Source organism: Vombatus ursinus, unplaced genomic scaffold (genome assembly GCF_900497805.2).
Source record: "Vombatus ursinus unplaced genomic scaffold, bare-nosed wombat genome assembly UNPS02014852.1, whole genome shotgun sequence".
In the NCBI taxonomy this organism is placed as follows: domain Eukaryota; kingdom Metazoa; phylum Chordata; class Mammalia; order Diprotodontia; family Vombatidae; genus Vombatus; species Vombatus ursinus.
The window spans coordinates 13,316,959-13,445,810 of NW_020954630.1; the positions used below are offsets into that span (position 1 = coordinate 13,316,959).

Below are 128,852 nucleotides of genomic sequence, written 5' to 3' on the forward strand. Positions count from 1 at the left end.
TTATGTGATCAGACTTAGGTAATGTATTGGTTAATTTTTCTAAAATTTTTTTTACTTTTTGTGTTATAAGTGATGACTCATTGGGGAGGAGTGGAGTGAAGAATACATTCAGTAGTAAAGGCGATGTAAAAACAAAAAAATATCAATGAAAAGTTTAAAAGAGAGAACAAGAAAAAAAATAAAAGACTGAAGGGAAGAGAGGCCAGAACAGAGATGATTGACTGGAAGGTCAGTCAGGGATAGAATGATTTAAGTTCTGGAGGAAAAAGAATGGGTTTAGGAAAAGAGAGGTATTGAACAAGATGAAGGGCCAGGTGGCTATGATCAGAGAGAGGAATTTCAGAGTTCAAAATCATGGAGGAAATACAGTTTTGAATGATGGTGAGGCTTAAGTAGTGGCTACCCCAGTGACTGAATGAGGCAAAATGGAAATCTAGGCCACAGGAGTTGAGATGGTTAATGGACTGGGAGGCCAGGGTTTTTGAAGGGACATTAAAGTGGATAACTAAAGTTCTCCAGACTAAGTACAGCAGGTACTGAAGTGGAGAGGAAGCCTGAGAAAAGTACAGCCTCCTGGAGGCTGAGAGAAGATGGTAAAAAGGATCAGAATGGGGTGGTATAAATGGATGGAATGAACTGCAGACGAGGAGAGGTTGCTGAGCGCTGGTGACTGATGGAAGCTAAGTGGGCAGTAGATTGTGCCAACTGCTCCTGCTAGCCTAGTGGGTTGGGAGAGTGGGGAGGGGGGAGAAGAGAAAGAGCAATCAACCTTGGGGAGGGTGGCAAGAATTTAAGTATCTGCCAAAAGCATCTAGGTTCCCTGAGCACTTAATATACAAAGACTGTGACAGCAAGAGATCTAGTAGGAAGGGGACTCTGTTGATAACACTGCAAGAAGGGGCAACTAGGTTGGACGGTGGATAGAGTACTGGCCTTGGAATCAGGAGAATCTGAATTTAAATTCAGTTTCAGACATTTACTAGCTGTGTGACCCTGGGCAAGTCACTTAATCCCCATTTGTCTCCAAAAAACAAAAAACAAAAACCACAGCAGGGGTGGCATAGGGTATAGAGGAAGGGGATGGCAGAGGATGATAGAGGTTGAAAGTGGGGAGAACTGAGCTGGATAGAGATGAGAGCATGAGAAGTAGCAGTAGATTCCTTTGTCATGGCAGAAAGTCATTCAGTATCACAGCAATCAGGGGAATAAGAGGTTTTAGTCATAGGATAGTGCAAGTAAGTACTGATCAGAGATGGGTTCTGGAGATGGGAAGGTCAGGTGATGAAGGAGGCAGCTCATCTTAAGCCACTTATAGCAGGGTCAAGCACTCTGCTTTTCCATCACAGTCCTTGTGAGGGGTTGACGCAGGGGCCAGGAAGATCATTGGTAAGGCAGACTTTAAGTCCAACTCTGAATGAATTAGGGACAGTCTCTTCTTATCCTCTTTCACCACTGCAATTCTTATGAAGGTCATAGTACAATGACACATCACATCCGTCATCCTAGGCCAGGTTAATCTACTTGATAAAGCAAATCAATAACTACATCTAACTGACAATATGTCATTCTGGTTCCATTGTGTACCTGAAAGCACTGCACGTGCATTTCTTTGAAAATATCTTCTAATTTAGAGTTTTCATTCATTCAAAGTGGCCTTCCCCTTCAATTAGGATAATTTAATGAGGTTTAATTATTTATAGAGGTAGCATAGTGTGTTGCACTATGAGGTAGGAAGACCTATGTTCAAATACCACTCCTTATAGGCTATGTGGCCTTGGACAAAACACTTAACCTCTCTGTGCCTTAGGCTTTGTCCTAGAATTTATCTCTATAGATGTATTTGAGGGAGTTCTGACAAACCATAGATGCCAAATCATAGATCCTTCACACATTCATGTGTAACTAACTGTCATTGGGCATCCTGCCCTTATCCGACCAGAGACAAGGTATGGATTATGCAACCCTGACACAGATCACAAAACTGGTATAAAGGCAAACTGTGGTAGTGATGAGAGGCTTCAGCTCTCTAGAAGTTTGCTGAGAAGGTGCCTGCTAAAAGCAGAACAACTGAAAAAGTCTTGTCTTAGGAGCAAGTTAATTTCTCAAAAGGCCGATGTAGCAATAAAGGAAACTGCTGCCTTGTACTGAATGATAACCTACAAGAAATAACTTGGTGCTGAAACAGAAGTGATGAAAATCTTGGGAAGAAGTGACGGTATCATTTCAGAGTTTGTGGTAGCTAAGGGGGAAAATGTTAGGCACAGTCAGATGCCACACGCACCATAGGTTTAAGAAAGCAGATTTTGAAAGATTCAAATGAAAGCTAGGTATGATCACATGACCTAGGCTCAAGAAAGGTGAAATGCTCTAAGAAAAAACAGTTCTAACAATATAATCCTGTAAGATGAAATGAGGGAGGCATTTACAGATCATCCTTGAGAGATCTCTTATAACAATGTTAAAAAGTTACGTAAAACTGAGGCATTTCACAGGCAGTTCTCTCTGTTGAGTGCAGTTCTTAGATAAAAGATAAAAACAGGAATAAATAACCAAAAACATAGAAGAATGGTATGAACTTGTAAGAATAATGTCAGAAAAGTTAAAGACTAGGCAGAGCTGAAGCTAGTGAAAAGTGTTAAGGATAACAAAAAGCTGTATCCTAAAGAAGATGGTTAGAAGCAGAGATGTCCATTGAATGAGAGATGGTAGAATTTTGTTTGTTTTTGTAGGCAAACAGGGTGAAGTCACTTGCCCAGGGTCACACAGCTAATAAGTGTCTGAGGCCAGATCTGAAATCAGGTCCTCCTGACTTCAGGGCTGATGACTATCCATTGCACAAGAGATGGTAGAATGTTAGTAAATGACAGACAGAACAGAATTACTTAACTCCTTATTTGCCCTCTATGTTTTCTAATAGAGGGGCAGCTAGGTGGTGCAGTGGATAGAGTATTGGACCTGAAGTCAGGAAGACTCATGTTCTTGAGTTCAAATCTGGCCCCAGACACTTACTAGATGTGTGACCCTGGGCAAGTCCCTTAACCCTGTTTGCCTCAGTTTCCTCATCTGTAAAATAAGCTGGAGAAGGAAATGGCAAACCACCCCAGTGTCTCTGCCAAGAAAACCCCAATAATTTCAGGTACACAAACTCCCCAAATGGGAGTCATGAAGAGTCGTACGTGACTGAACAATGATAACAAGTTCTTTAATGTGATGTCAGTGTCACAAGTGATTAACTATATGACTAACTATATGTTGCAGAGCAGTCATCCATGACCTTAAAATTATTTTGTACTTCTATAAAATATAAAGGCAGAAAGATGTAGTAGATAAAGAGTTAGTCTCAGAGTCAGGAAGCTTGAGACCCACCTCTGCCACATATTGGCTGTGTGACCCTGGGCAAATGTATTAACTCTCAAAACCTCTGGGCAATTCTGTAAGACTACAAATTGCAGAGCAGGTTCTGATTTGCATTGGTACAGGGAATTCCCCTCCTGAGTTCTCTGTACTGATGAATTCATCATCTGGTTAAATTTTGTTTTTTAAAAAAATATATACTTGTATATATAAATAATGTATCCCTCAAGAAAATGTTAGTTCCTTGAGGATAGTTTTGTATCTAGAGCCCCACAACAATGTCTGACACACAGTAGGTGCTTAATAAATAAGTTTTGGTTGACTGATTGGTGGAAGACATTCTCTATACCTGTGAAATCATAGGTCTTCTACCCTCTCCCCCCACCTCCCCAACCAAAAAAAAATAATTCTCTACCAGGAAGGACAGAAGACTTCAAGTCAGATGACCTGGCTTCAACTTCTGGTCTTGTAATTTACTCCCTCTGTGACCTCCATTTCTAGAAGTCTTGAGCCTCTCTCCACTGACCTCTCCTTCCATTAGCTGCCAGTCACTTCGCTTTCCTACTATCTAACAGTAGCACATTTCTCCAACCTCTTATCTCCCTGCCCTTTCTGAAAATAGCAATAGTTCAAAGCCTTTTAGGATTCCACCGGGCTGAAGTCTTATTATACCTATCTGATGTACTGGCCTGACTCAATCTGTGCAGTCACCAATCATGGTAGTAGAGTGTTCCAGAGTTGGGGGTAGCCATTCCTCCCAGCTTTTTCTAGTTTGATTAAGTTTCTCTTCTTTTATGTTTGACTTCCATCTAATCATTAGCTAATTGACTATCGAATATCACTATGACCATGGACTCTATTTCAGGAAGGTAAATAAATACTATGTATTCAGGGCACCTTTGGGGAGGGTATTAGAAGAGAACAGACAGCTTGTTGCAAAGATATTCCACAGTAGACCACATTTTTTACCATCACTCATTTCTGAATGAGAGATGTAGACAAGATAAGATCTCTTTGGCCTTATTGTTTGTTGGCCATAAAAAAAAAAATTGATTTGGTAAAACAAAACACTGTCTGAATGGCTCTTCCTAAAACATGTCACATTATACAAGATTGCTTGAAAACTAGAACAATAGAAAAAAAATTCTGAAACCTCCTGATTATTAATATCAAGTGAGGCATTGAAAAATAGTTTTATTGATGTATTTTGTTTTTACATTATATTTACAGATCATCCTTGAGAGATCTCTTATAACAAAGTTAAAAAGTTATGTAAAACTAATAATAGTGTCCTTGTCTGAAAGGGCATGTAGCATTTCATATCTGTAGCACTCCCCACCTTCCTATTAAAAAAATAACAGAAATCTATTTTCTCTTCCTCTTACCCCCACTTCACTGACAAAAAAAGAAAAGAAAAATAAATTTCTCCTAATACATATGCATAGTCATGTAAAAGAAATAAAATAGGCAGATAGGGATACTCAACAAAAGTGTTTGCAAGGTCATGAATGAGATAGCAGAAAATCTGAGTCGAAAAGAGTTTCCCTATAGATCATAGCATAATGTGTATTGAAGTCCTCCAGGTGCTCCTATTTGTAGATAATATCATGTTGATTACATGAGGCTTTGAAACATTGTGAGGACTCTTTGATGAGATGTATAATCATTTAAAAACAGGTTTAGCCTAACTATCCACACATGAAAAAATGTAAATGAATGAATAATTCCTATTTTATAGACAATACAGTTGAATGGACTACTCACTTATCAGTACATATAATTTGGACAGACAGTGCAAATGGAATATGAACTGGGCCCTGAACTGTACAGGAGGAGAACAGTTGAATTGACTTTGGGAACCCCAAATTTCTCCCTTAAACAAAGGCTCTTTTTTTTTTTTTGAACAACAATATTCTTCCAGTTTCATTATGTGGCTGTGAGTTGGGAAACACTGCAGTCTCAGAGGAACAGAAGTTAAGAGTCACCCAGAGGATAATAGAGAAGCAAGTGGTGTGTGGGAGAGGTTGCAACAGATTACAAATGAGGGATTATGTAGAAGCAGCTGTGTAAAGAATGCATCAGAGAAATGTCAAATCAAAAAAGATGGGCTGGTCACATAGCAATGGTGAGGGACAACTGATAGAGAGTTTGTGTACTACATCAGGCTCCTCATGGTGTCAGAAGAACATAAGGAAGGCCTCCAGAACTTTGGGTAAATCTTTTGTATAATATTGTATTGAATATTGTAGGGGAGAATATGCAAGAATCACATTGGCAGTTGTAGATGGGTTATAATTTGCCTTACCAAAGAGAATCTTTGCATCAATGAGATGACATATCCATTGGAGCATGGGGGCATTAGAGTAAATACTATAAATGCATGAAAGTCCTTCCCTAATACCTTATTGCAGAATGGAGGTGACTCTATATTCCTGAAGGCTATGCCATTAGAATATAAATTCTTGCAGATTGTACCAAGATGGAAAGGCTTTACATATGGACTAAAAAAAAAAAAATCCCAACAATTCCCCCCAAACCTTCAAAACTGTATGTATGTAGCCTGAGGATTAACCTAGCTAACTTCAGAGAAGCTTATCACTAATTCATGAAGTATTAAAATATAAAAAGTAATACTAGACGAGTGTCAGCCTCAGTTTACTCAACCTTAAAGCAAGATAACATTATCTTTCCTCCTTGTGTTATAGGGTTGTTGTGAAGATCAAATAAGATGATGTCTGTAAAGCACTTTGTAGCACTAAAATGCTAAACTATGAATTCAGAATTACAAAATCTAAAAGTTGGAAGAAATCTCAAAGAGCATCCAGGCAAGGGTGTGCTGGAGCCAGCTCATACTGCCGTTCCAGAACCAATATGCTATAAATCAGAGCTTAAGTTACTGCATTATTGGTTGTTTAGACTTAAAAAAATAATGGGGAAACATCAATAATGCAGATTAAGCTGACTAATATGGAAAAGTTTTACATGATTGCACACATACAACCTATATCAGATTCCTTGCAGTCTCAGGGAGGGGAAAAGGAAGGGAGGGAGGGATAGAATTTGGAGCTCAAAACTTCAAAAAAATCCTAAATGTTAAAAATTATTTTAACATATAATTAGGAAAAAATAAAATATTATTAAAAACAATGCACATTAAACTTAAAAGAATGCCATGTGTTTCAGAGAGCTGGTTGTTAAACATTTACCAGCAACAATTATCCCTACGTATTATACCTGCGTTACAACATCCTGAACAAAAAGGCATCTAGAATCTCTCTGCTTTGAAAGTTGTTTGTTTTTTAATTTATTTTTTTTGTTACATTTTGAGTTCCAAGCTGTCTCCCTCTCTCCCTCCCATACAATGCATACTTCCATGTATAATTTCTTTCTCTGGAGGTGGATAGCATCTTCCTTCATAGGTCCTTTGTAGTTGATTTGAATATTTATAATATTCAGAATAACTTAGTCATTCACAGTTCTGCTTCAAACAATATCACTGTTACTGTACATATCCTCTTGTTTCTGCTCATTTCACTCAATTATTTCATGCAAATCTTTCCATGTTTTTGTAAAATCAGAATACTCATCATTTTTTACAGCACGGTAGTATTCCATCACAATCATATACCACAATTTGTTTAGCTGTTCCCCAATGGATGGGCATCCCTGCAATGTCCAGTTCTTTGCTACCACAAAAACAGCTGTTATAAATATTTTAGGACATGTAGGTTCTTTTCCTTTTTTCCTGATGACCTTGGGAAACAGACCTAGTATTGATATTGCTGGGTTAAAGGATACACACTGTTTTATAACTCTTTGGGCATAATTCCAGATTGTTCTCCAAAATGGTTGGATCAGTTCACAATTCCACCAATAGTATATTAGTATCCTAATTTTTCCACATCCCCTCCAACATTTGTCATTTTTTTCACTTTCTATCATTGTAGTCAATCCAATAGGTGTGAGATGGTATCTCAAAGTTGTTTTAATGTGCATTTCTCTAATCAATAATGATTGAGAGCATTTTTTCATATGACTATATATAGCTTTGATTTTTTCTTCCAGAAACCACCTGTTCAACATATCCTTTGGCTATTTATCAATTGGAGAATGGCTCATAGCCTTACAAATTTGACAAAGTTTTCTATATATTTGAGATATGAGGCCTTTATCTGGGAAATATTCCATAAAGATTTTCCCCCAATTTTCTGCTATCTTTTTTTTATTAATTTATTTTTAGTTATCAACAATCACTTCCATAACCTTTTGAGTTTTAAATTTTTCTTCCCCTCCCCAAGACAGTGTGTAATCTGATATAGGCTCTACATATACATTCCTATTAAGCATATTTTCACATTAGTCATGTTGTTAGGAAGAATTAGAACCAGTAGGAGGAACCACAAGAAAGAGGAAACAAAATAAAACAGAAGGAAAAAAAAGAGCAAATAGTATGCTTTGATCTGCATTCTAACTCCATAGTTCTTTCTCTGGATGTGGATAGCATTTTCCATCACGAGACTTTTGGAGATGTCCTAGATCCTGGCATTGCTGAAAAGGGCTAAGTCTATCAAAGTTAGTCATTGCACAACATGGCTGTTACTGTGTACCATGTTCTCCTGGTTCTGCTCACTTCATTCACCATTAGTCCATACAAGTCTTTTCAGGTTTTTCTTAAGTCTGCCTGCTTATCTTTTCTTATAGCACAATAGTATTCCATTACATTCATATACCACAACTTGTTCAGCCATTCGCCAGTTGATAGGCATCCTCTCAATGTCCAGTTCTTTGCCACTACAGAAAGAGCTGCTATAAATATTTTTGTACATGTGGGTTCCTTTTTCCATTTTTATGATCTCTTTGGGATACAGCCCTAGAAGTTCTGCTATCCTAATCTTGGCTACATTGATTTTATTTGTACAAACACTTTTAAATTTAATGGAATCAAAATTATCCATTTTACATCTCATAATGCTCTTTATCTCTTGTTTATTAATACATTCTTCTAAATCTGATAGGTAATATATTTCATGTTCTTCTACTTTACTTATGATATCTCCCTTTATGTTTAAGTCATATATCCCTTTTGACTTTTTCTTGGTAAATGGTGTAAGATATTGGTATATATCTAGTTTCTGCCAGATCTTTTTTCGGTTTTCCCAACAATTTTTACCAAATAGTGAATTCTTATCCCCAAAGCTTAAAGTTTTACATTTATCAAACATAAGGTTGCTATAATCATTTTACTACCATGTGTTGTATAGCTACTCTATTCCACTGATCCACCATTCTATTTTTTAGCCACTTCCAGATAATTTCAATAATTACTGCCTTGTAATATAGTTTAAGATCTGGTACTGCTATACCTCTTTACTTTTTTTTATTAGTTCCTTTGATATTCATGACCTTTTTTTTCTTTCAAATGAATTTTATTATTTTTTCTAGCTCAATAAAATAATTTCTTGTTAATTTAATTGGGATGGCACTGAATAAGTAGGTTAGTTTAGGTAGAGTTATCATTTTCATCATGTTGGTTTGGCCCACCCATGAACAATGAATATTTCTCCAATTATTTAAATATGATTTTATTTGTATAAAAAGCATTTTATAATTGTTTCATATAGTTGAAGGTTATATATTTAAATTTTTCTTTTCCAAATTCTTTCCCTCCTTTTGATCTTCCCCCACCTATTGAGAAGTCAAGAAATACGATACCTATTATACATATGAAGTCATATAAAACATATTTCCCCATTAGCTATGCTCTGGGGGGGAGGGAAAGCAAGAAAAATATAGTGAAAAAATATGCTTCAATCTGTACTCAGAGTTCATCAGTTTTCTCTCTGGAGGTGGATAGCATTTTTTTATCATTATTCTTTTGGAATTGTTATGGATCATTATACTGAGCAGAGTAGCTAAGTCTTTCATATTTGATCATTGTTACAATATTGCTGTTATTGTGTACAATATTCTCCTACTTCTGCTAACTTCCTTTTGCATCAGCTTATGTGAATCTTCCCAGGTTTTTCTGTAACCATCTCCCTCTTCATTTCTTATAGCCCAATAGTATAGCATCACAATAATACACCACAATTTGCTCAGCCATTCCCCAATTGATAGGCATCCCTTCAGTTTCTAATTCTTTGCCACCACAAAAAGAGCTGCTATAAACATTTTTGAACATAGAGGTTCTTCTACTTTTCTTTGATCTCTTTGTGGAATAGACCTAGCAGCAATTTTGCTGGGTCAAAAGATATGAGCAGTTTTATAGCTCTTTGGGCATAGTTCTAAATTGTTCTTCAGAATGGTTGGATCAATTCACAACTTCACTAATTGTACATTGATATTCCTGTTTTCCCATCTCTCCTCAACATTTTCCTTTTCTGTCATATTAGCTAATCTGATAAGTGCAAGGTGGTATCTCAGAGGTGTTTTAACTTATATTTTCTAATTATTGGTGACTTAGAGATTTTTTTCATATGATTATTGATAGCTTTGATTTCCTCATCTGAAACTGCTTGTTCATATCTTTTGACCATTTATCAACTGGGGAATGGTTCTTATTTTTATGAATTTGGCTCAGTTCCGTATATATTTAAAATGAGACCTGTGTCAGTGAAACTTGATGGAAAAAATTTCCTCCAGCTTTCTGCTTCCCTTTTAATATTGGTTACATTGGCTTTATTTGTGCAAATCCTTTTTAATTTAATATAATAAAAATTATCCATTTTACCACCTGATCTCTTATTTGGTCATGAACTTTGCCTGTATGTATAGATCTGATAGGTAACTTTTCCCATGCTCCTTTAATTTGCTTACTATATTACCTTTTATGTCTAAACCATACACCTATTTTGAGCTTATCTTGGTATGGTGAGATGTTGGCCTATGACTAGTTTTTGCCAGACTGATTTTGAAAGTTATATGTTAAGTTTATTATATACTTAAAAGGAAAAGCATACTATACATAAGAAATTCACAGTTTTGTGTGCAAGTCTTCATTGTGTTCTACAGTGTACATAGTAAGCCCATTTTATTTGGTGTTTGTTAATTTCAGAATTTAAGAAAAAATTAGAGGAAAAAAAGACTTCTTGTGAGGGGGAAATGGAGTCTCTCCTAAAGGATTTCATTCAACTGTTAGACAGCTTTATTGCCCAATAATTAAATTATGATTTAATTATTGTTTCCTATCATCAAACCTAAACCTGCTTCTCTTCACCTTCCATCCATTAATCCTAGTTGTGTCCTCTGGGGCCTAGTAGAATGATCTGTAATCACTTTTTAAAAAGTTATTTTTATTATGAACTTAATAATTATCAACAAATACAGAATTCCAATATAAAAGAAAACAAAAAGGATTGCATAAAAAAACCTGGGAACTTCTTTTCCATACAATTTTTATCAGATGTATATATTAAAATTAACAAAATTGTCATATTTGTGTCCCCTATTAATTTATTTTTGGTTTCTATTATAAAAATGTTTTATTGATATTGTTTTCTTTCTTTTGCCTTTCTATCACTACACACTAATACAAGCACAAGCCCCACCCATAGAAGTTTTACCTTATGACAAATATGTTGTTGCTGTCCATATCTAAAAATATCTGTCTCATGCCATATCTCTAATACATCATTTCTCACAATAGAAGGGAGGCACATGCCTCCTCATCAGATTGCTGATCAAAGAAGAAACTATGTCTTCAGAAGCCTTTCAGAGTTGTTCCTTTCTTTTATTTATTGTGGACATCATGTAAATCATTCCCTAGTTCTTGTCATTTTATTCTGTATCAGTTCAAACGAGTTTTCCCAAACTTCTCTAAATCCATCATATTTGGCATTTCTTATGGAGGACCCATTTTGTTTCTAGCTCTTTGCTACAATAAAAGCACTGCTATAAGTATTTTTGTACATGATATTCTGTCATAGTTTTTACGTCTTTGGGGGTGTATGCTTAGTAAAAGCATTTTTGGGTTATCAGCTCCTCTTTCCATATGATAGCCTTTCAAATACTTAAGGAATACTATCACGTCCCTCTGAAGTTGTCTATTCTCCAAGCTAATAGTGCCTTTAACCAATCTGTTCATGATGTTTTCTTGAGTTATTTTGCCACCTTAATTATACTCTTCTGGTCAATCTTCAGTTTATCTATGTCTTCCAAAAACTTGGTGCCCTGGACTAAACATAGTACTCCAGATGTGATTTTAAAAAGACAGAGTACAGAGGAATCATTAACCCCCTTCCCCCCAACCTGGATAATAAATTTCTATTAATGCAGCCAAGGATAACATTAGCTTTCTTTGGCTATTATATTATACTATTGACTTATATCAAACTTGAAGTCTCCTATAGTTTTCACAGGAATTATTGTCTAACCATATACATCTCCATTGTATTCTTTGAAACTTAGTTTTTTGGGGCATCTAGATAGCGCAGTGGATAGAGCACTGGCCCTGAAGTCAGAAGGATCCGAGTTCAAATCCAGCCTCAGACCAAACACTTGACACTAGCTGTGTGACCCTGGGTAAGTTACTTAACCCCAATTGCCTAAAAAACAAACAAACAAAAAAAGAAGCTGAGTTTTTGAACTTGAGTAGATTACTTTATATTTATTCATATTAAGTTTCATCTTATATGATTCAGGGCATTGTTCTAGATTTTTTACTTGTTGGTTTTTTCTCTCTGACTCTGTCATCCAATGTGCTAGTTATTCTTCCCAGTTTCATGTCATCTTCAGACTTAACAAGTAGGCCTTCCATTATATTACACATCTAAATCATTAATAGAAATATTGACCAACCTAGGCCCAGGAACAGATCCCTAGGTTCTTCCACTAAAGAACTCTCTCCAAGTTGACATCAAATCACTGCTGACCACTTTTTGGTCACTCAATCAATTTCTGAGACCATTTAACTATATTCCATAGTCCACATCTTTCTATCTTGTCTACAAGGTTAGCATGAAAAACTTATAAAAATGTTTGCTGAAATTTAAGAATACTTATAGCTATTTCATTCCTTGATCTATAAGTTTAATATTTTTGGACCACATCTATGATTTCATTCAGCCCCAAAGACAGGAAATTTCAAGGTCAGCTTTCTGTTCAGTGGACCATGCTGCCTCTAGTCAGGTTACCCTATCAAAAAAAGAAATAAGATTAATTAGTCATGACCTATTCTTGATGAAGCCATGCTGGTTTTCAGTGACTTCTGCTTCCCCTTCTAAATGCTCAGGGTCATTCTTTTAATAATGTTTTGTAGAATGTTGCCAGAAATAAAAGTCAAGCTCCCTGGCCTATGGTTTGTAGGCTTTACTCTCTTCCCTTTAAAAGAAAATCTTGATATTTGCTCTTATCCAATACTGAAAGACTTCTCCCATGACCTAAAATCTTCCAAAGACTATTGACAACTGCTAGGCAATCAATCAGTCCTTTTAATAACTTAGGTTAAATTTCAACAGATGTCAGTTGAACTCATTAATTGCAGCTAAATCAAAATTTACCATTTGTTCACTTTATTACAATTTTTCATCATTAATATTGTCTTTTAGGGGGAAGATGAGGTGATAGTAAGAGACTACTTAGCTACTTTAAATAAGCTTAAGTTTCCATATTTAAATGAATTATATTCCAAGGTACTGAAAATCTACAAATGTAGATTAATAATTGAAGACTCATGGACAAAGAGAGGTGCCCAAAGACTGGGGACTGGCAAATGTTGGTGTAATTTTTTAAAATGGGGGAATGGTAGATGGTGAAAAGTATAGAACTCCACCTCAGTGCTCTGTATTTAGCTCAGTTTTATTGAATATTTTTGCCAACCACTTGGCACCGAAGGCATTCTGATAAATTTGCAGATGACTGACACCTGGGATGACTGCACTAGATGACAGAGTCAGGATTAAAAGAGATCTTAATTGACTGGAATGGACTCATACTAAAAACATGAAACTTAATATGGATAAATATAAAATCCTACCTTCAATTGCAAAAATTCATTGCACAAGTATGGGACAAGAGCAGTCTTGTATAGCAGCAGGTCATGTGAAAAAGACCTACAAGTTTTACGGTTAAGTATGAGCTCAATTTGAGTTGACAATGTGCTGTGGCTGCCAGTGTTCCGTTAATAGAAAGTATACGGTCTAGCATAAGAGTGGTTTACCTGGACTGTGTTTTGCTCAGCTCACATTTAGAATGTTGTGTTCAGTACTGGGCACATTTTAGGACAAACACCAACAAATTAAAGTGCATTCAAAGGAAGGCAATCAGGGTAGTATCAAACATGTAGAGACCATGCCTGAAGTTGTTAGAACAGATGACATCTAAGGTTTTTTCTAATTCTAGGATTCCATAATTTCTATGAAACACTGGAATCGCTTGCTTAAAATTGAAGGTCTAAGTGGTTTATAAGTATCCTTTCAAAGTAGCCACCAATTCTTATGGGCATGGTAGGTACTTTGCCCTGCTTATTTACTTTCAAGTTCTGGAAAGGGTGAGTGGAGAAAAGAACCATGTCTGCTTTGGTTTTTCTCATTGGCAATTCTTTTTATAACTTAAAAGACCATAAAAGGGTTCTTAAATTTCAATCACTCTCCTTTTCCTTTTTTTTTTTTAATTAGAGCTATCAGATTATTTAATTAGAGCTATCAAGACAGAGGAAATAGGTAGGGGGTACAATCCAAAAGAATTAGGGGCAAAGAGCATGAAAGGAGGGGGTGAAAAGTAATGGAGGAAACAAAGCCATGCCATTCCTGGATCAAGCCAATAGTTTTATTACAGGATATATGTTATGCCTTCAAGTGTTGCTTTTGGCTTGATTGTCTTCCTATGACTTCTCTGCTGTGGGTCAGAGTTACATTTTTGGTATTTGCAAGGACCAATTAAAACAGTATTAAAAAACACAAACACAAAACTGCCTGGGTGGTGTTTCATGCCCAGTTCCATTGGCAGCTCTTCAAGATCAGCGATGGCATTAGAATAGTATCAGCTGCCTGAACTATTACAACAAAAGCTGAGGTGGGGGAAGTAGGAGAAAGGGGTAGAGGGGGAAAAGAGAGAATTCTGCCCTTTTTGGTTTTTGTTAGCCTTGAGTATCTCAAATGAGTTAGAGCTGTTTGTTCTACATTACAAGGGGATTCCAGGAAACTGAAATTATTTTATTAGGTCAAAGGCAGAATAGTACACAGAAAATAATCCTGGACCTCAGAGGACCTGAGACCTACTGCTAGTTCTGCCAAAATTATCTGGGTGACCTTAGACAGGTCACAACTTCTACAGACCTCAGTTTCCCCATCTATAAAATGACGGGGTTAGATTAAGATGTCCTAAGATTCCTTCCAGCTCTACAATCATAGAATCTCATAATTGAAAATGGCATTAGAGATCACCTAGTCCAACCCCTATCGGCAGTTTCAATTCCCCCTACAACTGTGGAGGTAGTTTTGGGGGCAACACTAATTTAGGAAATAGGTAATTCTGCCTCCTTGTAATCTATTGGTCTGAGATCTGCTCTTTGAGGTCAAGCTAAATGAGTCTAAACTGTCCTCCATATGACAATCTTGCTTACTCGCTTCTAGACACGATCCAGTTTGTCAAGGTTGCGTCATGAAACAACATGTTTGTTGTTGTTTAGTCATTTTTCAGTCGTGTTCAACTCTTTGTGACCCATTTGAGGTTTTCTTGGCAAAGATACTGGAGTGGTTTGCCATTTTCTTCTCCAGCTCATTTTACAGATGAGGAACTGAGGCAAACAGGGTGAAATGACTTGCCCAGGGTCATACAACTAGAAAAAGTATCTGAACTGAACATAATATTCTACATGTCATCTGACCAGGATTAAATACAGTGAACAATGTATTTCTATTAATGTAATTTTTAGACCTCCCAAGTCACTTCATGGATCAACCTTTTTAGGCAGCAAGACTCAAACACATGAGCTTGTTGCCCACTAAGACTCACCTACCCTAGGGCTAGTGTCTAGACAGATTTTTTTCTATCTTGTACTTATACAGTTGATTATTTGAACCTAAATCTTTACATTTTTTTCTCTTAAATTTAATTTAATGATTTAGTCCATGGAAATCCTATGGAAAAGTTAATCTTTTCTAATTTTTAATGACCTTTTTAATATTGAATCCATTGTATTCCATGACCTTAATACACTTGTCTTGTCATTTAAAAAATGCAAATATATATTCAAGTTAAAAATGTGTGTATGTGCCATTTTATATACGTGTTTGTATTCATACACATGTGAATAAGAGGCAGCATGCTGTAGCAGATAGCAGGCAGATCTGGATTCAAATCTTGATGTATATTAGTGACACATACTCTACTAGCTGTTGGACCACGGGCAAGTCATTTACACTTTCGAAGTCTCCAGACAATTCTCTCGAGACTATGTTATTGTTGAATTGTTAATCTATATTGGCAGAGTAAATTCACCAAAATCAGAAATTCACATTCCCCACCCTCTTCCCCTATACATAACATAGCAATTGACAGATATAAAGACAATGAGATTTTGAAAAAAACATTAATCTCCACTGTCTTGGTAATTTTTACATCTGAATACATTTCTTGATCTTGCAACATTCTTGTCTTATACCTCCTTTCCAGTCAAACTGTTTGTTGTTCTATACATTTTTAAAAGCCATACATGTTTATAAAAATGTTATAAATGTATATTAAACGTTTGTAGTGCTTAAATAAATTAAACTGAATTAAAACTGATTTTCTTCTGAAAAATTTTTTTGAGGACTTGAAATCAGCTATTTAAGATATCAGACACTTACTTGGGCTGTTATAAAATATTCTTTTGAGAGTAAATTAAACTTTAGAGTCAAATATTATAGGTAGAGACATGGATAGCTATGAGAGCACATCCTCTCCATCTATCATGGTATTAAAAGTTGTTTCAGAGCGTCCCTTTCCCCTAAATCCATGGAATTTTGTTAATGAAAGTACAAGGATTAAGAGCCTCAACAGTACAATATAATGATTATATTCATTATTCCATGTAAATGGAGGTAGGTAATAAGCCTTTGTCAACTACAGGCAGTACTCCTAAAAGAATGCTAAAACAGTTAAATTCCCCCTTTCACATATATTTTTAGAAGGTCCACTTGGATTATCTAGACAATTTATGGGGCACATCATTAAAACCAACCTAAACTGGATCTCCTATTTTAAAAAATGCAAGTTTGACTCTGGAACAGACAAAACACAATGGCAGAAGACAGTCTCCTGGCCCTATCTCTTTACTGCCAAAGGGGCTTTTCACCATAGTTGCTTCCCTGATTCATGTAGTAAAAATGCACTCTCAGTCTCAATGCCAATTTTTTAAAATCCCAGGTTGAAAATCAGTAGGGAATAGAAGTGAAGAAATAAAACTGCCCAAAGTCTGAAAATTTAAGAGTGTCGTCATGAAGATTGGGTTGCTAGGTGATGATGCCATGTTATGTCAACCAGCAAATTGCCACAGGCCTGTCCAAAAGTAGCAATAAAGCCCCTTTCAACTGAATAAATGTGATAACTTCAACCTTTACTAGAACGGTGAATCAGAAACCTATTTTGACACTAGCCATTATTCTTTTGGCAAATGTATATTTTAGCTCTGACGTAACTTTTTCTTTTTGAGCACATGTGTTTCTAGCATGTAATAACATTCAATTACAACAGATCCTGGACAAAAGGCATTTTTTTAAAACAGTGTGTCACAATTGGATTAAGGCTGACGAGGGTGCTCTGAAACATCATCCAGTTCACCCGGCTGGAAAAATATACTGGCAATCACAGGTAACAAAGTGGTTGTTTTACAAATTGAACTTTGCTAAATCCCGCTGTCATTGGACCCTTCTGAATCTTGTTTCCTAGATGGGTTGATCCATGAAGGAAGATTACACTGACATCATGGATGTTCACTGAGGTGGTTAGCACCCTAGGACGAGACAAGGGAGCAGACAATCAGGACTTCAGTGCGTCTGATATCTCATCTCAGCTTTGTCATCATTGTTTCCCATGCTGGTAATCACTGTTCTGTGTACTCAGCACAATACTGGGCAGGCCTTGGACTAACACCAACATCAAGGATGCTTCCTACACATTCCTATGGTAACAGAAGGGGAGGAGCCCCGAAGCCAAACACTGGGGGTCTGCTGCTCTAGGTCACCCAGTCTTTCTTTGTTTCACTCCTACTGGCCTTCTTTCATTCCCATTATAGTATCTATCTATCACCTCTATTCTCTGTCTCCACCAAGCTTTCTCACTGACAGTGGTTATCCGCTGCTCCCATTGGCATTCATCTACCACTTCCTTCTTTTGGAGGATTCTCTCTGCATGTCCTAAGGAGGGACAACGGAATGCATTCCCTTCTTGATTTGGGACCTGGGGAGTTCTTGGTCTCTGTTTTCTACTGAGCTGGTGGATCCACATAGGGAAAGGCTATTAAAGCACATTTTATTCTCTCCCAGGGGTCTCTGTATCTTCTTCCTACATGTCTTTTACCCAGGCCTTATTTGAAAGGGCTGGGTGGTGCTCAAGGCTACCCTAGTTATTTTCTCCCAACTCTTCTTTTCAGGAGTTTCTCTCCCTGAGAAAGAAGCCTAAATTTAAAGATCTCACCCGTGGGGTTTCTTCCTCATTCCCAGAAGTGAGGCCTTTCAGACCTCTATCTTTAGGGTAGCAACTCTTTCTTAATCCCTGAACCTCATCCTGGCAGCTTGCAACACTCCCTCCCCCTAACCCCATGACTCTGCAATCAAAATCTTACTACAGTGTAATTGTAGGAGAGATATTGGATCTGCCTCCCTAACCCTATTTCCTTGCTCAGATTCTCCATCAAGTCAAGGGTAGTCCTTACTATACCATTGGACAGGGTGATCAGAAATATCAGTAAGAACACGAATCTGAATAACCTAGGATAGATATTCTCTAGAGGAAAAAGTCAAACACATATGGATCAAATAGGCTTCATTTTGCCACTCCCTCTCTACCACTTTTAAGATATTTAGATGTATGGAAGACGTAAAGATGCACAGATTTTAATGAATAATTAGCACACTTTCAAGCAGAGATAAGTATTTTATTAGAAGACCTTATTTATAGGCCCTCTGTATTAAAGTGAGAAAGATTCACTGCACCACAGCATTTATTGCTGGAAATGGTAATGGTAGAAACCTGAAGTTGACCCAGTCTGGGTTATTTTGCCTTCTACCTCAACTACCATACCTTCAACCCAGGAGTAGGCCTATTAACCCTTCATTTCCTTTCCTGGAATCATTTCCAACACTCTGTCCTAAGGTACTGGATAAATAGCCATCCATAGGGAAATGTGCTCCTATCACATGTGGATAGTAAGTATGGTAATATTGCTCACTGAGTAATCTTTTGCTCCCTATGAATGTAGCTTCCATCACTTTTCATTGATAGAGTTGCTTTTACTGGTAGACTTAATTCAAAATCAAAGGAAAAGAAGAGAAAAATATGAAGTCAAAATGGAAATATTGGAAGCATTTACCAGAAGTCTTAAGACAATCTGTTATGGTAGCCAAGGTATTAAAATGCTGAAGCTTGGGATGAGAAAGACCTGAAGAAAGGCTGGTTCAGGGGCAGCTAAGTAGCACAGTGGGTAGAGCACCAGCCCTGGAGCCAGGAGGACCTGAGTTCAAATCTGGCCTCAGACACATGACACTCACTAGCTGTGTGGCTCTGGGCAAGTCGCTTAACTCCATTGCCTAACCAAAAAAAAAAAAAAAAAAAAAAAAAGGGTGGTTCAGGCTCCCATAATGTAAAAGAGCAGTGATCTCAATATTTGTGTTAACCTTGCTAGCTTTTGTAGCAGGGCTGATCAGACATCCTTTTCACATTTTATTTTAAGAAAGTATTATTATAAGCATGTTCTCAAGGGTTCAGAGGAAGGCAACTCAAATCAAATAGCTAAGCAGCTATTATGTGAAAGGCACTAAGATGGGACAAAGAGGAGAAATGAAGGTCCTTGGTCTTTTGGGCTAACATATGGGCATTGTCAAACACTAGCAGGAAGAAGGTAGCCACAAGAAGACCACAGGAATGCAGAAATCAGCAGAGGCCAGCTCACCATTGCCAAAGGATGAACAAAGTTACCAATATGCAAGTGTCCTAGGACTGTTACCAAGAAAAAGAAGGAAGCCTCCTAGATGCAGCTTAGCCAGAATATCTGTAGATTTGTGCTAATGCAAGCCAATGATAGAAGAGCAAAGGTAAATAACAAGAGAAGAGTGGGCATCTGAGATTGATAAGGAAAAGTGATTGGTTAAGGAAAGAGATTGGTCAAGGAAAAGTGATGCCGACAGGACTCATGGGAAGGCAGGAGTAAAGTATGAGTGGGAGGTGGCTTGTCAAATAGGAAGTATTGTATGCAGAAGGGAAATTGGACTTAAGTTATGCATGTGAAGCAAACTGAGTCTCAGAGCTTTTAGCAAGAGCTCTACAGGCCTAAGACAATACTTAGGCTTCTACATTACTTCTGACCCTGGAAAATGATAACTGCAGGGAGGTCCTCTGCTCCTCTTCTCGCCTGCCCTAGTACCAGACTAGTCTTAACCCAATAGGAAAGTTAGCCAATGCGCTAGCTAGCTATCACTTTTTCCAGATATAGTAAACAACAGAAACATTAACCATTTCTTTCCCCCTACCCATGATCCTTTAATTTTATTGGTTTCTCTATTTCTTAGGGATGATGAATTTTAACTGAGGTGTATTCTCAATGTAACCAAGATGGGAGCTTCTTTCCCAGTGCAGTCTTAGAAAAGAAACAAGTACAAAATCCTACATCCAGAATCCTGGGGCTGGGCTTAAATTTCAAAGTAGCCTGGCTACCTAGGGATACTGATGTTTCTATATTTTTTAATTAACATAAAATTAGACAATAAATAAAAGTTATTGTGATTTTGTTTTAACTTCAATTTTTATTTAAAGGGCAGTATTTAAAAGTAACCAACATATCAAGTAATCTGGTGCATCAATTTGCATGAACTTAATTTGTAATTCTTCAACTTATTTACTTATGTTTAATTATATAAACACTTTGCCGTACATGTTTGTACACATGGGGTACATATACTCTGGAGACATTGGGAACACTGAAGAACACACTGTCCATTTGCAGATACCGTATATCACTCTACACACCCCAGGATCACTAGGGCCTTACTTTTTAGTCACTTCTGTAACGCTGCTTTGAGGCCTGTAGAATCACAGGAGTTATTTTAACTGTGTAAGTGGGAGGAAGGTGGAAAACATCAGGACAACCAGCATCAGCGCCAGAGGAAACAGGTTAGCTGTTTGTCAAAAGGATTTATTGAGGGCACGCTAGATGCAGTGTATTTACCAAGTGATGTGAAGAGGGAAGGAAAATAATTCAGTTCACATATTATCTAACTAGGTTGATTCTTTTCCATCCACAGCTAGCTTACTAATCATAATCCTATACAGAAAGCAACAAAATTATTTAACCATGCATGGTTCCAGCTACCAGTGCACTGGAAAACCACAGTTTTTCTCAAGCTAATCCACACACAGCAAACAGAATAAGACAAATACATTTGGCTGACTATTTTTTCATTTGGGTATGAGAGTTGCAAGGGGCAGCTAGGTGGTGCAGTGGATAGAGCTCCGGGACAGGAGTCAGGAGGACCTGGATTCAATCAGACCAAAATCAGGTCTCAGATACTTATTAGCTTTATGTCAATCTGAAAGTCACTTAATCCTGTTTGCCTCAGTTTCCTCATCTGTACAATGAGCTGGAGAAGTAAATGGCAAACCACTCCAGTATCTTTGCCAAGAAAATCCTAAATGGGGTCACGAAGAGTAGGGCATGACTGAAACAAGTTAACAACAACAACAGTGGAAGCTGTGAAAGTAGAGAAATTTTCTAAACCCATTTTTCATCATTTTTATGTTATTTTCTGTTTGGGAGTTTTTGTAGGAGGACTGACAGTTTTCATTGTAGACATTCTAAGTATTCACCCATCCCAGGATCCTGATTTGACAATTATTAAAAAATATGGTCTGTCTTTTACCAATTGCCAACAAATAGGCTACCAGATTTTGCTATGCTCTGGGTGACTGAGAATTGAACCTTGGTCCAGTATACTGTGGTATCTGAATGAGTAACACCTCTCTTTTTCTCGGAGAAGGGAGAGAAACTGGAAAGTGAAGGAACAGGAAGACAAATTATTCATGAAAATCTAATAGAAGAAAATTGCTTCCTGCAATTTTACATCTGCTATTACGAGGCAGAAGTCAAGTTTTCTTTTGTCAGGATTATAAGAGGTTAAATGTTACTGTGGCCAAAGATTCCTTTTCTGAAGAGGTCAGAGCAGTCATTGCATGGGAAGTGGGGCGGTTTATTTCAGTCCTCTGATTGTGGTTTTGGATTCTGTGAATTGCTGCTATGATGTAAATCCATGCACACATACACTGCTTTTTATTTAGCAAATGTACCAGTGAGCCTATTTAAAAATTGTACAGCTGCTGCCTCATGCATGAAAGGCAGTTGTGTAGTCCCTAAGGCTAAAGTCTATGAATCAGCAAATTAGGAGTTTATACCATTATTGACACTTGTGTTTTCAACCTGGTTTACCTACTTAATTAAAAATTGCTATCCTTACCAGAGGCTCTTAGCAAATCAAAAGGATGCTTTAAAACCAAGAACTGACTTTAGGTGCTGGGGGAGGAGGGTAGCAGGGAAGAGTTAAACAGATGACAAGTATTTGTTAAGTTTTTACTATGTACCAGGCACTCTTATAAGTTCTGAGGATAGAAAGAATGACAAAAAGACTCCCTTCCCTCAAGGAGCTCATGTTCTAACAGAAGAGAGAGACAACAGGACAATAATTGGTTATAGACAGAGTAGGAGGAAGATAATCTCACAAGAGAAAGCATTAGTAGCTGGGGTGTGGAGCAGGACAGATCTCTTGCAGAAGGTTAGGGTCTGAACTGAGCTGTGAAGGCAGTCAGGGATATTAGGAAGCTGAGGGGAAGAAGGAGAGCAATTGGGGCAGGAGATGGAGTGCTGGGTCACTGGAGTAGCAAGTGGACCAGCAGAGCTTGATTGGAGAGTATGTGGAGGGTAGTAAAGTGCAAGAAGACTGACAGGAAGGGGCCAGGTTGTGAAGGGCTTTAGAGGCTGACTAAAGGACTTTTTATAATACTTTGTTCTGCAAAGCATCCTGGTACTAAAGAACACAGGATCATAAATTTCAAGGGGAAGGAAATTAATAGATTATCTATCTAGTCCAATCCCCCCATTTTACAGAAAAAGACACTAAGGCCCAGAGGCTAGGTAACTTGGCAGATAGTGTTTGCATAACATTTTAAGATTTGCAAAATACATTGCATGTATTATTTCACTTGATCCTCACAATAACTCTACTAATTTTATCCCTCTTTCACAAAAGAGGTCAGATGACTTGGTCAATGTCAAGGGCTGGACTTTAATGGATCTGTTGGATCCCCTGGAGAATGAAATGGCAAACCACTGTAGTATCTTCACCAAGAAAAGTCCAAATGGGATCATGAAGGGTCAGACACGCCTGAAATGACTGAACAACAACAACAATGGGGGAAATGATATTATGGTATACCTATCTTAGAAGGTAGTTTTGAGGTTCAAATGAAATAATACATAAAAATTACCTTATAGACTTTAAAGTGTTATATAAATGTCAGTTATTATTATGCCTTGTTGCCTATCTCTCTATACAAACAAAATAAATTGACCCACAAATATAATTGACATTGGTAAATAATATACACATTTATAGAAATAAATTAATAGCAATCCTATATTAAAACAGTTTCAGAATCATGTTTTGGAATTAATATCTAATTTTATATACTCAACAAAGCGGTGGATTACACCATGAGTTTTCGGGCTTACTGAATCTCTTTGTGAAACATCTAATAGTCCAGCATTTATAATGCTCCAGTAAAAAAATTCAATTCTATACCTTTGGGTATCATAGTCATCTGTCTGATAAGCTGATCTAAAGTTCAGGGCATTTCAGGAGTATTTGATCTTTTAGGAGGCCTCTTTCCCCTGAATTGGATACTAGTCAGTATCTACTCATTTGGTTAATTAAAGGGGGGAGGGCAGGACAAAGTGGAAGAAATAGTAGGTGTGAATGTCATCAATCAATATGGTACTGTCATATAGCACAACACCAGCTCCCTCAGAGCCCTAGCCTTGGGACATTGCCTCACCTTTAGGTTAGTCAACTAAGACCCAGCCTTCTGATACCGTCTCAAGTATTTCTGCAGCCACCATTTTCCCTAAGTTTCCTGGGGCCTATACTGACTAGGCCCCTTGTAGACAGGAAGTCACAAGGTTCCTTCCCTTTCCCTTTTCCTTTACTCCTAAGAATATTCAACATCTTAGTATTTTTAAAGGAGTTGATAGCTTGAAAAAGAAGAAATGCAAGCTATCAATCCCAATTCTAAAATACGTGAGAAGTTAAAATGCTTTTACTAGGCATTTCTCACAAGTGGCACAGTGGATGGAGTGCCAGTCCTAGAGTAAAGAAGATTCATCTTCCTGGGTTCAAATTTGACCTCAGACCTTACTAGCTGTGTAACCCTGGACAAGACATTTAACCTTGTTTGCCTCAGTTTCCTTATCTGCAAAATGAGCTAGAGAAGGAAAGGGTAAAACACTCTAATATCTCTGCCAAGAAAACCTTAAATGGAGTCATGAAGAGTAGGACACAAATGAAAATGACTCCACAACATCAATAACAACAAAATACCACAAGGAGGTCATATGACAGAGAGAAAGAGCCCAAATGCACAAAAGTTATAGACAGTATAACTGGTACCAAAAAAATTTGGAAACAAAGTAAATCTTCATCATTTGAAGAATGGCTGAACAAACTGTGGTATTTAAATGAAATGGAATATTTTTGGGCAATAAGACATGACAAATGCGAAGAATTCAGGAAAACTTGGGAAGGCCTGTCTATGAATGGGTATGGAATTAAACAGCAGAACAAGGAGGAAAATATGTACAATGACCCCAGTGATGTTAATGAAAACAACTTTGAAAGAGTTCAAAATTCTAATCAATGATGTGACTAATTGTGCCTTTGGAGGACTTATAGTGAATCATACAAGTATTTATTAAGTATCTTCTAAGTTCCAGAAACTGGAGATAAGGCAGTCATCCAGTCAATAAACATTTATTAAGCACATACTATGTGCCAGGCACTGTGCTAAGTACTGGGGATACAAAGAAAGGAAGAAGATAGTACCTTCCCTCCAGGAGCTCACAGTCTAAAGGGGAAGACAACATGAAATCAACTACATATAAATAAGCTATTCAGAGGATAAATTGGAAATAATCAATAGACCAAAAGCACTGGAATTAAGGGGAATTGGGATAGGCTTCCTGGAGAAGATGAGATTTTAGCTGGGACTTGAAGGAAAATCAGGGAAGCCAGGAAGTAGAGATAATGAAGGAGAACATTCTAGACAAGGAAAACAGCCTATGAAAATGCCCAGAGTCCAGAGATGGAAGATGGAGAGTGGAGGAAGAGCAAGGAGAGTAAAGTCACTGTGTTGCAAAGTGTGTGGTGGGGTGTGAAGCATAGGAAGACTGGGAAAGGGGGGCAGGTTATGAAGGGCTTTGGACATCGAAGAGAACATTTTATATTTGATCCTGAAGGTGATAAGGCCTCACCAGTTTGTTGATTAGCCTAGGGGCAGGTGACATGGGCAGACCTGTGCTCTAGGAGGACCACTTTGACAACTGAGTGGAGGATGGACTGGAAAGGGGAGAGACCCATCAGCAGGTTATTGCAAGAGTCCGGACATGAGATGATGAGGGCCTTCACTAGGGCAGTGGCACAATCAGAGGGAAGAAAGGGGCATACGCAAAAGATATTGCAAAAGCAAAAATCAACAAACCTTGGCAGCAGATTTGATGGGAGTGAGGAGTTAAGGATGACACCTAGGTTGTAAGCCTGAGAGATTGGGAGGATGATGGTAATAGAAAGTTAAAAAGGGGGCATTAGATTTGGCAATTAAGAGATTATTTGTTACTTTGGAGAGAGAAGTTTCAATAGAACGATGAAGTTGGAATCTAGACTATAGAAAGTTAAGAGAGTGAGAGGAAAGGAAGTAGAGGCACCTTTTGTAGATGGCCTCAGGGAGTTTAGCCACAAAAGGTAGGAAGGACAAGAGTCATCTGGGATGGATGGAGTAAGGGAGGCTTGTTTTGTTTTGGAGGATTGAGGTGACATGGGCATGTTCGAAGGCTGTAGGGAAGTAGTCAGTAGAGGGAGAAATTGAAGATAAGTGAGAGAGTGGGGATAACAGAGAGGGGCAATCTGTTGCAGAAAATGGTTGTTGTTTGTCCTTCATTTTCAAAGAGGACCAATGACATCATGAGGGGAATGTCTTGAGTTTCAAGTGAAGTAGATTTGAGTGAGGTAGAACCTTCAACCTCAGTCTCTTCTCCAAAGTCATCAAAGTCCAATGGCAAGACAAAAGCCAAGATGACTGGTGATGGCCTGGGATGTAGGGGATGACCTTGGCTTTTCTAAATTAAGGTCTTTCTGGGACATCTAAGTAGCACAGTAGATAGGAGCATCAGCCCTAGAGTTAGGAGGACCTGAGTTCAAATCTGGCCTCAGACACTTACTGGCTGTGTGACCCTGGGAAAGTTACATAATGCCAATTGCCTCCTCCACCCTAAATAAGTCAACGTCTTTCCCAGACTTCAGGTTATCTGAGGCAGAAGATGTGTTAGAATGGGATTACTTGTGCATGTAGAAAGATTTACCTTGGCAAAGAGAAGGGCCACTTCATTATGTGATACAGACACAAAGAATGAAACAATATACTTACATTCAAATGAAATCTGCCTCCTGCCTCTCAGCAGAGAAGTGATGGACTTGGTGTAGAATTAGTCATCCATTTTCAATTATGATTTGTTTTACCTGATAATACTTAATTGTTACAAAGGAGGGCACTGGGGGTGGGAAGTGGGGGAGAGGCAAGGGAGAGGAACAGAAATACGAAAAAGGAAAGAAAAGAACATTAACAAAATAAAAATGCACAAGATAAAAATAGCTCAGAAGAGGATACGGGAACACACTGGGCAATTTTGTTTCTAATTTGTTAAATTTACTATATGATTTTAAAAACAAACTATATGTAACAGTTCAGTTTTACATAGTCTCCTTTTTATTTGTGTATATGAATATTTTGTTTTTAATTAAGTTTATGATAAAAGAAATTTAAGGAGGAAAAATGGGAATTAGCTACAAAGAAATGTAGAACCACATAATGGGGATGAAATGAGCAGTAAAATTTGCCAAGATTCTCATATTTACTCTTGGTTTTCACTGACAACTACTGGACATTTACCTTATTCTTATTAGCTCTCTTCTGCCTAATCCACTGCCCTGTGACAGGATGTGTAATACCTGCAGCATGATTCAAATGAAAACAGGAATTTATGATGGGTAGCATCATACTGGGACTTCTGTCCTTAAGGGGAACTAGGAGGGGGAACGGTGATAGGCTTAAGTCAAGCAAGGACTTTTCTAAAGAGTGTGAGTCAGGAATTAGTGCCAAGCAGATCCAGAAACAGGGAAGAAAATTGTAGTGGAAAATCAGAGGAGTCCAAAAAAAAAGGGGGGGGGATTCAGAAAAGAGGAAGCTAGGACTGAAGCCAAAATACCAAACACAAGACAGTCACATACAGTGGCATTCAGAATTGGGTTCTGGTATCTCTGGTGATGACCAATTTGCATGTTTTGAGTCTTTCAGCTGCTTACTATTCTTATGCATTGGCACCAGCCCCAAATTGACAGCTAGGAATTCTAAAATCAAAAGTTAAAAAACATAGCCATAACATGACTGGACACCTATGTGTGCTACCCATGCAGAGAGGAAATGTCATGTAATAAGCTAGAATCGTGAGCAAGTGCTGAGATGAGGGGCAAAGGTGAAAAATGGTATTCAGATAAAATGTAAAGTCAGCAACAAGGTCAAGAATACAGCTTGAAGGGAGTAAGAGATAGGATACCAGGTCAGTTTTGGATCTGAATCCTGGTTCGATACCTGTGTGACCTTGAATAAGTCACTTTAAGTGACTTATTCTCTCTGAGCCTTTGTTTCCTTATCTTTTAAAATGAGGGGTTGAACTAAATTGTCTCTAAGATCTTTTCCAACTTTAAATCTTATGATTCAGTTTTCTTTGGGCAGATGTATATTCAATGCCTAGCCCTGTTTGAGGCTGGTCTCACATCCCATATTAATTGGCTGCAGCTGGACAGCTCCCTTTGCTACCACCTGCATTACTCTCCATGGAAACTCCTGTTTAACTGGTTGTGGACACAGCTCTTAATGAAGACAGTACTCATCAGTTACATACACAAATCTCTAGCTTGGAAAATAGAAGCATCACTAAAAGCCCTATCCATGTATAAGCGACTCTCTGATTAACATTAATTAGGTAATGAATTTTAACACACCATAATGCATTATGTTTACAAAAATATAAGAGAGAAAGACTGCTCATAGCTCATAAAATACTGAGTGCAAATCATTCATGGAATGAATTGGCTTAAAATAACTTTGCCAGGTTGAAAATACCTTAAAACTAGGATAGTTTCATCTGAACCCTTAGCTTTGTACACATAAAACCTCAAAAAAAAATTTTTCTTGTTGGGAAATAACCAGTTTTTAAAAGTGGAATTTCAGATTTCTTATTTTGGGTTGGGAGTTGGTAAAGAGACTTTGACCTTTACATGTCTAATTTCCGTTTTCCATTTAGAGGAATCCTTATGAATCCCCTGGGACTGGTGGTTCATGAATGTGAGTGGTGACTAAAATCAGAAGAAGAAAAAAAGAACACCTTAAGAAACTTTGCTGGAAGTGAAAGGAGCCAAACCAAACTCTAATTTCCTTTCCTGAATTTTGGCTTTGCTATTCAGCTTCTAAAACTTAAAATTCTGTTGGTTTAAAACCATCCTAGCTTTGCCTCCTTAGGTGCTATACAGACAGAAAACTCCCAAAGAATACAAAGTAATAAGAAAATTAATAATTATAACAATGTAAGAATAGACATAATGATGCACTAATACCCTGAAAGAAAGATTCTCAGCTTACTTTGACTAATTTCATTATAGTTTTAACTACTCTCAGCTGTGAAGCTTCTAAAATTACTCCTATAGAGAAAATGTTTTCTATATCTATTTTAAAACCATGTTTTAGATCACTAGTTGCTTAAGAAATAATTATATTTTAAAAATAATAATTAGTAGTAGCTAATACTTATATAGTATTTTGAGGTTTACAAAATGACTTAGAAACATCACTGTTGACTCTCACAACAACCCTAAGAGGTAGATGCCATTATTACTCACTTTTTACAAATGAGGAAACGAAGACTTAGAAAGGTTAAAAGACTTGCCCAGGATCACACAGCTAGTGAGTTTCTGAAGCAGATTATGAACCTAGGTCTCCCTAATTTGAGTCAAGCACTTTATTCATTGTGTCAATACCTCTTTAGGTGTGATTAATTGGATACTTTTCTAATTAATCACCCATGCCCACAAGTACCCAAGCCATAATTAAGGTACTGCCTTTTGGTGGTTTATGCTAATTGTAGGCCAAATACCTATGAGAATGTAAACTATTTTATCAGTAACAGACTTGGTAGTCCAAAGCATAAAGTATAGTAAGCCTTAATTAGGAAGCATTTCTAGGACGTACAGACAAAGTCAGAAAATGTCACCTCCTAATATTGAAGCACACAAGAGTTAGCATAAAATGGCCCAGTTTTACCATCTGCAGAAGCCACCCTAAAAAACATTTTATAAGTACATAGTGGATGAGATTAGCAGAATTTGTTAAATATCAACAAAAAGCATAGCATGTCTCCCTGAAATGTCACTAGGAAGATACCAATCTAAAATATAATCAATGTAAAACAAACTGTACTTAAACGGATCTTTGATCTTATCATTTCAGGAATTCCCTCCAATGATACAGACCACAATCCATCGTCCATGCTTGGCCATCCCGGGCAACTGTTATCCAAATCCTCCCAAGTGTGTCCCATGGGTTAGGGGGTCTCCACCCAATTTACTGGAGGCATTCCTTGCTTTTCTTCTGACATTTCAAGGGTACTGTTGAAGAACTCTGATAGTCTACCTTCATTCTCACCATGTGACCAACTCATCTTCTCTTTCTGTTATTCAGCTCTTTGATGATATCTTTCACTTCTGTTCTTTGAAGTTGCTCATTGGTTTGTTACAGTTGGTTCACAACCTTCACTTTCTCAACACTTTTTGTTAGATGCTTTTCTTTAGTTCTTCAGAGGCAGTGGTATTTTAGGTCTTGCTGCCGTATAGCAATACATATAAAATGTTTGTATTGAAAAGATGGGCCATAGGTGTTAATGGGAAGCTGGAGATCAGTAAAAGGGTTCTATAATTTCCCAAAAGCAAAATCAGCTCATTGTCCATTTAATTGTCTGTCCCAGCTATACATACATACAAACAAGCTTAATAGGATATCCATTCAGATGCATGTTGAAATCTAAGTAATAGACATTCTTTATCTATTTGGTCTTTCCTATGTTGATGATAGACTAAACTCTTTTGAGTAATTACACATCTCTTCCAGGAAGTACTGCAATATCTAGGAGCTTGATATAATCACTACAATGTCATCTTCAAACAGGATTATCTGGATCACTTTACCATCCACAAAGAACTCTTCTTCAACCTGTGCTGGAATTCATCTATCACAGTGGCTAAGCATGCTTTTGGTGAGCATATATTCCTGTTTTATGACTCACCTGACACTTATTATCAGGAAGTCACTGAACAGGGATTTTTTTTTTCTTTTTCTTTGTGGTGGTGTTTTTTTTTTAATTAACTATTTCCAAGGAATTTTGAATGATCTTCATATATAAATAGAAGATATCTTGTGGGAAGATCCTCTAAAGCAGCATTTTGTTTTATGGGGTCAAATATTTTTTAATCAATGTACAATTAGCATAATTGAATTTTATATTCTCTATATAAGAAAATATTAAATACGTACATTATATATATAATAAGCTATAATCTAATTGTAACAGTCTATGTTGTAATAACGTAAGTTGAAGATTGATAAGGAACACTGAGAAAGAGATAATTATAATTTGTCATTGTTTAAATGGTATCATACAAAGGAATCTCCTTTTCTGGGTGTTCTCTAGAATGGTTCTCATTTAGGAGCTTGCAAATCCCCAAGAATGTTGGTGAAGATGGTCCAAGGGGTTCACTCTAAAAAATCTTTAATGATGTCTTAAGCAGTAAATAATTGTCCAATTGTTACAAATATAATTTTACTTTATGACAAGCATATGCAGTTTGAATATGCATATGCAGTGACTTGAAACAATCATGATCATATACACAGTGATTTTGTTATTTGTACAGCAATTACGTCAAACCTTGATTGAATCTAAGTGCAACATGGTCTTTTAGTTTCTTAATCTATCATCAAATTGTTTCCAAACCTCCATAAGGCTTCCACATTTGAGTACAAACCAAATCCCCGTAGATGATCAGTTGCATGTGTATACTTTCATTTGCATTTTATAGACTGCTCTAGAGTAGTTCCTTCCTTCCTTTTTGGTATCCGAAAATCATACCTTATCAGTTGTATAATCATGTGGTCAGGATGTTTCAAACATTGGAGTTCCTATGGTACAAATATCAGACAGTTTGAAAACCATGATTGCCGGTCTTATGCATTATAAACCATCTTGGAACCAGAACAGACCATCACAAATGTTCTGCAGAAAGATTCTGCAAAAATGTTTGACTTCTGTTTTATGATTTAAGCTTATCATCCACTTATGTTCTTATTCTTCTATCCAGAAGATTTTCATTTGAACTGGTTAGCAACACTGGTCAGTGGTTCAGTAGAATTTCTGTGAGAGTATAACTGGTGTACCACATGATTCAACAGCTGATGAGGTATGATTGCAGGATATGAGAAAGGAAGGAAGGAACTACTCCAGTGCTTCAATGATTTACTTATGAATCTAATAAGAAACAAATATCAACTCATCACAAAACATACTTAACTGGCCATTAAGTCTGGTAGGTAATTTTTATTGGTACTGGTAAGTGGGAGTGGGGAGTTGATGATCATTGGGTTCTCTTACCAAGGTGGTTTGGTTAAATAATCCTTAAAGTATCTTTCAATTCCCTAGTTTCCTCATGGGGGACAGTAATATATACTACATAATAATCTCTGGTATTTGATAATTCTCATTGTGCTTTCTAAACCAAATTTCTTCACTCTTTCCTACTTTTCCTCCTCTAATGACGGTAGAAGATGAGGTGACAAAGCACTTAACAAATATTAAGAATATAGTAAGAATAACCAATGAAGGATTTCCCTGACCCCCTCCCTCTCCAGAGAAATTATTCAATGTTTAATGAAAACACTAATTTACATAATTCACTTGAAGATGAAAGGTCACAGTTAATCTGCCACTAGGAGATGGGGTAATTACTTAAGATCATTATCTTACAACTTTAAAGAGTGTTTATCTGTTAAGGATGCAGATTTTTAAATTGTATTTTTGTAATTGGATCCTTCTCATTCTATTTTTAAAATGTGATTAAAAGCATGCAAAGTAATTATCTAGGATAGGAGATTGACACTGAATACATTTTAAGGAAGCTAGAAGGAACTAGATATACTAGTCTCAAGGGAGATTATATGTCCTTTCTGACCACGATCCACCTTTATTCTTTCTTTATGATGAAGTTCTTTTTTCCTCTATGTTACAGCAGAACACCATGGGGAAAGTGTGTAACTTGTTCTTGTCACACAGATGAATCAGGACAAAACCCTGGATAAGGTGGCAGACCTGTGCTAATTCCATTGAGGTATCTGACTTTCCAACCCAATACCCTTGGGAGTACTTAATGTTGGGAGAAGAAAGATTTAAGAAAAAAATAAAAACAAAATAAAAATTAAAAGAACCAAAGGAAAAGGAAAAGATAAAGAATGTTTAAGCACAATGAGGCAACTTAGATCTGTAAGATAAAGCCACCTACAAGGTCCTACAAAGCCTACTGTTATACATGTGCTTGCTGATCCTCAGTTTGACTACAACAGGATTATTACAAATTCTTTATCAATTTTGAAAATATTTAATTTATTTCTTAAAAATTAAGTTAGTTTTTTGTTACATTTTAAATTCCGAATTCTCTCCCTTCTTCCTTCCTTCCCCACCTTTGCACTAGAGAAGGCCACCATTTAACACAGATATGAAAGTATTTCATTTAAAATCAAAATAAAAATCTCACTCAGAAAAACTGAGGGAGGACAGGCTGATTTTGTGAAAAGTCAGAATTATTAATTATTTTAAAAGAAAATTGAGCAAATATCCATCCAAAATTTACTATGAATAGTAGGAGATATGGTTTTAATCTCCATGGAAAACTCAGATTAGTGTGGGGATAGGATATGGATACTTTTAACATAATAATACAAAATGCTACATGACAAATGAGACGCAAAATACATTCTGTTTGATGAAGGAGGGAAAGACTGTTGTCTTAGGAGCCAGGAAGCTTCATATAGAAGACAGCACCTAAGCTGGGCTTTAAAAGATGAATAGGATTTCAACTAGTAGAGATAGACCATTTCAGTCAACAACACAAAATTAAAGCAATGCAGTTGGTTGTATATGGAGGAAAGGTAGTTTAGTTTGACTGAAGCACAGCCACATCAAAGGAAGATATTGTGTAAGGAAAGGCAAGAGTGGTACCAAATTACAGAGGACCTTTAATACTAGGCTATATACTTTGAATTCTATTCAATAGACATGGTAGGGTTTTGAGCACAGAAGTCAAGGTGACCAAATCTATGCATAAGGAAGATGAATTTGGCTGCACATTAAATCCCTGAAGGTGCATTTTTCCTTAGAAAACCACAAATTAACATTATCTATGTTGTATTGTATTTTTTATTTTGTTAAACATTTCTCAATTACATTTTAATCTGGTTCTCCCAAAAACTTGGGAGTTTTGCTGTTGACACTTCTGGTGTAAAGGATAATCACCAGGAGGGGGGAGAGCATAGCTTTTGGCAGCCTTCTTGAGAATGTTTGCTGTTGTTCAGTTGTGTCCAACTTTGTGACATCATTTGAGGTTTTCTTGGCAAAGATACTAGAGTGATTTGCCATTTCCTTCTCTAGATCATTTTATAGATCAGGAAACTGGGGCAAACAGGGTAAAATGACTTGCCCAGGGTCACACAGCTAGTAAGTGTCTGAGTCCGGATGTGAACTCAGGTCTTCCTAACCCCAGATTCCAGGCCCAGCACATTAGCCATTGCGCCACCTAGCTTTCATCTTGAGAATGAGGCTATTGTAATTATGTAGAGGTGATGAGGAAAGTTGGAACGATAACAGTGGGGACAGAGAGGCTATACATTTTAGAAAAATGATTGGTGTTACTACTGATTGATGTTAATGCTCTCTCCTGACTCAGATTATATTTATCTGCTTACTTGTTTGTATTCCCCAGAAGGATTTAAAGTCCTCAAGGTTAGGTATAATTTTCCATTTTTTGTCTTTATAGCCTAGCATGGGACCTTGTACAGAGATCCCATAACTAATGTTTTTTGAATGGAATTGAGTTTATGTGGGCTGTAAAGAAAAGGCAAAAAACCAAAACAAACCAAAACAGAAAACAGCTAACAACCAAAGTTTTGAACAGGAATAAATGACACAGGCACAAAAAGGAAAATCAGAATGGGCAGTAATTTTTTAGGGAGAGAATCTGAGGTGATACTGGGATATTCAGATGTGAGAAACTGGGCTAGATCTAAAACTTTGGGAGACATCTATAATTAGAGTTGTGGGAATTAATGAGGTTGTAAAGGTCAAGTTACACTTTCAAGGCCAGTTACTGTAACTCACCTTATCCTGGGTTCCTAGAATTGCTTTATGGCTTTGCTTGGTTAATGCATAAGATTGTGTTACTAGATTGTAAACTCTTTGAGGTCAGGGACTGGGTCATTTTTCATCTTTCAATTACTAGCATCTCATGGTTAGAAATGTCTGTCCAGGGGGCAGCTAGGTGGTGCAGTGGTAGAGCACTAGCCCTGGATTCAGAAGGACTTGAGTTCAGATCCGGCCTCAGACACATAACACTTACTAGCGGTGTGACCCTGGGCAAGTCACTTAACCCCATTGCCCCCCAAAAAACCAAAGCAAACAAAAAAAAGATTATTTAAAAAAAAAAGAAATCTCTGTCCACAGGGACAGAATAGGCATGTAATAAATATTTATTCATATCATTTAAAACTAGCTTGAAATGAATAAATAACTATATGTATGTTTTTCTAAATTGATTGAAAATAGTTTTTAATGTGCTCATAAACCTTGTTTTCATTATTAATTTTCTTGGCAAAATCTTTTATGATAAAAAAGATGAACTTCAGTTCAGTCCTTTTCATAATTAATGGATACCAAATTGATGAAATTTCATTATGTCTCTAGCCTAATGTGGTACATGTATTTAAATGCCTTCACAAATCTGACAGCAATTTAAAAATTTTAATAATTTTGAAAGTTAACTAAAATGTACAGAATTTAAAGTGTTAGTACTAAATAAATGAACCTTCACTTCTTATACCCCCACCACATTATGTAACACATGCATACACAAATGCAATAGTGATCTTCTCTCCCCCACTTCCACTCTCTCAGCAAGAAAATGGAAAAGGAGAATGACAAAAACAATGTTGGAATGCACCAAGGACATCACTGAGACATACTAAGGTGCCCTAATTCACTGAAGGGTAAATTAGTGGGTTAGAAAATATTGCTTTTCAGATAGGTTAAGTGAAGTTGTTACAGTGCTAGATATTATTGCTAGAGAACATACAGAAAGCACAAAAGAAGGGAAAAATAGGAGGAGATAGACTACAATGTAGGGGCAGAGAGAAAAGGAAGAGGCAAAAGGAAACCAAAAGAATAGGACAAAATAAGTCATCTTGGAGCAGAAGATTGGTTGAAGTTCTAGTTGTAACCACTTTTTCAAGGACTGTGGGAAGTTCCAAAAGGCTGTCCTTTTCCCCAGCCTCTCCTTTCCATTCCTGTTCAGTGACTGACACTGTAATATATCCTTCTCTCTTCTTTTATAAAAAGAACTCAGCATGGTGCTTGGTACATAGTAAGTATGACATAAATGTTGTTGTTGTTATTACATAGCAGGCATTATGTAAATGCTTTTTCTTTTCCCTTTCTCCTTTACCTTCCCTTTTATCTAAATGCTACCTATATCCTGATTTTTTACCTCGAATATAAAGAGACCAATGGTTATCTAGAAATAAACAAAAATTTAATTAAAGCAAAAGACCAAACCTCTGTCTGAATGTTACGAATTTTCCCAATTGAAGGCGTTGAGTTATTGTGCTTGTATGCATAGATTTCCAACTCATATAAACTCCATCAAATAGAGAAAGTAACCATGTGGACTACAGGTTCTTAGGACTCTTTTTTGGACAACTGATAGACAACTCTGCAGATCTGGCAGCTGATGTGCTGAATGTTTAAGAGATGTGATATGATGCAGTGTAAAATGCACACACATGTATGTGTACAAACCCATAAACCCAATTAAAATAAGTGAAAAAAGCTATTTCTGACATACCCAATTCATAAAAAATTCTCAAATATAATCCTTTCTAGAAATTAAAAAATTTAGATATACCATAACCAAAATACTTACTTCAGTTTAGCAGACCTTCAATCCATGCTCTGGGTAAGTTTGGGGAGGCCCCTGAGCCCCCTTGGGATTACAGATCCAGATTTATAACCTAGAACTGGGAGGCTGCATCAAAATAACCAATAATTAAATAATTAATTGTAAAACTGGGTTCTGGCACAGTGCTGAATTCTAATTCATGGAAAATGATGGGTAAAGACATTTGAAAGGAAAATAAATGGAAATGATTGTTTAAGCAAAGCATCAGCATACTTGGAGTACTTAGCTTCTAGGGATGGGAAGCTGTACTGGATAATGGAATATATTTTACATTTTTTTTGTCAAATAACTCTTTCTGCACTTTGCATATCAATAAAGATAAAAAGTGGAAGGTATTTGACTGAGGTCTCTTCTATTTTTTGGTGACATTGTGAAAGGCTGGTTTTGAGTTTTGTATACCATTTAGTTACTTGAATACTTCAAGGGAATGTATTTCTGTTGGTTTGGATGCTCCTTCCCTGAAGGCAGATCATACTTCCTTTAGACCTAGTAGACAGTCAGTCTTAGATGTTTAAAAAATTCATCAGGTAGAATATGGCAGCACACACTTGAAATCCCTGCCCTTGAGGAGGCCGAGATTGGTAGATTGCTGGAGCTCTGGAGTTCTCAGCTGGAGTTAGGTTAATGTCAATCCAGTTTTCACATTGTGTGGCATCAATAGGGTGAGCCTCCAAAATTGAGGAGTTGGGGGAGGGCATCAGGCTGCCCTAGGAGAGGTGAACTGACCCATACCAAAAATCAAGCAGGTCAAAGCCTTGGTGCCAGTCAGCAGTAGAATCAATCTCATGGTTGGCTGCTGCACTTCTAGCCTGTGCTAAAGAGGAAGATCCAGTCTCAAAAAAGAAGCAAAACAAAACAAAAAACCATCACTAAGAGACCTCTCTGCTGGTGATGATTCTCTCTGGCTTTATCTAGGCTGGTCCTCAGATGATGGAAATAGAGCTTGTTCCTAGGCCTGTACTTGAAGGCCTCTTGGTAAAGAACCTGGCAGAAATGGTGTTTAAATGGTGTAGCCTTCAAGAAGCCAGGGTGACCTCTGTTCCACCAGGAGGATTATGGGATCATAGACTGAGAGTTGGAAGGGACCTTTAAGGCCATCTAGATCAACTACCTCATTTTACACATGAGGAACTGAGACAAGAGAGGTGAAATAATTTGTTCAAAGTCACACAGGTAAGTAACAGAGCAAGGAGTTGAACCCAGGTCCTCCGAATGCAAATCAAGTAGTCTTTCCACTCTACCATGCTACCTTAAGAAGAGGTATAAATTTATCCTACTGAAATGGAATCCATGGTTTCAGGGACATATGATAGCCAATTAACTAATGATTAGATGAAAGTCAAACATACAAAAGAGAAACTCAATCAGGCTGGGAAAGCTTAGGAGTAATGGCTATCCTCAGCCAGGGAGCACTTCACTTTAGTTATTCCTTGCAACACAGATTGAGTAAAGCCAGAATATCTGGTGGTTACAGGACTTCAAACGGGTGGACTCTTGAAGAGACCCTGAACTCTTATAGTTTTCAGTGTAGGGGGTTAGAAAAGAGACTACTGGAACATGTTATTTTCAAATAGTCAGCAAGAGAAACATATGGTTGTTATAGCAGTAGGCAGATGTTTGTTGACGGGGATTAGATTCTTCCAAAAATGGAGGCCAGAAACAACTAAGGGGAGAAGGACTTGTTAAGATTTACATCGATAAATCCAACACCTGTGATTTTGTGCGTGTAGAAAATACCTCCACAATCTGTCTATAAGTCAGAGTAGGTAGTTCTCAAAGTGTATGTTGTGAAATTTCAGATATTACATTATTGCATATAAAAGAAGATTCATAAGTAATTCTATTGAATATATATTTCACTTACCCACCATATGTCCTATGGCAAATACAGCATTCCTTATCCCCTTGCCCTCCCATTGCCCCTCCTCTGATTCCCTGGATTCCATGAGCTGGCTGGGTAGGATGACTTACTAGAGGGAAGACTCTTCCTTCTTACCTTCTTGTTCCCTCTTCTCCAACTCCAGGACCACCCAGACCCCACCAGGGCATCCCATGGGAAAAGTAGTATGGCTGCTCTTTTGGCTTGCATAAACTGGATTTTTTTGGGGTGTGTGTGTGTGTGTGTGTGTGTGTGTGTGTGTGTGTGTGTGTGCGTGTTTTACACTTCAGTGATCATTTTTTCGACTTTTTAATAGAAAACAGGACTTTATTTGCCGGGAAGAATGATGCCATCGCACTTCTGCTGGAACCAGCGCATGACTTTCTCTTTGCCAGTTCTGTATTTGGCCCGGATGCCGACTGTCCTATGCTTCTTGTCTGCAATGCTGAACCCGGGCCTGCCCAGCACCACATGGAAGTCCAAGCTGTAGATGGCTATGCTTGGGTCGTATTTAATCCCCAGATCGATGTGCTCTTGGATCCCAAAGCCAAAGTTGCCGATGTCTGAGAAGTTATTTTTCCTTAACTCATTCTCGCACCTTCAGCCCTTCTCCAGAATCTCTTTAGCTTTGGTCCCACGGAATGTACAGTGAACGGCGATTTTCTCATTTCTCCTGATTCCAAAAGACCTGACAGTATAGCTAGCTTTGGAGAACAGTGGGGTTTGGCCTGTGAGCTGCTCCAACACTTTGGCAGCCAGTCAGTCAGTCCTCACTCTCCGCAACACAGATTTTGAGGCAGAGTTTACTGATGCGCAGTTCCCGCATGGCGTTTTCCTTTTCACTCTGATCTTGAGCCACTGTGGAGAACCAGAAGAGAAAGATAAGCTGTATTTTTACTACCTACAATGCTTCAGGTGTGATGGAGGACCATCAGGTCTTACAATGCCCTATGAATACATAGAGAACAGCCCACTAGCAAGTACCAGACCTAGAACTCAAACCCAAGTCTCCTAGGACCAATGCTATTTCCATGAAGCCATTTGTCATTTATTATGATGGTCACAATTATATGTTGAGATCTGACTTCAGCTTAGAAATCACAGACTTATTTGTTTCATTATGGGAGTAGCACATTTGAAATAGGATGGGTTGAAATGACATAACTTTGCTACAAAAAGGAGTTAATTATAGGAAGGAGCCCTCATTGTTAAAAGAGGCAACCCTACTTATTTGACAAAGTTCTATCGTGGAGGCTGACTGTCTGGAGAGAAGAAAGAAGAAATGAGATCTTTAGATGTATAGATAACATTTTATTATTGTAAAATAGCTTCTTATGGTTAAGGATTCTTTATACTTTCCTGACAAAAGAATATTATAGAATGAGCCCGACAATTTGAATATCTAAATCCTAATACTTAGAATAATGTTGCATTGCTGTCACAAAATAATAAATATTCAATCTTTTAAGTTAATACTCATCTTCTTCTTCTTAAAAAAACAACACTTTTCTTGATTAGACCTCCAATCATACAACAGCAGAAGAGACTACTTTTCCCTCCCTTATCTAACATTTAATGTCACAGATCAATGTTGCTAGGTAGTGACAGAGTTCAGTTTATATCATGGATAAAGACTGATTTTCTTAGGCACTAATTATGTTGGTTAAAGATCTCTAGAAATATGTCTCAATTTAGTATCTCATGGGCATTGACCCCAGAAAGAAGGAACAAGTGTGAAATATGAAGGGATCTGAAACACTGTAAACATTTTGTGCCTGATAAGTTTTAATTTATAGTTGTCAGAATTGCTTTTTTTAAGGTAGTTTTTTTTAAGGGTTAGAGAGGAAGAGAATTACCTTGTCATAGAAGAGAAATTATTCTGAAGCCAAGGATCAGGCTCCCTGACCCATGACTGAAAGAGTAGACATGGCTCTTTTAAACCCCTATCTTTTGATATCTTTTTCTGAAAACTATACTATCCTTTCCTTACTCCCCTAGTCTTATGGTTAAGAAAAAAAAGATAAAGAAGAAAAGCATCTTAAGGAGATGTAGGTAAAAGAAAGGGAAATAATGCTTGACAAAGATATTTGCCACCATTGTGGAGGATGTTTAGTACAGATTCCAAATGAAAAAGGGTTTCTTTATTAATAACGATGTGAGAGGTATGTGGTGGACATGAGTAGGTTGAAGCACATTGCTAACCAAGAACTGTAGCAAGAGACACATAAAGAATATCATCAGAGAGATATATGACTTGGGAGGGAAAAAAACAGACCAGCCATGTGGCAAGAACAAGGGAGATAGATAGCCTGAGCACTCCATTGGTATCTATACAATGCCAAGAGAACCGGAGGAAGGTCCACTGGGGATGTCTATACTGACCGCACGCCGACCTTCTGCCGGCCGTACGCCGGTACCTGCTTCTCTTATAAGAAGCACACTACCAGAGTCTTACTCACACTCGAGTCTTCGGTCCTCTGCCGGATCACCACACAGAGACGAGCCATCGGGAGGTGCCAACACCAGAGCTTTATTCAGAGGCCAACACAGCAAGCCATCATAGCAAGCCCAAGCAGCAAGGCCAGAGCAACAGGACAGGAGCCAGGAGAGAGCGCGTGTGTGTTCTGACCACGCTTGTTCCTAAATACCTACCTAGCCCCTCCTCCCCAGCCCGCTTACTAGCCAATGATTGTAGGGTCAGATACTGGAAGGGGCTGAGTTTAGCACACCAAGGGGGAGGGAGTGACGTAGGAGGCTAGGACTGGATACAGGGAGGAGGCATCTGGGAATGACGCATAGACTAGGAAGTCAGACTCAGGAGGGGTCTGGGGTCAGTGCTGCACAAAGGGACCCAGGAAGTCAGGAAGGTCACAAGAGGCATCTGGGGATGACGTTGCATATAGGGAGGGGACTAAGCAAAGGGAACTCAGTCCTCTGCCGTCCCAGTCCCACGTGGCACCGCCCCTTGCCTCAGGAGCTCAAGCTACGGCTACTTCCTTGTACCCAGCTTATCTCACACAGCACTGCCCATTGCCTCAGGGCTTCTCCGTATCCAGCCCATCCCAGTTCACCACGACTCTGCCTACCACAGCCCCTGCCTCGACTTCCAAAATACCCAGATCTTACCCTACACTTGCCACAGCGCCCAACCTGGTAGCTGCCAACATCAGACAGTCCCTCACAATTCCCCCTTTTTGTTTAATAGAGGGGTGGAGACAGGGTCTCCATACTAGGCCTTCGGTACTGAGTGCCTCTACAAAACCTCTAAAAATCCTAAGAAAACCTCCTAAAATAGTGGATAGTAACAATAACAGTATAAATGCAAAAAGAGTTATAAATGCCCAATGGATTACAAAGGAGGGGATGGGGAAAGACGTATGCTTAATCCAATCACTAAGGTGATGAACAATATCATCAGTCTCGTGTTGGTGCCAAGTGTCAGATATGTACCATGCCAGTCTAATTAACACCCACAAAGCCTGGAGTACAGAGGAAAGATTTGTAGCCTAGATCTGGGAAAAAGCACGGGTAACATTACATCAAATAGAAAAGAAAGTAGAGTGTCATTGTACTTTGTGAAATGGTGTCGCAAGTGGCGTTATGGTATAAGGGTGTTACACAAATGGATCAATATCAGCCATCACATGGCAACTGCTGTCTCAATTCCAGCCACATAAGTTCATTCCCAATGTCCTGAGTAGCCAATGCTACTTTTTTGAATCTGCTCCTCCAGCTGCTGATCAATATCAGCCTGCACTTGGAGGGCATGGGCGAATTTATTGGCCAGTTCCTCTATTTTTGAGGCAAGCAATTGCTGTCCACTATATAAGTCCTGTATCTGGAACTCCTCAAAGATGGATGCTGCCAACGCAAGTGCCCCAGCCATTCTCTCTTGTGTCCCAGGGCACTGGAGCTGACGCAACCTGTGGCAAAGTCCTGATCGCGCAAAAAGTGAAAACAGTTTACTCAGTTTAGACATCCTAACTGTCTTTTCTTTCTGCTCTCTCTGAATTTTCTGTTGACTGTGTTTCTTCTCCCATCCTTGTTGTCTCTCCTGGAGCTTCTTCAACTCGTTTTGTTCTTCTTTCTGGTACCCAGCGGCTCTGGCCATCAGAATCTGTAAGACATAAATACCCCGGCCCTCTCCACAACACTACAGATGGGCCTTGCCAGTTTCCCTCATCGTCCTTCCAGAGGACTTTCTGGTTAAGGGATGGTGCATGTAGTGCTGTTTTTAAGAGGCCAGATGAATTACAAGTGGGTGGTGTTATTAGCTGTAGCATGCTGGGGGATAGGCCCGTGTCTCTATCTAGACAGAGAAAATTGTATGTATATAAAGCTTTATCCACATCTGCTTGGGTAGGCCACTGCCCTGTGCCCCGACCTCCTACTCCTCCTTTTTGTTTACTGAGGGTAGCTTTCAAGGTACGATGGGCTCGCTCAACAATAACCTGACCTGTGGGGTTATAGGGGATCCCTGTAACATGCTTAATGCCAAAGGATGTAAAAAAGGCAGTCATTTGTGTAGATAAATAGGCAGGCCCGTTGTCAGTTTTAATGACATGAGGAATCCCCACGGAGGCAAAACAATGGTACAGATGCTTAACAACTGATGGGGTGTTCTCCTTACTGGATACAGTGGCCATTATAAATTTGGAAAAAGTATCAATGCAGACATGGATAGTGACACGGCCAAGGTGAGTAACATCCATTTGCCACAAATCATTGGGAAAAAGACCTCGTGGGTTAATCCCCTTACTGGGTGGAGGGGGCAGAAAAGGAACACAGCGCACACATCGCCTCACAATTTGTCGAGCCTGTTCATGAGTTAAACCATACAGGCGTCTCAGGGAGCTCGCTGGTAGGTGTAAAAAATCATGGGCTTGTTCAGGAGGGGTGAGGACTGGCAGTAGGGAGCACTGTAAGGCACGATCCACTACATCATTGCCTTCAAAAATGCCTCCTGAGGTGGACTGATGAGAATAAACATGGAGAATGTAGAGGGGGTTGTTTCGCTGCAACAAAATTTGCTGTAATTCCCTCAGGAGAGAGGATATGGTGGACTTATAAGGTTGGAGGACAGCGTCCTCTATGCATTTAAGAACCTTTACTGCATATAGACTATCAGAGATTATGTTTATAGGCTCAGGATATTTACGGCAAGCCTGGAGGATGGCAAAGAGCTCATTTTTCTGGGTAGAGTCATAGGGGGTTTCTAATACTGTTATTTCCTTAGAGGCCTCATGATAAATAGAGGCCTTATAGTTTTTTGTAGCATCAGTGAAAACATTTGAGCCTTGAACAGGTTCTCCCATAACCTTTCGTTGGGGTGGTGCTAAGGTTATTTGCTCTAGCATAGGGAGAAGCAGACAGAAGGAATGAGGACTTATCTCAGCCCATTGGGAGCAATGTGCCCAAGACCAATAGGTTTGCATAATGGCTTCTCACTGTCCAGGTTCAAAATTCGAGTAAAGTAAAGGTCTCTGTCCAGACAAGTGGACAGCCCTTTGTACTGCAGCTAAGGCTAGTTCCCCTAACATCTCATAATAATTTGGCAGTACCTTGTGAGCCTTCTTTGCATATACAAATTCTAACAATTTGGGACCTTGGTGTATAACACAAAAAGGACTCTGTTGATTGACCAAGGAGACCTCTATTCTACCTTTGGGGTCCCATCTGGCGGTCTGGGCTTGGGCAGCAAGTGAGAATATTTGGGACACTGCTGCCTTAGCAGCAGGAGTCCATGCCCGAGGGGAGTTTAAATCTGAATTTCCTTTTAATATATCATATAAAGGCTGCATTACAGCAGGAGGAATGGGTGTGCAGGCCCTGAGCCATTGGATCTGTCCCACTAACTTTTGGAAGTGATTCAAGGTGGTTATCTTATCAAGCCCTAGTTCAGGAATTTGATTGCTAATAAAGATAGCCTCCATACGAAGGCCTAGGTATATGAGTGGGTAATTTTGTTGGACTTTGTCAGGGGCCACCACCAAACCATAATGAGCAAGTGCAGAGATGGTTTCTTTTACTAATCTTGCTAATGTTTCATCACTGCTGGTGGCTAATAAAATATCATCCATATAGTGAAATATTGTGGCTTTAGGCCATTTGTCCCTGATAGGGTCCAGCACTCTTCCCACATAAGCCTGACATAAGGTGGGACTGCAGCACATTCCTTGGGGCAGGACCTTCCACTGATATCTTAAATTTGGTCTTGCATTATTGGTAGTGGGTATGGTAAAGGCAAATCTCTTTCTATCTTCTGGGGATAATGGGATAGAGAAAAAACAATCTTGGATGTCTATGATGGTCACAGGCCATCCAGATGGCACTAAATTAGGGGAGGGAAGGCCAGGCTGTAGGGTTCCCATGGGCTCTAGGGTGGTGTTAACAGACCTGAGATCTATTAACATTCGAAATTTCCCTGATTTCTTTTTTATTACAAACACTGGGCTGTTCCAGGGGCTGGACGTGGGCTCAATGTGCCCTACCTGTAACTGGTGCTGCACTATCTCACATAAAGCCTGGGCTTTCTCTGCAGGGAGGGGCCATTGGGGTACCCAGACTGGGTTATTAGATCTCCATGTTAGAGGAGTGGGTCTGATACAATAAAATTTCTCTTGTTGCCCAACGGCCCCAGTTAAAAATCCTGTGGGGGTGGTATATAAACAGATGCACCACAAGCCTTCAAAATATCTCTTCCCCATAAATTGTATCTCAAACCAGCAACCACCGGGGTTGATTTGGAAAATTCCCTTGCTGTAAAGGGGAAGTCCGAACCACCGGGTAGAAGTCGGAGATTTTCCTGATGCAGCCCCGAGGGCGCATTCTGAGGGGGTTGGGCTTCCATCTGGTAAGCTTGTTGAGGGGCCCTCCTTGCCCCGCCTCCCGACTGGCTTGCAGCATTCTTTAGCATAATGGCCGGATTTGTTACAATTGTAACAAATTGCCTTAGGGCAGGCTCCACCAGGTTTCTGGCGGCATTGAACTGACCGGCTTTCCGTATAGATAGTACAATTTAGTGTCTTTTGTTTTCAGCACTTCTGATAGTCCTCTCCAAGCGGCTGCCTGTAGGCGGGCCACGAAATCTGGGAAGGGTTTATCAGGACCTTTTTTAATCTTGGTCAGGGAGGGCCTTTGTTTCCCCAAAGCCTGAATCTTACTAAAAGCCCGTAGGGCACATTGGGAAACAGCTGCAAACACTGTATTTAGTGTCTCTTTTAACTCCTTAAATTTCTTCCATTCTAAAGGGGCCCAGGTCCTCCCTCCATCGGGCAGGCATCTAGCCATGCCTCGGCGTCCATATCTCCTTCTGCCACTGCCTTCTGGAGCATTTGTCCTAGCCTGGTTGGGGGGTCCCCCATGGCCCCATAAGAGGGAGCCGGAGGAGCGGATGAGCCGTTCTCCTCAAAAGGGAAGTCTGGGGGAGGGGGCCACCCCTCCGCGTAGCTTTCCTTGCTACAGTTTCTTGCTCTCTCCCGGCTCCTGCCCTCCCGCTCCCGCCCCACTGCCCGGCCTTGCTTTCTTTTCTCTTGCTTATTTTCCCATTCGCTGTTTCCAGTGTCCTCTGTCTCACTCCCTGAGTCTGTCTCACTCCTAGACTCTTCCTCACTACTAATTTCTGCTTCTTTCACTCTTTTATACACTTCTTTCCCTTGCACCTCCCGATCCGGGACCTTACCAAACAATTGTCCCATCCTCCTTCCTTCGCCCTATCAGCTAAGGGTCTCGTCTCTCTTCCCGCGACCAGACCAGCTGGTCCACGGGGCCTCTGGCCTATTTCCTCCACCCCACGTTGGGCGCCACTTATACTGGCCACACGCCGACCATCTGCCGGCCATACGCCGGTACCTGCTTCTCTTATAAGAAGCACACTACCAGAGTCTTACTCACACTCGAGTCTTCGGTCCTCTGCCGGATAACCACACAGAGACGAGCCATCGGGAGGCGCCAACACCAGAGCTTTATTCAGAGGCCAACACAGCAAGCCATCATAGCAAGCCCAAGCAGCAAGGCCAGAGCAACAGGACAGGAGCCAGGAGAGAGCGCGTGTGTGTTCTGACCACGCTTGTTCCTAAATACCTACTTAGCCCCTCCTCCCCAGCCCGCTTACTAGCCAATGATTGTAGGGTCAGATACTGGAAGGGGCTGAGTTTAGCACACCAAGGGGGAGGGAGTGACGTAGGAGGCTAGGACCGGATACAGGGAGGAGGCATCTGGGAATGACGCATAGACAAGAGTACGTGACCTAGGAAGTCAGACTCAGGAGGGGTCTGGGGTCAGTGCTGCACAAAGGGACCCAGGAAGTCAGGAAGGTCACAAGAGGCGTCTGGGGATGACGTTGCATATAGGGAGGGGACTAAGCAAAGGGAACTCAGTCCTCTGCCGTCCCAGTCCCACGTGGCACCACCCCTTGCCTCAGGAGCTCAAGCTACGGCTACTTCCTTGTACCCAGCTTATCTCACAAAGCACTGCCCATTGCCTCAGGGCTTCTCCATATCCAGCCCATCCCAGTTCACCACGACTCTGCCTACCACAGCCCCTGCCTCGACTTCCAAAATACTCAGATCTTACCCTACACTTGCCACAGCGCCCAACCTGGTAGCTGCCGACATCAGACAGTCCCTCACAGATGTCCCCTGTTCAAGGACATGGACAAAAACCACACAAGACGAGAGTGTGGATGAATTTTGATTTGCTTTACTGAAGGGAGTACTCACATTAATGTGATCATAGATTGTTGAAATATCAAAGTTAAAGAAAACATCTCTTTGTATAAGATGAAGTAGAATTATATAACTAGATCATAAAAATGGGAAAAGGACCCACATGTACAAAAATATTTATAGCAGCTTTTTTTGTGGTGTCCAAGAACTGGAAATTGAGGGGATGCCCATCAATTGGGGAATGGCTGAATAAGTTGTGTAATGGAGTGATCTGTATGTGTAATGGAGTGATTCCATGAGTGTAATGGAATACTACTGTTTTATAAGAAATGATGAGCAGGCTGACTTCAGAAAAACCTAAATACTTAAATGGATTGATGTTGAATGAAGTGAGCAGAACCAGGAGAACATTGTACACAGTAACAGCAACATTGTACACAGTAACAGCAACATTGTTCGATGACCAATTTAGCAATGCAAGGATCTAAGACAATTCCAAAATCCTCATGATGGAAAATGCCATCCACATCCAGAGAAATAACTAGGGAGTCTGAATGCAGATTGAAGCATACTATTTTCTCTTTTTTGTTTTTTTTTCTTTCTCGTAGTTTTCCCCTTTTCTTCTAATTCTTCTTTACAAGATGACTAATGTAGAAATATGTTTAATATGATTGTACATGGATAGCCTAGATCAGATTGCATACCATCTTAGGGAGGGGGAGAAAATTTAGAACTCAAAATTTTGTAAAAGTGATTGTTGAAAACTAAAAATAAATTTAAAAAGATTTTAAAAAAGAAAACACACATATACAAAGACTTTAGTTTAGAAATACAGCAAATTCAACAGGGAAGCAGGTAGAGATGAGGGGGCTGGATAATAATGAAAGGGAATAGTGACAAACAAAACAAATTTACTGATCCTCAAGGGGGAATTAAAAGAGGGGAAGAAAAGAAATAGTTAAATAGCTAAATCCTAGATAAATCTGACAGTCAAATTTGAATGTAGGTCAGGAAAGGATATGCTTCCATGGAGCTATGAGAGAGAACACTGGCATAATTTAGCAGCAGTTATTCACCAAGAAGGACACATGCCATTAGCAAATGGAGAGAGTCTAAGAAACAATTGAGCAATCAGAGACTATACTTTAGAAAGTCATGGATACAGAAAAGCAATAGTTAATGGAGGAAGCAACTTTGAAAAGCAGGCCTTCTGGCAGTAAAGAGAAAAGCTGGTCAGGGGCTCAAGAAACAACTAACCTTAACAATTGAGAATTGTATGGATGCAAATATGGTCCAGCAGATACTCATGCCCACCAAAGCACCCATAATAGAAAATTCATAAATCACACAAGAAAATTGGAAAATCTTAGAATTAGAAGACTTTAAAAGCCAATTTCTTTCATGTTAGTCACATTCTGTATTATTCAGCTTGATCACCCACTTGATTTACCAGCAGACTCCTATTGACCTGAATAAAGTCATTGATGGCATAAAGATCAAATCTGCAGATGACACAAGGCTGAGAATAGCTAATATTGGGTGACAGATCCAAAAGAGATCTCAGAAGTCTAGGATGTCAGGTTGAATCTAATAAGGTGAAATTTTATAGGGATGAAAGTAAGTCTTATATCTGTGTTAAAAAAAAAACTTCATGAGTATAAAACGGGGTACATGTGACTAGAAAGAAGTTTGAGAAAAGATTTGAGGATTTTAGTAGATGGCATCTGAGGTCTCTTCTAATTCTGGGATCCTAGGATTTTGAGCTAATTGAAAAAAGTCAAAATTACCTTCAAAGGTTGAAGATTGGCACTTTTTAAAGATATTCAAAAGAATGTTCAGGCTGGACTAGAAGGTGGTTTCCAAAGAATTCTAAAAATCTTTGAACAATGCAAGCAGTTCAGATTTATTAATATTCAAGGCACTGCTAGTTGCCAGGGACATAGGAATTCCAATCCTCAAATAACATGGTGGAGGAGAAAGAGCACAGGCCTTAGAGTTATGAAACTTGGGTTCAATTCTCTGCTCCAATATTTACTAACTAGCTGTGTAACCATGGAAAAAGCCATCTGCCTTCTTGGTGCTTCTATTTCCTTATATGTAAAATGAGGATACTAATACCTGTACGTAGAATTGCTGTGAGGAAAGTGCTTTGTAAATCTTTAAGAGCTATAGAAATGAATTATTACTATAAGAATAAATGTCTAGATTTCCCAAAGTAGATACCCATTAATTGGGAGATGATTAAACAAGTGGTGGTACATGAGTGTAATGGAATATTACTGTACTGCAAGAAATGATGTCTATGATGAATATATACATGTATAATATATTATGTATATGTGACATAGAAGTAGGAAGACATAGGAGTTGATACCAATCAAAGTGAAAAGAACCAGGAAAATGATATATACAACTACAACAATTTAAATGGGGGATGAGCAAGAGAAGGAGAAGGAAGGGGGAGGAGGAGCAAAAGAGGAAGAAGAAGAGCAGAAAGAAGAAGATGATGATGATAACTGTATGAGAAAATGGTGCTGCCAACCTGTTGTAAGGAAGTAGCTGAATCTTGCAGCTGGAAACAAGTAAAGATGTCTAGTCCCCATTAAGTATGTCTGCAAGTTCAGTCCAGACAAAGTGGAAGGTCGGGGCACTATGATGGAGGCACAAGCTCAGCAGTTGAGAACAAGTTTTATTCTAGTCTGGAAGAGCACGATATGAAAAAGATAAGATCTTAGGCTTAAGCCTAAGGGTCCAGACTTGAAATCTTTGTAAATGAAAGGGTTAATTTCATGACTTGTGATTGCTAAGGGAGAGAGCTTCTTAGCTTCAGATTCTTTGTCTTTTAAATAAAGATGATAATACCTACAGTGTTTGCCTCACAGGGCTGTTGCACGGCTCAAATGAGATAATTTATATTCACATATTTGATAACTTTTATTATTATAGGGCCAGATAAGGGTTAGAAAAGCATCAGGGCCTAAACTTTTGGAATAATATAATAGCTAATAGTAGCTAATATTGATGTAGTATTTACTATGTGCTTGGCACTGTGCTAAGCATTTTACAATTATAGCTTTGGGGGTCATATAGATAAAAGAGCTTTCAATAAGAGTCAAGTAGACAAGAAACATTTTCCTAAGATAGTGAGTAAAGAAAGGCAAGATCTTGTGAGACTCAGTCAACCAACAAGCATTTATTAAATGCCTTCTATCTGCTAGGCAGTGTCTAGGTGATAGAGTTACAAATACAAAAATTGGAAAGTTCCTACCTTCATGGAGTTTAGGTATTCTAGAATTAGAATTCTATCAATATCCTAAATAGGTCAAAGACAGAAAGGAGTCTTATAAATGTCAAAAATTCATAGCAGAACTTTGTATGATAGGAAAGAACAGAAAATAAAGTAGGTGTCCATCAACTGGGGAATGACCGAACAAACTGACACATGAATATAAAGAAATATTATTATTGGTAACCCCAGTCCCAAAGCCCATTGGTATGGGACTCTCTCCTCATTGGTGGAGATTCATGCTCCCTACCTGCAAGAGGTCTGGGGAGGATTTGGTGAGTGGTGAGACAGAACTCTTCAGTTCTCTTCAAGCTTCAAGTTTTTCTTCAGTGTCTTTGGCCTTTGGGTACCACTGGCTTCAAGATTCAAGAGAGAAGATGGAAGGTGTCAACCACACTTTAGGTTGCTGATGGAAAACAATCTGAGAAGAAGCCAACATGAGAGGAGCTGGTAGTTTCCCTCATGTCCCTAATCCCAGCTTGCTACATTAGTGATATTAGGAAATCCCCCATTGGGTGAAATCTAGGTCTCTCTTTCTCTCTTGGATGAGTTGAATTACCTTACTTCCAATGGGAGAATGCCTTCTTTTTGTGTAGTATATATTCTCATATGTATACTTTCTTTGACTTCTAGTTTGCTGCCAATTTGGATAAGTGGATTTCTTGGCTAACTGCTATGTGAGTGTTCATTGTGGGACTGGTATGTGGTGGAAATGGAGTTAATCCTTGGATGTAAAGCTTGGGATCCCGCTTTTCCTCAATTAATGAAACTGAGATGGGAAGTGAGATTGACCCTTAAAATCACCTCCCCTAGAGTAATAATATTTAAGGGAACAGATATAGTTCTAGATTGTACTGCCTTTCTTTGAGGAGAAGAGAGTAACCAAGCTTCTGTTGACCCGAATTTCCTGATTCCTCTCCTGGCAGGAAGTACACTCTTCCTTGGAGAAGGGTCAAGTGAGGGGCAGCTAGGTGGCACAGTGCATAGAGTTCTGGCCTTGGAGTCAGGAGGACCTGAGTTCAAATCCAGCCTCAGACACACTAGCTGTGTGACCCTGGACAAGTCACTTAACCCCAACTGCCTCACCAAAAAAAAAAAAAAAAGTGAGAGAAGGGTCAAGGCAGAAGTGGTTAGAGATGTCAATTCTACCTCCTTTCAAGCCCCACAATGACACTTTCATGCTACATGTGGGGGGCAGCCCTTACAACATCTATAAAAATAAATGATGAATATGAAGATTTTGAAGAAACATGCAAAGATTTGTATGAACTGATACAGAGTGAAATGAGTAGAACCAGGATAACAACATTTAGAAGGTAACTAATGTAAATTTTAAAAAACCCACTAAGAGGAAAATTAAGAATGATGAAGCTGGAGAGCTCTAGGAGGAAAGTAACTGCCCAAGGTTAGAACTCCATAAAGATAATTGAAGGCTGAGGACTCAAGATTTTGAGAGTTAGGGCTTGAGTGATTATGTAGTCCAATCAATCCTTAATAGGTATCACTATATAACATATCTGATAGCCTCTGCCTGAAGACCTTCAAGGAAGGGGAACCCAACATCTGTTTAGGCAGCTCCTTCCACCTTTGGACAACTCTAATTGTTATGAAATTTTTCCTGACATCAAGCCCAAATTTGCTTCTTTGTGACTTTCTTCCATTGCTCCTGGTTCTGTCCTCTGCAGCCAAACAGAAGTCTAACCTCTCCACCACATGACTTGAAGACAGGTATCATGTCTCTTCTCTTCTGTAGGACAAACATACTCTTTAACTGATCCCCATAAGATATGGACTGATGGTCCTTTAGTATCCTAGTTGCCTTCCACTGAACATTTTCTAGCTTATTAATATCCATCTTAAACCGTGGTGCCCTGAGCTCCAGGTGTGCTTTGATGAGGGTAGAGTACAGTAGGGTACTCTATTCCTGGAAATTGTGCTTCTCTTAAGGCAGTCCAAGACTGCATAAGTTTTTGTTTTGTTTTGTTTTGTTTTGTTTTGCTGCCAATCACACTGCTGATGTGTATTAAAATTTCTAATCCCCTCAGATCTTTTTCAGTATGACTGTTCTCTAGCCATACCTCCCCCACATATACTTCTGAAATTAATTTTGTACTCAGGTAAGACTTTATATTTATCCTTCTTGAATTTCATTTTATTAGGATCCTGATTCTGTGAACCACTGTGTTAGCTATCCCTCCCAGGCTTGTCATCTGCAAATTGGGCCAGCATACCATCTATCCTTTTATCCAAGTCATTGTTAAAAATCTTAAACACACAAGGCCAAGCACTGATCCAGATTGTAGAGGACTGAAACACATCAGTTCAGTCAGCAAATTTAAAATGAGGAAACTAGGACTGAGTTACTATACAAGCCAGGGTCACATAGTCAGTAAGTATTTATAGTGAAATTTGAACTCAGGTCTTCCTGACTCCAGACGTTGTACTTTATCCACTGTGCCACCCAGCTACCACAGGTTTCCTCCCTTTTCCCACCCCTTCTCCTAATTTTTAATAGCCCCCTAACCAAGTACTATTGTACTAGATAAAAATGATAAATTACACATTACAAAGGTTCTTATAACTTAATCCTGCCCCTTAGGATCTCTTCTTAGCTCCCTTCAACCTAACCCCCTATTTGGTTTTGGCTTGTATAGTAACTCAGTCCTAGTTTCCTCAGTTTACCTGGATGTAAAATAGGGATGATAATAATAGCAACTACTTCCCAAGGCTGTTGGAAAGATCAAATGACACAATATTTGTAAAGCATTTAACACAGTGCCTGACATATAGTAGGTGCTATATAAATGCTAGCTATCTGTTGCCATCTTTCTTGTTTATCCTCTCTATCTATCCTTCCAAATCTCTCACCTCCTCTTGTTGCTTCAGAACCCAGTAGAGGGTGCTACCTGCTTGGGTCTTGCTTGGCCAGCTAGAAAATGAGGTGAAATGGTTAGAAGAGACTAAGTGGGCTGAGCCTGCTCCTTGACTCCAGGGTCTGGGACACCATAGAAGGTGAGAAGAGTAAGCATTTGCCTGGAATTATGGCATGATGGACTAGAAGTCAGGAAATATGGATTCCAGTTCTGGCTCTAGGTTCTGATGGTGACCTTAGGATATTCATTTATCTTCTCTAGGTCTCCATTTCTTTCTTAATGATGTGTAAAATTAAGTGAATAATGCCTGTCATTTTAATAAAAATTATTTAAACTAGAAGTAGAATTATACATATTGTATAATTATTATATCTTGTATGTTTGTATATGTTGAACTTTTTTGTTTAACTTTCTGAAAGCATCTTGAATATAATAGGTACTAAGTAAATATTTGTAGAGTGATTGAAATTACTTTCATCCTGGGTCTCCTCCTTGTGGCCTGTTTCTCTCCCTTTTTCCCCCTTATACTACAGCTCCCATCCACCCCTGTTTAATTCATAGTAAATGACTGTCAAATAACTAACTCTTTAAAACACAGTCTTCCTACCTTCATCCTTGGCCCCACTTCTCCACTACCTTTCAGATAACAGCCTCCATAGCAATGACTCCCAGGGGTATTTATAGCTCTGCTTATTTCAACTCTGAGATAACTACAGATCAAACTTATAACCAAAGGTAACACGATAAAGTAACTGTACTAAGTGAGAGGAGTGCTAAAATGAGAATCTCAATCAGAGATCATTTTGTACTCTTGTTTCATGTCATCAATGATGCCATTCCTGTTATTCTGGGAAGCCTGCTGAAATTCTCTCCTTTTGTGTTTTGGTGGCATTATTACTAAGAGTCATTTCATTCAGCAGATTATAATTCAGTCACCTGAATGATGACATCATTGTCCTTGTAGCAAGTTTCTCAGGACAGATTTATAGGTCAAATTTTTTTCCTTTGGAATTTTCCTTTGGAAATATATTTTCTTTGGAAATATTCAGGAATGAGAGCCAAGATGGCAGAGAAAAGGCAGGGACTCACCTGAGCTCTCCCCAAAACTCCTCCAAAGACCTTTAAATAATGCCCTAAAACAAATTCTAAAACAGCAGAACCCACAAAAGGACAGAGTGAAACAATTTTCCAGCCCAAGACAGCTTAGAAGGTCAGAAGGAAAGGTCTGTTGCACCAGTGTGAGAGTGGAGCACAGTCCAGCACAGGCCATGCCAGGGCACACCCAGCCTTAGCAAACCAGGAGCACACCTTGAGAGTGACTAAATTAGCAGCAGCAGCTGCTGCTTCTGGAGCTCTCAGCCCACAGATGGTAAGGGGGTTGAACAACTGTTCACAAGGAGATTACAAGGGTCTCTTTGCTGGCACTGAGGGCAGGACCCTGTTGCTTCATCCATACTTGGATCTGGGTCACAGTCCTGGGTGTCAGTCCTAGAGTGAAGAGGAGCACTAGCACACCAGAGCTTATGGTCAGCCACAGTCAAGGAGGGACCCTCATCACAATTATAGGGCATAAAAGACTGCTTGTGGTCACTCACAGAACAAAGCACAGGCCAGGAGAGGAGTAAACACTTACTTATGAAGGACAGGGTAAAACAAATTTCCAGCACAAGACAACCTGGATGGCTTATTAGAAAGGTCTATCTCACCAGGCTGGGAGATAAATGCAGTTCAGCATGAGAGCACCCACAAAAACCAGGCTTCAGTGAACCTGGAGCAGGCCTCAGAGGACTGAATCATGGGCAGCTGTGGCGGTTTCCAATTTCTCAACCCACGAATGCCAAAGCAACTTAGAAGGTCAGTAGGAAAAGTCTGTGACCTTGGTGAGAGAGAAGCTCCATCCCATCCCCTGTGCCCCCATGCAGCCCCGGGAAGCTAAGGACTCTATGAGAAATCAAGAAACAATAAAACAAAACCAAAAGAATGAAAAAGTAGAAAACAATGGGAAACATCTTATTAGAAAAACAACTGACTTGAAAAATAGATCCAAAAGAGATAATTTAAAAATTATTGGACTTGCTGAAAGCCATGATTTAAAAAAAAGATGGGGGGGCCTAGACATCATCTTTCAAGAAATTATCAGGGAAAACTGCCCTGATATTATGGAACCAGAGGATAAAATAGAAATTAAAAGAATCAAACAATCACCCCCTGAAAGAGATCTCAAGATGAAAACTCCCAGCACTATTACAGCCAAATTCCAGAGCTCCCAGGTCAAGGTGAACATACTGCAAGCAGCCGAAAAGAAACAATTCAAGTAGCGTAGAGCCACAGTCAAGACAACACAAGATTTAGCAGCTTCTACATTAAAGGATCAGAGGGCTTAGAATATGATATTTCAGAGGGGAAAGGGGTTAGGATTACAATTGAGAATCACCTACCCAGAAAAGCTAAGTATAATCCTTAGAGGGAAAAAAAATAGATATTCAATGAAATAGAGGACTTTCAAGCATTTTTGATGAAAAGACCAGAGCTGAATAGAAAATTGGACTTCCAAATACAAGACTCAAGAATAACATAAAAAGGTAAATAGGAAAGGGAAATCTAAGGGACTTAATAAGGTTAAACTGTTTACATTCTTACATGGGAAGATGATATTTGTAACTCTTAAGAATTTTCTCATTATTAGGGCAGTTAAAAGGAATACACACACATACACACACACAGAGGGCACAGGTATAAGTTGAATGATATCTAAAAAATAAAATTAAGGGATGAGAAAGAGGAATGCACTGGGAGAAAGGGAAAGGGAGAGGTAGAATGGGGTAAATTATCTCACATAAAAGAAGCAAGAAAGAGCTTTTACAGTGGAGGGGAAGATGGAGGAGGTGGCAGAGAATGCTTGAACCCTACTCTCATCAGCACTGGCTCAAAGAGAGAATAACATACTCACTCAATTGGGTACAGAAATCTGTTTTACCCTATAAGAAAGTAGGAGGGGAAGAGGATATGAAAAGGGGTGGTGCTCATAGATGGGAGGATGGATTGGGGGAGGCAGTAGTCAGAAACAAAACACTTCTAAGGAAGGACAGGGTAAAAGGAGAGAGAGAATAGAATAAACAGGGAATAAATAGGATGGAGAGAAATATAGTTAGTAATCATAACTGTGAAAAAATTTTTGAAGCAAATTTCTCTCATCTCTCAAATATATAGAGAAATGAGTCAAATTCATAAAAATAAGAGCCATTCTTCAATTGACAAATGACCAAAAAATACGAATAGTCAGTTTTCAGATGAAGTAATCGAAGTTATCTATAGCCACATGAAAAAATGCTCTAAATTAGGATTGATTGGAGAAATGCAAATTAAAACAATTCTGAGGTACTACTTCATACCTATTAGATTGGCTAATAGGACAGAAAAGGAAAATGATAATGTTGGAGGGGACGTGGGAAAATTGGGACACTAATGCAATGTTGGTGGAGTTGTGATCTGATTCAATCATTATGTAGAATAATTTGGAACCATGCCCAAGTATTTATAGCAGCTCTTTTCTGGTGGCAAAGAATTGGAAATTGAGGGGATGCCCATCAATTGGGGAATGGCTGAACAATTTGTGGTATATGATTGTGAGAGAATACTATTGTGGTATAAGAAATGATAAGCTACATTCTCTTAGAAAAACCTGGAAAGACTTTCATGAACTGATGCAAAACGAAATGAGTAGAACCAGGAGAACATTGTACACAGTGATAGCAATATTGGAAGATGATCAACTGTGGAAGACTTAGTTACTCTCAGCAATACAATGATCCAAGACAAATCTGAAGGACTTATGATGAAAAATTCTCTCCATCCCCAGAAAAAGAACTGATGAAGTCTGAATACAGATCAAAGCATATCTTTTTTCAAAAACTTTCTTTATTTTCTTGGTTTTTATTTTGGTCTATATTTTCTTTTACAACATGATTAATATGGAAGCATGTTTTGCATGATGACACATGCATAACCTATATCAAAGTGTTTGCCTTCTCAATGAGGGAGGGTGGGGAAGGAAGGAGAGAATTTGGAGCTCAATTTTAAAAATGAGTTTTGAAAATTGTTTTTACATGTAATTGGGGGAAAATAAAATACTAAGTTTTTTTTAAAAAAAAAGGGAAAAAAGGAAACATTTAGGAATGCTCCAATCCCCCTCCCCCATCTAAATGACCTGACATATCAATTTTTTCCACAATGAGCAGATGACATTGCCAGAGGTGGGGGTTTTTTAAACTGTTATTGCAGGGCATATGGTTTAATTAATTAATTAATATTTTAACCAAGAGGCAGTATAGTGTAGTAGATAGAGTGCTGGACATTACAGCAGATCAAGTTAAGAAGTAATGGGTTAAAAATCTACCTCCCATACTTACTATGAATGAGATATTGGGCAAATCACTTAACCTCTTTGACCCTCAGTCTCTTCTTCTGTAATATGAAGGATAATGCCTATAGGAATTGTCATGAGGCTCAAATAAATGCCAGTTAATGCTGTTATTTACTGGGCTCTAACTGTATATAGAATATCGTATTAGACTTTTTATATCTCTCCCTGCCCCCTCCCCCATCTTTAACCAAAAATGCAAAAGAAGAATCAAATTAATTGGCAAGAGGTTTATTGTTTTTTACTTCCTTTGCTCTTCAGCTTACCAGTAAACTATGAAATAAAAAATCAGAGGTAAGAGAAGAAACAAAGGACTCAGATAATTCATACACTGCAGAATTGGCACGTGGTCTGGCTAACATATAGTGGGCAGCCTCAGGACTTTGTGCTGGCACAGAAGATGAGTAAATACAAAAGACATAACTGTGAAATCCATCACCTTTCTCTCGCAGTGACACCCTCTTCATCCCAGTTCTGCTGATTTTTATAAAGCCTGTTTCTAAACAAAACAAGGATCCACTCTTCCCTTACTTTTTTTGACTCACTCCTTGTGAAATGAAAGACAAGAAATTCAGGTAAGTGAGAGAGGTTTTTTTTTTTTTTTTGGATGAAGTGAGTTGGGACAGAGGACCTTTTGCTCAGTTGCTGCTGAAGTGTAGTTCTTTTTAGGGTGCTTAGGGAACTTGAATTAGAAGAGACAGAAGGATTCGTGGTATGGCCTTTCCCCCTTTGGGGTACTTTTCCTTCAATCTAACCCACATGTTCCATCTTTCCATCATTTTAAGGATTCCAAATGCAATGGTACTCCAACCTACTTTCATTGTATCCTTTTTGTTCTTATATGTAATAAGCTTTGATCTTGTTCTCTCTCTACCATATGTTTTTGCCTGGCTCTTAGACAATTTATACAAATTCACGGCCAAGAGTTTCTATTGCTTTTAAAACTCTCTAGCACCCAGGACTTCTCATGTCCCTTATGTATAGGCTGGGGTTGTGTTCATAGGAGAGGACTGGGGGATGGGTATGACATCATACTATAGGCATGACAAATGGGTCAAGGATATCAAGACATTGAGACTAAGAAGTAGTATGTTTTTTAACCTGGGTATCAAAGCCAATGATACTACCAATATAGCAAATGGTAAATATTCATACTTCTCAGTAAAAGAAGATCAAAATAAAACAAAAAAAATAGTTTGCCTGTGTGAAAGTAATGCTAATTCCACTATGTTGCTGCTTTCTTTTTATGGCCAATTACCACACCAAGGTAATAACTGACAATATAATGGAAGTAGTTATTGATTTGTACTCAGAAAGCCTGGGTTCAAATTCCTGTTTGTGTGACCTTGAGGGAGTCATTGAACCTCTATAGGCTTTACCTTCATCTGCAAAATGAAGGGATTGTACTAGATGCTGTCTAAGTTTCTTTTTGGCTGTAAATCTTATGATTATTATATATCACAATAAGGTACTGACCCTTTAAGATACTGTCCTTTTATATGGAACATTTTGGTGCTAATGGGGACAGGAAAATTATTTTACATAAAAACTAAAGAATTAAATCAACTGGTAAAGGACATATGATAATACCTCTTTTGCATGTGAACAATTTGGTGCCTGAGAGGAGTAGGAAAAGAACTTTGGTTTAATAAAAATAGTGCTAAAATCTGTGTGTAAAGAGACTTAGTTTTCATTTTGACTTGACAATTGGATTGCAAAAGGTGCAGAAAATGAACTGTGACATAAACATAAAGGCTTGAATCACATTGTAAAGGATGTAGAAAGATGCCTATTTTGTAAGTAAATGGTTTAATGTTTTTAAAGGGGGCATATAGAGACCTTTTGTTTATTAAAAAAAAAACTGCTGTAATTTAAGTACCGAAACAAAAACAGTTGTCAGTGACAAAGAGTTTCAATCTGGACTTCTTTGAACACTATCAAATGACTGGAGCTGCAGGGCGTTGTGGATGCTTAGCTCATTTGCATGTAACTATTAATAGTTAAGAAGGAAAAACTAAAAAATGAATAAACAACCGTGTGTAGACCATGGGATAATTAAGTAAAGATTTATTTCACAGAGGAGATTCGTTGAATTTTTACTTCCTAAATGAAAGGTTTAACTCTTGAGTACTATCTAGTTTCTTTAAAGTAGGAATTGTTTCATTCTTTGTACTATTATCCTCAGCACTTTGCATAATTCCTGGCATATAGTAAGTATTTACTAAATACTTGTTGATTTGATTATTTAAGACATTGGAATTAGTGACAGTGCAAGTGAAAAACCTGGCAAATGAAAATTGAAGGTTATAGAAATAGCTAGGAGTAAAACGGTCCATTAAGTTGGAGGGGTGAAGATGGTAGCTGGAACAGTAAGTTATCAAATTTCAGCTGATATTACTGATTGGTTGGAGAAAGACTCATAGGACAAGAACTTTCGTGATAGGTACTGTCCTTCAATGCCACCTAGAGCCTGAGAAGTTTCTTAGACATGAATGTTCTCTGCAGACACCTCTAGTTTGAGAAGAAAAAGCAAAGGGGAAAGACAGGCTTTGTAGCTGTTTTGCAGAGAGATCTGTTTGCTACAATTGGATTGGTGGGCAGGGCATCTTGGCTGGGGAATAGCTGGTTTGTCATGTCTGCATTGCCCAGAACTGGCTAGCTTGATGAGCTTTGCAATTCTTTAGATTAAAGAGAACTGCAAACTAAATTAAGAGGTCAATTCTTTAACACCTTTTTCTGGGTAATTGTGAGTTGAAAGAAAATGTTATTCGTTCAAGAGTAGAAGAGATGAGGATTTTCCCAGTTGGCGAGAGGTGAGGAAGAGAAGGAGAGTAATTAGCAGAGAAATAGCTTTCTGTAGAGCAGATGTTCCCAGATGAACCAATGGCATCAAGAGTAATCCTGAGTTGTGAGTTATCCCAAGCATATGTATCTTTCTCACTCATGTTTCAGATTTCCGTAGGTGTGTAGCCACTCTTCCCTCATAGATACTGAGTGCTTTGTGAAATAGTATAATCTAATCACAATCTATGGATTGTGATATATTTGTTAGTTTCAAATTTGCTTTAGTATATGAGTTTATGTGATATGATTCTTATTCATTTTCCCTTATTGTTAAATAAATAGCTATGTTTAAGACCAAACAGTGCCATCATTATGAGTGGTTGGATTTGGATAAATGGAAGAACACTGATGGGGGTTTGAGAGCTTAAGCAGAGAGTAAGGAGTGCATATTTGCCTTCAATGGGTCCCTAGAGAAAATATGAGTGTGAGGGCACGTTGAAGTGAATAAGCCATGCCAGAGACTGATTCATGCCCATATGCCTATGTAATGGGTTTGAGGGATTTTATGTTATGGGTGGATACATCATGCCATATATTACATTATTCAATGTGTATTAAATTAATATTACTATGCTTTATTTTTCAGAACAGTAAATTCTATACATGGGAACTCAGGCTTGCCAGTTTCTTCTTACTCAACAATATGTTTTCTTACAACTTTTTAAACAGAAGCAATATTAAGAGTTTGTTCTTTTGGGGTGGATCCTGAGCAACAGCATGATCCTTCAGTTCTCTTGACTAGGATGGTAAGAAACTTAAAAAACATATCCTTTGTATTTTGATAGACGCAGCTAGGTGGCACAGTGAATAAAGTGCTGGACTTGGCATCGGGAAGACCAGAGTTTGAAGAGACACTAGTTATGTGACCCTGGGTAAGCCACTTAACCTGTCTCAATTTTTTCATCTGCAAAATTGGATAATAATAGCACTGACCTCCTAGGGTTGTTATGAGGATCAAATGTGATAACATATATAAAGTGCTTTGTAAACCTTAAAGGTCTCTATAAATATTAGTTATTATTAGAACTGGTAGTATTGTTTAGCTTGGAGAAGAGAAGACATAACCATATTTAAACAACTGAAGGGTTGTCAGGTAAAAGAGGGATTAGATTTATTCTCCCTGGCTCCAGAAGACAGAACTAGAAGCAATGGGTAGAGTCCAAAGGGAGGCATATTTTGACTCAAGGAAAAACTTTTTATTGAATTTAGAGCAATTAGAATTGTTCCCCTAAAATTTTATTCTTATATCAGTTTATGGCATGGAGGTGAGTCCAGTTTTCAATGGTTACATCAACAGAATACAAGCTCTGGCAGGTTGTACCAGGCTTTAAGAACAGGCCAAGTGAGGAATTATATATCTCTTCATCAGACAACCAGTTTGGCCAATCTGTGTCCTTGGGAAAATCCTAAGACATCTCTGGACTTCATTTTATTCATTCATAAAGTAAAAGGGTTGAACCAGATGATTGCTAAGGCTTCTTCCAGCTCCAAATTCAGTGGCCCTAGGATCTAACTTATTGTAGAGTTAGAAGCTTAGCTATTTATCTTTTGTTTGCTTTTTAATATTGGGTCTCTCTATCTTATCCAGACTGGAGGGACAGTGACCATTCAAGGACCTAAACTCACCACTGATCTGCATGGAGGCCTTGACCTACTCTGTTTCCAACCTGGGCTGGTTTACCTCTCCTTAGGCAGCCTGATGGTTACCTATTCTTAGGGACTCACTATCTTGGTGCCAGATTGAATGTGGACACCCAATTTGCTTTAGCCCTGCTTTAGCCCTCAGAACTCCTAAGCTCAAAGAGTTTACTAGCCTCAACCTCCTTAGTAGCAGTAGGGAACGTATGTACCATCATGCCCCTCCCAGGCTTAGCTACAGGCCTCTAGGGTGATGGCCAGTTTTGAACCTCCCAATTCCAAGCTTCCCTTCCAATTCAATAGAGAAATTTATTTACGTTTCATAAACAGAAAAATCTGTAGCTGTTATCTTCACAATTAATTCAATACCTTAGTAACACTTATTATATTTTGTGATTATATTTTGGGCTTTGGGGGGCTGGTCAAAGATTGACTCCTCTACCCTACAGGGAGATAGTATGCTACAGTCAAAAGGTACTGTCTCTGGAGTAAGAGGACTTTGTTTTAAATCCTACGTCTGATATTTACTACTATTGTGACCCTAGTAAGTTGCTTAACTTCCTCAATCATCAGTTTCTTTGGCCCATTCCAGTTTGAGGTCTATGATTCTTTCAAATAATTTCCAGAAGATGGGCCAACAGATAGTAAAGGTTTTTTATTTTTGTTTTTCCATAGCAAATCACAAAGTCCCTCCAGCAAAGGGTGGTGGGATCACGATTTGTTTGATAAAAGGAAGACCCACAATGGTAAATTTTCAGATCTTTAGAGTACTGAAAAAAGAAGAGAGATCTAAAAATGAAATAGGCTGCCATCATATTGAGCCTTATCACTGTCAAAATTTGTTAAAGGAGAGGCTGGATGACTACCACTTAGAGACTATTGAATCTCAGATAGGGACTGAGCTCTAAGATGCTATGATTCATACACTTAAATATGTGCCAAAGTGATCACTCTCTGCCTCTCTCTACTTTTCTAGGAACAGAGCTGCTGCCGCACAATATCAAATGATTTAAAATTTAAAAAGACTTTCTTTTCTTTGGTGTCATCCTCAGAAAAAGAAAAGTTCTCCTATCTTGGGCCATTACCTTGTGGTCCAAATGCCACCTTGTAGGGCATGTTTTAAATAATCTATGTCTCTTTAGTAAGTCCACATAATAAGCATAAATACTGTAATGTGATCCAGTTGAGAGAGTGCTATATTTGGAATGAGAGAAACTGTGTTGGAATCCCACCTCTGCCATTTGCAATTTATGTGACCTTTGGCAAGTACTTTCACCTCTCTTGCTCCCTAGTTTCCTTATCTGTAAAATGAATAAGTTGGGCTAGGTGACCTCCAAGCTCTACAGTTATGATCCCATACTTGCCTATGATACGAAGCTTAGAGTTGCTCTGTGAATATTTGCCAACTGACTCCTCTATTTAACCAATAAACAGGAAAAATATGGTACACTTTGGAAGTGGGAGAATGTCCACCTTGTATTCTAGCTTCTCCTTTACCCCATACTCCAGGAGCAGGGATCAATTCTACAAATCCTTTAGGTCATCCTACAGAAGAAAATCCAGAACAGGAGGCCTGAAACAGTTCTGCATTAATGTGGAGGCACAGTTTGATTATGGGCTCAACCTTTGAAAAGCTTGGGTTGGTTTGAGAGTCTCTAATTTTCTTAGTCAGTGACCTTGAAACAAATTTCAAGGTCAAGTCTTGGTAAATTGGATACTAGCCTAAATATATCTGTAGTTAGTTCTAGGCCACCTTAGAATGTATTCTGAGTAGGAGTATGCTAGAGTCAGATTTAACTGGTGTGTTAGGGCATTTGTTAAATTTTCAGTGGACACAATTACCCCTTAGAAATTGGCAATCTATAAATCAGGGCTTGATTTATTGCTTGTTGATTGTCTAGTGTTAATAATGCATATTAGCTGGGTTGTTAAATGTTTATCAATACACTTCTGCTTCTAAGGGTTCAGGTTTAGAGCACCTAACATACTACTAAAAACATTTCTGAAGTGGTGTCCTTTGGATGATACTGTAATTCTTTAGGGGTGGGAGGAACAAAGATAGGCCAGTTGCAGCATATCAGGTAATTATTGGGGGAATAGTGTAGAAAAAGGCTACCAGTGTGTGATATTACTGGAAAAAATTTCAGATTTGACAGCTATCAGAAAAAAACCTTGTTTTGAAGGTATATCCTAAATGAACTACATTCATATATAGCCTGCCTTTATATATATCTAGTATGATATATTTTATCAAATATTTCATTTTGTCACCCCAGAATCTTGGATTAGAAAGCAAAGATTCTCAGGAGAGAAAAGGCATAGGAGAAAATTCCACATTTTCAATAATGTTTAGAATTGACATTGTCTAATTAATAGCAGGAACCAAAGTAATGAGAATAAAGGGAAGAGAAAAATTTTTATGGAAAAAAAATTGTCTGAAGAAGTTCTTTTTTGCCTATTAGGCAGGCTGCCATAATCTTTTTAGGATGTTGCTGTTGCTATTTAAACTAGTAACTTACTATCATTTTGTAAGTAGCTAGTGTCACACTTCCCTGGAACACACAATGCTATTACAACAGAAACACTGGCAGAAAAACTCTCCTCTCTGTTTTCACTGTTACAGAAAGTTTAAACATACTTTTTTTTTTTTTCTGGCAAAAGAAAATGCTCTGCAGCCTGCCCATTATGCTGAGTATGCCAGGGTTAGCTGTGTACTAAAAGGTCCTGAGGATTGCTTTAAATAACTCATGAGGCAATTCATAGCCACTCAACATCTCAGGACTTGAGGCAATTAATTTTGGAGTTTCAATGGTGATACAAAGTGTGAAGCAGGTTGAAATCCGTAATCAGATAGTGCTTTCTTCATTTCCAGACCTTCCAATTAGCTGCTCTCTTGTACTTATCCTTCTAGTCATACAATTTTAATTTATCCAGAATCCACCATATTCTCTTCTAAGCAAAGAGCCACATTATACTTTACTAAAATTTCCTTTTCAACAAAAATCTCCCCCCAAACATGATCATAAGTACTATGCCAAAATAAAAATGTAATTATGTCAATGCTGTTCTCTAATATGTAGCTGGGATTGAGGAAAAAAAGGTAGCATGGCTCCCCAAGGTTGTTACTATAACAGAGAACAGTAGGACCATAAGCAGATCCCCAAATTTCTGGTGACTCAGCACTTAAATGGAAGACTATGACAAAAGACACATGACATAAGTGAGAACAGAATCGATAACAAATGGGTGGCCAGAATGATCAGGCACCAACCACTTCTCTCCTAGCAAATCTAGAAGCATTCTAAGCTCGGAGGCTTTGCCCAATATACTATTTACTGTGCTTTATTGGCTATGGGTTAGGTCATATTTGGTTCAGTGTTCAATAAAGAAGACATTTCCTGTGGTGACAACAGATAAAAAATTAGACAAAACTAGAGGAAGAAGAAAAGGGATCTTTGTGATCTCATAAAAACTCAAAATAATCTTTCTATCTAATACAAAGATAACCTTATCGACTAACCCTAAAAAGGGAATGGAATTTTAGTTGTTTATTAAGTAATAGTGATGGATTTTTTTTTGGTCATGATCCATCCATATTCTCTTGCCCTGTTCAACTTCTGACTAATGATATACATCTATAATATGGAAGGTTAGGGTAAAGGGCGTAGTTTCTAAGCATTTGAAAGTCCAATTGAAGGTTGAGACTTCAAAAGTGTACAAAACATGGTGGAGAGCACTTGGGTAATGAACAAAAGAAAGGAAAATTAAGAGTAATATTATTCTAGAGATATACTACAGACCATCCAGCCAGAAGGAAAAATTGGCTAAGTCCCTTAGACAGAGAATAAAATTTGCTGAGGCAAGGCAGTAGCAACAGGAAAACTTCACCTACCTTTACATCTACCAGAAATTTCATTTTGATAAGAAGCGTAGCTTCTGAAAGATTGACTTGCTTTACTGAGAAATTATTTTCAATAAATAAAGAAGAAACAAAAAAAGAAGAACTAGCACTCTTTACCCAATTCTGACCAACACAGAGGAACTGATTTGTAAAGTGGAATTCAAATCAATCAGCAAACATTTATATGGAAAGTGAAAATGACTGGAGTATTAAGAAAAAGTGACCACATCATCTTATAGTTTGTGATGACCATGGAATGGCATGCAGGCATGGGCAAATATATACCATACACTTTAGAAGAGTGGGTTTTAAAGAGTTCAGAGGAAAAAGATTCATGATCCTTTTCCTGAAACTGAAAAGGGGAAGACTGTGTAAGACAGATGGGAGGTTCTCAGAAATAAAAGTTGAATGATACTATTGTGAACGATCCTAACAAGGAAGCAAAAATGAGGCTTCTAAAGAGACCACTGTGGTTTCAAAGAAAGTTTTCTGATAAGCTCAAATTAAGGGAAGGGGAAGAAAGAAAACATCAGCACCATCACAGCAAAGAACTGACAACAAACTAAGATCATCATTTGAGCCATAAGAGACCTGAGAGATCGTCTCTAGTCCAATTCATTTTACAAATGAGGAAATCAAGGCCGAGAGAGGTGAAGCGACTTGCCAGAGATAAGGCAGTCAAATCCACAAGCATTTTATGAAGTACCTGCTATATGCCAGACAGCGTGTTCCTCATCTCACATCATTCAGATGCTTTCCCCCATTAGCTCCTCCTTCACTTCTATCCCACATGAAGAGGTGCCCCTTCTTGCAAAGGCAAACTCCTCTACACACAAAAGCGATCCCCTTCTATCTCATCTTCTCCAGCCGGTCACCCTATATGTCACCCTTATTATCTCACTAATCTTCCATCTTTTCTGTCTATTGGCTGCTTCTCTGTTGTTTACAAATATATCTATGTTGCCTCGGCTTCAAAAAGTACTCACTTACTCTGTACATCTCCAGTAGCTATCATGCACTGTCTAGCCTCCCTTTCATAGCTAAAGTCCTTGAGAAGAAGACAGCTAGTAAATGGCAGAGCTTGGCTTTTATTCCATGCCTTCTGATTCCAAATATAATGCTTTCACTATATCACATGGCCCCTGAACAAATTATGGTATATGAAGATAATGAAATATTATTATATCACAAGAAACAATGAATCTAAAGAATTGGAAAGAACACAGCAATAATTGTGGAATGACAGAGTGGAGAAAGCAAAACCAAAGGAATAATGCACACGTATGATAAAGTAATAATAGTAACAAATTAATTTTAAATACACAGTATAGAGGTTCAAAATGATCACAAAAGCAAGGATCATGTGGTACTCCTTTATTAAAATCAGTCTACAGGGAGGGATTAACATTCAAATATATACTGTATTTTTTTTATAATCTTTTTTCCTTTTCTTGTGTTCTTGTTCTATATTTGAATACTGATATCTATTAATGAAAGGTAATGTAGAATTCATATTAAAAAGAGAAAAAAAGGATATATGTAAAATACAAAAGCAGAGAACTTCAGAGAACTTCAGAACTTACAAACTTATTGTCAAGAACATTTGGATGTATTTGATGAAAGTAGTTTATTACTTATAAATTATCTCTCTCTTACTGTTAAATGGATAGATACATTGTAGAGATGAAATTTTATTCTACTAAGGCTTGTGTTCTTCTACCCACCATTTATTCAATAAGTGATAATCTCATACAAAAGAATTGCTCAGACATGTAAAAGCCAGAATGAGCTAATTGGTATGTCAAGGAGAATGTACAGTGCTAATGGGTAATACAGTATCCTGACAGGTCAAGGCTACAAAGGACAAACATCCAAGTATTTAGACATTGATTGAATACATAGAGTAAATCCCCAGCTCCTTTCACCAGACCATTCCAACAGGTTTCTATTGCTTTTTCTAACTGAGCAACTATTAAAATGTCAAAGTAATTCATCTTGTAACTGGCTCTTAAATTTTTTTCAGGCTCTGGACAAAGGCATATCAGCTTACATTAAATTCACTTAGAGTAGTTTCTTACAAACTTATTGTCAAGAACATTTGGATGTATTTGATGAAAGTAGTTTATTACTTATAAATTCTCTCCTTCTTACTGTTAAATGGATAGATACATTGTAGAGATGAAATCTTATTTTACTAAGGCTTGTGTTCTTCTACCCTCCATTTATTGAATAAGTGATAATCTCATTCTCAAAGTATTAATCTATTTCTTGAAGTTAGGCAAACTTTAATCTAAACAACATAAAAGGTAGACATAATTTTTAAGAAGAGATTCATTAGGAGGTGTGTGTGTGTGTGTGTGTGTGTGAAAGAGAGAGAGAGAGAGAGAGAGAGAAGAAGGAGGAGGAGGAGGCGGTTTAAAATCATTTTCTAGGCGCCATGTGCCAAGATGGTACCTATTCAATCATACTACAACCTTTGGCAGATAAATGTTGACTTTAAAAATACCAGCCACAATAATTACTATAAAAATATAGACAGGGAGATACTGGAAACTATGTTTTAAAAAATGTAAGTTTTCACCTTTATTAGTTAGCATTGCCTATGTATAAATAATAATGAACTTAAATTCATTAAAATGGATGATTTTTGCACTTTTCAGGAGTGTAGATCTAGAAAGAATCTCAAGGTCTAGCTAGTTTAACCTTTTTATTTTATAGAGGAGGAAACTGAGGCCCAGGCAGGTTATGTGACTTTCCAAAGTCACACAGGTAGCAAACATAGGAAGGATTTAAAACCAAATCTTCTAACTTCAGGGCCCAAGCTCTTTCCCTTATACCACACTACCTGAGTGTAGGCCTGGTCAATATTTTCTACATATTGATATTTATAAGGGACAGGGCCTCATTTAAGCTAAAAAAAAAACAACTATTGCTCTTCAAAATAAAGTGGTTCTTTGAGTTACCAACTTGATTGGTGTTCTGGTTTAGAGACAAAAATAGGCTATTTTAAGAGGTATCTTTATTTGTGCTACAGAGTCACTAGGTATGGGATCTTCCCATCTTTAGATTAATAATGACTGACAGTAGAGGGTTCTTTTTCCAATATGAATATGTAGAGAAGAGGTGCCAAACACATGGCCAGTGAACTACATTATAGCTTCATCACTAGAATTTAGCTGAAACCATATTAAAATGTAATTGGGTATATTTAGTAAAATAAAGTAAAAGTACACTAGAATATAGATTATGTTAACATGAAGTTTCCTAAGTCAGTAATGCAGCTTTCAGGGATACTTACATAAGGTTTAGGGACCCATTTCTATTTGAGTTTGACACCACTGATGTAGAGAACTAATTGACGCCTTATTTTTAAGAAGAAATGAGAATTTTTAGCCTCTTGCCTCATTTCCTTTAATTTGTTATAGGTGATAGAAAGCTTTAATACTTTAGTGGACTTCACAAAAGTACATATTCTCTCTACGGAGCAGATGATAACCCTTCTGTGACTTCGTTATCATCCTGTGTGACTGTTGTCCATTTTGGTTTTATTGTATCATTTTTCAACTGTGTCTGACTCTTGTGACTCCATTTGGGATTTTCTTGACAGAGATACTGGACTAGTTTGCCATGTCCTTTGTCAGTTCATTCTACAGATGAGGAACTGAGGCAAACAGGTTTAAGTGACTTGCCCAGAGTCACACAGCTAGTAAGTATCTAAGGCTGGATTTGAACTCAGGAAAAGGAGCTTTCTGACTCCAGGCCAAGGGCTGTGTCCACTGTGCCACCTATCAACTTTTGTCCAAGTACTCCCAAAAATCCTCCACAGTGGGTTCTACCTACAATGCTAGGGGGCTTGCTCTAGATCTCTTTATGTTACCTGTAGAACTCATGGATTTCCATCTGTTGTCCCTTGCTCTTGGTACTTGACTGACCCACTTCCTGTTCTGGACATACATCTCTTTGATATATTTTGTGCTACTTCTGCTGCACAGTTCTTCTGTGGTAACTAGGTGCAGCATATTTATATCCACCATATGTCTCTTTTTTTTTCTTTTTTCTTTTCTTTTTCTTTTTGAGACAATCAGAGTTAAGTGACTTGTCCAGGGTCACACACAGTGAGTATCATGTGTCTGAATTCATATTTGAACCCAAGTCCTCCCAACTCCAGAGCCAGTGCTCTATCCACTGCGCCACCTAGCTGTCCCTACTATATGTCTCTTTATTGACTTTTGGCTGAACTATATTTAAATCTTTCTGAGACTATGTGGTATGCCATGAGTTAAAATGGTATAGCAGAGTGTTATGAGGACAAATTTTATGTAGTCTAAGAAGATGAGCGAGACTTGTCTTTCATAGGAGAGTTTCTTTGCTAAAACATAAAAGCTTTAGCATTAAGGAAATAGGAGGTCATTCTGCTCTTATGTAGAAAATAAAAAATTAAAATAACTAAGTTATCAAGGGTTTCAAGAGTAAGATAATAGAAGTCACGTATTAATAGAGATGATTACCAAATCCTAAGGATAGAAGTAGCAGGACTAAAGCAGCATGTTGTAATAGAAAGGACATTAAGTTGGAGTCATATAATTTGGGTTCTAATCCCTGGTTTATTCATAACTAGTAGGGTAAGCTTTGCTGCATCAGTAACCTTATATAGTCTTTGTACTTTCATTGCTAGCAATGAAGAGGTTAGATTAAATAGTTTCTAAGCATGGCATAATGGATCGAGCTCTAGGCAACTCTCAAGAGTAACCATGATGACAAATCCATACATATTGCCAAACTTAAAATAAGCTATGCAAGTCATAATCATAGTCAATATACATTTATTAAGCAGACACTATAATGTGCCAGACACTATGCTAAGTACTGGAGATACAAATAAGAAAAAGAAAAAACAGTCTCTGACCTCAAGCAGCTTACAATATAATGGAGGGAAACAACACACAAAAGAAAGGAGAAAAGCAGGGGCAGATGTGGGGGAAAGTACCCAACGTGGCGGAGAGGTCAGACATGTTCCTGAGTACTGTAGCCAGGTGAGAAATGAGATGTTCTGAGCTGAGATTCCTCCTTAAGTTGAAGTTTTAGACTTCATGGATCCACCCTTTCATCAGAGAGGGGTATTAACCACTGACATGGTTTATATCAATGAAATACTCCATTTACTGTATACCTTCTGAAGAACACATTTTTAGCCTGTGAAAGGAGCTGTCAATTTAAAAAAAAAGTTATAATAGGAGTTCCACTTTATTGTCATTTGTATTGGTACAGAAGGTAATGTTTTGAACTGTTATCAGAGAAGGCCAGTGCAACGTAGTGGAAAAAGTGCTGGCCATGGAATCAAACGGCCCAGGTCAAAGCCCTTTACAGCTGTGTGACCTTGTACAAGCTACCTCCACTGTGAGATTGTTTCCACTAGAATATGAAGAGGCATAAAATCTATGATATTTTGATCCTAAATTTGCTATAGTTTCTAAAGCTGTGATGTACTTAGCAAAGTGAGGGTGAAGTGTTCTGACTCAAAAGCACCACCTGCTGTTTCTTAGCAGATAACTATTACTCTTAGGGTGCCTTTGCCATCATGTCCAGGACCTTTTGACTAACTGATATGCTCCATAGCACCACATTTTTAAAAAAATATAATCAACCTTAAAGATTTTCTTTTTGACACTTTTAGTACTTTAAATACCTAAGAGAGGTTCACCATAAATTAAATGCAAGTAGTCATAATCCCTGTCCTTAAGGAATATTTTGTAGAATAAGCATTATCATGGATTTTGGTAATGTAACACAACAATATATCTACCATGTCTTTTAGTATTAAAATTTCCATTCCATTTAAATATAGTATTTTGTGGCCTAGAAATGCCAACTCTATAGACAAGGACACTCATTTTTCTAATAAATTTTTACATTCTTTCTTTTGTCCTAAGGCCTATCATTTTCCATACTTTTACACACATATGATAGTACAAAAATTGCTGAATGGTTTGAAGATCCTTTTCTTTTATTTATTAATCCATCCAATGACCACTGATTAAGTAGCTACAATGTACAAGGGCCCATACGATGTGCTGGAGGAGATATACTAATTAAGACATGATCCCTCTTCTCACAGAGCTTACAATTTAGCAGGTTCTATGTTATATAGACAAATAGACAATACACTATTATTGTACAATAATTACAGAGCTGTTTAGAGTATAATAAGAACACCAGGTAGAAAGAAAATACTATGCAAAGTCAGAAGAAAGTTTCTACCTGGGGGATTAGGGAAAGCTTGTCTAAGGAGGTAGCAAATAAGCGAGGTCTAGTATGATGGATGAGATTTCAAAAGACAGCAATAGCAGGGAAGGGTATTTAAGGATGAGGAACAGTGTGAGAAAAGGTACAGAAGCAAGTGACCTTGAGCATGTACAAAGGTTATGTTGCAATTTGACTGCAACATAACACATATAGAGTATAGTAAGAGTCAAAGCCATAAATATAAAGAGATATCAGGTTGTGGTGGGCCTTGAATGTCAGGCCAAAGTGTGTGGCTCTTACTTGGTAAAGCAATAGGGAGTCATGGAAAAGTTTTGTGCAGAGGAGTAGTATGATCAGATCTGTGAATAAAGAAGATTAATTTGGCAGCAGTATGAAGGATGAATTAGAGGATATAGATTGGAAGTAGGGAGACTAGTTAAGGGGCTATTTCAAGTAGCAGAGTAAGAGTTAATGAGAGCCTGTACTAGGTTTCTTGCTGGTATATGAGAGTGTGAAATGGGAGAAAGGAAAGGACAGGTTTGAGAAATATTAGAGATATAGAAATTGCTAAATAATAGGATATGGGGGGGGTAAAAGAGAGAGAAGAGTAAAAGTAATACTCAGTTTTCAAGTGTGTGTGAATGATGGTGCCACTGACAGAAATAGGAAAGCCAGAAAGAAGACTTGATTTAGGGGAAGATAGCAAGTTCTGTTTTGGAACGTGTTGATTTTGAAATGTCCTAGGCACTTAGCCTGATTAAGTAGCTAACTGAAAATGCAAGTCAGATGCTTTGGAAAGATGTTAAAGGTGGAAATACGGATTTGGGAGTAATCTGTGCAGAGATGTAAGCTTAACAAATTTAGCAGTGTGGGCTAATGGTGCACCTGGATACATTTTGTTAAATTGTGTTCAACTATGGATAAGAAAGCATAGATACAGAAAATTCTTTGAGAAATTTAAACCATGAAAACATCTGCCTCAACCATTTGGTTATTTCAAAATGTTGAAATTGTTGGGGTTGTTAAATACTTCATTTTCCGTATCACTTTCCTTGCAAAGAGATGAGTATCTCTAGTCCTAGATCCTTGACTTTACTACGTAATCTGTAGTTTCCACTTCAGTGCTTCAATCAATTCATGCTTTAACTGATGTGGGTATATCTTCCAGTGGAACAGACTTCAATTCACCCATGCCTTCTCACCCTAAGCAACTTTTCATCCATTTACTTCTTCCTATGGGGATTGTCAGGCTAAACTCTTTTTAGTTAAATAACAGCTATTTAAAAGATTCTAGTATTTTGGGGGCTTGATGCAGTCAGCCAATGCTAGCCACAAACCAGATGTCAGGAGAATTTCACATTTATGGGGAATCCCTTTTTCATTTGTACTCTGCTATTGACATCTTCTATGAAAGTGGCAAACACTTTTGTTGATCATATATATAAACAAAGTTATCTCTGTTGTTGCTTCTATCAAAGAATCTCATGTGATCTTAATGTTGTACTTTCTCCTGGGCTACTTCTCCGAACTCTCATTCACATTGGTGAGCTGGGTCCCAAAGGGTGGCTGACTCCTCCTCCTCTCAGGATCCTAGGAGTATCCTTCACAGTTCCTGGGGTGGGGTAGGGGGAGGCTCTAGTGCAGGTGCTCATGAGCTAGATCTGGTATGCTCCACATTGATTATCCATTAGCCAGACAAAATTATTTAGCTTTTAGAAGGGATATTTACTAAGCAGGTATAGCAAGAACAGTCATTAGAGAAATATCCATCCACCTAAGATTCCTGGGGAGAGTGGGATCAAGCTTAGAGAGAACATGTAGCAAAGTAACCCTCATTATTGAAAGTTCTTTTCTCCTTTCATGGAGTCATCATTGAAGTCCCCCTTAGGTGCCACGCTTTACTGGACTCTGAGAGGTGATGTCCATTTGAATGGGTCAGGTTGACACTGTTGTAGCTGACCATCATATCTTCTTTCATTTATCATTTCTTCTAATTTAGTACTGATGTTGATCTTTTATCTGACAAGTCGATGGTACTACTATTTAAGAGTAGGGGTCCTCTTTAACTGAGCTTTTCCTCCAAAATCACTTTGCACTCTTTCCCAATAAGGGGTAAAGAGATTGAACAGGGGAATTTGCTCTTGTTAGTGCAGACAGAAGCATCCAAATTGGCTAACATTATTCCAAAAGAACTATACTAGATAGCCCTTTTGTACCACCTCCACTTTCCCCCTATTCTTTCTATTCTTTCCCCCTTGTGGGGAGGAAGAAAAAGTATAAATAGACAACAACATATTACCAAATAACAATAGTGAACTGCATGTAAGAAGTAGCATATAAATATCAACAAAGACATGTAAGACTAAAAAAAGGAGATGGACTAGCCATGTGTTATTAATTTATTATGACTATCATAATAAATCTGTTGTAGTGAATTGTTCATGGTGGAGATCCTCATTCAGAATCCATCTTATCACTTTCCTTGGACTATTAAAAAGATTACTCTGAAATAGGCCAAAACAACAAAGTCAGTGTTTTAATTTACTGAGTAAATTCAGTAGCTTGAAGAAAATGAAATCAAGAGTTTTAAAATCTTTATTAAAATTTAAATCATTTAGACTGAAATACCTGGCTGCTTTGATGGTTTCATTTATAGGTTTATTCATTTCTTTATTCACACAAATATTTATGAAGTAGATAATGCATGAGACACACTGTACTAGCTGCCGGGGAAGGGACAAAGAGAAAAGACATGATCTCTGCCCCAAAGAGTTTACTACCTTTAAGAGAACTAATATGTCTACATAAATACATAGAATACGAGGAAGAATGTGGTAAGTATAAAATAGGAGTACAAAGACTATGAGATCAGATGACAGAGAAATTACTTCCAGTTGAGGGGTTCAGGTAAGATTCTTGAAAGAGATGGAATTTGGGGCAGCTAGGTGGCACAGTGGATAGAGCACTGGCCCTGGAGTCAGGAGGACCTGAATTCAAATCCAGCCTCAGACACCTGACATTTACTAGCTGTGTGACCCTGGGCAAGTCACTTAACCCAATTGCCTTGCCACGAAAAAAAAAGAAGGAAAGAAAGAAAAAGATGGAATTTAAGCTGTGCCTTGAATGTGTTAACAAAGCAGAAGAAATAATACAATGGTCAGAGGTAGCAGTTATATTCAGTATTCTCAAGAAGTACACCACTCTTCCCACATCATCTAGCACATATAAGTAGGATTTCCACTGTTGGTGTCTGCAACACAACATGCCTTGTGTATAGCATTCTATAGATGGCCAAAATGAAGGCCCAAGCACAACAGGTTGCAATAGGTCTAGTGCAGCTTTGGGAGTCAAGCATATTGTGGTGTCTTTTAAAATGTGTCTACTCTTATATTTCCTTTGGTGTGTGAGTCTTGTGTACTTGTACATACTGCTAAAGTCTTTGGGAAACACCAAGGAAATGATGAATCTGCATCACAAAGTCAATAGAATTTAATCATTGACAGTAGTTTCTAAGCTAAACCCTCATCCTTAGAATGTGGAGCAGCTGGGTGGCACAGTGGATGGAGCGCCGGGCCTAAATTCAGGAAGACTTATCTTCCTGAGTTTAAATCTGGCCTCAGATGCATACTAGTTGTGTGACCCTGGGCAAGTCACTTACCCCTGTTCGCCTCATCTGTAAAATGAGCTAGAGAAGAAAATGGCAAACCACTCCAGTATCTTTACCAAGAAAACCTCAAATGGGGTCATGAAGAGTAGGACCATGACTGAAATGGCTGAACAACATTCTTAGAATATCTCTGTATCAGAGATTATAGAACTCTGACAGAAGAATGTGTAAGGTATCAGCAGATAGGATGAAAAAAGAGGGCATTCTAATAGCTCTCTTTAATAACACCTATCATTTGTATAATGCTTTAAGTTTTGCAAAGCACTTTACAAATATATTTCATTTGCTCCTCATAACAACCCTGGGAAGGAGGTATTATTATTAGACACATTTTACAGTTGAGGAAACTAAGGCAGTTAAGTAATTTTCACAGCATCACATAGCTAGTAAGAATCTAGATTTGAATTCACAAAGTGAACTTAGGTCTTCCTGACTTCAGATGTAGTGTTCTATCCATTGTGCTACCCAGCTACTCTATTTCAGACATAGTGAACATAATGAGAGGAGGTGAAAAAAACATCCATATATATTGAGGAGGTTATAAGTAATCCATTTGTCAGGAGCGTAGAATATGTGAAGTGGAGTAGTATGAGATAAAGTTAGAAAGATAGGTTGGAAGTAGATTGTGGCATACCTTTAAACTCAAATTGGATGTTTCCTATCAATTTGGAAGGTAATAAGAAGCCACAGAAAGTTTTTAAGCAATGGATTAATGCAATTTTACCTGCTTATCAGGAAAGCTGATCTGGCAGTAACATGTAGGATGGATTAGAAGGGAAGATACTGAAGAGAAACCTGGCAGAAGGCTTTTTCAACAGTATAAGTGAACTAGTGTAGTAGCAATCAGAAAGGTAATGAAGGGATAGATATAATAGAGAGATGGTAGAAGCAAAGAAGCAATAGTATTTGATGATTGATAGAATATGTGAGATAATGCACAGAGAAGAATCAAGGATGACCCTGGGTTTATAAACATGGGTGACTGGTAGAATGGTGGTGTCATCAACAGAGACAGAAAGTTAGGAATAGGAAAAGGATTCTGGTAGGGATTGGGGGAGAATAAGGAGTTTAATTATAGACACATAGAGCTTAATATGCCATCACTGTTTTTCCCCACCAATCCATCTTGCATTTAATTTCTAGATTGGTCTTCCTGGTACACAAATAAAATTGCATCAAGCTGCTGCTTAAAGGGGGCAGCTAGGTGGTGCAATGGATAGAGAGTGAGGCCTGGAGTCAGGAAGACATCTTCCTCAGTTCAAATCTGGCCTCAGACACTTACTAGCTATGTGACTGTAGGCAAGTCACTGAACCCAGTTTACCTCAGTTCCTCATCTGTAAAATGAGCTGGAGAAGGAAATGGTAAACCGCTCCAGAATTTCTTGCCAAGAAAACTCCAAATGAGATCACAAAGGGTCAGACAGGATTGAAAACAACTGAATGACAACAAGAAGAAGAACAACTGCTTAAATGCTTTTCTTGGCAGTTGGAGCTGTCCATATGGGGTGATGGTTGAAATTGTGGGAGCAGAAGACATCACCAAAGAACAAGTCGATAAGTAAAGGATTAGGAACATCAAGGAATGGTGGTGGTCAACACAGTCAATGGCTGAAAAGGAAAAAAAGGAAGATGAAGATTGAGAAAAAATATTTATTGGAATTTTAAATTAGGAGGCCATTGCTGACATTTTAGAGAGCACTATTTCTCAATTAAAGGGAGTTGTGGATTTGTAACAATAGCTTGAGAAGGAAGTGAGCTTGATAAGAAACAGTAATGTCTTTTAGGATAGGGGAGACCTGGGGGGCCAACATATATATATATGTATATATATGTATATATACACATATATGTATATATACACATATATATGTTATATATATACATATATATACATACATACATATATACACACACATATATATATATATGCAGAAGGGAAGGCAAGGCAGAAATTGAAAATGCAAGAAAGTGAAGAAAAAATTGATTGAGTGAAGTCTCCTGGGTGGTTGGAGGGGATTATTACCATCATAATGAGTTGAAATATAATGATACAATCATGGGTTATTTATTTAGTGCTTTGAAGCTTATAAAGAGTTTTCCTCACAACTCTGTAGGTAACATGAATGTTATTCCCATTTTACAGCTCAGGAAACTGAGATTCAGAGATTGTCAGTCACCCAAGGTCATATATCTAACATGTCAGAAGTGGAGTGGGGTCAAATACATGGATCAAGAGGCTAGCCTTGTCCAGGAAAGACATCTTTTCCTTGGACTCAGGACAGGTGAAGACATAGGTAAAAAGGAGCAGGGTGAAGAGTAGGGGAATTGAGGAAGTACGCTTCAGATTGCCTTGATTTCAGTAAGTTGCTGAGGTCATCTGTTGAGAGCACAAGGACAGTGGCAGCACAAGCTCCAGGAAATATTTGGAGTAGATAAGAAGAATGCAGAGCATCAGTGAGACTCCATCTGAGCATAAACAAATAATAGATAAAATCTGCCATTTTGTGATTTTTTTTTCCAGCAGTAGAACTGAAGAGGTCATGAAACTATGAGGTCAGGATTTACAAAGGTCATGAACATAGATGTTAAAGTTGTTAAAGATAATGGTAAAAGAAATATTTTAAATGGAAGACTATGACACCATTTCCAAGATCAATGAGGAAGAGCACAGAATGTGCTGAAGGTTGACATATAATTGATGATGGGGATAGGGTGATATAGTAGAGAAGAGGCTGTTGAGTGATGGCAACAAAGCAGTGGTCTGAAAGGAAAAGAAGACAAAAAGCAAGTTAACTTCTCCGCCACATGGAGAAGTTTAGGGAAGTGAATAGAACAAGGCAAATTATGGATGCACTAAGGAGAAAGACACAACTAATACCTGTGGGTTCTATCTCTAGTTTATTTTCATGTGTTCCTTTACAAAATGGAGATGATGCCTGAGGAGTTTGAACTAGCTGTGAACTTGGAACCCAAATATTGTACTAGGGAAAAAACATAGTGATCAGTTATTTAATCAAAATATCCTAGGTAGTCATACAGTCATGATTATTAGTGAATTTTTTGAACCTTTCTTTTAAAAGCTGTAAGTTATATGGAGATGTATCAAATTGTATGTACAGCTTACACTGTTGGGGGCTAACGGCCGAGATGTCATTGTATATATGTAAGCTGACAATGAGTCAAAAGTCTAGGACAAAAATAGACCTGTTCTACTTCAGTCCTGAACAGTGCTAATGGGAAAAGCTTAGTGAGGTACATAAACATTGTAGGCTGATGAAATGTTATCAAACCAGCTCTGTAAGTTTATCAACCTGGCCCACAAACATAAGTGAAATGTGTCTGCTTGTTAAGGGCTATTCAAAGCTTGGTATGAGCTTAAGTGGGTATATACTGCCCTTTAGGGAATCCCTAGCCTGCACCCTTTGGAATTCAAAGAATTCTGAAGCCTTTAGATTAATAAGGTCACCACAGTGGGAGACATGACAGGCTGGGACAGGCCCAGGAGACCTACTCTTTTAAAGATCTAAGTTCTAAGTATTGAGAACTCCTAAGAAAGCAATATAATCTTGTGATCCATTTTAGGATTCTAATCTGCTTGCAGCCAGAGAACCAGATGGGTCCAATTTTAGTTTGGACCCTAAAGGACTCCTTAGGAATTTTATATTCTCCCTAATTCCAAATGATTATTAAAAACAAGGTGAGAGGCAGTATGGTACAGTAGACTGAAAGCTAGCCAGGGGAATCTGGGTTCGGGTTCTGCGTCAGACCTGTATTGTATCCAAGGACAAGTCATTTTTCTCTCAGTGATCTAGGCAACTTTTTAAGACTGTGTATTGCAGAGAAGGCACTGTTTCCTCAGTGTTTCCTTTTACCAATAAAACCACAGGTACTACCCTTATTCCTGTGTATGAAGGTAGTATCTATGCAATAATTTAATCAAACCAGGTATAAAAACCTATTTTAAGTGTCTACTGTGTGCTCTGCCCAATCCTATGTGCTGAGAGGGATATGAAGATGTATGAGAAGGAGTCCTGCTCTCAAGTATAATAATTCTTTTTTGAGATGCAAGAAGCCATGGTGAAATAGTTAGAAAACATAAGACAACATATGATTTATGTAGCAAAGTAAAAGGTAAAGACTTAAGTTCCAATTCAATTTTTTTTAAAGGAGACAACAATATAGGCTTCAGAAATCAGTCAGTGAAGGCTTCATACTTTTTAACACCTGAAAACTAGCCTCTGATTGATTATATTACTAAATCTGACACATAGCCTCCTTTTAGGCAAGAAATTCAGACTCAGTTCCCTTGTATATACACATATTCATCAACTATAGAGTAGAATAAAAGGGGTGGGTACAAGTGTGTGGAAGTAAATAGAAGCCCAATCCTATAACTTAAAGAATCCTGAAAAATAAGTGTATCTATGTGGTTGTATAGCTCTTATAGACAGCAATTACAAGAAAAAGTTGCAAAGGAATATGCTCCATAAGCAAGTCTTACCTTTGACTGGCTCAAGAAACTTTGTGTTAGGATTCCTGGTAACAGGATATTTCCAGGAAACAAGTCACATTTGAGTAATCTAGCTTCAGCTACATGGATCTTTTCCAGCTATTCTTCTTGGAAAGGGTATTCAACAACCCAAATTTCCCAAGAGATAGACAGCATTAATAGTATGTTCAGAAGGGAGATTACTTCCTGCAGATCTGAGATGCACATTGTAAACACCTGCTACTGGAAAAGCCTTGCACAGGAATGGCACAAGCATGAGTAGAATGGAGAAGAATGCTGACTCTCATCAACATGCAGATGGTGTCTAGTGCTTAGTACCTCATCACTGAGGTTACAGCTAAGTGGCCAGGGATGAGTCATGACTCATACATTCACAGGCATACTTTTCTGGCTGCACAATTTAAAAACAAGTGGCCTCGAAAGTGGTATTATTCTCAAATGCCCCATTTTCAGCTCCCTCCACATGCATATAAACATTGTGAACGAGGGTGTTTTTTGGGGGGAAGTGATTTTTCTTGTCCCGTGATAGTGCTTACTCAGTGAAGATCTGGCTACTAATTCAGGTTCCAAAATTTCTAAGATATACATTATTTAGTCACATATGGAAAATTAGCAGTCTCTAACAAGGAACTTGGCATTAAAGGTTTACTACAATGCCTTTATCAAAATGGTGGAATCTTCTTTTACTTAACCAGTAAAGTTCAGACACAAAATCTTTCCAGTGAGAGATGAGGCAAAGTCTTTAGCTGAAAGGATAGAGGGAAGAGGATCCAGGGGAGGTTATGAGAGGAATTGGAAGAACTACTGTGGTAAGTAGGATAGCTAATGGAGGAGGTATAAAAGAATTACCTTGTATCACTGAGGGCCCAGTTGAAGTTATGTAGCATAAATTTGCAATAAGCCCAGTTAGCATAGCTTTGTGATTTTCTCTGGCTTCCTTCAGTAGCACATGAATAGGTGTGGCTGATGAGGTTGATCTAAGGCTGACACCTGTCAAGGCAAGAAAAGCTGTACAACAGACGGCAAGGGATTTAAGAGGACAGGGTAAAGTTGAACTGGTTCACCAAGAGGCCAAGATGGGAAAAGGGGGTGAAGGTAGGCAGTAGAGGGGTTATAGACCGGGAAAGAACGAAGGGTTGAGAAATTAGAGGTCACAGTGTAGAAGAATAGAGTTTGGCACTGAAGAGCTGAGGGAGGTGTGAAATAATGATGGATTGTGATCAGATAAAGGAATTCCAGAGTTCATGAACATAGAAGTGGTGAATTTGCAGGTAAAAGCAAGGTCAAGAATATAACCATCTTTTTGTGTGTCTGAGGTGGGGTAGAAGACTAAATAATATGAAATGAGTAAGTTGAGAACTATGAATTTAGAGTGTCTGAGGGAGTATAAATATGAGGTGAGACAAATCCAAGTCTTATTGACTTTAAGGCTAGCTATCTATCCATTATATAACACTATTACTTTTTTTTTTAAGTCACAGCTCTGACCATGACATGCACACTTCATGAAAAACTTCATTGCTTTGATACTGAGATACAACTTTCAGATTTTGGTATTCAAATTCCTACACAATATCATTCCAACCTACTTGTCCAGCCTTCTGTGTATCCCCTCTTGTACTGTGTTCCAGTCCAGGGGAATTAGTCTCCACTTACTATTCTACCCTCTCTTATCTCTATCCTTTCACTCATATTATTCTTCACATCTGTAATATATATTTATATATGCATACATATGTATATACATACATATTTCATCCCTGCCATCTTTGTTAACATCTTTCATTTCCTTCAATGCCCAAGTCAGATGCCTCCCATCTACATGAAGACTTACCTGATCTTTCCTCAGTCCCTCCCTAGCTGAAATGTAAATCTCTCTACTCAAATTTCTCATAGTACCTTTCCTTTGTACTTAACTTGTTCTTCCTTGTTATATACTTATTTATTATACTTGTACTTGTCTTTTTCCTCTAACATTCACATTAAATCATCATTTTCTGGACAGAAGTCTTGTTCATTTCTATCTTTGTATCCTCAGTATGTAGCATAATGTCTTGCAGATATCAAATGTTAAGAAATATTTGTTGAATGTAATCCTTTAGATAATGGTTTTCAATCAGTGACATGACAAATAACAAAACAAATATTCTAAGTGATCTTGATAAGGTAGAGTAGATAAAAATTATATAGAAATAAATACAAACATGTTAAAAACAAGTTTAAAAATCACTGGCATAAGTTCCCTATGGGAGAGTGACATAAAAAGAAGACTACTTTAAAAAGAGCTAGCAGCTAGGTTCAAGATGGATTAGAATGAAGACTTGAAGGAAAACTAGAAATAGGAAGACCAGTAAGTAAGAAGTTTATTGTAATGGTTACAAAGCAGGTTTCAGAGACTGAAGTAGGGTGGTGGTAGTGAGAATGTAAGGGATGCATATGAGTGATATTGTGAAAGTAGAATTTTTAGGACTTGTTTGGGGGATGAGAGAGAAGGAAAAGCTGAAGATGACTATAATATGGATTTGAATCTGGATTTGTGGAAGAAGGATAGTATCATGAATAAAAACAGAATTCAGGAATAGAAGTTGATTTATTGGTAAAAATAATGGATCTAGTTTTAAATATACTGACTTTGAGGTGAAAACAGATTATGCTGATAGAAATATATAGCAGATAATTAGAAATGTTAGATTGGAAGTAGAGAAAGAGCTCAAGGATTGTGATGTAGCTCAGCACAGAACTGATATTCAAGGCTATCAGAGGGGGATGAGATGTACAAAGGAGAGAGTTTAGAAACAGAAATACAAAAGGCAGAGTAAAGAATCTAGGGCAATGCTCAAATTTTAGAAAACTAGACAGTAAACAGCAGCAGTTAGAGAGGTAGAAGTATAAACCCGGAGGGTGCAATGTCACAGAAATTAGGAGAAAAGAGAATTTCAAAGAGATGGAGGTAATCAACAGTGTTATATGTTGCAGAAAGGGCAAGGTAAAAGGGTACTGAGAAAAGGACACTGAACTGAGCAATTAGGAAGTCAGCAGTGACCTGAGAATACTGTTTCGGTGGGCTGAATGGAAAAAAAATCAAAGAGATTAAAAGAAAGTACACCTAATACAGTATACTGTTTAAGTCCTAAATATTCACTTGCTGAACTGTTGTTGGGGAAATGGAAACAATATGTATAGATCACCAGTTCCAGAAATTTGCCTGTAGAAGGAAGAGGAGGGAATATGATGTTTGGGTAATAACAGCGTCATTCTAAGGTCCTTTTCAATCATTCCCTCAGGGTTCTACTTTTTTACATGACTTATATATGACTGCCAAATATATGGATGTTGGAGAAGGAATATAAACACCTGCTCTATTACTTTTCCCTTTCAATTCTTTATCTCCATTTGCATATAGGATATATCTACTTGCATATGCCCAAATGTTACTATTAGCTATTTCATGAAATATTATTCCAGGCTCAGAGGATGTCAGAAAAATTATTTTGTATCTATTGATATGTTTATAACCTTCACTAGGCCAGATTTTTCTTCTCCTCTGCATTCCCCTATACTGTTTCCATCTTGAAATAGTGTCTAATGTGGTGCTAGTGTAAGAGAAGAGTCTGTGTGTTTTAAAGGAAATAATGCCAGAAGAAAGATACATAAGAAAAATGCTATAGAACTTTGGGAGGAGATAGAAATCAATCAATAAATCATCATTCACTAAGCATTTACCATAGACCAGGTACTGGGCTAAGAACTTCTCAGGGAAGTACTCTCAAGCTTTAAAATCTCATGGAGGGAATCATTTCACGTACATTCTGCTCTCCACTGCTGGCTTTTATAACAATAACTCAACTCCTGGCTTGCCAGTGGAATTCCTCCAGCTGCATCAAGAACACTATCAGTGCCATCTCAGCTGCTAATGACTCTCCTTTTCATACTCCTCCTTCTATTTTGTATGTACATAGTTATTTGCATGTTGTCTCCCCCACTAGAATGTAATCTTCTTGAGTATGAAAGTTGTTATTATAAGAGCCGTCTCCCAAGATATTTTAAAGCTTGAGAGTACTTCCCTAAAAAGTAATTCTGATCATTCATGATTAACTAGGCCCAAAGGAATCATTAAGGGAATTTAATATATGGACCTCACCAAAGCCCAGCTACTGTGGAGAATTAATGTAGTACCTTTCCCTTTGTATTTCATTCTGTAAAATGTACTGTAATCTATATATGATTAATCCTTTAGGGTTGCACAAAATTGGGAATATGAGACTCTCAACAGAATTGGAACAGAGCTACTTTGATAAATCATTAATTACTGATTAGAATCTTCATACTAAAGACAGAAACCCAGGCTAGGGCATTGGGACCTTTGGAAGCCAGATGAACACTCTTTGAAAAGAATATGTGCATAAGAGCCTGAAAGGGGACTGGGTTTTGGAATGCCTATGTTCCCTTTGTGCATTTACAAAGGGAGGGAGTTGGAGCTGGTTATGCTTGAAGTACCATCTAGTAGCTTATGCAGAGATTGCACCTGCAACCTGATCAGTCCTTCCTTTCCATTCCCCTTTTCTTCTCTAAAACTGGTTGTTTTCCAAGCCTGCTTGTTACATTTCTGCCTTTCTACCTGTAGGACCAATATAAAACAAGTGCTCCTGTGGACAGAGTCCTGCTCCACACCCCGCCCCACACCCTGCCCCTTTCCTCTCCCTGCCTCCTCCTTACATGTTGTTTTGGAAAATTGTTCTCCAGGTGGTGGTGGTGGTGGTGGTGGTGTGTGTGTGTGTGTGTGTGTGTGTGTGTATCTGCTTCTAGATGACAGATGTAGAAAAATGGACAGGGGAATCTATTCTTTTCTTTTGTTTAGTAGAATGCAAGCTGCTTAAGGGCAGGGACTGTTTCACCTTTGTATACATACACAGTGCCTGGCACTTATCAATCCCTCAAGCAATAAATATTTATTAAAGGCCTACTATGTGCCAGCACTGTGCTAAGCACTGGGGATACAAAAAAGAGGCAAAAGACAGTCTTGCCCTCAAGAAGCTTACAATGTAACGGAAGAGACAACATACAAACAAATATGTACAAACAAGCTATATACAGGGTAAGCAGGAAATAATTAACAGATGGAAGGCACTAGAATTAAGAGAGGTTGGGGAAGGCTTCCAGCAAATAACAAGATTTTAGTTGAGATTTAACAGAAGCCAGGGAAGTCAGCAATTGGAGTGGAAGAAGAAGACCATTCCAGGTAGGGGGGACAGCCAAAGAAAATACCCAGAATAGACAGGTGGAATGTCTTGTTCCTGGTCCAGCCAGGAGGCCAGTGTCACTGGATTAAAGAGCATTCATCCAGGGAGTAAGGTGTAAGAAGACTGGAAAGGTAGGAAGAGGTTAGGTTATAAAAAGTTTTGAATGCTAAACAAAGCATTTTGCATTTGATCTCAGAGTAATAGGGAGCTACTGGAGTTTCTTGAATGGGGGTGCGGTGGGGTGTGTGTGTGTGTGTGTGTGTGTGTGTGTGTGTGAGAGAGAGAGACAGAGAGACAGAGAGACAGAGACAGAAAGAGACAGAGAGTCACAGAGAGAGACACAGAGAGAGAGACAGAGAGAGACAGAGAGAGACAGAGATGACTGGACCTACACTTTGGGAAAATCACTTTAGTGACTGAATGGAGGATGGACTGGAAAGAGAAGAGACTTGAGGCAGGCCAGCCCACCACCAGGCCATTATAATAACCCAGGCATGAGTGAACTTGAGTGGTAGCGGTGTCAAGAGGAGAGAAGGGGCATATATGAAAGATGTTGCAAAGGTGAAATTGACAGGCCTTGGCAATAGATTGGGTATAGGGGTGGTGGCCAGGAATTCAGGGTGACTCCTAGGTTTTGAACATGAGGACCTGCGAGGATGGTGTTACTCTCAATAGTAATAGGGAAGGTGGAGGAGAGGAGAGGGGGAACAGGTTAGGGGGAAAGATGATGAGTTTCATTTTGTACATGTTGAGTTTAAGATGTCAATTGGACATCCATTTCGAGGCCTCAGTTTTCTTAACTGTAAAATAGAGGTTGTGTGATTCTAGTCAACTTCTAAAGCCAGTTTATTTTCAACCATTGCTCTGAAATGTGATCACTAAGATTTAGCCCCACTTCCACCCGTACACTGGAAGATTAATGTCTCTCACATTTGTCCTCTCCATTTTCACTGCTACCATCCTAGTTCAGACCCTTAATACTTTACATATTGCTGCCATTGGAATTTTGTTAAAACATTATTTTGAACACATAATTCCTCTGCTTAAGTAGTTTCAATGACTCCGAAATTCCAAACTCTAATATCTGGCTTTTGAGGTATTCCACAATCTTCTCCTAATACACCTTTTCAAGATTATCATCTAGTACTCCTCTATGCAAACATTTTCCTCAGCTAAACTGGTTTGTCGACTGCTCTTGGAGCAAGCCGTTTGCCTTTCTATCTCTTCACCTTTAGTTACCCCATTTTCTCTTCCTGGAATGCTGCCCCACTGTAATATAACTCATCTTCCAATGCCCACCTAAATTTTGTCATCTCTCAAAAAAGTCTACTCATTAACTCAAATGGAAGTGATCTTTTCCTTCCTCTGAACTACTATTAAACATTTCAATAATTCATATGTAATTCACAAGTTTAAGGTTTACAAAGTTCTTTTCAAACAACCCTGTAAAGAAGGCAATTGCTATTAGCCTCATAATAAGAATATTGAAGCTTAGCAAGGTTAAATGACTTAGAGTACCAGAACCAACGTCAAGGCCAAGGCAGCTCTTCTAACTCTAAGACCCAGAGATTTTCCCTCTACTTGCCTCCTATAGTATTTGTCCAAACTAATCATGGGACATTTACTGGCTAGCAGTCTACATAGTTATTTAGCATGCACATATTTATTTTTCACTAGATTGCAAGCTTCTTAAAGACCCTAACCAGTTTCTTAAACATCCTTGCATTATGCATACCCATAGCTTTTTAACACTCTTCCTTCACAACTTGGCCCGAACCTATCTTCCCAATTTCATTATACATTATTTTCCTTCCTGCCTTCTACAATCTAGCAGGCTTTTGACTGAGTCCAAGTTTTACAGAACAAAATCTTTTATTAAGGGGATTTGTTCTATGAAGTTTGGCCTCCAGGCCTCAGGCTCCCCACCCCTGGTCTAGCACCTGCACTGGTTATCCCTGGTGCCTGGAACGCAATCCCCCCTCACCAAACAATCCTCTTCTTCCTCCAAGATGCAGCTCAAGTACTACCTTTTCCATGAAGCCTTCCTTGATTCCTTCAACTACAAGCTCCCTTCCTTCCTGCAACACCCCACCCCCGTGATTGGGTCCAATACAAATTCATATATATCTTTAACTGGTCATACTCCCCACTGTGGTTGTTTCAAACCTTCATCTCTCAAGTCCCATTCTTCCCCTTTTTCCACATGATTTTTGTCTCCTACTCAGTTGAGAACACAGATCATGAGCTTTATTATCTTCCTTCCTCCATATCTCAAAACCTCTATGTCTTTACACATCCACTCATTCCTCCATAGAGGAATGCCCTTAATCTGATTGTCTTCTCTCTTCTCTGGGGACTATTACCTGTCATTCCATTTTCAATTTCAGTTTCTTAGAATCATAAACCTAGAGCAGCACGGGCATGAAGAGTCCATTCAAGCCAAATTGGACAACTAGTTCCTCCTCAGCATCATTCTAAGCTTTGCCACCTTCAAGTGTTACAAGCCTTACGAGCAAGTCTGTCCTCCACATCTACAATTAACTCAGTTTAATTCCATGTTAAGTACCCCTTAAATGTCCTATTTATCTTTCTCTGTATCTATCTCTAGGGTTTAAAAATCTCCTGTTCTGTTTCCTTGATCTTCTTAGCTTAGTTTTTTCTCTTCCCAAGTCTATCTATGTATATGTGTATATTTTATATATATGTATGTATATAGTCCCAAACTTATGTGCTTCAAGACCTAGCTCTGAGCTCCTCTTCTAAATTGCTTTGATTTGCTAATTTGCTTCGCTTTCCTGCTTAAGTTTTCTCCCTCCCAAATTTCCCTATATTCCAGAACAAATTTGCATTTCTCTTTGGTTCTATTCCTATTTTAATTATGTTTATCCAGGTTATTTCACTTGTGAGAGGCAGTAGAGGCCCAGGAGATTGAAGGGGGCTGGCATGAGTCAGGAACACCTGAGTTCCAGTCCTGCCACTGACCACATCGTGTGACTATGTAAATACTAAGTAAATTATTTCATCTCTCAGAAGTCCCGGGCAGCTCATTAAGATACCTGAGCCACAAAGGAAGGCGGATCCAAGTGGCTTAAGTTCCTCTCCAGGCGCACTCGGTATACTGATGAAATTATGGCTATTTTTTTTTTAAGAGTTTTATTATGGTGCTCCTCCTCTCCCCCAGAACTGGATGTAAGCTTCTTGGGGAATCTTTTTCCCTCCTCCAAACTTTGTGTTTTTAGAGTGGTGCATATAAAAAGTCTCTATCTTCTGCTGAATTTAAATTCGCGTCAGGCAGGCCAGCGGAGCCACTCCTGCTAACTCTGGGTTCGGTGAGGGTTCGGGGTGGGGGGCGCGGCACCCTTGCCCTTAACTCCTGGAAGGCCCTCTCCCCCCACCCCCCGCAGTCGCAATGCGGAGGTGGGCCTCTGGGGGGCACCACTTAAGGCTCGGCTGCCTTCTCTAACCAAAGCCGAGACTAATTTCGGGCTCCGCGGACAAGAGGGTATTTTCATTAACTGCCCCCGCGCAGTCTCAATGTTTCTGCGGTTCCAGAATCACGTCGGGACAAGCACCAGACATGAGGCGGAGCCGCAGCCCGTTTGCTTCTGGGAGGCGACACCGGCTCAGAGCGGCCTTCCGCCGGAAGTGCCTTCAGCCCCAACTCACGCGGCTGCGCAGCTCGTTTCCCCGACACATCCTCTACGTCAGCGGAAGTGTCTTGTCCCATCTTTCTCTGTGTTCATTTCCCGAGCAACTTACTTCCGGCTCCTCAGTTTGCGAGCCGGCTGGCAGCATGGCGTTGTACAACTTTAAGAAGATCATGGTGGTCCCCACCGCCAAGGTACCGGCGAACTGCGCCTCCTTCTCCTTTGTTTCCCTGCTCCACGTCCTCTTTTGCGGGTGTCCTTTCGCTCTATCCATGCTGCTCTCTGGGGAGGAGCAGGGGCGCGCACGCGCGTGAGAGCGGTACTGGTGGGTGACACGTGCGCTGCGGCCCGTCTCCGGAGCTCTGGTGCAAGGGTAGGGAGAGACGGGGGAGGCCGGCGCCGGTGGGACCTAGCGCCGGGTCCCGCCGCCGGGCCGGGCCGAGACAGGCAGAGCCGAACCGTGAAAAGCTTCGTGCTCGTTCGTGAGCAGCCGCCCATTGCCGGGGCCTTTAGGTGCCGCCTGTTTCCCTGTGGGGACCCCCGGGGGGGCCTTGTGCCCCTTTGCTCCCCGGGCCCCGCCGCCCAAGCCTTAGCGGGACAGGGGCTTTGGGTGTTGCACCAGATGGGCTACTCATCTAGACTTGCTTCTTCCTAATTGATTTTTTTGGTGGGGGAGGGGAAGGATTTGTAGCAGTAGACAGAATGCTGGACTTGGAGTCATTCGGGCTTAGGCGCTTAACTGCCCTACGACCCTGGACATACCACTTAACTCTGTCTGCTTTAGTTTTCCGCAAAATGGGGATAATAGCATCTCCTGCCCAGGGTTTTTGTGAGGATAAAAAAAATGTTTGTAAAGTGCTTTGCAAGCCTTAAAGCACTCTGCCAATGCTAGCCATTATAACCATAATCGTTAACATTGTAAGTGATCTTTTAAGGAATGTGATGCTTCCAAGACAAGGCTGATGTGTCTTGATCTTTGGAGATTTTTTGCCCCGTGTTGTTATGGATGATTCGCTGAAAGTCCCATGATCTTAGTTTTAAAATTGGCAGGGACCATAGAGATTGTGTAGAACAGGAGTTATTATTAATCTGGGGTCCACAGAAGGGAATCAGTGGATAGATTTCAGGGCATCTTTGAACTTGGTTGGGAAAAAACATCTTTATTTTAATTAACTGCAAACTGAGAGTTAGCACTTGCTCCAATTATGAACGTAAGCTATAAACGTTCTGGGAAAGGGTCTATTGGTTTCATCAGACTTCCAGAGAGTGGTCGTTACAGAAAAAAAGTACGAACCTTTGACCTAGATTAACTGCATTATACTAAGGAGGAAACTGAGGCCAGTAGAGCTTAAGTGATTTGCCCAAGCTCACAAAGGTAGGTGGCAGAACTGGAATTCATACCCAGCCTCCCTCATTCCAAATGCAATTCTCTTTTCACCACACTACCCTGTGGAAAAGCTGTAGTTTTGTGTTTTATAAGAGATTAAGGACAGGAGCTTTGGGGATCAAACAACCCAGTGTCCCCTCATTCCATAGATTTACTTGTTGAGTAAGTTACAGAGCTGCTTTACTGTCAGTCAACAAGCAGTCATTACATGCTCACAATGTGTCGGGCACTGGGAGTACAATAACAAAAGTGAAAAAAATCTGCTTTCTGGAGCTCACAATGTCAACAAATATAGGCAGACACAAAATAGCAGAAACTCCCATCATTTTAGTTAGTGTAGCAAACAATTTCCTTCAGAGAAATTCTTAAGAGCCATTCAGGAGTACTTCATTGAATATATATATATATATATGATTAAGGGACTGTTGTCATTTTTGTGTCTGTAGCATCTATTATGTTTCCTGGAATATAGTAGGTACCTTATGTGAAGAACCCTATTGATTGCCCACCTACTCTGTGCATTGGTCATATACCTGATTAGTACTAGATGCTATGGCATTATGGTGCAGTAAAAAGAGACTTGGCTTCAAATACTGGTCTTCATATGAACTTGGGCAAATCACTGCTCTGGCCCTCAGTATCCTCTTCTGTAAATGAGGGAGGAGGTTGGCTTCTATAATACTTTGTGTCTCTAAATTTGTGATCCTGTTTCTCATTTTACAGCCATAGTTGTTTAATGACATTCACCTAAGGATTTAGATCATATTTTGTCCTTTGTGCATTCCTCTAAGTGAATGTTATGATACATTGTAGTCACTGTTTAAGTACCATTATCTCATTAATTTACATGTTTAGAACACGGGAACATAGTTTCTTTCATATCTGCCATGTTGAACGTTGTAACACAAATTAGTTCTTTGTGGTAGACAGGCATATCGAATGAATTGAGAATGTCTTTGTGACAAAAATATGTGCAAAGTACAAAATAGAAATTTTTTAGTGATTTGAAATAGTTGTTATTCAATAGTAATTGTAGCCATTCTCTACCTTTTTGGTTTCTTTTTTTATTATAGGGAAACTGCACCAGGGCAATTTTCTAAAAGTATAATTATTTTTAATAAAGACACCCTGGAATTCCCTTAAAAATTTTGAGGTTTTAATGGTCAAGTAATGTTTTCCTTGTATGGTCTTTTATGTTTTGTTTTTTTAACTATCCATAACTAAGAGACAATCATTACCCACCTATTTTTGAAGGTATATCACATACACAAAAGGGAGTTTGTTCTAAAGATGGAAATTTTATTTGTGAATTTTCCTGCAAGTGACTTGTGTAGAGGCCTGCTACATATTTTTCTGTTAAGTCAAACTTCTCTATAGTTCTCCAAATACTTTGGTTGTCATTTTCTTAGTCCTTCTGTCCATTTGGGAGGGAAATGACAATTTTCTCTAGAATAAACATCTCTAGTTCTTTCAGCTGTTTATCTTTTATGTCATGGAACAAAGTCCTCTTTGCCATCTTTCTTTTCTTTCCTTGGGTCTTGATGCATTTTGTCAGTGATCCTCTTAAAATAAGTTCTAATCAGGATAGAGAAACTGTTTTGGATATATTGCTTTTGTTAATTCGGGTGAAGCCTGCATTATAGTTTGTCATACATTTGTCCACATTGGGCTTAACCATAGGAGCTGGAAGAGACCTGAGAGGCTGTCTCATCTCAGCTCTTCATTTTGCAGGTAAGAAAAATGAGGACCGGGGATACTGTATGACTTACCCAACGTCACATATGGAAGTAGCAGGGTGGGATTTGAACCCATGTCTCATGACTCCTGGCCCAGTACATTTTACATAGTTTGTGCTGCCTCCCTTAATTCAGCTGTTGTTCTAAGTCCACCTAGCTGCTCCTATCCAATATCTTTCTGCTCCTTTATGCCCAAATGTCTAAGCACTGTAGTATACATTTTAAAAACCCAGCTAATCACACTCAGCTGTCATACTGATTCCAGGGGAAAAGGTCTAACAGTGCAGAGGGGTGCCAATAAATTTGACTTTGTAGCCCTCCAACCTTGGAGTCAGGAGGACCTGAGTTCAAATTCAGCCTCAGGCACTTCACACTTACTAGCTGTGTAACTTTGGGCAAGTCAGTTAACCCCAATTGCCTCACCAAAAAGCAAAAAAAATTCTTTAATGGAAGGATTATAAAGGGTGATTATATAATGCTATTAATAGTTCATAATGCATAAAAGTTTGCAAAGTGCTTTACATATATTATCACATTTTGGTACTATAGGTGTTATCCCCATTTTACAGAAATGGATACTGAGGTTCAGAGAGTGGTTTTTTTTTCTTTGCATTTTTTTGGGCATGGAATTAGATTAGTTAGATGGCATTTACATAGCACTCTAAGGTTTACAAATACCTCATTGTATCCTCATAACAATTCTGGGAAGTAGATACTATTATCCCTATCTTGCAGAAAAGGAAACTGAGGCAAACAAGGTATGTGAGGCTGGATTTGAACTCAGGTCTTCCTGACTCCTGGCGCTCTAGCCATTATATTGAGGGGTTGTACTTAAAATTACATCACCAAACATATCCTTAAGAATAAAAGCCATAGACAGGTGTAAAGAGTATATCCTAGGTCATATTTATGAAAATATTGCATTGTATTCTACTGCCAAAAGAAAAATGATACATTAAAGAGGAATTAAAGAATTGTACCTGTTGTTTCAGCTTTCTTTTTTCTAAATCTGGAATATTCATAACACATTATGGAAGGCTTATAATTGACAAATCAATATAATATAATTTGAATGTTAAATATGGAATAAATGAATATTTTTCATATAATTTACTTTTGAAGCATTTTTCTTTTAAAAGAGGTTTGATAAATGTATGACATTTAAAGAGTTTAGCTTGAATTTCTCTAATAAAGTCTTTGATTACAGGACTTTATAGACCTGACACTGTCAAAGACTCAACGAAAGACTCCAACAGTCATTCATAAACATTATCAAATTCACCGCATTAGACATTTTTACATGAGGAAAGTTAAATATACTCAGCAGAATTACCATGATAGACTCACCCAGATTTTAACTGACTTCCCCAAATTGGATGTAAGTAATTCTATGATGTAATTTCTTTTCTTTTTTTGGGAGTGGGGGGAGGGGGATTAAAATAATGTATATTCACTTTTCAGGCACTGGGGCAGAAAGAGAAAGGGATTTATTGGGAAAGGGAATGCGTAGGAAAGGTGGAGATAGAGGCATTTAGAGGTAAGGTGACTAAAAATATGGATTTCATTTGGGGGTTTCATAAAATATCTTAATCCTTTTAGTGTAAAAAAACAAAACTACACAGAGCCTTAAAAGTATGTTCATATTGTTCTCTTGGTTTGGTTGAGGTTCTTCATAGCACTGAAATTTTGATTGTAAAGTGTTTACTTTTCTTGGTCCTTTCAGGAAGCTCATGTTTGGGGTTAAACTAGTTATTTTTAATAATTTGAGAGAATCCAAATTTTTAAGCAAACATGTTTTTCAGTATTTTTCTGTTATTTTTACTAGACCATCTAAATAAAAAACTTACTGAAAAAGTTTAGTCAGTTAACATGCACATTGAGAGTTTGCTATATGCAGAATTTGGAATGCTATTAAATTTTGGAGAGAGGACTGTTAGAAGAGAGAAAAAAATGGATGAAAGGCCTTAATGTGGACAGTTGCAAACTAAGATAGACAAACTAGGAGGTGAAGGGGAGGAGGCGGGGAGAGAGAGTAGAGAGATCTGATCAGAGAACTCATAGAATCATGAAAGTTGGTCTAGTTCCAACCATCATGCCATTGTACATCATGATTACCCTACCTATGATTTCCTTTTATCTGTGAACTTTGTTTTTAAGATTTGGTTGAAAGATTTGGTTGAAAATTTAACCTCCCTTAATAAAGTCTTCCATGATTCTGTGGTACTGATTAGTTTGGGTTCTGAAACTGGTGGCCTTGATTGGAGTGAAGGGTGATAAGAGTAATGGAAGATGTGGTTGGAAAGATTGAAGTGGGGGTGGTGGTGAGGAAGAGAGAAGGGGAATTTTAACTTGATTCAGAAAGTTGATGTTAGACTAGTTTGGGGAAGAGTGGTGATAAACTATTTTTCAAAAGTGGCAGTTAATCTTTTTTATTTATGTTATAGGATATCCATCCATTTTATGCTGATTTGATGAATGTTCTTTATGACAAGGATCATTACAAGTTGGCCTTAGGACAAATTAATATTGCCAAAAATCTAGTGGACAAGTAAGACATCTTATTTTCTTAGTATTTTTTTAGTATTTCCAACAAATCTTTGTCAGAAGTGAAAAGTCTTATGTAACTTTTTTCTTTTGCTAAGTGTTGCCAAAGATTATGTTCGGCTTATGAAATATGGGGATTCTTTGTACCGCTGCAAGCAGCTCAAACGTGCAGCCCTGGGGCGAATGTGTACAATTATCAAGAGACAGAAACAAAGTTTGGAATATCTGGAACAAGGTATGTGTTATACGTAGGTAAACCAGCTTTTATTTAAATTTTTAATCTTGTTTAAATTTAATTAATTTGAACTGTCTCCAACAAAGTCCTACTTAGGGGTGCCAGTGGGCTGTAAGCACTTTGAGGACTTAGCCTATCTAAATTCAGAAGCTCTTTTCCTGGTTGGCTGTGATTTTTTTTTTTTTTTTGACCACAGCAATTCCCCAAAGCCTTCTGTCGAAGCATACAAATGTTGGCAGTTTGCATTGATGGAGGGGGGTACACACAGGGCCAAAATTATAGATGCTTGTCATGCTGAAATATACATAATGTGCTGAGAGCAAATTCCTAATTTCATTAATTGTCAGTCTTCAACTAGAATCCTCATCTAATCCTCATTGTGTCAGATGATTATGGGTTCTAGAAAGAAGCTTTGGCAGCTCCTGCCAAGCTGGGAAAGCTTAGACCATATTCCTCTTGATAAATTGTGTCTTTTTTTCTGAAGACCAGATAACCACTCAAGTTTGGAAGTTTTATCACAGGAAGGTTGAAACTCATCAGACCTTCACACCATCTAAATTTATGTGTAGAAGGACATGATCTACTTCACTCAAGGGAGTACATACACTGATGAGCTAGTTGTTTTAAAATATTGATTACTGACATAAGTTTTTCATTGCTTGTCTTGTTTTAGTGATTACTTTCAGTATTTCCCTATTTTCATGTTTCATTGGTGGCTTCTCCTAATACAGATCACAATATAGGCAGTTTTACTAAAACATTTCTTTTGAAAAAGTGAATTTGTTCCATTGCAGTTGGCATAGTAGGGAACAATTTGAACATAACGTGAATTTTGTATTTGGTTATTCATGATTTTGTCATTAAGGAAAATTCATCACAGTTGTGGGGCATGCATGACGAGGGAGATGGGTTGGGCAAGGGACACCGCTGTGGAAACAGGAGATGTCTGGCTGTATCTTGGGGAAAGTGTAGTAGCAGTCATCTTTCTCCACTCAGGGTGAGGAGAGATCTACTGAAGGTGAGGGAGAATAACATAGAGGTAAGGGTGGGGAGAGACAAGCATGGAAGGGAAGGCAAGGGAGCTCCCTTGTCATGTCTATTCCCCCTCCCCCCAGTGGATTGAGAGTTCTTGTGACTGTCTTTTGTCCCTTTGTATCCCTCAGGCTTGGCATAGTGCCTGGCACATAGTAGAAATTTAATAATGTTTATTGATTGACTAACATCAGCACAGACTTGATGATGACCTGCCCTCTTTGACCCTTGCCACCTCCACGGCACCTTCACAGACAAAATTCAGGCTGATGATGGTAGCATTGCATTGCTTCTGTGTGTTTCTAGCCGTAGAGTGATCCCTTGTGGAGCAGTGACTGGAATCCCATGGTTGGAGTTCCTTAGCGTCATTACTGTGCTGGCTTCCACTGGAACTGAGTTTGAGTTTGTGACCCAGCCCCGTTTTCTACATAAGCTTTGTTGTTTTAATTGCATTATTTGGCATAGTGTGATTTTTAGGAAAGCATATGTCACATTATAGCACAACTGCCTATGTTTATATGGCTTTGTAGAGGGTCTTGAAAGTTAATGTGGTTTAAAAAAAAATCATTCTACATCCAACCTGGTAGAGCCTCTTCAAACTTAGTATTTTAGTAACAGACAGCCCATCGCTGGGCCTATCATACTTCATGCCTTTTGAGGTTTCTTGGCCTTTCAGGGCCAAGATGAAGTCTAGGACCTTCAGAACTTGTGATTAAATGGCAGAACTTTCGCTTAAATGGCAGAACTTTCAAGAACCCTGGGCCACCTCCATGCCACAGTGAAGCACTGGAGGAGGACTTGTTCTGAGAGTTCTTGTTCAATACTCTGATAAAGTAATTAACCCTTGTAAGTATCTTAAAATTTTATATTTTATAGTTTTCCTTTTTTTAATTGCGATTTTAAAATTTATCAACAAAAGTGGGCATTTCCATGTTGAAGGAGCATAGAAAAAGAGGGTTTTTTGAACATAGAACTGAATCTGCATTACATAGATTATTTCTTTTTTAAAAACATATTAAAATTAATAATAGTGCCAACACTGCTTTGCTTGTCTTGTCCCTTAGAACTTCATCCTGCTCTCTTCTGTGTGTTTTTAAATGTTCGATTGATTACCCCCTTTTTGAAAGCATCTGTATCCCTAGCTGCCCCCCATCCTTTTCTCAGTTCTTCCCTCCCTTGTAACAAATAAACATAGTAAAATAAAACAAATTCATGTAATGTTCATGTCTAAAATGTGTGTCTCATTTTGCATCTATAATCCATTACCTCTGCTTTCCTCATCAGCCTTCTGCAGTCAAAGATTAGTTACTGCATTGGTCAGAGTTCTAAGTCTTTCAAACTTGTTTTTCTTTGCAGTATTATAGCCATTGTGTAATGTATTTTCCTGATTCTGTTTACTGTATCAGTTTATCTATGTCTTAATTATATGGAGTCTCTGAATCTATCCCTTCTGTTTTTTTTTGTTTTTTGGGTTTTTTTTGGGACAGTAAATTTCTGTTTCATTCATATACCATAGTTTGTTCAGTTATTCCCCACTTGGCAGGCACCAATTTTGTCTATAATTCTTTGCCTACAGCAAAATTTTTTTTACATATATATGTGTATGTACACACATGTACACATATGTACAGCAAAATTTATTTGCATATATGTTTATGTACACACACGTGGATCTTATTCAACTCTGTCTTTGATGTTTTTATGGTATGTGCTGAAGAGTGGTATCACTGTTTAAATCTTCAGAAATTAATAGCACACCTAATTAATGAAAAGTCTTATTTGTATTCATGAAAACACTGTTAGGTAAAATAATTTTTTTTCACTATTACCTCTACCTCACAATTCATATTCCTTCTTCTTGGCCTTTGTAACTAAAGTTATTTAAAAGCATGTAATTTCTTTTATTTTTCCCATTCTTGTACCTACAAGTTTAAAAAAATGCTACTTGTGATTTTCTAGTAAATATGTTTCCTAATTTATCATGTTTATTCTTTTGTTTAGTATATAGCAGCTTTCTCTTAAATTTGGATGTTATACTAATGCAACTTGGAGTTTAGTTGTTTTTCAAACAAAGTTTTATAGTTTTGGTACTTTTTACAGGAAATTAAATTGCTTATTTCATTTGTTAATGCATATAATTAAACACACTCACTTTGAACTTTTAATAGTTCGTCAGCATTTATCCCGTCTGCCAACTATTGACCCAAATACTCGGACGCTGCTTCTGTGTGGGTATCCAAATGTTGGAAAATCCAGTTTCATCAATAAGGTTGGTCTGTTATTATTTATGTTTTTTTTGTTTGTTTTTGTTTTTTTGCTAGGCAGTGGGGTTAAGTGACTTGCCCAGCGTCACACAGCTAGTAAGTGTTATGTGTCTAAGGGCAGATTTGAACTCAGGTCTCCCTAAATCCAGGGCCAGTGCTCTATCAGCTGTGTCACCTAGCTGCCCCTATTTATGTTGTTTTTAATATAAGGTCCCAGTTAGACTAGCTAAAGAAGTCCTACCCAGTGTACTAGAATATTATTGTTTAATACTACCCTAATAGTATAAAAATTTTCCATTTTCTGATACTATCAGATGACTGAAGCTTTCAGTTTTTCCTCTGCTAAGTACAAGTGTATATGGAAAAGCATGTGTGAGTTCAAGGACGGAGGGAGCTGGATTTAAGTACATTTCAGAGGGCTTACATCTAATGTCTTCTGATTTTCTGTGGTTTTGTCTCTCTGTGTGTATCTTGTCTTTAGTGTGTCTAATTTCTTATTCTGTCTCTTGTATACGTGTGCCTACAAGATCTGTGTTGGGGGCTGAGGACATCTTAGACCACCTTGCCTCTTCAGCTGTTGGAAATCTAGTCCTTTGTATCTTCTTAAATAACCTTCACTTTTAAAAAACCACATACTTCTTCTTAACTACCCTTCAAGGGAGTGGGTTGGGAAGAGGTTTTCATCCCTGTGGTTAAGACTGAATCTATCCAAGGAGTATATTGGGCAATGCACTTGTCACCTTTCCTTCATATGACTTGGGCAAAACCTTAACCTTACTTGGTCTTAGTGTTCTTACCTATTTTAAAAAAATATCAAAGAAGAGGGTTCCGCTCTATGTTGATTTCTAAGGTCTTTTTCATTTCTAACATCCTGTGATTCTTTAACGCATTTGGTTCCAACCACCATGAAGTTATGCAATGTAGTGTTACAGAGGGCAGTTAGTTCCTTTAAAAGAATTGCAAATGAGACAAGCAAAATGAAGGATGCATAGGGCAGTTAATGCTCTGAATGCTCAAGTACCCACTGAAATTATTGCCAAACACCTGGAGTGCATCTTGGGTAGCTGGCCAAACAGTATGATATTGATACCTTTCATTTATATAGTACTTTTTTGGTTTAAAAAGTGCTTTTATACCCACATCTCTAGAAGATAAAAGCATTATTATCCTCATTTTACCAGTATTTAAAAAATCTCAGGTTAAACATCTTGCCCATAATGACTTGGTTAGCTAGGAATTCTCAGAGCCGCAATTTGAACCTGGTTCCTGGTTGTGAGTCCAGCACTACTTGTTTTTCAGAATTATAGTGTGATATTCTTAAGCTGTTTTGATGATACAATAGAGAAACAACTTTAGTTTGAGCAGCATTATATTGGTAGCCTTTTATCTTGGTTGTAATGAAATAATTCAAACACAGTATTTTAACAACACCACAGTGAGTTCTTTTTCTTTAAACATTGTAGTTATTGAGCTAAATCCTACCAACCTCTTCATTACTTTTTTGTCTTGAGTTTCTCACCTTGATTGCATATTACTCAATTGCTTTTTAATGCATTGAAGTAGTGAATTGGTGACTCTAGTTCTTTCCTTGAGTTTCCTTACTAGTATATACTCATCTGGCAATATGTAATACTGTTTAGAACAGTCAAACTGGGCATCAGAAGAGTAGATTCAGTAAGTGGCCAGCTTATGATCTAGAAAATATTTCTGGCACCAAGAGGAAAATACCAATTTAGAAATATCTTGTGACCTACTGTCTTAAAAATGTATTTTAAATGACTTGGGCTCTACTCAGATCAAGTGTTCTCATCAAAGTTATGGGAAGGGAATTGAAATCCTTGGTATATTGTCTAGTATGTGAATGTTTTGAACTCTAGGGCCATCCAAACTTTGATTATATACTTATGACATATACGCATGACTTTATTTTGAACATATCTGATAATAAACCTGAGTGTAGGAGGAAGAGTTATGTAATTACACATATTATCACTTTTTAAAATGGAATTATTCCATAATTTGCATGTATCATTTAGGTTGCTTATAGAAAAGAAGTATATAATCTCTGCTTTCTTGGAGAATGAAAATAAATTCTGATTGTGTTTTATTTTAAGGTGACAAGAGCAGATGTGGATGTGCAGCCTTATGCCTTTACAACCAAATCTTTGTTTGTAGGACACATGGATTATAGGTATTTGCGTTGGCAGGTGAGAACTCTTACTAATCAAAAACAATTTACATGCTAGTGCTCTGTACAGAACTCTTGGCTTTCTTATTAAATTTTATCTTGATTAAATTTAAATAGAATATAGAAACTTGTACTTAGGTTTAAAGAACCTCAGCTATGCAGGATTGGGTAGAATCTAGTTTACAGGGGGAGGGGCTTGTATGTGAAGAAACTTTTTTGATGTTGTTGACTACTACATTGAAGTCATCAGCATAATATGGGAATGGGCTGCCTTTTGAGGTGACATCCTTTCATGAGATATGTTGTAGAAAAGTTGTAAGACTTACCTTTCAAGAATATCGTAGGGGGAATTTCTGCATGGGGTGGGATGTTGGACTAAATGACTTCTAGGGTCTGAGATTCTGTAATTTGAAAATGCAGGCACCACAGAAAGTTGTGAAAGTCTGGGAACAATTACATGTTATTTTTAGGTGGTTGACACTCCAGGGATTCTGGATCACCCTTTGGAAGACAGGAACACCATTGAAATGCAGGCTATAACAGCATTGGCCCACCTGCGTGCTGCTGTGCTGTATGTCATGGATCTGTCTGAACAGTGTGGGCATAGTCTGGAAGAACAGCTGGAGCTCTTTAAAAATATTAAGCCACTTTTTGCTAATAAGGTATGTTTGATAACTGAGGTTGGGTAAAGTTGTTATTTTATCATGAAATAACATGATACTGATTTCATTATTTCTGTCTTATCAGCCTCTTATTATTGTAGCAAACAAATGTGATGTGAAGAGGATATCTGAACTTCCAGAAGATGACCAGGTAATGACACTGTCCTCTGTTTTGAGACACGTTTCATTTTTTAGAACGTTTTCATTTCTGCTTATTCTTTCTTGGATAATGCCTTGGAGTTGGTGGTAATGGAATTTTACTTCAGGAATCTTATTCTAACCTAATGATTTGAATTTTGATTAGTTAAAAAAATAGATGATAGAGAATTTCTGCTTCTGCAAATAGTTGGTATTTTTACAACTATGTAGCCTTTAGAATAATTAACATTTGATGTTTTTGAATACAAGTAGGAGTTGCTGTGTTAGGTAATGAGCTAGAAATAGTTTACTGATATTCTATTTTTCTATCTATTTCCAGAAAATATTTGTAGATTTGCAAGCTGAAGGACTTCCTGTTATAGAGACGAGTACCCTGACCGAAGAAGGTGTTATTAAAGTTAAAACAGAGGTCAGTATTTTATTAAAGTAGTATCATAGTCTTTTTTTTTTTTAACTTGTGAACTGAATATCTGAACCTCTTGAAGATGATTGATTGCAATATCTGTGAGGTAATTTAAACTTTTTAAAGCATTCTCACATCTCTGATGTCTCTTAGATATGTGAGAACCCTCACACAATAATTTTAGTCAGTTTTAGCATAAAGGAGCAACAACAGATTTTCACAGTATCTTTAGAACATCTTTATGCTGTAACTTGCTATAGTAGTCAGATACAGAGGCCATTGATATACAAAGTGAGAGGAAGGGAATGAGCTAGGGTTTATATCATGGACAGAGTAATGATATCAAAGGGATTGTGATATTTCAAAATTATTGAAATATCAAAGAATCGAGGATGGAACTCAAAACACCTAGAATTTTTTCTGATTGAGTAATGAGTAAATCAAAATCAGCAGATTTCAACTGCAGGCATTCTTCAACTTTGCAAATGGCCCAATAGATACACATGTGCTGCCCTTCAGCTCCAGTTCTCCTAGCACTAGGAGGCTCTGCCATGAAAAGCTTTTCAGAGAAACTATGGTCTTTAACAAGTAGAAGAAAGGAAAAGTCTAACAATCATTTTAAGGAAGCTGCCCTTAAAAAGCTCTGGGAAGGCTAGAAGGCCGCCACTTATTTAAATAGTGTGAGTTCAATTAGATTTATTTTTTCTGATACCTTAACTTCAGGCAGGGGATGGGAGTTTAATTGTAAAGTAGGGAAACTTCAGCACAGTGGACACTTTGGGAATGGAGAGGCCTCAGACGAGGGTCTTAGTACTGCACTGGGGGTCTTAGTGCAGCTAAGTTTGATGAGAGGAGTACCGAATGAGAACTGGAAAGATGGCAGAAACCCATTTGTCATTTTCCGAGACTTTGGCCTTGACGTAGTCTCTCATCCTTGGAAGGAAGAAGCTATCTTTTTTATTCTGTTTCCCCCACTGTCCCTCTTTATTATAAGCTTCCTCTTTCTTAAGCAACAACATATGGCTATTGGTGGTTCAGTAACTCAATTGGTTAAACAGGATCTTGTGGATTATGCTCTAACCACTATTAATAACATTATTTCTAAGGGAACACTTGTTCCTTGAGTTCTGACTAATTGACATTGAACTTTTGAAAGCAGCTTTATTTGTGGGCCAGGGACTGCTTGTATCTTGATTTAACTCTAGTGGAAGATTTGAGTCATGTTTTGTTGCTTTGTTTGTACAGTCTTTACCTTTACCCCTTGCTTAGACTTTGTGCTTTCTTAATATGTTATTAGGCTTGTGATAGACTTCTGACTCATCGAGTTGAAACCAAAATGAAAGGAAACAAAGTGAATGAAGTGCTGAATAGATTGCATTTAGCAGTACCAAGCAAAAGAGATGATAAGGTAAGGTTATTTCTTTAAAGGGCTTGGGAGTAAGATTATTGTGTTAGTTGTTGACTTGGATTGAGTAAATGACTATTGGTGTGTGCAGTGGTTTGTTAATGTGAATTTTGTAATTTCGGATCCCAAGGCCTGAAAAAGAGGTTCAAAAATTGACTTTGAGCACGTAATGGATACTTAATCCAATAGAGGAGAAATTTATGAAACTATAGCAAAACATGTCTTTAAAAAGATTTTATTTGTATCTTTTGTTTTTAAATCACCTGGATTTCCCAGTGTATCTCTTCCTCTATGTAGCATGCTAATCCTTGTAACAAAGAATTTTTTTTAAAAGATAGAAGAAAAGTTCCACAAAACTAAACATTGAATCTCAGAGTTTGTCTCAAGTTTGCTGGGTTCCCTACTCATACTCCTCCCATCTCTGCAAAGAAGGGAAGGAGCAGCACTTCTATCTTTTGGGGAGTCACTCTTGGTCATTATAATTATATATATAATTATAATTTTAACACAGCATTTGGATTTCATTTTGTTTTTGTTGTAATTTTTATTTATATTCATTTGCATAGTGGTAGGTAGTACAGTCGATAGAATGTTGGACTTGGAGTCTGAAAGACCCTGGTTTAAATCTTCACTCAGATTCTTACTAGCTGTGGACTCTGGTCAAGTCACTTAACCTTACTGCATCTCATGTTTTCTTATTTATAAGATGAAAATAATTATAGCACCTACTTTACAGGATTGTTGTGAAGATCAAATGAGATAACATATTGTGAGCTCCTCCAGGAGAATGTGAGCTCCTTGAGGGCAGGGACTGTCTTTTGTCTCTTTTTATATGACCAGTGGGGCAGCTAGGTGGTGCACGGATAGGGTGCTAGCCTTGAAGTCACTAGGACCTGAGTTCAAATCTGACCTCAGACACTTATTAGCTGTGTGACCCTGGGCAAGTCTCTTACTTTGCTTTCGTTTCCTTGTCTGTAAAATGAATTGGAGAAAAAAGTGTCAGACCACTCCCATATCTTTGCCAAGAAAACCCCAAATAAGATCACGAAGAGTCAGACGGGACTGAAACAACTGAACACCAGTAATAACATCATCAGTGCTTAGCACAGTGCCTGGCACATAGTAGTCACATAAAAGTGTTTACTGACTGACTGTATAAAAAATTTGCAAATCTTAAAAGCTTTGTAAAATGATAGCTATTCTAGGCATCAGCTGTTTAGTTTTTCTGGTTCTACTTATTTAACTGTTTATCAGCTCTTAAATCTTCCTATGTTTCTTATTTTTTCATATTCATTAATTCTTATGGTGCTGTACGTTTCTAAGTATAATCCTTCAAAATTATGTTTCCAGGAGAGGCCACCATTCATTCCTGAGGGTGTAATAGCACGCAAGAAGAGAATGGAAACTGATGCACCCAAAAAGAAAAGGGTATGTTTCTTTATAGCTTCAATAATGAACTTTGTGGGTTTCATAAACGTAGAGACTATCATGGTAATGGGGTCGAGGTTTTGATTTAGCTCCATTTTCTGATCAGGAGGAACCATAACTCACACTCTGTGGGCTTGAAAGAGAAAGTAAGGCTGATTATCTTGGATTGTAAGAATTTTGGCCTTTGTAGCCAACTTTGTAGATAACTTTATTCTCTCTCTTTAGGAACGAGATCTTGAGCTGGAAATGGGAGATGATTACATTTTGGATCTTCAGAGTAAGTACAGTACAAGTGGTAGTAGAAGACATATTCAAATGCTAAATTGAATTTGAGTTATACCTGACAAAATGAAACTGTAAAATAGAGTTTTGTAGAAGGAAACATAATTCTTTTGCCTAAGATGGATAAAATGAACTAAAATTTGAGATGGAGAAGAGCATTTGAGGAAGCTCAATGGAAAGCCCTTATTCCAGGAGAATAGTTGAGGTCTTCTAAAGAGAAGGAGGGTAGGTGGCATGTTAGGGGGTTGGGAAGGAAAGCAGAAAAGTTTTTGGAACAGTTGTTTTTGGAAATGTATTGAAGAGTCTGTAAGGCTTTGTTTCCCAGTTTCATTTAGGACACATTGGAGGATTTGTAATTTTGTCCAGAAGTGCTTCTCTGTTAAGAAACTGAAGTGGAGAAATACAGTGATTGCACTTGGGGTTAGGGATTGGCAAAGTAGATACTGGGGGAAAGACAAGAGCATGAGAAATTTTAGAGTACTAGAGAGCACAGACTTGAATTCTTGCTCACAGGATCTTTGTAACTGCATAGAAGAAGGCAAAAAAAAATCAGAGAGATGGACTAGGAGACTAGGGAAAGTCCAGAACCTACATGTCCTGAAGAATGAAAAGATACGTGTTCTGTAGGAATGAGATCATGTGGATAGGTAGGAAATTGTAGTCATAGAGGGAAATTTCTGAATTAATCTTGGTAGTTTGTAGTGTTAAGTGGTGGTATCCAGATTAATTATTGGGGCGTGGAGATAGAGGTCATGAGTGTATTTAAGAGAATAGTAGACAAAGGTTATAGGAGAATGAAGATAAAAATAGACGTTTCCCCCCTTAGAAGGGGAAAGCTTGAGATGATTGTGGAAGCAGTACTGAGTATGCCACCTCATCCATCTGGCTGTGTGAGGGGAGGGATGGTCACTCTTCATTAAGATTTCATTGAAGAGAAAGATTTCATTAAGATAAGAAGGAAGGAGTACTTGTAGAAAAGGTGAAATCTCTCAGGGAATTTGCTCAGAATAGAAATGATCTAGGTTCCTTTAAGGATACTAGTGATTCTCATATTAAGCATATGCTTTTATGTATAGTGGTGAGAGTATTATAAGGTTTTCTTTTCTCTAAATTTTTTTCTAGAATATTGGGATCTAATGAATTCATCTGAAAAATATGATAAGATACCAGAAATCTGGGAAGGCCATAATATAGCTGATTATATTGACCCAGACATCATGGAGGTGAGTTTGTCACTTTCTGATGTTGGCATGTTACATTCCCCTTGGTATTCTCTTATTTGAAGGTAAATATGATTCTTGGATATTTTAAAATTAGTTTAAAAAAAGAAACATCATGGAAAGGCTTCTGGCATTACTGTCTCCAGTATTTTGACTAAGCAAGTGACTTAATTTCTTTCTCAGCTTTAATTTTCTCATCTGTAAAATAGTAATAATTATAGTATTTTGCACTGGTTTTTGTTAAGATATTGCTTTGTATACTTTGTAGGATTTATCTTTCTAGAGAAGTTATCCTAAAACTGTATCTACATGAGTGCAGCAGTTTTGGGTGTGAACAGTCTTTTTTTTTTTTTTTTTCCTTTTCTTTTTGGTGAGGTGATTGGGGTTAAGTGACTTGCCCAGGGATCACACAGCTAGTATGTGTTAAGTGTCTGAGGCTGGATTTGAACTCAGGTCCTCCTGAATCCAAGGCCAGAGCTCTGTTCACTGCGCCACCTAGCTGCCCCATATATATTTTAATTTTTTAATTTTTAGGCAATTGGGGTTAAGTGACTTGCCCAGGGTCACACAGCTAGTATGTGTCAAGTATTTGGTCTGAGGCCGGATTAGAACTCAGGACCTCCTGACTTCAAGGCCGGTGCTCTATCCGCTGCACCACCTAGCTGCCTGTGAGCAGTCTTTTTTTTTTCTGATCCATTTGTAGCTTTATGAAAATTGCGTCATGCATAATAGATTTTAGTCCTTCTGCTCTCTGCTGCTCAAGGAGCCGTGTGAATTGGTCTTATCTTCTGGTCTGATTTTGCTGTGTTAATATTTCTCTAGACTAAAAAAAAATTTCTTTTTTTAAGTATCATTTGAAATGTGAATTATCTTTATATCATCAAATTAAAAGAAATAGAAAGTATATTAAATTAAAAGGCTGAAATTCAGGTAGATTTAATTGAAAGAAATACTCCTTAGTTTATAGTGGTTTAAAATGTCCGCGATAAAGCAGAGAGTATGAGTAGGAACCATTGGGGTGATGAAAGGGAAAAGGGATTCCAAGCTTACTGTTAATCCTATTAAAGTAAATGATTTCCAGCAAACTAAGAAAATAGGGGTGGTGACATTGTCTCATTATATTCTGGTAGAACTTTATGTAGCTTATATAAAAGTGTGCAGAGAAAGAGTGTGTGTGTGTGTGTGTGTGAAGTCAAACTTTTTTTTTTGTCCAATTTCACTTTTGAACATAGGATAAAATCTGACTTGGCTGTTGTGATAAGTTTAGACTATAATGCATAGTCCTTTGTGTCCTTTTAAATGTTTATGTATGGGAAGATGATTCTGAAGCAAAATTTGCTGGCATTATTTTTGAATCTTAAGTCTTAATTTCTGCAAATTAAATTTTTTGTTTGTCAAAGAAATTGAAAGAATTAGAGAAGGAAGAAGAACTAAGACAAGCTGCTGGAGAGTATGACAGTGAATCAGAAACTGAAGATGAGGAAATGATGGAAATTCACCAGTTGGCAAAGCAAATTCGTGAGAAAAAGAAACTGAAAATTCTGCAATCTAAAGAGAAAGATACATCAGGCCCCAGAATGCCTCGCACTGCTAAAAAGGTAAGTCTTAAAGAAAAAACATCTTGATAGTGGATTGTCTCCTAACGTTATAAAATACTTTTCTGTATTGATGTGAGATTTCACGATTCAGACAGTATTTATGGTCAGGAATCAAGTTTAGTGTTAATAGTTAAAAAATTACGTTGAGCTACTTTGTTTTCTGTGTTCTGTGTAACTAATACCTTTACTTATTCTTCATTTCTTTATATTCTTTTTATTCCAAAGTCACCCCTACAGTTTATTCTACATTTCACATAAATCACCTCCAAGATTATAACATTTTTTTCTTAATCTGGAAGCATCTTTCTTTAAGAAATGAAAACAAAACTTCTCAGTCTAAACTTTCTTGCTTGGCGATCTCATTAGCTCCTTGGTTTTAGTTACCCTCTCTCTGCAGATGACTCCCAGATCTTAATAACCAGCCCAGGTCTCTTCTGAATTCTAGTCAGATGCTTACTGAACATTTCAAATGGGATGTCTCCTAGACACCTGAAGTTCAGCGTGTTCAGATTCTCTCCCCCCACAAATCCAGTTAGTTGCCAAATCTTGTTTTTCTAGTCCAGCATCTCTTGTATCACTACTCTGTATATTTGTATGTATACATACTGCTGTGTATGTGTGTGTATTTTACTACAGTAAAGATGGTGATATAAGAGATGCTGGACCAGTAAAAACAACAAGATTTGTCAACACACTGAATTTCATAGATACACCTGTCATTTATTACCTATGTGTATTCTTGGGCAAATTAGCTAACTCTTTTGGGCCTCTGTTTCCTCAACTGTTAATTTTTTTCTTTTCTGAAACTCTTGTCTTCAGTTTACAACTGTGACAAAAGTGCCACTTTTGCCTCTGCCTCCACAGCCCTTTGTTTCTTGTGTTTTTGTTTTTTGCTAGGCAGTGTGGTTAAATGACTTGCCCAGGGTCACACAGCTAGTTAACTGTCAGGTGTCTGAAGCTGGATTTGAACTCAGGTCCTCCTGACTCCAGTCGAGTGTTCTATGCACTGCGCCACCTAGCTGCCCCCATAGCCCTTTGTTTCTTGACCAGTACTTCACGTTTATTGGCCATACTTTGTTTTCCTTCCTGCCATACCTGTTGTCCCCATGTGAGTCCTCATAAGTGAGTAGTTGTGGAAATGGATAGTTCACAGTTCTTATGAAATGTTAGCCATTTACACGAAATAGACATGTTGAGGAATTTTTCATGGATTGTTTTTAAAGAATGATACAAACTTTTTTTCCCCATTGACTTTGAAGAAGTGTTCTGATTTGCACAAATAGGTTAGCACTGTCTTCTGTGTTGTCCCAGAATTGAATTAAGTATGCAATACAACATCATTAATTACTTTATTTTCCAGGTTCAACGGAAAACACTGGAGAATGAGATGCGCAGCCTCGGTATTGACATGGATGATAAAGATGATGTAAGTGTGTATAGGTGGTTTGGTTTATTAAAGAGTGGGTAATATGTGATTATATGAAAAACCAAGTTCTTTTTTTGATAAATGTAAGTGAGATATGGGTGTTTTCTTTCAATGGGAACAAAAGACAAAGGAGAATGATCTTCCATTAGTTCCACAATATTGATTTTAAGCATAGAACCTCTTAAAAGATGATAATTTGAGATTGCTTCTTTTATTCAGAGCTCATCAAATAAATGAAATAACTGGTTTTAAGCATATTAATCACTACTGTTTTCTTAGAGAATATAGGTCTAATGAAGCAGTTGTCAGGGTCTGTTAACTCAGACAAATTTTAGGATCATATATACTAGTGATCTAGAATGGCAAGTATTTTCAGAAACCAGTGTTTACCATTGTTGGAAAGTTTTTAGAAATTTGTTTGAAGACTTGTCCTTTTTAGAACCTTCATTTTCTAGTGGCTACAGTTTAGACCTTTACAGTATAATGAAAAGGTCTCCATATTTATATTTTTAAATTTCTCTTTTGTTTTTAACTCTAGCATAGTGATATCATTTTGGGACAACCATTAAAATCTTTTTTTTTTAGAGTTTCCTTACTGCCACTTGTATGATAAGATATTTTTCTACGATTCTTAGCTCTTTGTGTTTAGATAGAAATCTATAATCTGTGATGTCTTTAATGTGGATATTCCTTCCCCCTTTGCAAATCTTAGCGTTTTTTTCCATGCTTTGTGGCTCCCCCTTGTTTTCATCCTGGTGCTTAGCTAGGCTAGTTCTCAGGTGGTAGTTTGAGTACAATATGCATTTGGAGTTGTACTTGAAGCCTCTCTGCCAGAGGTTACCGTATGCTAGCAGGCTTCAGGAACCTGTGGTCACTTCCATCCCACACTGAGGCATCAGTAGATAGGATATTCATTTAGAAGGGAGAGAATTGGAAAGGCTTACATCAAGTTTGCACAACATATGGCCTGTGGGCTGCTTGTAGCCCACCAAAGCAGTCCGCAGGCAGTATGTTGTATAGGCCTGTATTTACATCCTCTATGCTTTTTCCCGGGCCACCTAAAACCCTTTGGCTGGCCACAAGAGGCTCTCAGGCTGTATGTTGTGCAGGCCTGACTTATAAACTGATGCAGAGTAAGTGAGCAGACCCAGATCATTGTACACAGTAACAACAACATTATATGATGAACAGCTGTGTATATCTTATCTATATTTTGGCTGTTCTCAGCCATACAATGATCCAAGACAGTCTCAAAGGACTCATGATGGAAAATGCTGTCTGCTTACCGAGAAAGAACTGATAAGAGTCTGAATACAGATCAAAGCATACTATTTTTCATTTTCTGTCTCTTTTTTTTTGTTGTTGTTCAAGTTTTCTTCTACAGAATGACTAATATGGAATTGTTTTACATGATTGCCCATGAATAACCTGTATCACATTGCTTACCCACTGGGGGAGGGGGAGAGAAGGAAGTAAGGAGAGAATTTGGAACTCAAAAATTTTTTAAATGAATGTTAAAAATTTTTCTTACGTGTAGTTGGGGGAAAAATAAAATATTTTTTAAAAGGGTATGTCAGGTATGAAAGAAACTAACTTTACTCCTAGTATAAAAGATTGTAATTATTTGCTTTGTGAAATACTATTTTTTACTTTCACATGCCTACCCCTGTAGTCCTCAGTAAAATGCATTCTCCCAAAATACTTCAGTATTCAGCCAACACTGCTTCTCACTAAATTTTTGTTAGTTACTTTAAATGGAAATTCTAAAATTTCATTCTGTGGGTGAGGCATCTTGATTTTATACAAAGAACATGAGATCTGGTCCCAGAGGACCTGGTTCCAAATTCCAGTTTTGCTTGGGCCCTTATGTCACTTTACCACTCTGACTTAATTTTTTTCATCCATAAGATGAGGAAGTTGACCTACAATCTCTAAATTTGTGGTCCTGTGATCCCTGATCTTATGGTGTTCTAATTTTTGCAGAGAGAGATGCTTATTAATTGTTTCACAGATTTTTTTGAGACCTATGTTATAACTTTCCCGTTTCTGCTAAGGATACTGCTCTTCTCCCATGAGGCTTTCCTAGGTCTTCAGCTGCTTTGTCCCTCTCTGACATTTGAAATTACTGTTTTTACTTGATTTTTTGGTTTGTGTGTACATATTTGTACATATTGTTTTTCTAATATAGTGCAAGCAATCTGCCAGTCAGCCTTTGTGAAATTGGAGGTTGGAGTAAGATGGTTCTAAGTTCTCTTTTCTGATTGGGATCCTGTGATCTTATGTCACTGGAATGATTTAGTTCATGTAAAAGAGAATCCTGAAATAAAGGAAATGATGTATATCAATTTTAGTTAACAGTGGGTTCTTCTCAAGATTACAAGAAAAAACCTGAGCTTAGTTATGTAATATATTTGCATGTTGCATGGACAACTGAAACTTTTATTTAATAATAGACCAAGGACTGGTTATTTTTGGTTCTTTTGTCTTCAACTTTTTTTTTTTTTTGGCATGAGGCAATCAGAGTTAAGTGACTTGCGCAGGGTCACACAGCTAGTAAGTGTCAAGTGTCTGAGGCTGGATTTGAACTCAGGGCCTCCTGACTCCAGGTGCGGTGCTCTATCCACTGCACCACCTAGCTGTCCCTATCTTCAACTTTTAAACATCTTATTTAATGTGTGGTTTTAGAAATACGTTTTTCTCCAGAGTTATTGAAAGAAGAATAGTGGTTGGGATTATGCCTGAGGGCATGAAATTCTAAATTTGATTTTTATAAATTACAGAGCCACTATGCCACCCAGGCAAGAAGGTCTCGGAGCGTTACCAGGAAACGCAAACGTGAAGAGTCTGTTCCTCCCACATCTAAAATCCGAAGCCGCAGCTGTTCACGCACACCCCGTGATGTTTCTGGTCTGAGAGATGCCAAGGTGGGTGTCATTCGTTAAAGCTGTATTGATGTCTTTTGCGTTATACTACAATTCTTTCTTGATATACATCCACCACCATTGAGTTCTCCCTTTTAATAAAGAAAAACAGTTAAGTAAGTCACAACTACCATGGCTGGCATATGTCACAATCCATAGTGTGCCTCCCATCTCTCCACTGAAAGAAGAGGTAGTGTTTCATTATCTGTTCTCCAGGTTAGTGTTTGGGAATTAGAATTAGAATTTTTCCTTGTCATTTTTAGTCTCTATTTTTTAAATTGTAGTAGGATATGTCGATACATAACAATCATTAAAATATAGATAAGATATATTTCTATATGAATAATGGTGGTGTCTTCTATGGAAGAGCAAACTGGTAAAGCTTTTTGATGAAGTAGAAAGAGAATTAACTTCTTGCATGACTTGAACAAATCACTGTGCAGTGTCCATAGTGGGGCAGCCAGGCTGGTGAAGGGCCTTTAGTACAGGGTTGAAGAAATTAATTTACAAAAGAGAAAACTGGGGAGGGATGGGAGTGGAAGTACCTCTCTTCGAGACTTTGAGGGGCTGTCGTATGGAAGAGGACCCCAGAGGGGCAGATCCAGATGCAGTGGGTAGAAGTTGCACATTTGGGCTCAGTGTCAGGAAAACCTTCCTAGACCAACAACTAGATTTGTCCAAAAGTGGAATAGACTGCCCAGAAAGATGGCAAGTTTTCCCTCCCGCCTCCATGCCAAGGGACAATCCTGGAGAAGGTGAGATATCAGCTGAGTCTTGTAGGAAGCCAGGGGAAGGCCCAGCCAGTGCAGAGACCCTGGGCTGGGAGATGGGGTGTTGTGTGACCAGTGTTACTAGCAGTCTGTAGAGTACATGGAGGGAGATAATGTGTGAGAAGATTGGAAAGATAGGATGATCAGGTTTTGAAGAGCTTTAAAAGACTCAAAAGACTTTATATTTGCTATTAGAGCCTCTGGAGTTTATGAGCGGAGGAAGAGAGTGACTTAAGAGAATCCTTTTGGCACCAAAATGCAGGATAGATTAGAGTAGAGAGAGACTTGAAACAGAGAAACCAATTAGAAGCCTCTTGTAGTAGTCCGGGCTAGAAGTGATTGACAAAGGGTTATGGCTGAATGAGTGGGAAGAAGGCATTGTCTATAAGAGTGATGAAGGGAGAAACCACAAGCTTTGACGATGCATTGGATATGTGGATTGAATGAAAGTGAAGAGTTGAGGACAACACCAATGTACAATGGGGCAGCGTAGGGGAAGTGTTTTGGATCAAACATGGAATTATTTGCTTCATAGACTCAGTTTTAACTGAAAGCTTACAGGTCTTATGTGTAATATGGTGGGCTCTGAACAGTCTTGTGATCCAAGGAAGAAGGTCTCGGTGTAATTGTTGACTGTTCCCTGAGACATGAGTTGGTCACTGTGTAGTTGCATTTTAATTGGCAGGATTTGAGGCTTCTTGGGTTTAGTAATTGGAAGAAAACAGTATAATTTTAAGTTCTATGCACAGCACTGTTGTATCTAGAATACATTATGAAATTCTGGTAGCTGCAATGGCGGGTCTTGAGGTGGGGAGGGAAGCTTTTGTGGTGCTTCCTTTTATGTCCTGCTCTACCATTATTGCTTTCATTAGAGAGAGTAGGAAAGGGTGGGAGAGGAAGAATTATGTTAATGCTACAGGGAGCTGAGAGATTGTTTAGTCTTTTCCACCTTCCTCCTTTTACAGGTGTTGCTCAGAGACTGTATACCTTGTTCATGATCATAGACCAGTCAGTAGCAGTTAGAAACTGCTCATAGTGAGAAAATGGAATTAAAGGCACCAGAGAGCAAGATTACTGCTGCCTATGCAGAGATGAGGAGAAGGGTGACTTCTACTTGGAACAATGAGGATTGACTAAAAGAATTAGGATTCTTCCATAGGGAAAGATAAAGGATAAAGGGATTGGAGTGTGACTGGATTGAATAGGAGCTGGATTGAATATTTGGAGTAGAGATATCTTGGAAACTTGAAGGGAATATTATTTTACATCATACACAATAAACCCAAGTAGATGTTCTGACTGGAAAAATTAATTGGATCAGGGGTGCTTTTAGAATGAAGGAAGCCTAGCAGGTTTTTCAGGGGGAAATTAAGGATATTTGGGGCACATTTCTCTACTTTTAAAGTTGAGAGGATAAATTTCTTTTGTTTCGGTTTACTATCAAATGGCATGTTTTCTAACAATTTTGGCATGGATGGGCTGTATGTTGGACCCATCCTAACATTACTTATGTTCTTATATACCTCTCTATGAAATGATCAGCAAAAATATACTACTTTGTCAGTTGATTAACAGGAGCATCTGAAGGGGCAGTAGGAGAAAAGAAAGAAAGAAAGAAAACATTCTCAAAATTCACAAATGACTGTTATTAGTGATTTATCTAGTTAATTCTGACAATAGTTGAAACCCTAGCATGCTAGTTTGTTGTTTGAATCCCTAAGACAGATGTAGGTTGAACTACCTTTCCAGCCTTCTTTCATGTTATTTCCAATGTGCTATATTCGAGCCAAGCCTTTCTCTGAAATCAACACACTGTCCTCCATCTCTAGCATTTGCATCCCTTCTGGGATGCTTTGCTTTTCAGTTCCTGCTTCTTTTCTTTCCAGGTTTAAACCAGTTGCCTTTCCTGAAGTCTTGAGCTGAATATGTTCTCTCCCTCCTCAGATTTCCATTTTGCCTGAACCTTTACTGTTACTCCTAACCTTGTGTTATACCCACCTAAATATCTCTTGTCTTGCCTTTCCATCCCACCTTCCCAAGTAGAATGTAAGCTTCTTTAAAACTGAGACTGTAATTTTAAAATTTTTGTTTCTCTAATTTCTTGCATAAAGCAAGTGCTTATTGACTTAAAATGAAGGAAAAAAAAGAATGCCTCAGTTTGGGAAGAGTTTCTCTTTTGAAAAGAGAGGAATGCTGCTGTGTGTGCAATTTTATCCAGTTGCAAATGCCTTTTGTAGAAACTTCTTTTTTTTGATGGGTTCTGTCTGATGTTTGGCTTTACTCTGAAAATTTTCCTGTATATCAAAGGCTAAGTGATATCTTAATTTGGAATATCCTAAAATACATTTTATTTTCTAAATAGATGGTGAAGAAAGCTAAAACCATTATGAAGAAGGCTCAGAAGAAAATGAATCGCTTGGGGAGAAAGGGAGAAGCTGATAGACATGTGTTTGATATGAAACCGAAGCATTTATTGTCTGGCAAAAGGAAATCTGGTACAAAAGACAGAAGATAAAAAATACCCTTTTGAACTTAAACTCCTGTACTGTCTTGTCTGTTTTATTATTAAGTGTGGCATCTTAGAGCTGGAGTATTGGTTTGGAAATTGAGGAGTAACTCAAGCAGCTATGCAGATGGACTGAATAAACACCACCATAAATGTGGTGAATCTCTTACTATTTCTTTGGAGTAGTGCATCTGTAGACCTTTAATGATTCTGCTGATTTTTAACAGAGAAGAGCCCCAACTACTTGCTCTGGAGGTTGTATACTCTTCAGATGTTTCTCTTCAAAGGTAAAACATCCCTACCTGGTGGACTGAAGAAAATTGCCCAAAGTGCCCTGTAAACCCATAGTAATTTTAGGTAAATGGAAAGGCATATAATCTGTAAAGAAAGTACTTTGGGAGGGATTTTATTAACATGTCAGAACTCTGGCTCAACATCTCTTTATATAAATTGTGCAATTATCCTTCTATACCATTAATCTATTAAATATAACCATTAATGTAAAATAAGCTTTTTGCATATGAACATGTTTTTTATAAAACATTTTGTTATAAATAATCAAATTCAGTTATGCCAGGGAAAAGAAAATTGAATGAATGACTTATATTTTTAAACCAAATAGAATTTTGGTTGGTCTTAAATAAAGCTTGGGATATTTTTTAAATGTAAAATTGATTTTGGTATCTTTTAGAAAGTTTTGGTCTCTTTTTAATCTTCTGTCACAATTTAATGAAAAAGATGTTGTCTTTTGAATACATATAGATGGAGGAAGTAGGTCAGGCAGAACTTGGGAAAATATCTTGAAAACTCTAGGGGTTAGGCCCAAGTAGCATTTTCTAACCTTGTCCCTTCTCCAGTCCCCGTGATTCTCATGATGCTCCCAGACATCACCCCTCCTCAAGTGTCACTCATATAGACTTTTAATATGTCCTGCCTCTGTTTTTTACCCTTATTATGATCTCAATGGCTTAGTCCTCCACATTTTCAAGTCTGACTTTGGGATACGTACTCCTCTGTGGGAGTAGTGGTCTTTCTGCGCTTCTGTCAGCTACTGCCACATCATCTTGACCCTTTCCGTACGTCAGCCATTCTTTTTGTCTTTCTGGAAATAGCTTCCCTCTTGTAGGAGTCTGGTGAATCAGGTTTGTGCTTCGACTCACAAGAACCCTTTCGTTAGCATTTGTATCTTGTAAAAAAAAAAAAAAAGACAGAGTCATAGCTCCTGAGGTTATATTCTAAACCTAGAAGAGGTCTAGGTTTAGGCCTGGGACAGCTTTTCTCCCTCCCCACTCCTCTTGTTCAGCCAATTCTTTTTGCTTGGATCCTGGTTAACTCTTTGGCCACCATCAACTTTTAAGGTGTCCGTATCTGTGCTGTGCCCTAAGGACCACTGCATCCTGCCATCTCTTTTACAGGTGAGTTTGCCTTTTTGTGTTGTCTTCCCTAATTAGAATCTGAGCTCTTCAGAGCAAAGCCTGCCTCACTGCTGCAGAAACTTCTCCCTCCTCATATTTATCAAAATTTCTGCTAAAATCCAGGGAAACTCTCTCTGCAACATTATCCTGGCTCTGAGGCATAAAGGATTCTAAGATAATAGTGTTGCCACTTTGGGGTGACATGGCAGTGTTCAAGTATTTGAAGAAATCAGACTTATTGTGTGTGACCCAGATCACCTCTTAGCTTTGGCTGACACCTTTGAGGTTTGGTTTGAAGTTTGTGTGCTCTGATTCTGGGACAGTGACTGGTGACTGACAACCCTACTCCCCCCCCCCCCGCCCCCTTTCTGTTTTGGATGAGAGTCACCCAGGATGAGCAGGCATGGATGGATTGCAGTTATGCCAAATGTTGTCATTTCTAAACATTGCATCTCACATTCATTCCCTTCTCTGTCCTTAAACCACAACCATCTTGGTTCTGGCGTCACCTTCTGCCTAGACCATTGTAATTACTTGTTTTCCCTGCCTCAAGTACCAGATTTAACAGCTGCCAAAGTGATTTTCTCAAAGTGCAGTTCTGACCATCTCTGTTCAGTAAACTCCAGTGGTTTTCTATTGACCCTAGGATAAAATGTTATTTCATCTTTTTGCCATCCTTTTTACATGTCTAAGTTTAATATACAAAATTATTAGTACAGTAGTACTAAATATAGTGATCTCTAACTTTTTTGATTGTACACTCGTTTCAGAAAAGTTTTTTCATCATATAACCAAAAATGTGATCATTTTAAAATTGTATACATATACTACTTTACTAATTTTGGGGGGGGGGGCAGTTGGGGTTAAGTGACTTGCCCAGGGTCACACAGCTAGTAAGTGTCAAGTGTTTGGTCTGAGGCCGGTTTTGAACTCAGGGACTCCTGACTTCAGGGCCGGTGCTCTATCCACTGTGCCACCTATCTGCCCCCTTTACAATATTTATGTATATTTTAAATAGGAAAAAATTTTAAGGTGAAATTTTTTTTGAAAATAACACTATTAATAGTACAAAAAACCTTTTTACTCTAAATTATCAATTATGTTAGCATAGTCAAAATAAAGAATATTCAGTCATATTGCTCTCACTATATTTTAGTGCGAGCAATATGACTGAATATGCTTCATTTTAAAAATCTTAGGTTAACTCTTTGTGATACAATGATTTGAAACTGGTTATAAGTCCACCTTATTTTGATACTTTGGGAGGGACTTGTTATTACTATTATTTTTTACAATTTTGAACTAGAATCTAGAATTGTATATCTAACCTCTTGAATCTGGAAGCCAGATGACAAGGATCTCTTCTCTCAAGCTCTCAAAAACTCTGCCACTCGCCCAGGCAGGCAGCATTATCAGTCTCCACCAATGAGGAGAGTCCTATGCAAATGAGCTGTGAGGCACAGGTTTCATCTATAAAATTTTTTTTTTTTTTAGGCAGTTGGGATTAAGTGACTTGCCCAGGGTCACACAGCTAGTAAGTGATCATCTATAATATTGTTGTGCCTCAGTATGACACTTGCATTCTAATAAATTCCTAAGCTGTCTTTTGCATGTGTTACAGTGTTCAAGGTACAAGACTGATGAAGATCTGAGGCAAGGAGAGGGCCTGACTTAAGGCAGTGCTCATTATCCCAGTTAGTTACATGCTTAGACTGTGCTATTTAAATTTCCTCATCAATCAGCATATATGAAGCACCTGTGCTGCACATTTTTTGAAGGCCATGTGATTTTTATTGGAATGAGTTAGGGACATCATTTTTCAAATGAAAAATAGAACTTAAAAAAAAAAACCCCTATATTTTGAGTAACTTATTATATATGTGCTACATTTTGCCTAACTGAAATTCTGTCTCTTCTGGCTGGATGGGTGAGTAATCAAGCAAAAAAATTCATAGCAATTATTATCTGCTTTCACATAATTTTTAGGATCTCTTCCCAAGGAATTAATATCATAGAGACAGAAAAACAGGAGTCTTGCATACATACAGAGCTATAGGGACAAGAATTCTTGAGACCAGACCTGAGCTATATGTGTAATGGAGAAGGTTGAGGTTAGGGGATTCAATTGGTGGTTAAACATGAGGAGAGAGATAAGGGGAAACTGTTCCCTGCTTGTGGGAGGCTATGACTTTTTGGATGCTCTGAAGGGTCTGATATATAAGGAGCTTGTTAATGGAGTTAATGGTGAAGAAAAGCCACTCAGACTTGCCCAGTATAAAAGAAGGCAGAGCTAAAATTAAATGCATTTGCTTGAAGCAAGAGAGAAAGATATATCAAGAACACTTACCTGGGAACCCTGCCTAGCATCATCTTATTCAATCCTTGCATCCTCTTTGTGAGTGGGAAAAAGCTTGACAGTGAAAAAATGAAAGTCTTGTTTGCTCCCAGCTGTGAAAGACAGGGAATTAAACTTCTGAAATTTTTTTTTGTTTTTTTTTTCTTGCTGCTTTGTTTTTCTTTAAAATTATTGAATGTCCTTTTACGTTAAAAAAAATTAATTTTTTTTTCAATTAATGAATTTTCTCCCTATTACCTTCTCCAAACCTTCATTGAGGGGGAAAAAAAATCTGTAAGAAATATTTATATTCAAGCAAAACAAATTCTTCCTTTGGGCATGTCTAAAAAATGAGTCCATCACCTTTCTATCAGGAGGTGGGTATCATGTTTCATAGTGAGTCCTTTTGAAGTGGTTGATCGTTATGCTGATCAGAAGTCCCAAGTCTTTCAAAGTTATGTGTATGTGGAATAATGTATTGTATAATTGTTCTCCTTATTCTGCTCACTTTGTTGTTTACCAGTGCATGCAAGTCTTTCCAGGTTTCTCTGAAACTATCTTCTTCATTATTTCTTACGGCACAATAGTATTCCATTATATTTGTATACCGCAACTTGTTCAGCCATTCCCCAGTTAATGGGTACTCTCTCATTTTCCAGTTCTTTGCCACCACAAAAAGAGCTCCTATAAATATTTTTGTACATCCTTAGAGTTCATTTTGTGTAGAACTAATCTCCCTTTTAATCTATTGTCCACCTTATTCCTCCTCCCATCTCCCCTTTCCCTCTTGTTTCCCTGTTAATAGCAAAGTATTTTTGTACTCGGCTCTGTGTGTGTGTGTGTGAGAGAGAGAGAGAGAGAGAGAGAGAGAGAGAGAGAGAGAGAGAGAGAGGTTCTTCCCTCCTTTGACCAGTTCACATGACAGTGAGGTTGCCCTTACCTCTTATCCCTTTTCCTCATTTGTGTAGACTTTTCCGTGCACATCTTGACTGTGAGATAATTTCTCTCATTCTTCCTCCTGCCCCCTCCCCCCAAGTGTATTCCTCCTTTCCATTCTTTTAAGATCATCAAAATGTAATAGAACCACTCCTAGGCACTCTGTTCTCCCTTCAAGACCCCAGATGTTGATGGTGTTCCAAGAGATTGCATATCATCTAATCACAAATACTTTATTCTTTAGTCCCTTATGATTGTTCGATCATTTTTAACTTTTTATGTTTCTCTTGACTTCTTTGATTACACCTCAAAAGTTTCTACATAGCTCTAATTTTTTCACCATGAAAAGTCCTTTTTTTCATTAAAGGTCAATTTTTCCTTCTACAAGATTATTGGGTAAGTTGTTGATTCTTGTTGATAAGTGAATATTCTTTACCATTTGGACTGTAGTATTCCAAGCTCTCCTTTTCTTTAGAAGAGTGGCTACTAACGTATGATCATGACTATGGCTCCTTGGTACAGTATTTAAAGTGGCTTAATGTACTACAGTCCAGTTAGTATTGTGCATTTAAGTTCTTCCAATCTGTATTAGGTTCATTTCTACTAAAATTAGTGTTCTGAGCTTCCTTTTCTTACTCTTTGAATATCCCCTTCCCAGACCAGACAGTTGTATTAATTATGTGCCATTACGTTGTAGTGCTGAAAAAGGACAATTTACATAAAACAAAAACAGAATAAAATTGGGAAAATACCTTAGCAACAAACACTAAGTAAATGCCCATTTCTCAATGCAGCCCACCCCCAGCTCCCCTAACCTGCAAATGACTGGAGATACAAGACCATGGTCTCTTTTCCAGAGCTGCTGTATTTACAATGTGCTCAATCTGATGGATCAGGGAAATGGAGTGTGTTTTCACTTTCCCTTTGGTATCATCAGCGCAATAAAAGATTAGTATGTGTGACAGTCCATTTCCTTTGGGTGTGTAGGCATCTTGGTGCTGCACCTAGACAATGCAGTAATCATTGTTTATTGCTCTCAGTATAGGAGAGTGAGGGTGTGTTAGGAAACCTAATCCACATCTTGGCATATTGGCATACTTCTTGCCTTTGCTGCTTCCATGAGTGATTCTAGTCTGACACTGAAGGGGGTGATGGGAAAAATATTGGGTAAACCTCATTGGGGTGAGGTATGGCTCCAGGGCAACCTTCCATGACCTGAGCTATTTTCAAAACCTTCTTCAGAGATATACACATCCATGATTCCCCTACGACAAGATATCTAGTACCTGATTTTTCAGTGAATGAGGCACAGAGCATTGTGGAAACATGGCAGTCCTCTGGGAGAGGCTAGGTAGCTTCTGACCATCTGGGGGTGTGGGTGGGGGTGTGGCATCTGGGGGCACTCAGTTGAATTAGCTTGAACACGTACACGTAGTCCTGTTCCTTAGAGCTTTAACTGACTCAAGAATGTGCTCAGATAAATCTGGGTTTCTTTGCTTTTACTCCCTGTATCTCTAGAGGCAACACGGTGAAGGGGAGTCTGAGATTCAATAACATGCACTCTTGTTCAGCCAGCCACACCTCCTGCAGTAACCTGATTCACATGAATCGTGCAGAATTTTACACGTATCCATCTAATATTTCAGCTGATTGGATTTTGCCCATTGTACAAGCACGCTGCCATCTTTTTGGATCCTGATTCTGTCATCTAATGTGTTCCCTATCATCAGCAGTTTTGTTTCATCCACAGTTTCACAAGAATCTCATGTATTCTTTCATCTAAGTTACTGATTAAAAAAAAAAGTTTATTAGCACAGAGTCCAGCACATACCAATGGGGCATTCTACCAGAGACATATATTCTGACATCAGTCTATTAATCACTGTTCTTTGAGTTGAATTGCTCAGCAAGCTCTCTTGTTTTGCTTTATTTTTATTTTTTGCTGAGGTCATGTTTCTGACACTGGTTTTATTAAACATTACACAGAAAAAGAGAGATGTTAGTAGGTGGCCCTAAGCAGCCAACAGCCACTCCCCATAGCTTCCCCTGCCGTAAGACTGTCCTGGATCCTAGGGGTTCAACTGGCATTTAACAAGTTTTAAAACAACCCTATCACATTACCCACCTACCCCCCTCCACTCAGTCAATCAGTAAACATTTGTTAAGTACCTACTATGTGCCAGCCACTGTGCTAGGGAGACCAAGAAAGGAAAAAGAATATTTCTGCCCTTGAGTAGCTCACAATCAAATGGGGGAGACAATATGCAAATGTCTATGTACAAACAAGCTATATATAGGATAAATAGGAAATAATCAGCAGAAGGAAGGCAAGAGAATCCAGAGGAATTGGGAAAGGTTTCCTATAGAAGACGGGATTTTAGTTGGAACTTGAAGGAAGCAATGAGGGAGAGCATTTCACAAATGGCAGACAGCCAGAGAAAATTCTCCAAGAACGGAGATGAAGTGTCTTTTTCATGAAACAGCAAGATCACGATCACTGGACTGAAAAGTATGTGGTGTAGTATAAGGTGTAAGCAGATCAGAAAAATAGGGGTCAGGGAGCCAGGTCTTTGAACTCTAAACAAAAAATGTTACAACTGATCCTGGAGGGAATAGGGAGCTCCTGTAGTTTATTCAGTTAGAGGAGTGAGATAGAACTATGCTTGAAAAATCACTGAGTAGGAGGACAGACTGGAGTTGGAAGAGACTTGTGGCTGACAGACCAAGCAAGCCAAATGTCTTGCTGAAACTCAGGTACATTGTCAATGGCACTCTGCAAATCTACCATCGTGGACTGCTGTCAAAATAGGAAATAAGTTTAGCCTGGCAAGCCTTTTTTTTTTTTCCTGGTTGAGCATTCTGACTCTTAGTATTCCAAATTCCAAATTCTCCCAACCCATACCTTTAATAATACATTCTAGAAAATTGTTATTAACTAAAATGAAGCTTATTGGATTATTCTATGAAGTATATACCTTTTTCCCATAAGAGAAAAAAAACCCAGGACGTTTCCCCATCTGCAGTATTTTGATAACACTTCCAGTTTAAACATTTTAAAAGATCCCTGACAGAAGCTCAGTCAACACATCTATTACTACTTTCAACATCCTGGATTTTAGTCATGTTCAATGAGAAGTGATGTCATGAAGGAAGCCCTGACCCTGCCCCACCCCCCATTGGAAAGCTGGCATAGTATGGACTCAGGAACTCCCAACATCTCCAACTCATGAATTATTACCAGGGCTCAAAACCTCCATTTTTCAGGATTGCTTTCCAGTGGCCTGGACTTAGGAAAAGAAAGACAGAGCAGAAGAAGCAGCCAGGGTGTGAGAAAGAAGGGCAAACACTGCACATGGCAACTGAACATGTGATTCGTAGACTAAGCATAAGCGGACCTCACGCCTTGGCTGCTTTGTTATATGGAATGGTTTTCTGAGAGGGGTTGAAGGAAGGATGTTGAGGGAAACTATGGTATGGAAATAAATGACATTGATAAAAACTTTTTTTTTTTTTAAAGAAAATGCACCCAGGAAGTCTGAAGATAAAATATTCTCCCCTCTCAATTTTCTACTTTTAAAATTGTTTAAATGATAGTCTTTAAAAGAACTTAAAAAGATAAGATTTTTGCCTATGAAAATAAATAGAAACTTTTTTAAAGTGTCAAATATGATTTTCTTTGTGACTCCCAAAGGGGAATACAATATAATTTTAACATCCTGGCTTCCTAGACATTGCAACAACCTCTCATAGAGGTTATCCTAAGTAGTTTTATATCTCTCAAATAACCTTATACTTAAAATTTACTTACATATTTTTCAGTGTCCCATATAACAAATAATATTTTTAAAGACAAAGAAAAAAAACCCAGCAATACATTGAAAAAGTCTGAAAACATGTGCGATGTATCATGCTTGTAGATTTCCTACTTCTGCAAAGTAGTAGCGTGAGAGTATCTTGTTAGATCTCTTCTTTAGAATAATATTTGTACTTTGTTACTTAGCATCATTTATGTTTGATTTTATTTTGTGGTTGATCTTTCCATTTGTATTTTTGTAGTCATTGCATATGTCGTTTTTTTGACTCTTGCTTGTTTCATTCTGCATCACTTCATGTGAATTTTCTCTCTCTGTATTCATTATGTTCATAATTTTTGCAGCATAATTAATATTGTACTTCATTTATTACAATTTGTTTACCCATTTCCCAAATGGTGAGCATCTACTTTGTTTTCAATTCTTTGCTATCACAAAAAGTGCTGTTATAAGTATTTTGTGGTATGAGGAACTTGCCTCCTTGGAGTTTAAGTAAAATCTCTCAGTCAGAGTGTAGGGAAATTTTAGTCAATTACTTGCATAATTCCAAGTTGCTTTCTAAAACAGTTTAACTGATTCATATATTCACCAACAATGTGAATATATACCTATATTCCCACAACCACTCTGTTTCATACTTTTCTTTACATTGGTAGAGATAAGTAAGAGCATACACATTATCTTTTCTTGAGAATCCTTAAAAAAGAGATACCACCCTTTACCCCATACAGATCAAAAAAAAAGAGGGAAAGGACCCGGATGAACAAAAAACATTTATAGTAATCCCTTTTGTGATTCCACTGATACTGTGGGGCTGCAAGTCATCAAACGTTACAGTCTTCTAAGAATTGACATTCAGGATCACCCAAAGGACAACAGAGAGGGGTATTATGGGTATGAGCAACACATTATAAATAAAGATTTATGGGGAAGGAGACATGCCATAGAGCATCTCTAGATTAGAAGAGATGCCCTCTGGATAACCCTTCTAGTTTTAATTATAATTATAGTTATTTCTATCATGAATGTTGCTGTATGTATTTTTTACCACAGGAAGGAGCTATAGTACCATAGGGCACGGCTTTCCATCTCTGTAAATCATAATGTCATTAATGTTAGTGTTTGGCAAAAATATTCCCATAGATGCATTTAATTAAAGAAGAAATGTGATATCAGTTTCTTCAGAGCAATCCTTTAAATAAATACAATGGAAATGGTCACAATTTATATTGACATATGTCAGATTGAAAGATTATTTTCTAGAATCTAAGAGCCACTTTTATAAAATATTGCCAAAGTTCTACTTAAATGTGTTTGTTATGTATCTACCTTCCTGTGCTATGTGCTGAAAGACCTTTTTTTAAAAATAGTTCTTATTTTAATTGGGAGGAAATGATACATACATGAGAATTCAGCTGCAAATTGGGCAGGGCAGATGGAAAGATCTTCTCTCCTAAGGGGATGCTCAGAAACTTGTATAGATTCAATGGAGTTGTATAAATTGATTATGGTTTACCACTACTTTAGTTCTATATCTGTGTGAGGAATTGGTACCCTCTCCTAAGGAAATGATGACTTCGAAAGATTTTTGTGGTTTGTTGACAAATCAGTGTGGGTTCAGACACATAAATATTGAGTCTACTGTTCAGATATGTATACACCAATATAGCTTGAGTTAATGTAGTTTGAAAGAAGTATTTAGTCATGCTTCAGTAGGGAAAATATGAAAATGTAACTTTTTATCTCATTGCACTTATAAAGAAATAGTTAACTTCTGATACTTTGAACAGGGGAAAAACTTTCACATAATAATAGTGGACTAAAGTGAAAAAGTGAGAAAAGGAATTTGCATTGGGAATTCATTGTTTCTCTGAAATTGGTTTTTGGATTATAAAGTTTCAGTTGACTTAACTTTTTACAGCTGGCTAACAATGGATGATGTTTCAGTCCCTAAGTTAATTATGGTGAAAGATTGTATGGATTTGGTAAATGTGTGTATCAGCAAGCAAGCATTTGTGTTTAATATTTCTCTTCCTAGAGAAAAGCAAGATATTACTCATTAAACCTGGTTTCTAATGGTACCATAATGTGACCAGAGTCATCATGCTTTCTAAATTTTTACGTGTTTCGTATTTTGGCTTCAATAAACTATATTGCAGTCTCTATTTTGCTTATATATTTATCTGGGTATGTTAGGTTTTGATGTGGTTCTGCTTGTAATTGTTCCATTGCTGAGGGTTAATTTGATTATCAATGACATGGATTGTCAATAATGAAAAGAAGTCTTCCTGTAGAGGTGGTGGTGCATGTTTGATTTTGTGTCATTTTCTATGATAGGTTTCCAGTTATATCCACTGACAAAAAGAGAGAAATGGGCATGGAGTATGGAGTTCAGAATAATAGAATCTGAGAATTAGAAGGAAACTTTGAAGCCATCAACAGCATACTTGGTTAACAGCCATTGAGTTTTTGTTTGCCGATCTGTAGTGAAGGGGAACCCGTTATATTTTAGGAATAATTTACTTTTTGAGAGCTCTATTAGGAATTTTCCTTATGTTGTACCCACTTTTGACTCATTCCTCTAGTTTGCAGTTCAAATCTATAGTGCTTGCCTGGCTTTTTATTATTTATCATTTATTATATTGTTTGGAAAATTTTTGATCATTATACTGTTTAAATCTAACTTTATGTGACTAGAGATTGTTTTAACCCAGAATGTTGCCCTAACCTTAGTAACTCTCTAGGAATACTATGATATGATTTGTATCTATTTAATTTATTTCAATCGATGTTTGTAAAATTGAATTATTATTATTATTATTATTGCTAATTTGATGATATGGGGTGAAAGGTCAGCATTGCTTTGCTTCAGAGGTAGCATTGCATAATGGATTGAGCACTGGCCCTTGAGTCAGGAGACCTTGGTTTAATTCCTGTCTCAGAGAACTGATTATGGGTAAATCATTTTATTTTTTTAAACATCAGGTTCCTAATTTGTAAAACAAGGATAATAATAATTACCCTATCTACCTTGGAATACAAAAGGAAGTTGTAGGTAAGTGGAATAGCTTAAGTTCTCCTCAAATGGGGCATTTGGTCATCTCAAACTGCAGTGCTTATTATAAATACTCACAATAAGACAGTAACTGGAACTTGTTGAGGGCGGAGTCAAAATGGCGGAGTAAAAGCAGTGACTTGCTTGATCTCTCCCCCAACCCCCCCCCAAATACCTGTAAAAAATGGCTCTAAACAAATTCTAAAGCAGTAGAACCCACAAAAAGACAGAGTGAAACAAATTTCCAGCCCAAGACAGCCTGGATAGTTGATGAGAAAGGTATATCACACCGGGCTGGGGGAGGAGCACAGTTTGGCGTGGGCACACAGGCAAAGCAGGCCTTAGAGAACCTGGAGCAGGCCTCAGAGGACTGAGTCATGGGCAGCTGTGATGTTTCCAGACTTTTCAACCCACAAACGCCAAAGACAACTTAGAAAGTCAGTGGGAAAAGTCTGTGACTGTGGTGAGAGAGAGAAGTAGGTGGTCCTGGTCCCAGGCCCAGTCCCCAAGTGAGGCCCCGGGGCAGCAGCTGCTTCCAGAGCTTCTGGCCCACTGACTGAGGTGGTATGGAGTGGCTGATCAGAGGGGGATTGCAGGGATCTCTCCGGTGTAGGGTTCTCTTGCTTTGCTTGTGCTTGGATCTGGTTGCAGTTCTGGGTGGCAGTCCTGGGGTGAGGAGGAGTGCTGGCATGGTGGAGTTTGTAGTGGTAGTGGGGAAGAAATCCTCCTCATAGTTCCAAGGCAGAAAAGAACTTGTGGTCACTCATATACCAGAGCCCAGGCCAGGAAAAGAAACACCTCACCTTTGATTATACCACATTGGAAGAACTGACAATTTACAGGTCCCTAGAAGTATCTCTGAAAATAGCTGCACAAAACACCCATTACATTCTCCACACTGGAAGTAGATCCCTATCTTAACAAAGAGTTGAAAACTCAAGTAATTGGTTGGGATCATGAACAAACCTCGCAAAATAAAGTCAGACCAAAGTATCTTTCTTTGGTGATAAAGAAGATCAAAACATACAATCAGAAGAAGACAACAAAGTCAAAGCTCCTATATCCAAAGCCTCCAAGAAAAGTATGAATTGGTCCCAGGCCATGGAAGAGCTCAAAAATGATTTTGAGAAGCAAGTAAGAGAAGTAGAGGAAAAATGGGGAAGAGAAATGAGAGTGATGCAAAAAAATTATGAAAAACAAGTCAACAAAGGAGACCCAAAAAATACCGAAGAAAATAACACCTTAAAAAATAGCCTAACCGAACACTTTCTTAAAAATTAAAATAGAGCAATTGGAATCTAGTGACTTTCTGAGACTTTATGAGAAATCAAGACACAAATCCAAAAAAAACAAATCCAAAAGAATGAAAAAATAGAAAACAATATGAAATATCTCATTGGAAAAACAACTGACTTGGAAAATGGATCCAGGAGATATAATTTAAAAATTATTGGATTATCTGAAAGCTATGATCAAAGAAAGAGCCTAGACATCATCTTTCAAGAAATTATCAAGGAAAATTGCCCTGATATTTTAGAACCAGAGGTTAAAATAGAAATTGAGAGAATCCACTGATCACCTCCTGAAAGAGATCCCCAAAGGAAAACTCTTAGGAATATTGTAGCCCAATTCTAGAGTTCCCAGGTCAAGGAGAAAATATTACAAGCAGCCAGAAAGAAACAATTCAAGTATTGTGGAAACACTATCAGGATAACACAAGATTTAGCAGCTTCTACATTAAGGGACTGCAGGGCATGGAATATAATATTCCAGAGAGCAAAGGAGATAGGATTACAACCAAGAATCACCTACCCAGAAAAACTGAGTATAATCCTTCAGGGGAAAAAATGGATATTCAGTGAAATAGAGGACTTGCAAGCATTCTTGATGAAAAGACCAGAGCTGAATAGAAAAATTGACTTTCAAATACAGGACTCAAGTGAAACTTGAGGAAAGAGAAATCATAAGAGACTTATTAAGGTTGAATTGTTTACAGTTCCTGCATGGAAAGATGATATTTGTAACTCATGAGACCTTTGTCAGTATTAGGGTAGTTGGAGGGAAAAAAATATATGTATGTATAAAGATAGATAGATAGATAGATAGATAGATAGATAGATAGATAGATAGA

General features: G+C 38.2%; 1 protein-coding gene and 1 pseudogene across 2 annotated transcripts; one reads left to right on the forward strand and one right to left on the reverse strand.

Annotated features, from left to right (window-relative positions):
- Positions 1–38,394: 38,394 nt before the first annotated feature.
- On the reverse strand, positions 38,395–73,590 carry LOC114027114 (annotated as a pseudogene).
- Positions 73,591–89,060: 15,470 nt separating this feature from the next.
- On the forward strand, positions 89,061–115,199 carry GTPBP4 (GTP binding protein 4). Of its 2 annotated transcripts, none has more exons than XM_027841057.1 (17): positions 89,061–89,196; positions 93,333–93,503; positions 94,570–94,673; positions 94,768–94,904; positions 98,105–98,205; positions 100,315–100,407; positions 100,859–101,050; positions 101,136–101,201; positions 101,529–101,618; positions 102,910–103,020; positions 104,368–104,445; positions 104,671–104,722; positions 105,850–105,950; positions 107,348–107,545; positions 108,906–108,971; positions 111,752–111,895; positions 115,025–115,199. In XM_027841057.1, the coding sequence occupies exons 1-17, from the start codon at positions 89,149–89,151 to the stop codon at positions 115,175–115,177; spliced, it is 1,905 nt and encodes a 634-aa protein (XP_027696858.1). In that variant the 5' UTR covers positions 89,061–89,148; the 3' UTR covers positions 115,178–115,199. The 2 variants fall into 2 exon arrangements, with proteins under 2 accessions (XP_027696858.1, XP_027696859.1); XM_027841058.1 differs by lacking the exon at positions 89,061–89,196 and adding an exon at positions 92,030–92,120.
- Positions 115,200–128,852: the final 13,653 nt, after the last annotated feature.

Bases quoted from the DNA above. Each gene is read 5' to 3' on its own strand.
- GTPBP4 (XM_027841057.1), top strand. From the start codon at position 89,149: ATGGCGTTGTACAACTTTAAGAAGATCATGGTGGTCCCCACCGCCAAG. The intron at 94,905-98,104 runs GTATGTGTTATA...AACTTTTAATAG, and splicing joins TTTGGAATATCTGGAACAAG to TTCGTCAGCATTTATCCCGT. The intron at 101,619-102,909 runs GTCAGTATTTTA...ATATGTTATTAG, and splicing joins TTATTAAAGTTAAAACAGAG to GCTTGTGATAGACTTCTGAC.